The sequence below is a fragment of the Citrus sinensis genome, chromosome 3 (assembly GCF_022201045.2).
Source record: "Citrus sinensis cultivar Valencia sweet orange chromosome 3, DVS_A1.0, whole genome shotgun sequence".
Lineage (NCBI taxonomy): Eukaryota > Viridiplantae > Streptophyta > Magnoliopsida > Sapindales > Rutaceae > Citrus > Citrus sinensis.
Window position 1 is genome coordinate 25253251 of NC_068558.1, and position 144179 is coordinate 25397429.

The window sequence follows — 144179 nt, forward strand, 5'->3', positions numbered from 1 at the left end:
AAACACATCACAACTTGATTGGGAAAGTTTTAATTCCTAAGACAAAATTGTCTCTTCATAGAGCTAGCAAAAGTAATATCAACTCCTAGAAAAATAGTAACATATATGAGTTCAACATCAAGTGTAATATATCCCATATAAATCCCTATATGTCTCATTAGTCTCAGATGAATCCGCATATGGCTCACAAGAAGCCAAAATTAAAGCTACTAGTAGCATTACTGGCAGAAGCCCAAAAGTAGCCAAAAAAGAAGCACAAGCATTAATGGCATACAACTTGTGAGTGCTGTCATCTCAAATGTCAACCTTCAGTTAAATCATCGAACGTGGCATATTCACTCTCTGATTCAGAACCTTCATTGCCCTGTGATATTGAAAAAGTAAAGAAAAATTCATCACCTAGTGATTTCACATATCAACTAGGAAGAAGGGACATCACTTCCACAGAGAAATGAAATTTGTTTATCCGATGTAATTCATTTGATTATTATAATAGAAAAATCTTTTATAAGATACATTCACTCAAAAGATCATCACTTCATCATGAATTTCGATGCACAAACAGCACAAGTAAATCATGAGAATTGATTGTCTAACAAAAGTCAGAATATCACCAGTAAAAAGAACTATCTGCAAACACTAAACATGATTATTGTTGGTACAAGCTTAATGGTATTGTGCTAAGCTTTCACTAATCTGAGTACCCTAGTGCCCTATCTCGAATGAAAGATCAATCCCTACAAGACTTTGTCAAAGCAAATCAAAATTAAGATTGGAACTGATCCGCTGAACAAAGCAACAATATATACTGGCCTACACAGCTACACCTTTAGGAATCGCCTTTTCTAGTTTCCAGTTACACAAGTTCAACTTATAAGCATGCAAGTTTAAGTGCGTACATTCATTAATACATACAGACACAAATACATGGACAATAAAAGTGGGGACAGAAAGAGACCTCTTTATGTACTGGCAAATCATTAGGTTCGAGCAAGTTTACATCAGGAGGTGCTTGAAATGGTATATTGTCACCTACTTAAATTTGATTTAAAGATTTCACAAAATACATAGTTTATGAACTGTAGGCATCTCAAATTTTAATATCAAAGGAAATTCACGATTATTCAAGTATGCATCAACAATTATATAGGTAACAGTGGGGAGAAAATGAGACCTCATCATGTATTGGCCAAGGAGGGTCCTGCAAAATCTCTTCAGCCGATGGTCATTCCTTTGGCTCTGCAGACAGTAACTTCAAGATGAAGCTTCGAAGCTTTTGTTCATCAGCTATAAGATTTTCATTTGGCTCTGCAAGAAAACTCTTTTTGTCTCTCAAATCTTGTAATACTTCAATCCTTTCAGTATGTGTGTCACCAAACGGATGGAACAACTTATAAAGGATAAGCCCTGCATTAAACATATCAACCTTGGTTGATATTTTAAAGCCTTCTATCTTCATCTCTGGTGCCATATACAACTTGTGTTCTTTCTTATCAGCACTGGTAGTCGTAAAGGTTTTGTTCTTCTCATAGAACTTTGCTGCAAAAGCAATTTCAACAAAACAAACAAGTACTCAGAAAACAAGTGATATAGCTCAATGAAATTATATATTAGAAATCAGAACATACCCAAACTGAAATCATTGATTTTAATACTTTTAAATTCATCCAATAGGATGTTCTGAGGACACAAGTCTCAGTGGATAATCCATTTAGCATGCATCAAGGATGATGCCTCCACAAGTTGGTGAAAATAACTCCAGGCCCTATCCATTGTTCTTTTCTTTCAAATCTTGATCTAGACTCCTGTATAACAACAATTATTAAGTTATTATGATTATAACAAATCACAAAAAGGAAAGGAATAAGTTTCTACCCTGGATAGAACTGCATCTAGAGGTACAAGCACTGTTCCTTTTCCTCTAATTCTATATAATCATTTGAATCTACAGCTTCCTCAACATTTATTTAAGCTGACTTTTCTATCCAAGCATAAATTCATTTTACAGATGTAATAAGAAATTGAAAAATTGTTATAGCATAAAACTCAATCATTTAAACATTACACAAATATCACCGGAACGAAAACAAGAAAAATTTTTCACCTGATGGTATCTTACAATATTGCTGTGGTACAAACTTGACAGTGCAATCACCTCTCTATTGATATGACACAATGAAACACATTAATAACTTCAACACTAACTTTCTTAGATTATTAAAAATCAAATTTGAAAAAAGGAAATGCGTCTACATTAAAACTTCTTCTCTTTCTTTTTCGTTAAATGGTACCTTTTTTAACTGCATAAATCTTACCGTCAAGCTTGTGAACACAGTGGAAGACCTGTCAATAACGTCCTCTACCTGTGGCATGTTCAGGAAGTGGTAAATTAGATTTTACCAATACTTCAAATAAAAATTAATCTTATAGTGATAAACAACAGTGAATAATTTAAAATAATAAGAGTAAATCTAAGCAACTATTCATTAATAGCCACCAGAAAATTCATACGGCGTTAGAAATTTTGTATTATGTGGCCACTGCAAAATAAAAACATAGGAGTAGAATACATGTGAAAAAATAGGAGTTCCATATACAAAGTGAACAATAAACATCATTTTATACAGGGCTACTTTGCAAGATTAGTTAATTTTAGGAATTAAACGTTCAAAATTCGATTGGAATTAATTCTAAAACAATTTAATCTTGAATTTGTCCAATCATACTTGTGAGAGTGTCTCGAATCATCTATAAGGTTTTTTGGCCTAGTTTTACATCTTTATATGATCAGAAACCTCTAATATGAGGGTGCTGTGATTAGGGATGGCAATGGGGAGAGGAGGGGAGGGAACCAATCTCCTCGTACCCATCCTCGATATTTTGCGTATGTCCCTATCCCTGACAAAATTATTTAATTAGCCAAAGCAAAATTTCAAACTCACATATTAAACATAATCAAACACTGTCTTCACAAAAACAAATAAAAGATCGTCTAGTCATAAAATTTCATTAATCTAAGCAAATCAGAACAAATTTGCAGCTTCTAATTTACTATAATATCAAAAGAAACATTCATTATAAATTTTAATATAGTTAATGAGGGTTAAAAATTAGTAAACATTCCTCGAATATTAGTTAGACGTCCCTCTAACTCAAATTTTGAGTTAAGTAGACATCTATCAAATATTAATTAGAGTTAAAAATGAGTAGATGTCCCTTACTAAAACTTAGTAGACATTCAAATAAAAGATCGTTTAGTCATAAAATTTCATTAATATAAACAAATCAGAACAAATTTACAGCTTCTAATTTACTATAATATCAAAAGAAACGTTCATTATAAATTTTAATATAGTTAATGAGGGTTAAAAATTAGTAAACATTCCTCGAATATTAGTGAGACGTCCCTCTAAATCAAATTTTGAGTTAAGTAAACATCCATCAAATATTAATTAGAGTTAAAATTAGTAGACATCCCTTACTAAAATTTAGTAGACATCCCTCAAATTATTTAAGTGCATACAATCTTTAATATATACAGACACAAACACATAGATAACAATAGTAAAGAAAGAAATTGCTCGAGTTGTTGTACTAATCAACCTTGCTTGATATCTTAAAACTTTCTGTCTTTATATTTGGTGTTATGTACAAGTTCTGTTCTCGTCAATGCTCGTAGTTATAGAAGATTTGTTCTCTTTACCGAACTTAGTTGTAAAAGTAATTTTACTAAAATAGACACGTACTGAGAAACAAAAGTGATTTAGTAGATTAGAAATCACAACATACCTAAACCAAAGTCACTAATTTTATACTCTTAAATTCATCCAACATGTTTTGCGGACACATGTCTTAGCAGATTATCCATCTAACATGTATCAAGGATAATGCATTCACAAGCTGATGAAAATAAGTCCAAGACCTAACCATTGTTTTTTTCTTCCTTTCAAATCTTGATATAGACTCTTGCATAACAATAATTTTGAGGTTATTATGATTATAACAAATAAGAGATAGAAAAGGTTTTAGCCTCGACAAAACTACATTGGTATATAGAAACACTATTTCTTTTTCTCTTATTTTCCAAAAACTATTGTTATTTCAAAAAACTTAATCATTTAGACATTACACATATATTATTAGTTTTTTTCCTGATGGTATCTCACGATATTAATATTGTATAAACTTGACAATCCAATCACCTCTTTAGTGATATGACACAATGAAATTTTAACTACGAAATGTGAGTGGAGTGGATGTCTCTTAAATATTAGTGAGAGTTAAAAATTTATATAAATTATTTCCAATGCTAGTGGAGTAGACATTCTTTAAATTGTGAGTGGAGCATATATTTATCGGATATTGATGAAGGTTAAAATTAGTAAATAGTGTGGAATGCTAGACCTGACCACATATTAACACTATCCATAGTGCATTCCACACTATGGAGACTCTTAGCTCCCTTTGGTACTCAGACTCCACTTCTAGATTGCCTTAAGGTGGCTCACTTAGTGCATGCCCCATGCCTGCACCGGGATTGGTGGAGACATATATCAAATATTAGTGATGGTTAAAAATTAATGGACGTTCCTTAAATATGAGTGAGACATCCTTCTAATATTAGTGATAGTTAAAAATTAATGTAAACTAGTAATAGATGTTGCTAGAATTGTAAGTGGACGTACCCCCAAATATTAGTGAAGACTAATTTTGTTAATGTAAGTAGACATCCAATAAATATTGGTAAGGGGTAAAAGTTGATGTAAACTAGTCCCAGTAGTAGTTGAGTAAACGTCTCTCGAGTATTAAGGAAGGTTAAAAGTTAATGTAAACTAGTTCAACAATAATCTGATTACTAGTGAGGGTTAAATAAATGTGAATGAAGTAAGTGTCCTAGAAAATTAGTGAGTAGACATGCCTCGAATATTAGTGACAATTAAAAAATCAATGTAAACTAATGATATTAATAGTCTAATGTAATATCAATTGTATGCTCATTGTGATATCAATGTTTAAAAAAATATAATAATGCTAAAGTGGTGACCAAATTAATTCTATATTATTACATATGGTCTGTGTTAGAACCAAGGCTTGCAATCCAAAGCTTCTAAGGCTTTTCATGTAAGTAGTAATCATTGGTACTTAAATTTTCTTTTTCTACTTTTCAAAACACTAAAATATAATAAGAAACGTTTTGGAGTACTTTTAAATAAGTTTTAGAAACCCCAAAAATTTGATCAGGATTCGGGATCTCAATCCATTAGAATAAGATTCAGGACAAAATTTTATTTCAATTTATTATCTAGGTCAGGATTTGGGACTTTTAAGAATTTTAATCAGGATCCCGAATGACCAAAAATATGGGTTTGTAGAAATATATAACTAGTCGGTTTAATGAATCACATATATCTGACTTGTATATCATATGTGTATGACAAGTCGTTTATTATTATTATTATTATTATTATTATTATTATTATTATTTTATGTATATGTATGTATGTATGTATGTGTGTGTGTATATATATATATGACATGTTGTTTGTGACAAAATCTATAGCATATGACAAAAAACTTATGTCATCAAGAATAATTTGGGATCTTGATTAGTATTAGAGTTCCTAATCGAGATATATTTTTGTTTTGATTTACTGTTTGGACCATGGTCAAGATTGGGAAATACTAGCCCTATCCTGACCAGTTGGCATCCTTAATTTTGAAATGTTTAAAAGTAATTTTAGAAAGTTAAAAGCAAATATTTGTGTTTTGTAAATTTTTTTAAAAGTCACATTTATCAAAATTATCTCATCTTATTGCAAATTTTCAAAAGTAGAGAATAACTTTTTAAAATCTAATTTTTACAAGCTGTTTTATAGTTAATGCAATTCTATATATATCCATACATTATAAAATTTTAAAATTTCAATTTAGGAAATAAAATTATTGAATTTAGAGAAATTATTAATTTTTACCAAATACTAATTATATTGTGATAAAAAATAAAAAAATTATTTTAGTCATCAATTATTAATGTACGCCATAAAAAATTATATCTACATGTTTCTAAATGTGTAACTAAAATTATTTAATTATTTGTACTCTTACAATAGTTCAACAATAAAATTTACTAAAGACATACAACTGTTTTTAAACCTTATAAAACTTTTAGAAAAAAATTACCAAATGTTTATATAATTTTTTTCACAGTTGATTATTTTTATAGTATAGTTAATAACAATTATTTTAAAAGCCTTAATATTACCAAACTAGTGCTAAAATTAATTTGCCCATAGTTTCAATTAAATTTACAGAACTTTAATAGTAGTAAACATGTATACTAGTTGTTGTATATGATGTGCTTAAGGTTGTAATTTATATATTAGGATTTATATAAAAGATAAGACATAATTGTTTTTTTGGGTTAAATTATTAATGTTATAATGGATTAATTTTATTTACTAAGCTTCTTTCTAAAAGAAATCCCTTACTAAAAATTATTATCAAAATAGAGAAACTTATAAAATAAGAAACTTTTAAAAACTTATTAAGAGCCATTCTTGTCAAAACTGACAAAATTAAGTCGCTTTTAGCATTTAACCAGAATTCCAAATGAGATATAAAATTTTTGGCAAACACATGTAATTGGAAAGTTAAGTAATTTTATCTCACATTTATATAATAAACAATTTATAATATTTTTATTAATTTTATCAAAATTATTTTCTAAAAATAAAAATTGTATTTACCACATATTAACAACTTTTATTTTACGATTAATTTCTAATTGTATCGTTAATTATCTCCTAAAAATGACCATATTGATTATTGATGGAAAAGGTTCAAAATTTACGTTCCTCTATGATGTAATGTTTTAATTGTGTACCATTGGATTTAATCATGGTACACAATATTTGTAGTAAAGAAAAAATAAATAATTTAAAAATAATGATAAATAGTTTGTTAGGAGAATTTTATAAAATAACTATAACCACCCTTAGAGTTTGAAACAATTTCACTTAAGTAGTATATTTTAATTAAAATTATTTTTCAACCCTCCTTTAAATTTGAAATATGATAATTTTTTTTAAATAAATCTTCCAAAATCTATTACCATTAAGTATAAAATATAATGGTAGATTATTTAACACAAATCAAATAAATAAGTTGCAATTGTAAAATTTATATATGATATAACACTAATAAATAGCACAACTAAGTACATATACTTAAGTAAATGGCATAGTTATATCAATAAACTCATTGGTGAGATTGCTTGTAACATAAAAAATACTTGATCACACATATTTTAATAAAATTTAATATCTTATATTAAAATACTCATTTTATATAATATTAAGGGCCCTTGTATAATTGATCATGAAGTACATATTATTTTTAACACCCATTTAACATACTTATTCTCTTAACTTTATGTTTATCTTACAATTAATGTTCTTGCATGGTAGGAATTTTAAGTTTTACAAACCTATATATTTTCATTTTTTTTTCAAATATCACTTTGTTAAAAGTTAAATCTAATATATATTCCTAATGAGCATTAGTTTATGAATGATGAAAAATTATTTTATTGATATCCTTTGATTGTAATTATAAAATTTTATGTTATTAAGAGTCATTACTTTTGTTATGCTAGTTAATAGTGACAATAAATAAAATATTACCTCCAATAATATTTACGTGAGAAAAAATATGAAAGAAAATCTTTTATGTTTTTATATTTTTATTGACATGGTAGGAAATTATCTAAACTAGGGGTGGGCATGGGTTGGTTTGGGTTGGATTTTAAGTCAACCCAAACCAAACCATAAAAATTTGGATCCAACCCAAACCAACCCAAATATTTTTAACCCAAACCAAACCAAACCATTTGAGTTTGGTTTGGGTTTGGTTTGAATTTTATTATCAAAATAATTTTTATTTTAATAAAATTTAATTATATCAAAATTATAATAATTATTAATTGTTATTAATTATTAAATTGATATTAAAATATAAAAAAATATAGTGGATAAAAATTATAAATTTTACAATAACTTAATCCTTAAATTAAAGAATACTACAAAATCAAAATAAAGTTTAATCACAAAAATTATTATTTCTCAATAAATAAGAACGTACACTTTAATAATAAACTTTTACAAACATGGCATTAACAATCTAAAAATAAATTTTGCCACTTGTTATTTATTTAGTTATGTAATATTTGTTTTTATTTATCGTTTTGGTAGTTTTGCGTTATGTTGTCTACTTATATGTTTAATTTTAGGGAGATTGCCAGTTTCCCCCCTACAGTAATCAACATATATTATTTTTCCCCCTTCTGCTTTTATAATGGCCAAAAACCCCCATAATAGTATAAATTTACAATATTACCGTTATTTTCAACTACTCTTTTATTTATATTTATTCTAAATTAAATAAATCACATGAATAGAAACTAAATAAAAAATAAAGCATTAAAAATAAGAAATATATGTTTTGATATGAACAAAAAAATTAATAATAAAATTTTTTATACTTATTTATTTTGTGAAAATTTTCTTATAATAAATATATAAGAAAATTATTAGTCAAATGATAAAAAAATTATTATAAGAAAACTTGAATGACAAATAAAAATTTACTATAAGATAAATAATAAATTTCTTTTTAGTAGAGTCTCCTGCTCTTTCTATGATGATCCTTCCATGTTGGAGGAATTATTTTTATAAATAAGAAAAAAAATTTATGTTATTTACAACAATATTTATTTAATTTAAATTTATTTTTACTGTTATTTTTATTTTATAACTGTTGACAATTGATCACGCTGTAAAAAATTTAATAGTGGTCTTTCACTTATTTGTGTTCATTTATTTTGTTTTCATTTATTTCATTTGAAAAATTTGAGTGTTGGGGTTTTGTCCATAACCCATGGGTAAACCATACCCAAACCATAATGAAATGGTTTTCTACATAAAACCCACATCTAACCCATTTTCATGATTTACCCAACCCAAACCATTTAATTTGGTTTGAGTTTGGATAAACCCATGGGTTGTGGGTTTATGCCCACCCCTAATCTAAACCTTATAAAATTTAACTTTCACAAGCTTGTTTTCATTTTATTTTCAAATGTCACTTTATTAATTTCATAAAAGTTAAATCTAACACATATTCCTAGTTAACTTTAATTTATGAATCATGAAAGATTACTTTATTGTTATTCTTTTATAGTAATTATAAAGATTTTATGTTACGAAAAGTCATTAATTTTATTATGATAGTTAATAGTGACAATAAATAAAATATTACATCAAATAATATTTAATGGACAAAATGAGAAAAAAATCATTGTATGCTTTCATATTTCCATTATAAAGACATGATTTTGGATACTTTAACTTAAACTTTTGACACAATATTTGAGCCACTAATATCTCATAGTCTAATGGTTGATATTGAAAGACAAAGTAACATTTCATAATGTTATATCCTCCACCATTGAATTGTATGAAATAAATAGTGTAATTTTTTGTTAAAAATTTAAATCAAAATATTTCTCACTCTATAGTTATATAGACATATATATTTTTCAATAATAATTGGTGAATAAAATATTTCTCATTTGTTATGACTCATATAGTGTTATTAATAAAACACATATAAAAAAGTTTATTGCAATGCCTTCTATTATCATTATTGTTTAGGTATTAATGGTTTGTAATTAAATTCATACAATAAAAATTATTATAAGACTTTGTGTTAAATAAGCTACTTGATATTATATTTTATACTTAATGGTAATTGATTTTTGAAGATTTATTTAAAAAATATTATCATATTACAAATTTAAAGGAGGGTTGAAAAGTAATTTAAATAAATTATGCTATTTAAGTGAAATTATTTCAAACTCTAAGAGTGATCATAATTATTTTATAAAAATTCTCCGCGCCCTTCAACAGTTAACAAACAGTTTACCATTATTTTAAAATTTATTTTAGTATAAATATTGTATATCATTGATTAAATCTAATAGTACACAATTAATACATTGTTGATGCTGTAAAAAAATTACATTATCATAGAATAACCCTCAAAATTTTGAGAATAAGAAAATTTGACCAACTGTAGTCTCACTGAGACTAAAATACCCCTCGCATCAAGAGGCGCGCGCAGTCACTGAAACGTTGTCGTTTCTGGCTCTTTTAAACCCTATCATCTGAATCATCGGCCCCCCTCTCTGGATCTCCCGTCTTTTGATCTCTCTGTATTGAGGCCGTGCTCGGTCTCTCACACATGTTTCATGGGTATTTTACAGCATTAAATTTCATTTATTTCTATTTTCTTCCTCAATTAATATCAAATTTAATTTCAAAAATAAAAAATTAAACTTGGTGTTTTTGGTTTAATTATTATATCTGATTTTATTCTATTGATTTTTTCTCATTGCTGCAGATAATACAAATGGAAAATAGAAACAGCTGTGACCTAAACAGGTAATCTAATATCTAAAACTAATACAATGTAAGCTACTGAGGAATTTTAATCAGGAAAATTTCATTCTTGTTTCAAATGAAAAAAAAAAACTTATAGTCAAAATTTGAAGATAAAAGTACTTGGTAACATGTTAAGCTTTTAGACAACAGTGTAGATTGGAGTAGAAAACATAGAAGGATTGGAAATGGGAAGGAAAATGGAATGGGCTGCGAGAGCAGACCACATGAAAGGAGTACCAAGAAAGATGGTGATCATGGCTGTTGGAGCATTTGCCAAAGTGGTGGCCAATTTCCTTAACACCGCCTCTGTTCATAATGCCGATACTCTGATTAATCTTGTGCGATCAAGACCTCCAGGAGTTCCACTTATCAGTGTTAGCAATCACATGTCCACGTCTGTCCCGGTCTCTTTCTTTCTCTTCCATTTCTTTTTCCCATTTTTTGTGGAGCGAGTGATTGTGCCACTCTTATTCATCTTGCATGCACAAATGAAACAGGTTGGATGATCCAGTTATGTGGGGATTTCGGGGTTTTCCCACTATGGATGCGGAATTGGCCCGATGGGTTCTTGCTGCAGAAGATATTTGCTTCAAAAACTCAATCTTGTCCTATTTTTTCCGTGTAGGTATGGTTCAATTTCTGAAAGCCTTTCAACTTTTACCATCAGTTTGAATGACTACGAGCTTTGATTTTTTCTATGTAGAAATGAGCACTTTCTCTTATGAGTGTTAAATGTTATCTTATTAACTTGATGGCTGTTTAGTATTTACATTGTCTGGAATTCTTGAATTAACTAAACTCCAGAAGCACTATTTGAAATTGGTTGAATCTAATCAGATTGCATAGAACATCACTTGCTCATATAGATTCTTTACTTTAACTCTTTGAATGTTATTCAAGCTCTCCTGTGAATTTGGTAAAGACTTTGTTATGCAATTTTTCATCACTGTCTTTAATATGTTTCTTGATAGCTCTAGTTGAATGTTATTCGAACTTGCTATAAATTATATATCTTTTGGACTTTTTTTAGCGAGCCTTTGTCATTGAATAATAGTAAACTTGCAGGAAAATGCATACCTATTACAAGGGGTGGTGGAATTTATCAAGAACATATGAATGAAGCTCTTGAGCGGTTAAGTGATGGAGCATGGGTATTTATTTTCACTCTCTGTAGTTAGACAACCTGTTTTTCTTCTAAGTAGTTGGGATTTTTTTTTTTTTTTTAAAGACCATACTTTAAGCATGATTTTCTTTGAAGTCTTGGACAATTCATTTAGTTCCTTCCGTCAATTTTGATAAATGTTTGGATTATGTTCCCTGTTTTAAGATGCATTGAAATGTTTCTAAGAGTACAGATTGGGGAAATTTACAGTTCCAAGGTTTTGAAATTGCTAGGTTTGATGTGATTAGATCGTGAGAATATGCTTTAGTTTTGTGGTGATTGTGATTTGAGTTCTTGAAATTCATTTGTTCCTCCCTATTTCCTTTGTCTTTCTTCTTGATTGGTGACTTAGCAGAATGAGTTGCTTATAGGGTTATGTAGAATGTGCGGCACTGACCTCTGTCTCCTTTATGGTCTCAATGATACCTGGAAGATCCGAGGCTTATTTTCAAATACGAGAAATAAGAATAGTGCGATAACATGATGCCAAACTTAATAATTTAAATAATTTCTCTTTCAATATCCTATTCCCCTGTTGATTTAAGTTGCCATGCCTGATCCAGTCAAATTAGCCTCTTGTTATATAATTTGCCAACATGCCAATTCGATTCTGGGCCATGACCAGTCTGGTTATTGTTGAGCTGTGGTTGCTCCTTAGGTTCCCTGATTGTAAATGTAGTTTCAATCCACACACAGCTCAATCAATGTGACCATGCAAGGAACTGAAATGTGGAAATTAAAGGTTGGTGTTTGTTTTTGAGATTAATCAGTAACTTGTGAAGAAATGGACTGGTGCCTTATTGATTAAACTGTATTGCAGGAACCTCACAATTGTAAATCGAATTTTGAAAAGATCCGGGCATTTTTGAGAAAAGTAAACATGCTTTGTCGACGGGGCAATAGAAACTTGTCATCTTGTTTAAGGCTCACAGTTTTAATTAATAGGCACAGTGCAATGACTGTTGGAGAGTTTTAATAACTTATTTGATTGTGATGTTAGCAGATTACTAATGTTTTCAGAATACATTTTTTGTTGTAGTTCTGAGTTTTTCTTTTTCCTCCGCAGCTACACACATTTCCTGAAGGAAAAGTATCACAAGAAGATGCACCTATTCGACGGTTGAAATGGGGAACTGCTAGTCTCATTGTCCGTGCCCCAGTCACTCCAATAGTTTTGCCTATTGTTCATCGTGGTTTCGAAGAGGTAATTTCTTTTCCTAAAACAAAAAATCTTGTTTATTTATAATTTTTATGAAACATGTAGTAAAATTTTGGCATTGGCAGGTTGTTTTTTATATATAATCTTGAACATTGATAGCCTATTGAGTGCTTTTTTGAATGATTAATTTCTTTCCTTCACAAGAATTCATTTTTTCTTCTGTTCAACTTTTAGTTTTAGGTGTCTGTTTTGTTAAGTTATAACCCTGTTGTTGATTCCACCTATTGGTTGATGACATAGTTATTTCCCCCAACACCCCACCCAAAAAAACCCCAACCAACAAAGAAGGGCCGGTGTCTAGTTTTACATTGTTTGCTAGAAGAAAATGTTTTCTAAGTTGGATTTAGCATTCTATTGGTCAAAAGAAATTATTTCTCTTGACATCCTGTACAGTGTTATATATGCATTGGATAATTTATCTATGCATGTAAAGTGTACATGGGCGAAGGCCAGTTCATTTTGAAGCCCTGGAGATCCTTAACAAATATTGCTCTTTCAATACTCCAGCTTCCAGTTTCAGCAAATAAAATTTACTAGCAGACATTAGATCACTTGATTTCTATTTTAAGAGAAAGCTAACTTCAGGAAGTGGAATAGTCGGGAATTGAAAGTAACTGGCCGAGCCTAAATCTTGTAATTATTTGGTAGTAATTTTCCAAGTGCATGAGTCTCATCAGATAGCTTCGTTTTTTCCCTTTTGGCTCATTTCCTACTTCCTTAATGACTTACAGGTGATGCCTGAGAACTTTCTGTTTGGAAGAAGGCCTCCAGTTCCGTTATTTAATAAGAGAATTAGCATAGTTGTTGGCGAGCCGATAGAATTTGACATCCCTAAAATGAGGCAGATGGCAATTTTCATGTCTCGTGATTCGTTGCTGCCTGGCATGGGATGGCCCAGCACTACCCCTTGCGGACTGGACGAAGCAGCACAGAGGTGTCTGTACTCTTCCATTTCGGATAAAATTCGAACTGTGATGGAGAGCTTAAGGATTTTTGGCAAAAGTGTTCTGAAGTAAGAGGATTGAAATGTAATTTGGTTGGCAGATCTTTGCCAGGAAGAATATCTGCCAGAATTCAATCGACCAGCTGAAAAATTTTGGTGCAGCTTTTGGTCATTTTTTCAGGAATGCTGATTATGAGGTAGCAATTGGATTTAGTAATTAAACTGCTACGCTTACAGTGCAGATTGCATATTGGTTATTTGGAAATGTACCTCTACCCGTCTACCGCAGTGCTTGAGATGGTCAGTTATTTGAACACGACCAAGCATTTAATTTGTCAATTGGAGAGTATTCCTGGAGAACGAATTACTTCAGTCTTTTTAATGCAAAATCCTATGACAATACTCTCTTCAAGTTTCAAACAAAAAGTATTAATGCAAAGAGGCTGTTTCAATTTATGCGCAGATTGAAAATTTGCCAGTAGTATAAGTCCAAGTTTGCAACTATTACTCAATTTTCTGCAGTACAAAGAAAAATTGTAAACGAAGAATTGAAGTAATCTACAACAAAGTAATTACGAGATATTGGGCAAACAAAAAATAATATCCAATTTTCTTTTTATAGGAATTTCAACAGTTCAATGGCTTTTGTTTCTTGCCAGATAATAGGTTTTGTATCATTTGTTCTCTGTTACGTGCTTGTCTAAAAATGCCTTGGCCAGATTACTGAAGCTTACATTCACACTTTCAGCTGCAGCATACCTCCTGATAACATCAACCACTTCTGGCTTCAGAATTTCTTCCTTGGTAGACATACTACACAAATAGTAAAGCGCCCCAAGAGCATGATTCACCTAACAGTCAAAATTAGATATAGATGCACCTTTACCAATTAAAAAACAAAAGTATCTATTTGGATAAGAATGATCAGGTGCATGCCATACTGCATACGGTCCGCACCTGATTGGGTCTCCTTATTTGGATACATTGATTCAAGGTTATACATTATTATAACAAAGCCTGCCTTAGCATGGTTTGCACACCATAGTACTCTCTCCAGTCAGTTTTGAAGAGATTCAGAAAACTAAATCCCTTACAGAGAAAACAAGACGACTAAGAAATAACTCACTCATTGTTGGCATGATCTATAAGCAATAATATCAGACAAACTCCTATTCAGAATGGTAGAAACCTCTGGTTCACCTGATGAAGAGCCAGAACCCAATTAGGATTTACTTAAATTAGAGTCAATCTCCAATTCCTATTTGCTTATACGCATTTGTCTTATGTTACGTTTTTGAGATAGAATAGTAAAAGATTATATAATCATTTTCTCCTTTTTCTCTTTAAATCTTCCCTATCTTTATTTTCTGTTTCTTCTCTTTTCCTTCTTTCATGCTTAGAGAAGAAAACTATGACCGAAGGACATAAATGAAAGAGATTGGGAAATGCATCTCAATAATTGGCCACCAATTGGAAGAAAAATACCTGATAAACAATTAAAATATGCACTTGGCAGAAATGATGAATAAGAATAATAGGAATATTATATACAGTGTGTTTTCGATGGCCTGTGATGCAAACTGCCTCTGGTCTAACATTAGAGGTCCAAACTAAATCTTAAACTTCAACCATTTTAAAGCAAAAAAGTTAAATAGCCAAGATTTAGCTTTTTCCACTTACCGTGTTTCTAACAGGACTTGACAAACACTCAATGATAAGAGGGATTCCACCACTTTTGGTGATGATAGCAGCATTTGCAGGATCTGTGGGGGAGAAAAATGGAAATTGAAACAAATAGAAATTGCTAATTAACAAGAATGATTCAAAGAATCATGGCAGCTCCTGAAGGAAAAGGAAACCGGAGAAAAGAAATAAGACTGCACTTAGGATTACAGCTGGACTGACCCACACTTGCATTGCAGATCCCACCGACACCAAATTCGACAAGCTTCTCATTTGGTTCTGTTATGCAGTCTAAGAAGAGTTCCAAAACATTGAGCTGCAAAAAATTACACATACACTACGTTTATGCAGCAGAAGCCAGTTATAGAAGACTTTTATTCCATCTTTGTAGCCAAATTAATCCATTGTTCAAGCATAAGTTTCAAACCTGGCGTAAGAATGTATAATTGTATGGATCATAGGCGAAGTTTGCCAAATTTGCAACAATCTTCTCTTTTCTCTCTGTAAAGAGGGAGAGATTAGGTGGCAGTCGAATGATTACAGCAGCAAAAGTATTTCGACTTGATACTTCTCAAATTATTCAAAGATATACAAACCAAAATGCTAAATTATCAAGTGATCAATTTCATGGCTTCACAAGCTTAACAGTACAAGTGGAGCAATGAGATCCACTGAGTACAGTTATCCAACAAATTCTCATCAAGGCTTAATAACTGAAAGCAGGGTTTGACTCAAAAGGCAAGAAATCCACAAAATACGACATCTCTTGCATCAAGCTCAAAATATCTCCAGCTGAAGCTGAACCGATGAACTTTCAGAAAAATTAACATCAAACAATTGCCAATAATGATTTTTTAGCAATCTAGATTCATGTTAATAGCAACAATCATATTTCGATCATTTCATTCGATACAACCTCAATTGATTTGACCCCACAAAACATGAGATCAATAATAGCATGCATCAGCTAGAGAATAAAAACATCATACAGGAAATACCAAACGTAAATAAATAAAATAGACCCACCAAGAGAAAAAAAAAAAATTTTGACATTAAAACGAGACAATATAATTGGAATATAAAATTTTTATGCACAGGATTACCTTCGTCAGTAGAGTTCTGAAATTGACTCACCAGTTCCTACAACATAACGGAAACAGAGGCAAAGAAAACAAATAAAGTAAATACCCATCTCACAAAAGGTAAAAAAATAAAAAATAAAAAAATCAAACAAAGATGAATTCGAAGTATCCAATAAAGGAAAAAAATGTAATGAATAAGTAAAATAACGAAAGAGTACCTGTAGGTATTGCAATCTTGGGGTTCCAGAGCGTCCTGTTCGCTCTTCTTGTCTCTGATTGTTGGTGAACATGGAAACTTATTCTATTTGTTGGCTCTGTGAATGAATTAAAAAATTTGGAAGCCATGAAGTTCATGGTTTGATACCGAAAAACAGAGCTAGTTAGAAGAGGGGTAGATATCATAAACTAGCCCTCAGGTTTGGTTTATATACATTCGTAAAAATTGTTTCAATTTATAATGAAAAGCTACCCTTGAGTCAAATCTAGGTGGATGAGGAAAATTTTGATTTTAGGGTATGTTTCGAACTGAAGTACTGTAACTTTTAAATATATAGTTGCTGTGAAAAAAAAGTTATGATTATGAAATAAAAATTAATAATATGTAGTAAATATAAATTTTAAGTAATAATTTTGACAAAATTATTGAAGATATAATAGATTTTTTATTATACAAGTGAAAAATCATGTTAAAATAACTTCCAAACTATAGCAGCTAATGTTTATTAAATACTTTAGTACTGTACCATAAAAGGTACAGCTACCCAATCTCAATCCCAAACGCACCCTTAGAGAGTCTGTGTAAAGTTGGAATGGTTATTTTTTTACACCTGTTTTGTCATAAAAGAGAATAATGAATATAAAGAAAATTTTAATTCTTTGATTACATTTTTACTATGTTATAGTAAAACTTAAAATTTTGAGATAATCATATTTACTTCAAAATATTTAGAAGAAAATCAACTTTCACAATACATGCAGGAAGATTCAATCCCTCAACTTTAAGAATATCACATTTAAAACAAATAGTAGTTTATTTGAGATAGTATGGTTATGCTAAGGATTAGGCATTTGTTAGATTTTGAAAATTGAAATGATACTCAAGTCTCAAAAAGCTTGGGAAAGTGTCAAAAACTCAATCAAACATTTTAATTAGTTGGATGATTATCATAAAGGATTCCCAGCATATCATAAGATTCCCGTTCTTGAAAATTCGCACTTTTCCAAACCCAGAAAACCGATGGAATTTTAGGATTACTCCTTGGAGCAAATACTTTTATGCATACCTCTTCTGGTTGATCTACACCATACTCTATTCTCATAAAACAATATGCATTAGCTAATTGTCCACCCTGTGCTACATCATAGGCTCATTGGTACGTAGATAGGTGTAACCATATTGCCAGTCCACGGACTTTAAAAACAAAGTTTTTATTCCTTGGTAATAGAAGCCCAAAAATCTACCAACTAGCCCATGCTTGACAACCTAGCAGGGAAACCGCTGGAATGGAAAATGCTCCTCGTTTTCTAACCCCACTTCCAACCCCTAAGTAATAAGGTTTGTCTCTCATGCCTCATTGACATTGTTTTCCTGAGTACATTATCAAACATGGAGCTTTGTTTTTCACATCTTCGGCTCAAGATTGCACCATATATCTCTCCCGTATCAGCATCATCTTCTTGTTCTTGAGCAGAAAACGATCATGGGGGATCAAATTTTGTCGTGCTAATGCTGATGCAAATGTGCTTGTAATCTTGGTAGTGATCGGAGCTAGGGTTTCGGATGGACATTCATGACCAAGTTCGAATAGAGCTTGTTTTCTAGGCATGCAAGGTATTTGGGTTACATTCTTTTACCTTGTTTTTAAGATTTTCTAGGCAATGGAGTTGCAATCATTCCATTTTATGCCGTAAATGCCATGCCTAGGACATTAACTGGTTCATGACAATGATACATTAGACTTGTTACTCACATTAGATTTGTAAGTTAAAAACGGTTCGAAATGAGCTACTTTTAACATTATATGTACGTTTCTATATTTTGATTGCACAAGACACCAAGGAGAAAAAGAAAATTATAGGGTAGAAACACATTCATAAATTGAGGCAAAACAAATACCGCAACATCTCCCTATGTAACTCTATACACGAATCATATAATATAGTCATAAAAAATTTTAATCTCAATTTAGACCAGTTATAAATAAGAATAAACTTCACATTGTTATAAGTAATAACTTTTTAAAAGCTCATCTTAAGAAACTTGCCTCCATTTGATAATGACTATCTATATATTATACAAAATATATGCTAATTTTTTAAAATTGTACCTATTTTTTTAATCAATGTTTATACATTGAATTTAACATACTCCATTAATTAATTAGTAATGTAGTACACCTTTTACCTCTATATCACTTGCACTAAAGGATAACTGAGCCAAAACAATAACTTTTTATAACTACACCGCTATTAAGTTGTAACCTCCTCATAATAATAAAATTAATTTGGTTCTTATATTATAACTATAGAGAGGTTTTACCATATCATCATTATTTTAAAGAAACAAACTAGAAAGTTTTGCGTTAACGTTATTTGTTGTCTAACAAGCTAAAACTTTTTACAGAATTAAATTCTGAATTGCTTTCAACTAAGGGATTCCATCAAATAGCAGCAATAATAAACTTTTTGAGGTATACAATGTTTGCATGAACAGTAATGGAGGTAGAAGGAATTTACTTATAGTGGCCAATTGTCAAACAGGCAATGGTGGCTCCTTTCAAAACGGCAGGAAAGCTTAGTTAAACCTGGGATAGAAAGCCTATAGTTTTGGCTGATGAAATAGATTCCTATGGTTGAATCAATTCACAGGCTCTATTCCTCTCAAAGGAGTCCCTGCATGAAGTTGAAGGGCAACGTCACCAACAACCTGTAATTGTACAACCAAGAGAGATGCATATAGGACACATCCCGTATAAATAATCTTAAATGAAATACTGTTAGCAAAGTGATAATAGTCTATACATGTAAGCTAATCATACAAATTAACACAAATGAATTGATACCACATAAAAGTAACAGACAAGTGGAAATTACAAGTCAATAATAAAATGACTGATATGGAACGAATAAAAGCAACTTTCCCTGAGTTCTGGCAAGGGGTCAAAACTATTCTCCTGGCAAGGAGAATGGGCCAGCAAAAGTAAAATGATAGGTCATAGCCACAAAAAACCCAAACTTTCTAGTGATTTTGACCAAGCATCAACAATAAAAAGAGTACGTGTGTTAATCATATTGTTCATCGTGAATGACTAGAGACAATGCTCATCTTTTCTAGAAAATAACGAAAACAGAATAATAGATGTTGCAAAATGCTAATAAAGCGATGCCAACCTTTAGTGAATGACGGCTGTCATTCAAAATGAAGGGAGTGGGGCCCTTTAAACTTCAAGCTATACCTTATAATTTCCTAAACCCTCCAATGAACAATTTTGTATCTTTTTTTCCCTCTTCTGTGGCATTTGCTGGGGTTTAAATCTATGATTCCAAAGTCATAAACACACATCAATCACTATAGTTTCAGGTTTAGAGAGATTTAGGACCAAATGAATAAGAAAACTTCAAGGCTTATGAGTTTCTTATTGTCAGTTGTGTGCAAAACTTAGTTTTACAGGGATTGTCATGAACAACCATTGGCTTAAGTACTGTTCCAAAAAGATTCTATTACCAATTGCATCAATACATACCTTGGCCGTGGATCTGTAAGAATGTTCTGTAACACCTCCAACATGAGGTGTGATTAAAACAATCTGGAACTTTAGAATTGGGTTATTGGGATCAAATGGCTTTGTCCATGCAACATCAAGGCCTAAGCCTCCCAAGTGGCCAGACTCGAGGTAATGAGCAACGACCTCATAGTCTAACAGACCTCCTCGAACAATATTCACCAGAAGAGAACCCTAGAAATATGGACAAACCTTTTCCATTGAATATAGTAATGACTTGTTTACAATGCCAGCCTGTAAGTCAAGATATCCAAATGGTCAGTTGCAGTCAATGACTAGTGCAGACAACATACATTCAATATATTCCGGATTGTAAATAGGTTGAGCAATAATGACGTGAACAGACTCTTCTATAAAAGAAGCAACAATCCCATCATAATAAATTAACAATTATCTAACATAAAGACCCCAATGTGAAACGATGTGAATAGACTTGAAGTTTTATATACTTTTCATACTAGAGAAATCAACGTGTATCGTGCAAAGGCCTAGCACACACAGAACATGCTTATATACACAGGCTGGGCACAGACAGAGCATTCTGGTTGTACTAATTATCTAACACAAAGACCCCAACGTGATGCCTTATGAATGGAACTGAATTTTTATATACTTTATCATATCGGAAACATCTGTATGTGAGCAAAGTCTAGGCACAAAAAGAACATGTTAGAAACAAATAGTTATCACATTTAAATGAAAGAATATAACTGCAAAGAAAAAAAATACACAGGTAAAAAGATAGAAAGATTCATATTGCTAGAGTTCCAAATAATCTAAGAAAAACTGGGATTGTATTGTAGGAAAAAGGTATACCATACAGGTTAATATGAGATTACATACGTGGGAAAAAAAAAATCAATTTGTTGCAATGACATTGAGGAACAAGCGCCATATGAAATTTTCCGGTTAAGATTATCTATATTGAATGCATATAGAATTAGAATGAATTCCCATGTCCTTGAAACATGAAAACAACATACAACTATGTCGGCGTAGAAAACAACAATGTTATAAAAGAACATAGATTTGAAAATAAGGAGTATGAGCACAGTTTCACCATCTGTTAAATCAAACTCAGGCAGCAAACGACTATGTCGGCCTTGCTAGCGAACCCAAAAATATCTTCACGACACCCGTTCTCATCAACCAAATCATCATCATCCTTTTTTTTACTACAAGTGCTGATAAATTAAACAACTAAATGAAAAAGACTTCAATGATGAGTTTCACGAACACTCGAGGGTCCTTAATTACCACTGGATTGGCAACAAACTTGAGAATGTGAAGCCCAACTCCTTTTTGCGGCAATAATTTTCACACCAAATGGTCGCAAGCGCTTTGCCAATTCAACCCCAATATTTCCAAAGCCCGAGATAAATACCTGCAAGAACAAGAAAATCTAATATTTAACAATAACAGGATAGGGAAAGTCAAAGGTAGTAAACCTCACTTAAAATGGTAAACATTCAAAGATCTTTATTTAAAAGGGCTTTCAAATTCTTTTATGATAATAGGAATAATTTGTATTGTCTAACACTAGCAGACATGAAGCAAGGATAAGACAGAGAAAGAAACATGAAATTTAGGAAATTTTGGACAGCAACAGCTTTGCAAGGAAAAAATGTGAATGTACTTAAAAGACTAGGAAAGTAGACACTCACAGTTTTCCCAAGTAGTGTTTCACCAGTTGGCACTCTAAGTTTTTTCTACTCTATGACCATTCTCATCTCATTCTATAACATTTCATAAGTTACTCAGATGGTCAGGAAATCATTAAAATGGACGTTGTATGCTGAAAATAATATGCAAAGCAGATTTAATTTGGCCAAATATTTCAAGGTACAAATACATGAAAGTAACACCTTCTGTTCACAACCACTGCTCTTTCTCTTATCACAATGAGCTATTGGGCTATTATGAGAAAGGAGGAATGACTATCAGGTATTAGATTGAACAAACCAATATGCTTTCTGAGAAGGCCCAGCATTAGATATATGGACAATTCAGCACATGATGCAGCATTCCCAGACACGTCACCTAGGATTCTAGCTGCTTTGATTGCACAGTTTGTAAGAGCATCAATATCCACACCTTCACACAAACATACAAAGACATAAACTAATCAATTTCAATAGCAGACATTATGAAAAATATATGGAACATACATCCAAAAGTACATATCATATCCAAAAAGCTCCAAGATTATGGCAAATGAGCTTATAAGACAATGACCTTCCAGACCAACCCTAAACCGTATTATAAGGTTCATCGGATTCGCACGAGTTATAACATTTGAATCTAGCCGCATGTTTTTTCAAACACAAAGATGTTAGTTTGCTATGACATCAGGCATATCACTGACGGGCACATCAACCTACAAATGTGAAAATAGGAATACTTAATAAATTCACAGCAACTGGCACATTTTATCCAAGAAAATTTTATATTTCATGTCTGTTTCAATTAAATAAAAATCAGCAAAGGAAGAAGCAGTCACGGAACCTACGAAAGGTCTTTAATCATGCAATAACCTGAGGCTATCATCTGTTCAGAAGTTCCATATGAGGCATACAATGAATGCATACTAAGAAAAAAGCATAGACCCTTACTTTTAATATTGAAACAAATTGTTTCCAAAATAATTTAGGTCATGAATGCACTTTGGTAGACAATTATAAACTTAGTTCAAGCGTCTGCAAAAAATAAAAAATAAAAAAATAAAAAAAACTCCACAAATAAAGTTTAATCCACAACTATTATCTGTGAAAGACTTTAAATACTATGTTGGCTCTTGCCTATAAGCATATGTTTTGGACTCAGGTAATAACTAACAAACTAAAGTTGATTTTCCAACAAATACCTCATATACAGACTGCTCCACAACAGCAACGCTTGTAACCTCAAAAAGTGCTATTACATTCCTAAAGCAACTTCTTCTTTTGCAAGTCCGAAGTTAATTAGCAAAGTACTTAGGTATGGTACACTAGTGTCGTTTATATTGTCTATAAGCAAACTAATGAAGGAAGTGAATTCTTAAAGAAAAGTGTAAGAATACCTTAATGGAAGGGTAGTTTTGCAAGTATCCTTTAGCATAATTGTGAGAAGCAGGGAAATGTGGACCGCGAAAGAGAACAAGGGTGATGCTTTTATCGCTACTCCTAGCCATTCCCTCCATTCTGTTTATATTTGTATTGAACAAGGGAAGAATTAAAGAAAACATTTTATTCTAGTGGGTGAAAGAAAAAGGCAAACTAGGAATAAAACACCAAACCAAAGAAAGTTTCTAGCTTCAAACACATGCATAAAATATTTGCACAAGTGCATACGTGTACATGTGTGCATAACACTAGATTCGAACTAGCCTAGGTAATAAACTTTATCCAAGTGTGTGATGACCAAAGGTCATTTAACTTTTTTGTAACATTTACAAAATTTCCATAACACCCTAAAAAGATTAGCACAATCCCCAGGGATACTAGTAAAATAGCTCCGTCTGCCACTAAACCATCATATTCTCTCGCTTCCTCGGTGAAAGTGAATGCTAAACCATGTCAATCTTTTCTCACTGCATGTGGCATGCATATTGTATCAAATGCTTGAATTAAAGAAACATGAAACAAAATAAAATCAATTACAGCAATAATATTTACTGAAATCTTAAATTCGTCCCCAATAAAATATTAAAATCAGGCTACATTGAGCATTATTCAAGCAAAAATTCTAAAATAATTAAAAGGTCAAAGAACAACTAGCTTAATATTTGGCACATTGTAGTTGATAGTAATATCACCAAACAAAGATCCAAAAACACAATTTGAAAAAAAATAAAAAATTTAAACTTCACCCGTGTGAACTGATGAGACTCCAATATATCCGGTGGCCCTTTCAGCGAAAGCTTTTGTATCATCTATATTTTTACCAGACAAGATTCTTCGTTTTGGATAATATACATTTGTCTCCCCTAATCTTTTACAGTTTCTCAAATTTATACTTAGTTTGTTCATTCTTGCCATATTGATCCTGGTTTCAATGTGAATGAGCAAAATACCTTGATGAAATTAGAATAATGAAAATAACAAAGAATATTTTAGTCAATTATAATTGTTAGGACTATTTAGAGCCAATTTGGTAATGCAGTATTTTTAAAAATTGTTGTTATTAATTGTATTATAGAAATAATCAATTATAAAAGGAATTAGTTAAACTTTTAGTAAATTTTATTTTAAAGTGTTGTAAGTATTAAAAGTAGTTGTATGTGTTTGATACATCTTATTGTTAAATTGATGTAAGAATATAAATGACTGAATTGGACATAATATTAAATAAAATTTATTTACATATTTATAAACATGTAAATATTGAATAAAATTTATTTACACGTTTATAAATATGTATATCTTTTATTATATATATAATAATTGAGAACTAAAATGAATATTTAATATTATTAATTTTATTTGTTATTTTGTTATCTAAATATAAGAGGTGTAATAATGATCTCTTTAAAATTAATTATTGTATTTCCTAATTAATAAGGATAATTTTGAATTTTTATAACTATTTAATGGTACATAATAAATTACATTAAGTATAAAATTGATTCCTAAAATTGGGTTTTAAAAAGCTTCTCCTTTCTTACTTTTTTAAGATGTATTATAAGATAGGGTATTTTTACCAAAAGTCATTTTTTTAAAAAATAATAATCAAACACTAAGGGGCTATTTATCTTTTAACTCAAAGGCTTAATTGACTTAATTTCAATCAATTAAGTCATTAAGTTCATTTGTTTTTTTAGTTATGGTAGTGTCGTTAAGATGCACCAAATTTAAAACCTTACCACTAATATAAATAATTAGTACAGAGCGAGTAAGGATCGATCCCAGAGAGACTATGCTAGTTATATTTATTATTAACTCTAAAGCAAGATTTGAAATAAAATAATAGTAGTAATAATAAGAGTAATAATAATATAAATTAATCTAACTAAAGAAAATGCAAATTATAAATAAAAGGGGGGTTTATGAATTTTTAACTAAATAGTAAGAAATAAAAAAAATTTAAAACTACGAACAAGAATTTAATAAAAACTCTAATTAAAGGAGAAAGAATTAATAATGATGAAAACTTTGGTTAAAAGATCATTCGCCACCACCAAACATGCACATAATATATCAATTCTATTATCAATTTATATTAAAACTATCAACCGTAGACAACAATAAGCTCTGTTAGTCTCAATCTTTCCTTAGTGTGTCGTTAGGCAAAATAAGCTCTTCACCTAATCTCTAACCATTAAATAATTTAAAACAATCTCTTTAAATTTAAGATAATGGAAGCATTAAACAGAGAAAGATATTAGGTTGATCTAGATAATAAACACACAAGCTCGGATTATTTAACCTAGGTTATGTTCTCCAATTGAAATCATTTATTCCAACCTGCTACTAATGATTAAAATATCAAGACAATTATGGATCAGGAATTTTAATCTAGCAATAGAATTTATTCAAGTCCTATCTAATTGGCCACTCAAATAAAACAAGAATAAACCATGAACATTAATTAAATAAGAACATAAACAATCTCAATTAAATAAATTGAATAATAGAATTTAAATTTAATTGCATAGCATGTTTAGGGTTTTGAATTCACCCTCAACCAAATAAAAATCTAGCCTAACATAATTGAATTGGGAATAAGAGAATTGATAAAACCAGTCATGAAATTAATTCAAGCAGCTGCCTTTGCTTTAATTTAATTCCAGCTGCTGATTTTTTTCCTTTGCCCGAATTGCGTCTGCACTCTCAAAGTCTCTTGCTGCCGATTCTTCTTCAGTGTTGCTTCCGCTTGATCCTATTTATAATGCTTCAATTGTGGCTTTTTTTAAATCCTTGCCTGGAAAGAATTAAATTCAAAGCCCAAAACCGCCACTTTCATGCTTCAATTAATAAGCCAATAATGATTTCCTAAAGCCAAAAGGCTTTATTCTCTTTCCTTTCACGTGGCCACTTTTGGTTTGCAATCTTTGTTTTCCAATTTTGCTTTCATGTGATGGCTTGGCTTGTTAATTGGCTTGGCTTCCTTTTTTACTTCCATTTTCTAATTTTAGCTCCATGTGCAACATTAATTTTGCTTGGCCCATACAAGCTTTAATTAAATTTATTTTCTAATTCCTTCCAATTCTTGATCTCTTGTGCACTTTTGTCTCTCAATTTTCAATCAAATTTCTTTCCTGAATGCTCCGATTTAATTTCTCTTTAATTCCAAAATATACCTAAAATAACAAAATAAATAAAACTAAGATAAAAATTAACACAATAAAATATAATTTAATAAATTAAAAATTAACTAAAATAACTAGAATATTTAAGACCAAAACAAGAAAAATATAGAGAAATTAATAGCAAAATATATGAAAAATATGCACTTATCAAGTTATTAAGTCACTAAATTATGAACATAATTTTTTTAGCTTTCTGCTTAATCTAAAAAGTCTTAATCATATCAACCAAAATATAGATATCTCATTAATTAATTTTCTATCCTTAACTGGATAAAATTTAATAATTAACATTATTACTCATCTATCTAACTTGTGATAATATAGTGTAAACTATTATTATTTTTATCTTTTATTTTCTTCAAATTAGCGTTATTTATCTTCATAATTTTTTATGAATATTTTTCATGTAGAAACATCATAAACTACAATAAGATTGATGAACATCTATTAAGTTAGAATATCAAAAATTGAATATGATTTATGTTATGATAATATATTATCTTATTTATTTTCTTTGAGATATCTATTATTTGCTTAATATTTATAATTTATAAGAGAATAAATATAAAAATACTAGTTTTCATTTTTTAACTTAAAAAATAACTTAATATTTAGTTTTAGCTATCTAGACAAAATAAAAAAAATATTATTCAGATTCAGACATTTAGCTCTATTCAGAATTCAAACTAATACATGTCTATTCAAATTTTAGACTAAAAAAAAACAAACACTACCTAAAATTACTTTTAATCCTCCAAAAGCAATCCCAAATGGACCATTAGGAGGAATCAATTGGATACTAGATAACAAACTATAACCTTGTATGTAAAGTAGTTATAAAAGCTCCAAAGACTGTGATGTATTACTTATTGTCCTCTTTGTGCTCAATGATTTGGAAAGAATCGAAAAATCAACTAAACCATCAATTTTGAAAATGTATCAACTATGTACTTCTTACACCTAATTAATGAGCTCTAACACTTGGTCTTTAATTGCAGCATTAGATTTGTATGTTAAAACGTTTCGAAATGAGCTACTTGTATCATTATATGCATGTTGCTACTTTTAATTCTTTATATTTTGATTTCTTTTGCATCTTCAACTTTAAGAGAATTGATTGCACAAGACTCAAGGTGAAGAAAGGAAAATTAGGCAGTAAAATCTAAGGATTTGTTCCCGCCATTCCCAAAAATAGAGTATTTAGATAAATACACCCTCATACTCCAAGATTCCTCATATATACTTTTTTTCTATGTGTAATTACAAATTACCCTAATTCAAAACATAAATCATCACAATCATTCACTACCAAGTCAAGTAACATAACATCCAATTTATCATTCACGACTAGACTGGTGTTTTCATTTTCGACCACTGTTATCATTCACGACCAGCATTCATCAGGATGTCCAGTTAGGGCGCTCCAGTGGGCTATGAGGTGAGGTCAACACCAAAGATGCTTATGTTATTGTTACTTCGCACTCCTGTTGTTGCTTGTTCTAGCACCATAAATTTGCTGCTCTAAATGGAAATTGACCAAATTAAAGCTGATTTACCACACCTACAATTCATTTTTAGCATGTGATGGTGTTATTGCACTATATTGCCTATTTTGAATATCTTATCAATTTTATTAAACTTTAACTTAACAATCTTGTACTAAACTCATATTGGGTTTTATCTTTTCTTCAAGAGTAGCAATCATCAATGGAACTTTTTGACTTTACTAGTCCACTAATTTTAATCTTTCACAATTAAATATTTATTTATCCAACAACTCTATACATATTTAACTGTTTGTGTGAAGATTAAAATCCAATGTGCTTCAAACCTTAGGATAAGGTATCTTTTGTTATAAGTACCAGTACAAATGCAGCTGAAGCTAGGCACTTTTTCCTTGTGAGATTCCAAGTTTTTGAACTGTGGTTCAAGGAAAGATTCACTTGTGATATATTACAAAAGAGTGAATCTAGTGCTTGTTTATTGCCTAAATGGAGTGTTATGTATATAGAAAGGCTGAGAAAATTGATTATTTCTTTATTGCTTCATGTCTAAGGGCAATGTATTAACAAAAAGGCAATGAATTTTTTTTCAAGTTATTCTAACTTCTTGTACCTTGACTTTTTATAGATAATCATTACTTTTTCTTGGATGGTAGAAAGCCAAGGCTTTATGAAGTTATATTGTGCAACTTTTATGTAGATTATTTGGCAAAAAAGAAATAGGAGAATTCTTGATGATGCTTACAAAGAACTTATTTTGTCTTGTTTTGTTTTGCCTTGATGTTGAATTCATCTTTACTATAATCCCTCTATTTGATCGAACAAATTTATTAGGCAGACAATTTACTCATGATAATGTGATTTGATTACTCTGCCGAAGGGTATTAAAAGGATAGTTGACTTCATTCACACTTAAGAGCTAAAAATCAGTTGAAGAGAGAGAGAAGGGCCATCCAAATCTTCAATACTTCATTCCCAGGTAAAACCTCATCTAAAAGTAGGTGTCATTGCCAAGTTGTTTTTCTCTTTTCTTTTTCATGTCTAGATAATAAGATGATATGCTAAATCTAGAGATCAGGGAAGCTTGTTAATAAATGACCCACAAGTTTTAGGATATTGTGTTGAATTTAAGACAAATTCAAATCATCTCTTTTCCTTTACATCTTAATCAGTTATAAAGGTTGATTTGTGTTGAAAAAATCTAGAATATATATATATATATATATATATATATATATATATATATAAGAGAATTAATCTAGTGTACATGTAAGTTATTTTCAAGAAATCACAATTAAAAAAGCGTATAGTTAGATACATGAAAATGACTTGACCATCAAATCCGATGGCTTCTTTTATATGTAGGACCAAAATTAGAGCTAGCTGGCTAAACTAATTATTATGTCTTAAATGGTTTATACTTCTTTTATCCTACAATAAGGGCCAACCAAACATGGAATTGCAAATCACGTCTCAAAATTGTTTGATGTGTCATTGTTAGATAACGATCTCATGTTAACAACAGCATAACAAGTCAACAATAATTCATGTTTTAAAAAAATCAAATTAAGGGTGGTATAAAACGTCAATAACTAAATAATCGTAGTATGATAATTGATATGAACGATAAGGTTTTCAAAATTAATTAAAACTAAATAAATGAGATAAACAAATAAGCATACAAATAGAACTAGACATGAACAAATTAAAAAAACACAGTTATTAATGCAGGATTTCTCATCTTCATCCATTTTTAAATATAGAGATCTCTATTTCCATTTCTTTCTCTTTACATTATAAGTTCAGACTATGTACTAGCTTTTGGAACTTCTTAGAAAAATAAGGTTTTTGTTATGGTGACATGTACTGAAGTCATTGCTCTCCTGTTTTAGGCTTGATTTTTGTTATTATGATGAATTATGAGGCATCCTTTCTTTTTGGATATTTTCTCTTGAAGTCATACGTAAATTGAATAGTTTCTCTTGCTTGTCTAATTTGTTTAAACTAATGGCCATGTGCATATGATCTAATTGTTCAATGTTTCTTTCTTCATTTTCTATACATGTTTTTGTCCTATATGGCATTTTTTTCTCTATTTCTTATGGTTAGATCAATATTTAGAGTCAAATCTTGTAGTTAGTTAGACTAGCGCACCGCGTATTTTGGCTGAAAAACTGTTTCACATGGATAATAAGTTTGAAATACTCTTTTTATTTGAAACTAAAATCAATGACGTATGAATTACTACCTTTTCTCCCTAGGCAAATAATCATTTACTTGTATATACTCGGCTGTAGTCGTATAATGAATTCTTTTCTCAACTGTAGTCGTGTAATGAATTCTTTACTCAATTATAGTCATGTAATGAATACTTTACTCCATTGTAGTCATGTAATGAAAACTGTACTAGACTGATATGTCGTGTAATTTTTCTGATTAGTTTAGAATATATTATTATGCAACCTTTTAGTTGTATATATATTATAATTCAATTAGTTTTCTCCTTATGTAGATGGAATAGAAAATCAAAGAATTTGATTATTTCAAAGTAAAGATTTCTTACTGATCATCATTAGATGCAGTTGAAGACATCAAAAGAAAACTATCTAAGGATCAAATCGTTATATTCAAGCATTCTTGTTTCAATCATTTTTTGATGTCAAAGAGCTAAAGTTTTTTGTTCAGTTTCTCTATAGCATTTTATTAACGGAACTAAAATTAGATAAGAAGGCAATATGAATTAGGATTGGGTAGAAAAATATTCGATTCTCAATTGAGGAGTTTTCCTTGGTAACAAGATTGAATTGCAATCCATCATATGAGCCCGATACTGAAAAACACTAACGGTGATGAGAGAAAAGTTGATAAATTCTTAGATGAAAATTGTGCAATCACAACAAAACAACTTCGTGAAAGGTTCATGAATGCTAATTTAGATGACGACATGAAAGTGGTCAAACTTGTCATAGTGTATTTTGTAGAATTGATCTTGCTCAGAAAGGAGAATCGAAACTATATAAATGAAATTAATTTACTACTTGTAGACAATTTTAATAAGTTTAATGAATATCCATGGGGACGTTCTTGTTTTAATATGATTATTGAGAGTTTGAGAAAAGGCATTGTAGACTATGTGGCTAAGCATAAGAAGAAATTGAACATAGATTGTAAAAGTAAAGGAACAATGTATAGTGTCCACGAGTTCCCCTGTGGTTTTCTGGTAACAAAACTAAACTAATTAGTACATGGCTTGCCCACTTTAGTTACTTGATATAGTTTACCATCATTTTATTTATATAATTTAGAAATTATGTTATTTAGGGATGGGCATTCAGTTCGGTTTTTATCAAACAGAACCGAAATTATTAAATTCGGTTCGGTTCGATTTGGTAGTTAAAAATCGAATGGTTAAAAGATATAAGACCCGATTGGTTCGGTTCAAAACTGAATCGAACCAAAGAACCGATTGGTTCTTCACTTTAAAATTATAAAAAAAATGAAGAAACCCTAAATCTAATCTCACCCCCCCTGGGAAAAACATAGCAAACCCATCTCCTCTCTCTCACACACCACAGCTCCTCAACTACCATTATCTTTCCTCTTTCTCACTTCCATCGTTTGTCTTACAACCGTCTTCATCGGCCATTAGCAACTCTTTGTCATGTTCTCATAGTCGCCGTCGTCGTCGGCCATTAGCAACCCCCTGGCGTGTTCTTGCAGGTCATCATTGTGCAAAGTCATGTCTTTGCCATCTCATCATCTCGTCGCAAAGTTGCTTCTTGTTTCTTGTTCGCAGAGGTTGAAGGATTGAAGATGTGTTTTTTGATTTTTTGTGCTTTCTCTCTCCCTTTTAATGGGTATTAAAGTTGACTTTTTTTACTTGTGTGATATCTGGTGATGAAAGTTGAAGGTATAACTCTTAGGGATTGAGATTGTTTAATTTTAAATGCTTTCGATGCTGTTGTTTCTATTTGTTGTAGTTTTTTTTTTCAATTGAACTATACGTGTAGCCTAATCCAAGACACATGAGGGAAAAAATAATATAAATAACAGTTGGATTTGATGTGTTTTCAGTATTCCAGGTTATTTTAATTCACCCTTAATTTGCTTCACTGCAATTAGCTATAGCTTATTCTTCTCAAAACATCCTATGTATATTAATGAAATTCAAAATGCAATGTTATATGTGGAAACTTTGCTTATTCTTCCCAACTACAGAACTACTCCTTGAAGTTTCAATGGAAGACTTACTGACAACATAATTTTTTTCTTATTAGAAAATTTGATCTATATGTTTCTCTATCTAAATCAAATTTTAAAAAAAAACATAATTATAATATATTTGTAAAGAATAAAAAGATGGAACAAATTTATCTTCACTAATGTTGCTTGATTAATCAATTATCTATTTTTTTTTCATATCAATTCATCCTTGTTGATATCTAAGTCTTCAAGCAAGAGTTCAAATTTCAAAACGAGATAAAATTCAAGATGAGAATGAGTCTCCTGTTTATCATTAAGCTGAAGATGATTCACCCAAAATTAGTTTTAACAAATATTGAGTAATTGTAATTACATGAATATTTTTGAATAAAGTTTTGAGTGGTTATATTTGAATTGGGATGTAAAAAGAATTAAATTTAGGTTGAAAATTTTGAGTAATTAGAAAGGGGAAAAAATCAAATCAAACTAAGTTAAACTGAACCGAACCGAACCGAATTAATTCGTTTCAGTTCTCCAGTTCGGATCGTGTTCAGTTTCAGTTTTAAAAAACCGATTGCCTTTGGTTCGGTTCAGTTGTGGGCTAGAATTGAACCAAACCGAGGAATGCCCAGCCCTAATGTTATTGATTATAGAGATGTGGGCATATAAAGTTGTTTTCACCATTAGTGATAAATGTGCAAAATGATGTGTTGAATTATTTCCTCAGATTTTGAGATGGAAATAAAAAAAAACTAAAAGATTTTGGTGAGATTTAAAAGAAAACCTTCAATAAAAAAAAAATCCAAGATGATTTTCATAAAAAAATGCATTCTACTGGATATGTGGAGGAAAATAAACATTACATGCAGTTTTTTGGTGAAGATGAATGGCTTAAAGAGATCGGTGAAGTAGAGGATAGTGGTAGCGAATTAGATAGTCGTCTAGAGGGGAACAATTCACATGATGATAGTGAATCAAATAATAGTGAGTTAAACAGCTTTGAAGACTCTCATGATGATAGTGAATCAGATGGTCTACCCACCTTTGTTGCTCGAAAAACATTGCCTGCAGATTATATAAATGAAACAACACCAGTACCAATTAAGATAACCCAAAAAAAAGTAATTGTCTAGTGTGTTTTTAGTTAATAAGTACTTTCTGATTGTGAATGCAAATTTAATATTTAATTTTTTTGTTCGTATCAGGGTGGTCCATCTCAACATGCCTCATTTGCCTTTCATGGTTCTATTGCTGATGAGAAGATTAATAATTTTGGTTGTCGCATTCAAAACATTGAAGAAAACATCACCAAAATGAAACATATGATGAAGAATATGGACACTAAGATTGATTACATTGAGGGGAAAATTGTTCATATGGACTTAATCGATGATAAGTTGAACAAGCTTATTTAGCTATTTACGGAGACTTCAACTACAGAGCCTTAAAATTGACAAATGTTCATTGAGTATATATGTTTGTTAAATTCTCAAACAATTTGGTTGTTGTGTATGTAGCCTATAAACAATGCTATGGGCGTCATATTTGTCTCACTGATACAACAACCATTGGACATGCTCGTCAATCTTTGTAGTACATAAAAGGATACAGTCCCATTAGAGATGCCGGATAATTGTCATGCTATAAAGAGGGATCCTATTGTCATATCAACACAAGGAAAAGATTGTAGATTGGTGTATAATTTAGGGAAGAGAAGAGATAGAAAAACTTCGACTTACTTATAGACATCGTACACCAACCTCTTGATAAAGCTGCAAAAGACAACGGATGTTCAGGTGCACCCTCAAGAGATAGCGGACTTTCAAATGTGTCCCCTTATACCCCAAAAGGAATTACCAGAGCTACAACAATGGATAAATATTGCCAATGATAAAAAAGAGTCGTAAGTTTCTCATATTATGATATTAACTTTTTATTTATTTTAATTATTATAATGTATGTTTATTTAACACCTCTGGTCATTTTATCATCTATTTATGTAGGAAAGTAATCAATTTGACTCTTATGGATGTTGATAGAGAATTTTTTTCGTAAATTATTTACACCAGATATGTGGCTATCTAATTTTGTAAGTTCTTTAACACTATTTTTTTTATCATTTATTTTGATAAATATTTGCTATTTTCTAAATAAAAATTTACACTTTATATTCAGCATATCGACATTGCATGCTACTACTTAAGGAAAGATATGTCAAAGGCTACGACTCCAAACAAACAACTGTATGCCATTATGGACAACAATTTTCTGATATGTTAATTTTGCACTATATTTTTCTTAACCTCTGAAAATAATAAGAGATAATATATTCTTGTTAAATTTTCTAGAACAATCTCAAAGAGAAACAAATGGTTTATATGCAAGACCCCAATAGGGTGTGGGAAAAAGAGAGTTACTACATTGATGATGCTAATGGTGCAAATTAGACTGCACCACTCCTTGGAAAAGTGTTTCAACTGTGAGTTTGGCATTATATGATTCTTTTTTACATTGTGGAATTTAATTACTAAAATATTGTGCAAACTATGCAGGTATATTTGTTGTTACCATAAATGAGCAATGGATTCCCGTGGTGATCGATATACCTATGGGCAAGATTAATGTTTATGACTCTATGATAAACTATACAAAAAGATTCAAGTTTGGTCAAATAATTGTTGCCTGTTGCAAACATGATACTTTTACTACTTTATAAGATATCATATCACAAAACACATCCACATTGTATTGATGTCATATCAAAAGTTCCTTGGCTCATCTTGCTAGTACGAAACATTCTACAACAAAAATCAGGCTATACAAATAAGTACATTATATATTGGTTTTTTTAACTAAAATGATGATTTTATTATTGATATATATATATATATATATATATAGATGAATTTTCTTAGTGGTGACTGTAGAGCATTTTTGTTGTGGTACTCGGAGGTTCTAGTCTATGGCCTTAATGTGAACACATATTGCCAACATGATGATGTTACACAACATAAAAAAGCATTGGCTATCAAATTATTTAGATATAGGTCATTGAAACCAATGACCTAATGTCACACCCTCAAGAACTTTATTTAAGTGATTTTCCCATTTTTTGGATAAATTATTATCGTATATAACAGTTACAATAGAGATGCAATTGACATTTGATGTAATTGAAGATAGTTTTGCATCATATATTAGCTTTTTTTTAAAATCTATTATTGAAAGAATAGAAGATAATTTTGCATCATGTATAAGCTTTATTTTTTATTAAGTCTACTATTGAAAGAATATAAGATACATTTGCATCATATATGTGATATAATAGGATAGTCACAAACATTGAAGGAATGCTCAACCCAAGTTCACGACTACAGTTAAATAGATGACTACAATTGAGTATTTTCGTAGATACATACAACTTTAGTTTAGTACCTTTGTAGATACACTAGTTATTCTTGATCATTTTACAGTTATAAACCATTATCCATTAGTTACACATCAATGGTTCATCTCTTAATAAATGGTTATAGTCAAATGAACTTTCCACATACACGACAACAATTGGGTATCTTCGCATATACACGACTATAGTCGAGTATCTTTCCACATACACGCTACTACAATCGAGCATCTTCGTAGATACACCAATTATTCTTGATCACTTGATAGTTATAAATCATTACCATCAGTTGCACATCAATGATTCATCTCTTAATAAATTTCTATAGTCGAGTGAACTTCGTAGATACATGACAATAGTTGGGTAACTTCATAAATGCATGATGTTAATCGACTACGTAGATAGGGAACAAAAACTACCTAAAACACTCATCAAAATGACAACACAATCAACGTACTTGATAAATAACATAATTAACGTAACATATCAAACTTCAATACATTAAATAAAGAAAGTTTTTCTACATTAAACAACATAGGCCCAACACATGTTAGAATTATAAATTAGTTTTAAGTGAACAAAAGTTTCTACTCAATCGACATAGTTATTAATTTGCTCCAGACACTTAGCCAACTACTATAAACCCTTGGTTGCCTCCCTTTGAAAACAACAAAAGACAGACAAATATACTTACTTATCCACCTGTAAAATAAAAAAAAGTATAAATTTTTCAACTAACTATTACAGATATTAAAGAAATTAAGATAATAAAAAGGACAAGAATGTAATTTTGAGTATATTACGCATGCTTGTTTTTGTTTCATTTAGTCCAACTATAGGCTCATTGTCAATTATTGGAATTAGTACATTGCAAGTTAGTCGATTATGTCCTCTATAACCGCACTTACCACATTTACGACTTAACTTCTCCTCGTCTTGTGATGTTATCCTAATTTCTTGTAGCCGACCTTTTTTCCGCTTTTTCACAGGGGGGTAAACCTCATAACTATACACTTCTTTTAAAACTTCTCATTCTTCTTGTGCACCAATGAGATAGATTGTTTCATATGCTACAACTCATGCTTCACTGGAATAGTAATGAGAACACATATGATATACAGACAATGTTTGTCGATATCTACATATAGTTAATCCATGTTTATAAAGTAGTTGATTAAGTACAAGACCATTAAGGTCAGCATCCTTAACAATAAATTCATGCATATTTAGTGCCACCACTCTATATATACGAGAATTCTCTGATTTTTTGAACAACTTCATTTTAACTCATTTTGTATTTGAGTGTGACAATTATCTGTGTCCTTTCACCTATCACAAAACTACTCTCGTAGTTTATCAATGATCAAATCCAATAACTTATGAATGGGCAACTGTCGAGGATCTTTAAGGACAAAATTCATGGATTCTACTATTTTGGTTGTCATAATACTATAATGCAAATCGTCAAAATGAGAACGAGCCCTACATCGAGTCCACTTCTCATATCTTACCTTAAAGATATTTTACAACTCTCATCGACCTTTTGTATCTCATTCATAAAGCAGTTAAATTATTGTGGTCAATAGACCTTTGCAGGTAGTTCAACAATTGCACTTATCTCAATTTCTTTAAACTTGACACGTAAGTTTGGCTTCAAATGGTGAATACAAGTATCATATGCAGCTTTTAGGAATATAATGTTAACTTTTTTCTTTATACTTAGGTATTGGTCAGAAATAAAACCAAATTATAAATTTCACCTCTTGCTTCCTTTAAGTTCATTAGAAACCACCTTATAAGGCATTGTTCCCATTGTCACCGATACCAAATGCAATAGGATAAAGTTGATTGTTACCATCAACTGCTGTCGCAATAAGCAAAGTTCCTTTAAATTTTTCCTTCAAGAATGTGCCGTCATTTGTAATGATTAGCCTTCTTGATCAAATGAATCCATGTATACAGCTCCTAACTGTCATAAAGAAATATTTAAGGTTATTTGCCCTGTCTACTTCAAAAAATTTATGGGTGCCCAAATTTTTCTTCTCCAACATTACCATGTAGGAATAACTTAAATGAATCCTCAGCTGTGCCTTTAACTTTATCTATTGTATATTCTCTTGCTTTTTATAGTTTGTGGTAACTTATTTTATGCCCAAACTATTTTTGGAAATCATTTCTGGTAACTTATTTTATGCTCAAACTATTTTTGAAAATTTTCTCTGATATCACCAGGCCTATATGAGGATAAAGCGCCTTTATACTTGTGACAAATCTTTTGTCCAATAAGCTTGAATGAAACATGACAATGATCTCTCTTACATACATCAAGTGCGTAAGTATGGACACTCTAATACCTTCTAATTTCAAACATATTCGAACTTCCAAGCTTGGTAGCACGAAGTAGCCATTTATAAGTATTGTCAATACACCTAACAACAAGTATGTTCTTCCCTGACTTTAAGGTTTTAAACTCAAAATTTTTCCTCAAGGCTTCCATAAAAAGCATTTTTGCAACTCATCTTTCGAACTGAAGAACTTTTTCCATATTAACCTTTCACTGTCACTAACAGCTTCCATGGATGGCAAGTTATTACTACTTGAAAGTGAGTTGTCATTGGCTAATGTATTGCTGCATGCAAACAAATTAACTCTAGGCATATATTTACTATTAGGGAGTGGGAAACTCATATTGCAAGGTACTATATTCCCCACTATTAGATCACTAACTGTTATACCATCAAAATCATTGTGAACAATAATATTTACATGTTCTAAATTTAGCCCTTTTTATCATTAAGTTGTGTTTCAAGAATAAATTCGGATACTAATTGATCTTCAGCAACAAAATTATTTGAGCTTAAACCTTCACCTTTAACATATGCTCGGCAAGTTCTTGTGGATAGCTAACTAGTCTGAAGTTAGGGTCAACATCAGCAATATGTGTCACCAAAAGCTATTTTCGCTTATAGGCAATACAAAAAATAATCTTCAACTTAGCTCCACTAATCTTTTTTCTTTAGAAAATAATCTATATCATCATCAGTCATAATTGGAACGGACGACATTAGATCGAATGTTTTAAGCTTGAACTTCATTTAAATGTCAAATGCAGAAATATTAATGAAAATAATTAGAGATACTTTTTCTATCAGTGCATATGTTGTAGAACAAGGCACTATTATCCCTCTTGCTTCTATAGCATTAAATTTATAATGGCCGTTTTGTTCAATCCATTCACCACAAAACATAATAGGCACATGTACTTAAATCATTTCCTAGAATAACACAACACATGATTATGCTACAAATTCAAAAACAAAATCAAACAAGACATATAATGAAGTGTGGAACCATTAGCCCATTTACACGACTGCAGTCGTGTAATTGCTCGTTTACACAACAAAAGTTGCGTAACTTACTAAAATATACAATTATAATCCAGTAAAAAGTCAAAGAATATATTTAGTAGAAAAAAAATATTCTTTATACTAACAAAATACTAGGTGTCATAGATATATTTTATTGTGAACAAGTTCACAACTATATATTTAATTACACTAACAGAATACTAGGTGTCATAGATATACCATCAAAATCATTGTGAACAATAATATTTACATTTTCTAAATATTCATAACAACTATTATATTTTTCGTACTTGCACAACTGTTGTAGTATAAATTCATACATACATGACAAAAGTTGTGTAACGTGTAAAAATATACGACTACAACCTAATAAATAGTCAGGGGACGTATTTCTTCTCTTTTTTTTTTTTTTTGCACTGATAGAATACTAGGCTCTCATAACAGTTAGAACATTTTACATATATGCACGACTGTAGTGTGTAAGTTCATATGTACACGACAGTAGTCGTGTAACTTATTAAAATACACAACTACAATCCAATAATAGTCAGATGACATATTTAGTGAAAAATATATTTTTTGCACTAATAGAATGTTAGGGTGTCATAGTAGTTGGAACATTTTGCACACTTGCACGATTACAGGCGTGTAAATTCATACATGCACAATACGGGTGAAAAACAAAATTTTGATAACAAATTGAGGTTTTGACAAATTTAGTTAGAAAATCCATCGCATGATAGTGATATGATGAAATGTAATGAAAATGTGAGTTGTTTTATTATTTATCACAAACCAAATAAGATCCTAAAAATGTTAAGAAAATGAATAAATAACATAAAATAAAAATAAAGTTGAAAGTACGTCATTCATTGGATGAATAGTGTACCTATTTGCAAACTAAAATATCAACACATTGGTTGTTCATGAGTGATTTTGAGAGTGTGGAGTGATTTTGTGTTGTATGAAGTGAAAAAGTGTGAGAAGTAAAGAGTGCGTTAGAGGTGATTTTTGTGTGTATTTTATATTTTTCTTTAGGGATATTCTAGACCATACACCATCTAAAAAATAACATATCCACGTAATTTTCAAGCATGGAGTATTTACCCATTTTTTGGGGTATATTTAATTAAAAACCCAATAAAATCTCTCAATATGTTTTATACATAGGAATAATCTTTATACTGTCATAAAAAAAATTGATCTTAATTTAGGTCAATTATAAATAAAAATAAATCGTACATTATAATAAATTATAATTTTTTTAAATTCTCATCTTAAGAAACTTGCATCTACTTGATAATAATTATCCGTATATTATAAAAAATATGTGCTAGTTTTTCTAAATTATATCTATTTTTTTCCATCAATGTTTAAAAATTGGATTTAGAATGTTCCATTAATTAATTATTAATGTAGGTACATATTTTATCTCTTTGTCAATTGTACTAAGAATAACTAATCTCTACCTAAAAAAAAACAAAAAAAAAATGAATTACTAAGCCAAAACAATAAATTTTGTAACTACACTTCTATTAAGTTGTAACCTCTTCTTTGTAATAAAATTAGTTTGGTCCCAACATCATGACTATACTTAGCATCTACCGTAATTATACCAAACATCTACCGTAACATCTTTATATTTAAAGAAATAAAATAGAAAATTTCTCATTAACATTAAAGGAATTAAATTCTGAATTCCTTTTAACTAAAGATGGCCAACGCACTAGAGGTGGCAAAAATACCCGCCCGGTCCGGACCCGGACCGTACCCGGGCGTTGCAGGCCGTGTATTACCCGGCCCGAGTATGAAGCCGGGTCGGTCTTGGACATCACTTGATAAACCCGGAACCCGGATTTTATTAAAAAAAATTATAAAATATATATTATTTTAAATATTTTATATTTATTTAACTTATTTATTATACATATATAAAGTTTTAAACACTTAAAATTTATATTTTCATGTCAAATTTTATTGAAATAAATTTAAAACTTATAAAATTACCAAAAAATAAAAAATATATACACATAAAATATTAAAAAATATAAAATCCGGGTACCCGGATTAAAACCTGGCCCGGACCCGGACCCAGACCGGTTGCATCCGGGCAGGGTCCGATCATGGCAATACCCGGACCCGGCCCGGGGTTTTGCCATCTCTACAACGCACGGCGCGGCACGTCAAACCTCGACCCACTAGAGCCCATGGGCCGACACAATATGACCTACCACGCTGGTGGGTCATGCCGTGCCGCGCCCAAATTTTTTTATAAGGGCCTGGCATGACCACATCACGAGCCTACTCATGCCCTGCTCGGACCGTGCCCAAAAAAGGTCCATCAACCTTTTTTTTTCCCCGCTCAAGCTCCCATGTCTAGCATGTCTACAATAGCCCACATATCTGATGTGCTTTATTTAATCTCATGTGTCTGACATGTTTTTTTAAGCCCATCAGCATAATAATAATAACAACAACAACAATAACAATAATTTTTATTAAGAGAGCAATTAACATTTTATTATTAGCTTATGATAATTTCACAACTATATATTTAATTTCACAATAACCAATCATAACATATAAATTTGATTTCATAGATCATAGTAATGATTAATGAAAATTAAAATATCATAAAAAATATTTCATTCATAATTTTGTTTTTATAAATATGAGAAATATTTCATTCACAAATGAAGCATATATGATTTTATAAATGAAATATTAATGTCGTAAAATTTTTTATTTATCATTTATAAAATTATGATATTTAAAATTTTATTTATTAAAATCATGATATTTACTTATTCATGTAATAAATTATAAACATAAAACAATTAGAATATTTATTTAAACTAAGACTTAAATTAATTTTTAAAAGCCTATGCTAAAGAAATATATTAAAAAATTTAATTTCAAAATATTTGTAAAATCATAATATTTTATATTTACTTTTCATTAAAAAAATTTTATTTTGATATACTCCTGCCCATATGCTATTGATGGCTCACGGGCTGCATGCTACACCATTAATGAAGCGTTCTTATTATGTGCCTTTTCGCGTACCATGTTTTGACCCATCTCTAATTGTCTCTTGCTTTTAAGGTCCGCGTGCTTAAAATTCTAGGCCTGACCCAACCCACGTGCGTGCCATGCTGTACCGAAACGTGTTTGTGCCATACTGTGCTATAGGACACATGTCGTGACCGTATCGTACCGCCTGCTGCCTACCGCCCGGCCCATTGACCATCTTTATTTTTAACTAAGGGATTCCATCAAACAGCAGTAAGAATACACTTTTCGAAGTATACAATGTTTGCATAAACAACAATGGAGGTATAAGGAATTTGCTTGTAATGGTCAACTGTCAAACAGGCAATGGTGGCTCTTTCAAAATGCCAGGAAAGATTAGTCAAAGGATAGCATGCCTATTAGTTTTGACCGATGAAACAGATTCCTTAGAGTTGAATCAATTCACAAACTCTAGTCCTGTCAAAGGAGTCCCCGCATGAAGTTGAAGGGCAACGTCGCCAACAACCTGTAATTGTACAATCAAGAGAGATGCATATAGGACACATTTAGTATAAATAATCTTAGATGAAATAACATTAGCAAATCATATAAACTAATAATACAAATTTGCATGAATGAACTGATGCGACATAAAAGTAATAGTTGAGTGAATATTATAAGCAAATAAATAAAACGACTGATGATATAGAGACCAGAACAATAGATGCTGCAAAATGCTAATAAAGTGATGTCAATTTTCAGTGAATCACAGTTGTCATTCAAAATGAAGGGCGTGGGGTCCTTTAAATTTCAAGCTATCCCTTATAATTTCCCAAACCCTCTAACGGACAATTTTGCATCTTCTTTCCCTCTGGGGCTTAAATTTATGATTCAAAGTATAAACACACATCAATTACTATAATTTCAGATTGACCGAGATTTAGGACCAAATGAGTAAGAAAACTTCAAGGCTTCTCAGTTTCTTGTTGTCAGTTATTATGTGCAAAACTTAATTAAGGCTTATCAGTTTCTTATTGCCAATTGTTATGTGCAAAACTTAGTTTTACGGTGATTTTCATGAGCAGCCAGTGGCTTAAATAGTCTCCTAATTCAAGTTCTATCACTAATTGCACCAATACATACCTTAGCCATTGATCTGTAAGAATGTTCAGTAACACCTCCAACATGAGGTGTGATTAAAACATTCTTGAACTTTAGAATTGGGTCATTGGGATCAAACGGCTCTGTCCAAGCAACATCAATGCCCAAGCCTCCCAAGTGGCCACATTCAAGGTAATGAGCAATGGCCTCATAGTCTAAAAGACCTCCTCGAGCAATATTCACCAGAAGAGAACCCTGGAAATATGAATCACTTCCATTATGTATGTTATGCTCTCTTGCAATGCCTATAGACGCAGATTTTGGAAAATGAAAATAGGGAAAGGAAAATAAAAATGCCTTCTTGTGCAGTTTACTAGTGCTTATAAAAGAACAAACCTTTTTCATTGAAGATAGAAATGACTTGTTTACAATGCCAGCCTGTAAGTCAAGATATCCAAATGGTCAATTGCAGACAATGACTAATGCAGACATTGAATATAATCCAGATTGTAAGTTGGTTGAGTAATAATGACATAAAAAGACTACTATAAAAGAAGCAACAATCCCATCATAGTAATTATCTAACATAAAGACCCCAATGTGCAGCGTTGTGAACACTGAACAGACCTGAAGTTTCATATACTTATCATATTAGAGATATTGACATGTATAGTGTAAAGGCCTGGCACACACAGAGCATTCAGGTAGTACTAGTTATCCAACACAAAGACCCCAACATGATGCTTTGTGAACAGACCTGAATTTTTATGTACTTATATTACCCGAAGCATCTATATGAGTACAAAGGCCGGGCACAAAGAAAGAACATGTTAGAAGCAAATAATTATCACCTTTTAAATGGAAGAGTATAATTGCAAAGTAAAAACATACACAAGCAAAAAGATAGACAGATAGATTTCATATTGCTAGAGTTCCAAATAATCTAAGAAAAACTGGGATTGTATTGTAGGAAGAAAGTATATCATACAGGTTAACATGAGATGAAATAACTGGGGAAAAAAAAAGTCTTTTCACTGGAATCACATTGAGGAACAAGCTCCATATGAATTTTTCCGGTTAAGATTATTTATAAGAATGCATATAGAATTAGAATGAAACCCCATGTCCTTGAAACATGAAAACAACATATGTTGCAAAGAACATAGATTTTGAAGATAAGGAGGATGAGCAGAGCTTCACCGTCTGCTTATTTAAACTCAGGCAACAAACAACTACGTCGGCCTTGCTAGCAAACTCAAAAATATCTTCATGACACCCCTTCTCATCAACCAAATCATCAATGATCCCGTTTTTTACCGCAAGTGCTGACAAATGAAACAGCTAAATGAAAAAGACTTCAGTGATGAGTTTCACCGTCACTCAAGGGTCCTAACATACCACTAGATTGGCAAGAAACTTGAGAATGTGAAGCCCAACTCCTTTTTGTGGCAATAATTTTCACACCAAATGGTCGCAAGCGCTTTGCCAATTCAACCCCAATATTTCCAAAGCCCAAGATAAATACCTGAAAGAACAAGGAAAATATAATATTTAATGATAAACGTGGTAGGGACAGTCAAATATAGTATATCTTACTAAAAATGGTAAACATTTGAAGATCATCGTTTAAAAGGAGGTCTCAAATCAATCGTAAATTTTTTTTATGATAATAGGAATCATTTGCGTTGTCCAAAACTAGCAAACATGAAGCAAGGAAAAGACATGGAGAAAGAAACATGAAATTTATTAAGCTTTGGACAGAAACTGCTTGAAGGAAAAAAGTGAATGTACTTAGAACTTAAAAGACTAGGAAAGTTGACACTCACAGTTTTCCCAAGTAGTGTCTCACCAGTTGGCACTCCAAGTTTTTTTTGCTCTATGGCCATTCTCATCTCATTCTACAACATTTCAGAAGTTACTCAGATGGTCAGGAAATCATTAAAATGGAGGAGGTTGTATGCTGAAAATAATATGCAAAGCAGATTTAATTTGGCCAAATATTTCAAGGTACAAATACATGAAAGGAACACTTTTCATTCACAACCACTGCTCTTTCTCCTATCACAATGAGTGCTTTTATGAGAAAGGAATGTCAGTTGTTAGATTGAACAAAACAACCTGCTTTCTGAGAAGGCCCAGCATTAGATATATGGTCAATTCAGCACACGATGCAGCATTTCCAGTCACGTCACCTGGGATTCTAGCAACTTTGATGCCGCATCTTGTAGCAGCATTAATATCCACACCTTAACACAAACACAGAAACTAATCAATTTCAACAGCAGATATTATGAAACATAAATGGAAAATACATCCAAAAGTACAAATCATATCCAAAAAGCTCCAAGTTTATGGCAAATGAGCATATAAGACAATGACCTTCCAGGCCAACCCCAAACTGCATTATAAGCTTCATCTGATTCGCACGAGATATACAATTTGAATCTAGCCGCATGGTTTTTACCACACAAAGATGGTAGTTTGCTATGACGTCAGGCACATCACTAATGGGGACCACATCAACCTACAAATGTGAAAATAGGAATACTTAATAAATTCATAGCAACTAGGACATTTTATCAAATAAAATTTTATATTACATGTATGTTTCAATAAATAAAAATCAGCAATGGAAGAAACAGTCATGGAACTTATGGAAGGTCCATAATCATGCAATATACTGAGGCTATCATCTGCCCAGAAGTTCAATAAGAGGCGTATAATGTATTCATACTAGGAAAAAGCATAGACCCTTCCTTTTAATTTCGAAACAAATTGTTTCCAGAATAATTTAGGTCATGAATGCACTTTGGTAGAAAATTATAAAATTAGCTCAAGCGTATGCAAGAAAACCCCCCACAAAGAAAGTTTAATCCACAACTATTATCTATAATAGACTTTAAATACTATGTTGGCTCATGCCTATAAGCATAGGTTTTGGACTCAAGTGATAACTTACAAACTAAAGCTGATTTTCCAACAAACAGCAACTCTTATAACCTCAAGAAGTGCAATTACATTCCATAAGCAACTTCTTCTTTTGCAAGTCTGGAGTTAGCAAAGTACTTAGGTATAGTATACTAGTGTGATTATTCTGCCTAGAAACAAACTATTGAAGGTAGAGAATTCTTAAAGAAAAGTGTGAGAGTACCTGAATGGAAGGGTAATTTTGCAAGTATTCTTTAGTATAATTATGGGAAGCAGGGAAATGTGGACCGCAAAAGAGAACACGGGTGATGTTTTTATCACTGCTCCTAGCCATTCCCTCCATTTTGCTTATATCTGTATTGAACAAGCCGAGAAATAAAAGAAACCTTTTATTCTAGAGGACCAGGAATAAATCACCAAACCAGAGAAAGTTTCTGTCATCAAACACATGCATAAAATATTTGCACAAGTGCATAAGTGTGTTTGTGTGCAGAACACTAGATTGAAACTAGCCTAAGAGATAAACTCTATCCAAGGGTGTGATAAACCGGGCATTTAACTTTTTTGAATTTAATGATTTACAAAATTCCCAAAACACCACGAAAAGATTAGCATAATCCCCCCAGATACTAGAAAAAATAGCTCCGTCTGCTGCTAAAATATAATATTCTCTCACCTCCTTGGTGAAATTGAATGATGAACCATGTCAATCTTTTCTCACTGCATATGTCATGCATATCCTATTGAATGTTTGAATTGAAGAAAAGTGAAACAAAATGAAATGAATTACAGCAATAATATTCAGTGAAACCTTAAATTTCACTAGATTCCTCAATAGAATATTAAAATGAGACGACATTGAGCATAATTCAAGCAAAAATTCTTAAATGATTAAATCTTTGACAAAATAAAAAATCAAAGAACAGGCAGAAACCGGCCTAAGATTTCAGATACTGTAGGAGATGGTAATATCACCAAACAAAGATCAAAAACATAATTTAAAAAATAAATAATAAAATATTAAACTTTACCAAATCCGCCCAGTTACCCTTGTGAACTGAAGAGACTGCAGATATTGAATAAATCCAGAGGCCTTTTCCGCTGCTATCGCGAAAGATTTTGTATCATTTATTTTTACGCGACAAGGTTTTTGTTCAGGATAATAACATTATATACCAATCATCTACAATTTTTCAAATTTAAACAAAGTTGTTCATTCTTACCAAATAGATCCTGGTTTCTCAAAATTTTAATATTATTATTAGTAGTAGTAATTTAAATAAACATCCATTTCCTATTTTTGTTCAATTTCAATCCATTTCAATTCTACTTATCAATTAGCAAACCCACCATATATGTAAAGCATTTATGAAAGCTCAAGGACTGTGATATTATTACCTATCGTCCCCTTTGTGGTCAAGGATTTGAAAAGAGTAATTTACACTACAACCCTTGTTGTTTGAAAAAATATCAAATAAACCATTAATTCTGAAAATATATCAATTAAGTCCTCCTAAAACGTAACTGACCTAACACCTGGTCCTTAATTGTCGTTGACCGTAAGAAACTACGGATTAACTGGCAAAATCACAAGACATGTAAAAATCAAAGTTATCAAACACATAATTCACCATTAACTAACAAACAATCCTGATACAAAGCAATAAAAGAAACAAATCAATTGTGAAAAAACTCACTAGAAAGAAGATTCAAATTCTCTTGAAAACCAGTGGACTGAGAGTCACGAGTCTGAGCCAAAACACCAGCACCACCAGCACTGCAACATTCCCATTTTCTGAAAAATCTCAAATCAGAAGCAAACCCACATCCGTTGGGCACCAAACTTGGCAATCCCAGATGAAAATTTACAATTTTAGCTAAACGCCAGATGGATTTAGGCTTAAAAGCCATAAAAAGCTATTAAAGTTCCTGAAACAAAAGCTAAAAATGAAAAGTGCTGCTGTTTGGCAGCTGAGATAGTAACGTCAGCTGATCAAGATTCAATAGCGTCTGTTACAAGCACTATATATTTTACACTAATTACAAATTAAATAATAAAAAAGAGTCTACTGACTAAGTTCTCATGCCTTAAAGCATGTTTATTAACCAAATTCTCACGCCTTAACTCGCATGTTTACAAGAATACAGAGTGTGTATATGACCAACTTATCTTCCACTGTCATTTTGCTGAGAGGCGATGTCAGGAATTAGATACCGAGAGAGGCTAAGTTACTCAATATCACAATTGGAATTTTTCTCTAAAAAGCATTGAAATAATAAATTCCACTCAAAACGTATATTGTTTAAATTCCATAATGACTTGCTTATAATTTTTGTGGTTTATAACTAAAATAATTTTTTATTTTATTATTTTAATATAATCGGTGACAATAATAATCTTTTTAAATTTAATATTTTATTTACTAATTGAATAAGGATAATTTTAGATTTTATAATATACGTGAGGATGTATATGAAATTATATTAAGTATAAAACTTATTCTTAAAATTACATTTCGAATATGAGGTGATTTTGTTAAGGTGATTTTTAAAAAAATTACCAACTACGAAAATTAACTTTTTAATTTTTTAAAATCTTTTGAGCCTTTCAAAAATAATTCCAAAAGGTCTTTACGCAATAAAATCACCAGTGAAATTACAAATTTTAATTCTTACTCTAAAAAGCCACCTTAATACCCAATATACCCCTATATTCAAAATGAAAAACTAATTCTCACGATAACTTATAACTGTTTTTCTCTATTCATATTTCTCTTTAAAAGAAACTTTGTTCTAAAAAAAAAAAAGAAACTTTGTTTGAATTCAACTGAACATGAAAACATCTGTTTTAAGTTTTGACCGATTAGAAGCTAATGTCAACCTAAATTTCATCTCAAAGTCTTTCACTCTAAAGTTTCCTAATTTCGTTGAACTTCAACCTGCAAGTCTTTACTCTTTATGATCAATTGATCAAAATACTTTCTGTTTCAAATACTTTGTTATCTTATAAGTTTATTAAGAATGCAGAACTTTTCTCTTGGGAGAAGAAAAAAACAAAAAAGAACAGCTGCGAAATATATCCAAATTGAAAAGATTTGTTTTTTTTTTTACTTTTTAAAACAATTTATAATTTAGAAGGGGCTTGGTTTCGCATAATTATCACATATTGACAGCACAAAACAATTATTGAGAGAGGAACAGTCGAACACATGCATGAAAATAAAAATGAAGAAAAAACTAAAAACATTAGCAAGAGAGATGAAAGTGATTACCGGCATTCAAAGAGAAAAAAATAATAACAATTACTTTTTAAAAAAAGAATTATCCTGTCTAAGGATGGCCAACGGGCCGTGCCGTGCCGGCCCAGGCCCATCAAAAGAAACCCACGCGTGCTCGTGCTCGTGCCGTGCCGTGCTCACTATTCATTTCGTGCCGTGCCGTGCCGTGCCATGCCAACCCGGCACACGTGCCGTGCTCACACGTGCTCGTGCTCGTGCCCACTCGTGCCGTGCCATGGGCCGTGTCGTGCCGTGCGTAGGAAAAATAGCCCACTAAGCGTTTTTATTTTTTTATTTTTTTAAGAGCGTATGCCAAGTTGTTGTCTTATTTTTTTCAAGCTTATGTATTTTTTTTTTATCCATATGCCTTTATTTTAATTTAATAGAATAAAAAATTCAAAACTCAAGTCCACATTCAATAATAATAAATTAATAATAATAAGAGAATGTAATATTAGTTGCTAAGTTTGACTCTATGGTATTAGAATTTTTTTTTTAGCACATAACAATAACAATAATAATAATTTTTTTTAAGGGTTAACTTAATTGTTAACTTGGAGAGTTGGAGTTACGTAGAGTCATATATCATAGTTTATAATAATATTAATACATATTTATAAAATCATTATATTTATAATTTTATTTATTAAAATCATGATATCAGTTATTTATTTAATAAATTATAAACATAAATCAATTATAATTTTTTGAAACTAAGAATTAAATAAATTTTAAAAACTTGAGCCAATAAAAGATATTAAAAGATTCAATTTCAAGTTATTTATAAAATCATAAAATTTTAAGTTTGTTTTCATTAAAAAATGAAACGTGCTTATTGCATGCTTTTTCGCGTGCCGTGCTTTGGCCCATCTTTAATTGTGTCGTGCTTTTAAGGCCCGCGTGCCTAAAATCTAAGCTCGGCACGGCCCACATACGTACCGTGCCGTGCCGCGTGCTCTACCGAGACGTGCTTGTGCCGTGCCGTGCTGTACGGACACGTGCCATGCCCGTGCCATGCCTCGTGCCATCCAGCCCGTTGGCCACCTTTAATCCTGTCTAAAGTAGTAACATTAGGTATGGCTATTTTAGTAATAAAAAAATTTATTCGCAATTGACTGTGGAGCGTATTTATTAAAAAAAAATCCCAAAAAAGTTAATAGGGAATATGATAAAACTAGATGGCCAAATTGAAGATATTTTAAACTCTAGGGGTACTGCAAAGAATTCCAACACGTCTTCCGTAGTCAAGCAAAAGTCTTCCCAATGAAAAAAAATAAAATAAAGATAAAAATGCAATGATCGCCGTGTACTGAGCATAGTTGACATTCTTCAGCTCTCTCAAAGCAGCGAAAACAGTTCGAGAACCGATGTAATCTGGTAATATTATTTCAGTTTTTCTTAATTTTCTACTTGATTTTACTCATTTTACTTGCAGATGAGTAGATTTTATTTTATTTTATTTTTTGTTTTTCTATTCATCATGGGTTTGTTGTGTCCATAGAAACTGAATTATTATATCTGTTACTCTTAGTGAGAAATTTGACTTGAAAAAGATGAGTTGGGTCAATTTTATTAACTTGGTTTTCTGGGTTCGTTGAGCTCTTGGCTGAATTGGTTCTTTTTGTTCATTGTAATATGAAATCCTAGTAATTATAGATAAAGCATTGTGGGTTTCCTTCTGATTATTCATAATCGTTTGTGTTTGATTATTTGCACCGCTAATATTAAATTGGAAAAAAAAAAAACTAAAGGTGCGTTTGTAATTATCGCTTTTACTTGGCAGCTATTGCTTACCAAACTTCTCGCAAGCTTATGCTTCTCTGCTAGTGATTTCATTCTTAAACTAGTGTAACTGGGAAAGTTTTTGTATTCAATTGCTGTAAATATTATGATAAGTAATAAATTATGATATTGCTGAAACAAATACATTGAGAGGAATCAGAACATTTGGAAGAGTAAAACAATTGTCAATTTGACGCGCCGAAATCTGAATTCATAAAAAGCAAACTTAACTGTGACGTCACTGAAAGAGTCACTATTGACCTGAAATGTAAAACAAGCCTACGTAGATTTAGATTTGATTTTAAGTAACTTTTCAAATAAGATAACACGGTCTGTCTATGTATTTATGATATGTTTCATTATGGTGATAGTTTCTTACAGCTGATTTATGATTCTCATAGGTAAATTTGTCATTATTTATGGTCTAGTCCATTACGTGTACTCCTTCATGTTATCTCATCAGAGGGTGAAATAGCGGATATGATTGGTTGCTCTATCTCTTTCTCCGTATTTCTTTACTCTGTTAATAAAAATCCCATCCGGAAACTTTAATATCACTATTTTGATCTTTAGATTTGTTAGCAAAGGCAAAATGGCCAAATCAATTGGAAGCAGGAATGCAAACTTGTTGAGATTGGTAGAAGAGAGAGCATTGTCGAAGCAAGTGGAAGGGAAGAAGGCGGAGGAACAACACGAGGAACAACAAGAAACAGTACTCCCTTATCTTCCTAAAGACTGTATGTTGAAAATTCTTATTCGACTTCCTCTTCAATCTCTTTCGAGCACGAAGTTTGTCTGTAAACCTTGGTACAACATGATTACCAGTGACAATTTCGTGGATGTGCATTTTCGCCGCTCTGAATCTGTCTTGATCTTTCAAAAACCAGTTGTAAGTCGTACTCCGACATCATATCAACCAGAAAAATCGAACACATTTTCAGTTGAAGCAAGTCTACAACCCAGACCTTCCTATTCTTCAATTTTTGACAATCGAGTGAGAAGGAAATTTTATATCCAGTTCATGGAATTTAAAGGAGGAAAGATTGAAACTGAAAGGTATAATCTTTGCTGCTTAGGCAAAATTAGAGCTACGTGCAACGGCCTTATTTTGCTTGATAATGATCTGAAAAAAGGAGGGCTTATAGTGATGAATCCTGTGACAAGGAAATTAATTGCACTTCCTGCAGGTACTCTATGTCGTCCCCATAATGAATCCTTTGGCTTTGCACTAAATGAAGTTACCGGTGATTATAAAGTGGTGCATTTGTTTCGAGATGAGTTGGGATATGTCAGTTGTGAGACACTAAATCTGGGGACGAGAAAGTGGAGAGAGGTGAACGGACCCGCATTTGGGGTCTTTGGTTGGTTTGGCTACAGACCTGTTTCAGCTATCGGAGCTTTGCATTGGGTTCCTCAGATCAATCATAGCGATTGCATAGTGTCCATGGAAGTGAACAGCGAAAAGTTCCAAACAATCTCTCTCCCAAAGTCTTGTACAACTCATGATGGAATTGTCGAAATGGGTGGTTTCCTTTGTTTCGTTGCACATGATTATCAAGAATTGAACATAGACATTTGGATCTTAAAGGGCTTATGCAATGAGGCCTGGACAAAGTATCATAGAATCATGAGAAGTGTAATTGATATGGTTCCCCATTTCTGTTTAAGAATCAGTGGAGATATGGTTTTCAGGAGGGATGAAGATGGCTCATTTTATGCTTATGATTTCACACACAAAGTGATGACGAAGATTGAGAGAGAAAAGGGGTGGTTTCCGCCTTCCAGTTCCTGTCTACCTCATGTGAACAGCCTTGTCTCCTGGGAAAAAGGTCAGAATGTGTGTGATTGATTGCTTTAGTATAAACATGCCCACACCGGCCGCTGGCCCTGGTGTGAGCCGGATTCGAACCTAACTAAGGCCTCTTATACCATAGTGTGCTTTAATATGCTTCCTGTCAAATGAGTATATTCACCAGACAAATAGTTAAATTTGGTTGTTTACTTGTAAGCTTGTTTTGACTGATGGAATCATATTGAATGAATCCTTGTCAGATCATGCATCATACCCATTATTCATGCATCATGCCCATTATTAACTATCATCTTTGGTATTTAGCATAAGATTCCACAGTATGGTAAGGATATAAATTGACATGCAACAATTTTAACAATTTTTATGAACAGGTTAGTCGTATTAATGATGAAGGGAACAAGGGACTGAGTGTTTTAAAATGACTCAACACGTTTTTTAGAACAATTACTAATATGTCAACGGGGGATGCTGACCTTTAATTTGTTTAGTGAATTTTTATGTTTATGAAATCAATGCTTGCAAACTTTTTAACGAATCATCTGTTCGCCACATTTTTTTTTTAAATCTAAATTCTTCAAATATTTAACGTTAGAAATCCAGACCTAATTGGAGAGAAATTTTACCCCATCTAATTTAGTTGGAAGAGAAATTTAATCCTAGCCTGAGAATCAGAACTTCTGAGTGCATGGGTTGTGCCCATTGGCTCAATGTATTATTACTTTAAATTTTATTAAATTATTTTAATAACTTAAATTCGCTTTCCTTAACATATTTTTATAATTTAATTGGAACAAGGAGGGTTAAAGACGGCAATTCATATTTCCCAAGAAACCGACAAAACATTCCATTGAAAGGCTATTTCATCATCTCGTCAAATGGAAAATTCTATCTACCTCTCTATAATTTGGTGTATTATCATTTAGACCCCTTTACATTTTATTTTTCACTGTCCACACCTTCTGAAATAGTTGCATTCATTTGTAAAGATCAACTAAAAAGAGAAAAAATTGTATTTTTATTTTCCTATTTTTTAAATTTCTTTATTAAAAAAAAAGGGTACATATTTCATCCCCTCATCAGGTTCTTCCCTCCCTCCAAAAACATTTACAATATTTGTTCTTCTTTATTCTTATTTAAAGTATAAAAATTATTTTTGTTAATAATTTAAACTAAAAATCACTTTGATAATCTTCTTTTCTTGTTCCTTTTTTTTTTTTTCAAGTTTAATGACTATCAATGTATGTTGCTATTAGGTGTTTTTCACATTTTTGGACTACTTAATATTATAGTCTAATCAAGTATACTCATGTTAAGTCAACTTATTTTAAAAGTCCATAAAAAATTAGTTTCCTAATATATTTTTATTAAAAATATATTTGAATTCAATAGATTTGAACCTAAACAATTGATGCTAATTGCTATGTCAACTTATTTTAGTATTTTATTATTCATAAAACTTGATTTCCTACTTACTTTTTCATCAGAAGATTTTCTCAAATATTAAAAATTCAAAGCTCAAAAAACAGTCAACGTGCATATTTAACTCCTTTAAAATAAAAAAACTCATTGCAAAATGGAAAAAGGACCAAAAAGTCATTAGGAGAATCTGGATAACGATGTGATAAAACTAGAAGGTCAAAATGAAAATATTTAAAACTTTAGGAGTGCCGCCAAGAATTTCCAATACGTCCTCGGCAAGTCAAACAAAGGTCTCTCTCTAAACAAAATGCAAGGCTCGCCTTGAACTCCACGGCCCTTTGTTAAATGTAAATATTCAGTTCTCTCAAAGCAACGAAAACACCAGGTAATATTATTTCATTTTTCTTATTTTCCTGCTTAATTTTTCTCATGTTACTTGCACATAAGTAGACTTTATTTTATTTTTGTGATGGGTTTATTAGTGTCAGTAGAAAGTCAATGATTAAATCTGTTGTGATAGACTTTACTTGAAAACGATGAGTTAAGTCAAATTTATAAACTGGGTTTTCTTGATTTGTTGAGCTCTGCCCCGAAATTTTTTTAATTTTTTTTGGGTTATTGTAATTTGAGATTCTATTGAATATAAAGAGAGTGAAGTGGGTTTCACTTTGATTATTCATAAGAGTAATGCTAGGGACATTTGAGTTCCAGGCGTTGAGACTTTCATCTATTTGGATGGTAGAATGGTAATTTTACAAGTCACGAAGTTCATCATCAATTGGATGACTAACACATAGCAGTTGGACCTAAAGTTAGGACTCAGGCATTAAGATCCTTAGTATTATTATTATTCACAGTCGTTTGTATTTTGATTATTTTTACTGTCTGTAATACCATGAAAATCATTTGTATTTCGACTATTTTTACATTTTTTAATACAGTTAAAAAAAAACTAAACAGTATATTTATAATTGTCGTTGAAGTATTTGGCAGACACTAGTTTTTACACGGCTGCTAATGCTTATGACCTACTCGCACACTTGTACTTGACAGTTAATGATTTCATTCTATAGTGGCTTAATTGTGTATTTTTCATATTTGATTGTTGTAAATGGTATGATAAATAAGAAGTAACGAAATAATTGAAACAAATATCTTGGAAGCAAATAAAAGATATGTTTCAATTTGACGATAGTTTGTTGGAGCTATTAAATGTTTCTCATACGTAAATTTACCATGATGTATGGTCTGTTTGTTTCCCTCATGTGATCTTTCAAAGAGTGAAATACCAGATTTGATAGATTGCTCTGTCTCCTACTCTTTACTTTTTAAAATTAGTTTTGATAATGAAAATCCCATCCAGAAACTCTAATATCCCCATTTTTTTCGGTTTTTTTTTTTAGCTAGCTGGGAGTATAACAGCATGATGGCCAGGTCAATTGGAAGCAGGAATGCAAACTTGTTGAGATTGGTGGAAGAGAGAGCATTGTCGAAGAAGGTGGAGGAAGAACACAAGGAACATCAAGAAACTGTAGTCCCATATCTCCCTAAAGACTGCATATCAAAAATTCTAGTTCGACTTCCTCTTCAGTCTCTTTCAAGCATGAGATTTGCCTGTAAACCTTGGTACAACATAATTGCCAGTGACAATTTCGTGAATGCACATTTTCACTGTTCTGAATCTGTCTTGATCTTTCAAAAATCAGTTGCAAGCTGTGCTATGACATCATATCAACAAGACAAACCAAATTTATTTTCAGTTGAAGCAAGTCTAGAACCAATGCCTTCCACTTCCTCAATTTTTGGGAAACGAATCTTAAAAAAATTTTATATCCAGTTCATGGAATTTAGAGGAGGAAAGATCAAAACAGAAGGGTATGATCTTTGCTGCTTAGGCAATATAAGAGCTACATGCAACGGTCTTATTTTACTCGATAATGATCTGAAGACAGGAGGACTGATAGTTATGAATCCTGTGACAAGGAAGTTAATGGCACTTCCTGTAGGTACTATATGTCGTCCCTATGAAGAATCTTTTGGCTTTGCAATTAATGAGGTTACTGGTGAATATAAAGTGGTTCATTTGTTTCGAGATGAGTTGGGATATGTCGGTTGTGAGACGCTAAATCTGGGGACGAGAATGTGGAGAGAGGTGAATGGGCCTGCATTTGGCATCTTTGGTTGGTTTGGATACAGACCTGTTTCAGCTATAGGAGCTTTGCATTGGGTTCCTCAGATTGATCATAGTGATTACATAGTGTCCTTCGAAGTAAACAGTGAAAAGTTCCACACAATCTCTCTCCCAAAGTCTTGTAGAACTCATGATGGAATTGTCGAAAAGGGTGGTTTCCTCTGTTTTGTTACACATGAAGAATTGAACTTAGATATTTGGATCTTAAAGGGCTTACACGATGAGGCCTGGAGTATGCATCATAGAATCACAAGAGGTTGCATAATTGATTTGGTTCCCCATTTCTGTTTAAGAATCAGTGGAGATATGATTTTCAGGAGGGATGAAGATGGTTCATTTTATGCTTATGATTTCATACGTGAACTGATGACGAAGATTGAGAGGGAACAGGGGTGGTTTCCACCTTCCAGTGCTTGTCTGCCTCATGTTAACAGCCTTGTCTCATGGGAAAAAGGTCAGAATGAGTGTGATTGATTACTTTAATGCAAATCAAGCCCCATCTGAATCTGATGTGATTAGGAGTTGAACCCAAAACCCCTTATATCGTACTGTGATTTGGTATTAAGTACTGTGATTTGGTTTAATACGCTTCTTGAAAATAAGTATCCCATCAATATATCAAATATACAGTGGACAAATACTTCATTTTAGTTCCTATATAAGTTTTTTTTTTTTTGGATATATGAATCATATTGAATAATCTTTGTCAGATCATGTATCATGCCCATTACTAACAACTCATGAGATTCGGCGAATTTTTTCAGGTGAAGCAAATATATTGATCATATTATAATATTCCCTCTTATTTATTTATTTAACTTTTGGTAGGAACATCTCTTATCATTTGAAATGTCATAGCTTCAAAATATGCATGGAACTCCATGCATTTTCTGCTATTCCTCTGTTAGAGTTTGTTGACATAAAACTAGCATAAGACTACTTTCAGCAACATAAAAGTCAAAAATTACATAAAGGGAGCTGCTTCTTCAAAAGCAGAAAGTTCAGGCTTTGGGGTACTAATGAGAAAAATGTCAAGAAGGTGTACTGGAAATCTGTACAGTTTCGAAGCTTCAATGTCGCATGCTCCCGAAGTTCGAAGTTTATTAATTCACCCTTTTCAAAAGAGCCGTGTGAAGATTGGATGCTGGTATTTGTTTTCTGGACGTGCTAGGGTTGCAACATTGCAGAACAGACACTGTGAAGCCCTCATATTTGAATAATTTTTAACAATGAGTTTGGAAATCCAGAGACCTATGAATTCTTCTACTGTTGTTATCTTTTTGTGACTAACGAGTCATTTTTTTTTTTAATTTTGTTTTCAAGTAGAATTTTATTATGACTAAAGAGTCAAACCCACTGGTCATGAGTTGGATCCGCTCCTAAATAAAACGTACTCTTTAATATGTTTTGCAATTAGTCGAAACTAAATATTTATAATTTTAGTAGTAAAATAGATTTTTTTATGATTGGCCTCTATAACTTTAACAACTTAAATAATTCTACCGACAATAATTATTTACTTTTTATGGACTTTAACCTCTAGATATTTACCTATATTATTTTTACACCTCTAAATTTTAAATTCTGGCTTCGCACGTCAGCTCGAAGCAATATCTAACATTGAGTTACTATAAATTATGAAGATGCGAGAATTTTATGAAATGTAAGATCAACATATAAAGGCAGATTGTGCGTGTGACAAGTTATACATAAAAGTTTGTAATTAGACAGTGCCACTAGGTCTGAATTGCATTTTAAAATATGTAGAATTCAATCTTGGAGATTTTTTTTTTTTTTTTGATGACATGAGACTATTGCTCAAATTACAACTCATATTATATGAGAGTATAACTGATATGTACAATCATATATATATACTGAGCCCTGTTGACATTAATGCTGATATGACACCGCTCAGATTTTTAACCCTCTCAAATATTTGAGGGATGTCAAACTCCCCTCATGGGAGAAAGACTGCCTTCACTCAACCTCTGGGGCTCCAAGAAAAGACATTTAAATTAAACCCCTACAATGCGTCTGCGGAGGCTCGAACCCCCTCCCTCACATTTGTGAGGGAGTGGAGCCCAAGTGGTTCAATCTTGGAGAATTAAATACCTTTTGTTGCACCACTTCCATAAACAACTACATCATCTTGTGATTCGGATTGACTGCCTTCACTCAAGCTCTGGGGCTCTAAGAAAAGATATTTAAATTAAACCCCTACAATGCGTCTGCAGAGGCTCGAACCCCCTCCCTCACATTTGTGAGGGAGTGGAGCCCAAGTGGTTCAATCTTGGAGAATTAAATACCTTTTGTTGCACCACTTCCATAAACAACTACATCATCTTGTGATTCGGATTGACGAAGCAAGACATTCACAAAGTAAGAACCATAGAGATTTGCTGAGACAAAGGTTATAGGGAATTTTAGCTGCCTCTACAATTCTACTGCCCTTCTTACCATTCGTTTTTTCCTCCAAGTAAGCTTTAAAAGGAGGCAAAGGCCTTACCCTATCTCTTCACATCCAAACTCAGATGGAAGAAACCTCTAGCAGCCAAAACATAGTATGTTTAAGATCTGTTCTATATAAACAAATTTGAAGCAATTCAGCACTGAATTGTAAAAAGACACTAAAATGTTACAAAGACCCAAAAATACTAAATTAGAGTTTGTGATTTTAGGTATTTTGCTAATTTACTAGCCCTCGTATATATTTTTACGTCTTTTTTAGATAACTACAATTGCCTAACTTAAATCTACATTTACAAAGTGTGGACATCCACACTTAAAAGTTCCTAATATTTTCCATTTAGTAAACAAATTATATTTAAATTTCTGAAAAAAAAAAAAAGAAGCGATCTATTTTATTTTTCAGAAAAGAAAGAGCTCAATCAAGTACCTTGATGTTGCCAGCAACTTTGATGGCATCATCAATTTTTAGTTGATCGCGAAACGGAGGATAAGCTACAGTAGATATCACCACATCTACTTCCTTAAATATAGATACAATTTTTTCTCGTGCTCGTCTAGCGCTCCCTGTTTTAATTTCAACAGTATTATTGTTAATACTTAAGCTTACAAATAATATTGAAGATTCTAATTAGATCAGCACAAAATTAATCTCATAAAAAGAAGTATAAGAGATCATTCCACGCGCACTTAAAAAAGAAAAAAAAATCAAGAAAACAAAAGGAGATCGAGATGATTGAGTGATGAAGTTACCTCAATAATTGCGACACCAATATCCTGAAATTCCTTATGGATTTCAAGCTTTGAGGGACTTGAATTTTTTTTTTTTTTTTGGTTAACCGGTCGAGCGTAAGCATAAGCTTTGTGACCAGAAAATACACTTGCTTTCGCCATATATTTGCCGAAGTATCCGGTACCCCCAAAGCTTTTGCGTTCTCACATTCCATTTCTTCCTTTTACTTCGATTTATCTTTCATATTCCCTTCCCTTGTTGCGTACATTTATATATATGATAGCACGAAAGAGCTCATTGCATTTTTGTCATGATAATAAAAAATAAAAAAATTGGCATTTTTGTTCTTTTTTTACTAGAAACGCAATGGATTGAACATTTATAATTAGTAAAAGAATAAGTGTGACTTCACAGTTTATGGTGTTTTTCATTGCAATCATGTTGATGTTCCTAATGTTAAATTTATGGAGCTATTTCAGCATGTTGAAAATCCAAAAATTGCATCCATCATGTAGTACTTGTGTCATGTCATTGTGTTTTGTTCTCTTATATTTTTTTATTTTAATATATTACTTGTTTGACATATTGCCTGTGGAGATATTTCTTAGGTGAAATCATAATTTAGTTTTTTTAAAATAATTTAAATATGTGATATATAGTATTTGTAGGCTTCGTTTGAGATTGATGTTGAAATTCAGTAACTTGCTTATTTCATAATGGTGGCAAAAATATTATTTGATAAATTTTGTAAAAACTACTTATTTCACAATTTCTCCATCTTGAAAGTGGCTTTAAAAGCAGGTACAGGTTGTCTTTCATAATCAGTTTATTATATAAGCTACCACACCTTTTTAAATTTTCTATTATAACCTAAAAATTTAAAAGAATAATTATATCTTATTTTTTCATACACCCTGATATATAAGCCATAATATCATATTATCACCACAACAAATTATAAAACTATTGTGCATTCTCTTCAGTATCAAAATTTTGATCCAACAAATTCATTGGATTTTATTTAATTGAGATTTTTTTTCTTTATGTAATTTTATGTGTTTTAAAAAGAAAAAGATATGTCTAAACATTATTAAATATACTCCAGAAAAAGAAAAGGTAATTTAAACTTATATCTATTTTGGTCATTATATAATAAAACAACACATTTGTAATCAAATTTACTGAACACATGTACATTGCTTTTTAAACTCAAACTCACAACTACAACAATAAAGTTTATCAAATACTATACTGCTTTTTTAATCAACTTATTATATCTAGACAGCAAGAATATCTTATTTAATCAACGACCACAATACCAAACTATTTCTTAGTCTAATGATAACTCAGTCTCTTCTCCATTCATGTGAGCAGGCATCAAACATTAAAACTCTTATTTTCAATTCAAGAGGTTTTACTATTTCAATTAGATGATACCATCTCAAATTTATGGCAATATTATCTTAACAACAAGTAGATCTTATAAATGATCTTAACAGCGAGTAGTTCCTATAAATGAAAAATGAACAGTGTCTTTTCTTCTATGCATCCAGCAAGTAGCAAGGCAATGAGTCATTTTTATGCATATTCAGATTCTCGCACGCATAATACAATGGTTTCACGTGAATAATACAATGGTTTATCACAAATGATGATAGGTCCCTTCTCTGCTTTTTAGATATATTTTTCTTTCATTTTTATTCATAAATAGGTATCAAACTCTTCATTTGATCTAGAAAAAATATAAGGATATATTTTTATTTAAAAGATGGTCACATAATTCTTTTTGTAGGATAATTATATTCTTTAACTTTCATGATCTAATTGTATTTTATCCAGACTTAATAATCAAAAAAATTATGTATAACTATTTTTGAAAACAAGATCTTTATAACATATTTGGATTCAATGTTGCTAACCTTCTAGAAAAAACAATTGATAGTTATTGCATAATAATATAAAACTAATTAAATCTTAACCATATATAGTTATATAAACATGCATATGTGACAAAAGATTATGAAGAATTGAATACAGTTTAGCTCAGTAGTAGATTCCAATCCCTTCATAACTGTTTCGCCAAATCACAAGAATGTTGCAACTATTTTTCTTTTTTTCTTTTTCTTATATTTTCCATTTAGTAACAACTAAGTAATTGTACATTCTAATGATCACACCCAAAGGATGTAAATTTGAGAAATTAATGAAAATAGTTTTAAAAGTTTAGGATATTTTAAATTTGACCCCTCAAAATTTTTCCTATCATAACTAGTCAAATGCTAGTTTTTTTTAACCAAATAGTCCTCATTATTTTCAATAACTTTACCAACAAATGGTGCCCCTATGAAAAATCCAGAAAAATCGGAACCTCAACACTCTCAATTCTCCCAACAAATCATTAAACCTCATTACTCTCAAACAATAACCAAACCACATCAAACAAGTATTACGTAACTAAAGATATAATTATCAATTGCAGAGCTTCTTAGGATTAATGTATGTTCTTACACAAAAGAAACTTTTAATGTATTAAGTTTAGGGTTTAGTTCAAAATTGATGCATTTTGTTGTAAATATTGTTATCTTCCATCATAAAACAATGTGATATCTCAATGTACTTAGTTTGAGTTGAGAAATAAAAAAAAAATCATTGAAAACAATAAAAATTTGAGGTAAAACAAGCCTAAATTATGTGCGACATGAAAGTTCACGTGCAAGAAGCAGTGAGACAAGTGTCTATTGTACATAAACACAGCTGCCTGTTGCACATAATCATAATATGTGCAACAGTCATGTAAAATATATTGGGTCTCTCCAAAAGTTATAACTTAGGCTATGTGTGTCTGTCTTGAGCATATAATATATCGTTTCGAAGATTGTGATAAGAAGAACCAAGGTATATTAGTGTGATATGCACATGTCATACTAAAATAAAGTTTCAAAGTCACTGTATTTAGTGTGATAAGCAAATGTTGGTGCAACAGGCACCTATCAGACCAAAAGATAGTTTCAATGTGATTGTCTTTTGGTGCTACAGGTGCTTGTTGCTCTAATATACTTTGATTTGTCTCGTCCCCAGTCTCGAAATAATATATTATATGTTCAAAACGGACACATATAGTTTAAGTTATAGTCTCCGAAAGATATCAAACACATTTTACATGACTATCGCACATATTGTGATTATATATGTTAGCCACTTGTCTCATTGCTTGTTGCACACGAACTTTCCTAGCCCACATAATCTAGGCTTGTTTTACCTCAAATCTTTCTTATTTTCAATGATTTTTTTCTCAACTCAAACTAAAGTACCTTAAGAAATCACTTTGTTTTATGATATAAAATAATAACATTTACAATAAAACTCACATCAATTTTGAACCTAAATCTTAAACCTAATACATTAAAAGTTTATATTGTTTAAAAACATACATTAAGAACATTCATTAACCTTACAAAGTTCTCCAATTGATGATTATATCTTCAGTTATGTAATATTTATTTGATGTGATTTGGTGATTTGTTGAGAGAGATGAGGTTTGATAATTAGGTAGAAGTGTTGAGAGTGTTGAGGTGCTGATTTTTTGTGAATTTTTTTGTAGGAGTGCCATTTGTTTATAAATTTGTTGAAAGTGATGAGAACTATTTGGTTCAAAAAACTAGTATTTAGTTTATGATAGGAAAAAGCTTGAGAGGTTAAATTTCAAAAATTTTGTATCTATTTTGATAAATTTCCCTAAAATTTAAGCTTCGGGATTAACAAAGCCTAAGCCAGAGCCCAGCATGTTCTTCAATTCATGATATTATGAACCAATAGTTACTATGTATAATATTATTCTTAGAATTTTTTTATTTTATTCTTTTATGTTTTAAAACCACCAGATTTCTTCTCATGTTATAATGATAAACAACCTAATAAACTCTATAGAGAGCAACTTGCTCTCTATTTAATAGTTAAATATGATAGTTAAAAATGAATGATTTCAATACTACTTTTGAAGTAAAAAAATATTGACAAAGCCCAAAATATTGTTAACATTTAGGGTGTTCTAGTAAATTTTTAAAAAGGATAAGGAAACAATTAATTTTTTGAAATAAATGGAGTTTGTGTTTGATATTGTTTTTCAAATCATATTTTTGTATTTGTTTTATAATGTAAAAATAATTATTTTTGTGAATTTAAAAATGTATTTCATAGCTTGTCTCTAAAATAGTATTTGAAAATGAAAACTTAAAACCATTTTTAGCTGTTTGTCTGAAAATATGAGGATAGTAGAACTTAAAAAAATTGTGTTATAATGCGAGAATTTAAGAAAATATTAAAAATAAAATTAATATGTTCTAAAAACTAAAAATATTAAACAAAATAACATAATATTATATTTTTAGTAAAGTAATTTGTCTACAAGTGCAATTTATCAATGCGAATGTATTGGATGAAAAATTTTCAATTGGAAACTAGAAAATTTAAGAGGTTGTATTTGCTATCATTTTCTCTTAAACATTTTCACTATACGAGTACAAAAATTAATTAAATTTATTTAGTTCACTATTTTCTAAGAAAATGTGAGGAATAAATCATTTGTGTGTTATTTTTTATAAAAGACATTGAAAAACATTAAGTTAGTGTTCTCTATGTTTTTTTGTCGCTAAAGTCATGCATATAGGGACCACAACCTATCTTTGTTTTATTTATTTGACTAGTGACTAATGTAAGGACCAAATTTACTTTTCTTTTAGTTTACGTCTAAAGTTAATCATTTATGTTAATCATTTATGTCTTAACAATATGGGAATTTTAAGAAATACAAAAATCTTTCAACTACTATGAATTTATTAAAATAAACGTGGATTTTCATAACATACATCTTTTAGTCTTTTCACTATCTTTTACTAGCAACATTGGATTTATTTATAAATTCTACTATCTTACAAAGAATTATAATCCATAGTATTTCTCTCATATCTTTATTTTATACATACTTAAAATAAATAAAATCACTCTATAATATATTACTCTTTTATTTTACTCTTGATCTTCTGTTGTTTCTTTATTTTTCGGTTGCTGGCTAAAAGCTTTTCTAATACAAATATGTTTGTAATTTTAAGAAAGCTAGCCATTTCTTTTCTCTAATAGGAGTTATAAGAACGCCATTCAAAATGCAATACCAAATGCTGAAAAATGAGAATGATTCATTCTCGCGAAATACAAAAAACAGTGAGCAAACGCATTTTACACGATTTTGTTTTTGGAAAACGGAAAACGCCAAAACAAAACCAGTACCAAACCCACCTTGTTTAAAATCCTAAAATTTTGTCGCCAAGGACTGCTTACTTTGGAACACGGCGCGGTCCCAAAACTGCCGTCGTTTTGGTGGTCTGAAGTGTGAAGATAAACACGACGACCTTTTTCGTGAATCCCCGAGGCACCATAATGGAAGGCTATCACTAGCACAAGTGTTATCAAATAGTAATAGGTCTATTGCGCAAGATTTAGCCACCTCTTATTTGGATTTGTTTTCTGGTTTGGGTTTGAATGTTCAGAACGCAAGGTTGTTTAATCCTTTTGGCGTTAAGTTATTCTCAACTGAAGACGAACAAATTAAAAGGAAAGTGCCAAAAGAATGCTCATTTACGGTGTCATACCTCATAAACTCATGTGGGTTGTCCCCAAAAATTGCAAAATCTGTTGCGGAAAGAGTAAAGCTTCAATCTTCGAAACAACCAGATTCAGTCCTTCAATTTTTGAAAAATCGTGGATTCAATGGTTCCCAAATTGCTAAACTTGTTAGGGTGCGCCCACAGTTACTTTTTGCCCATCCCGAGAGGTCTCTCTTACCTAAAATTGAGTTCTTGAATTCTATTGGGGCCACAGACGCTGAACTTGCTGCTGCTTGCTCGTCAATCCCAGCCATTTTGGGTCAAAGCTTGGAGAATGTACTCATTCCCAATTATAAATTTCTCAAAAGTGTGTTTTTCTCTGATGAAAATGTTATTAAGGTTTTGAGGAAAAAAAGAACGCGGTTATTTTGTTTTGATTTGCAGAAGACTGTGTCTCCGAAACTTGCATTCTTGAGAGACCTTGGAATGCCCGAGGCCAATTTTGCACTGATTTTATCATGTTATCCCCCTATTGTCCTCCAAAGACAGGATAAGTTTGATGGAAATGTTAAGAAGGTCATCAAAATGGGTTTTAATCCTCAAAAATGTGAATTTGTCCATGCAATGCAGGTATTTTCTTCAATTGGTCAATCAACTTTGGAGTGCAAATTGGATGTCTTGAGGAGGTGGGGTTGGTCTGATGAGGACGTTAGGTTGGCATTTAGAAAGTGTCCCATTTATATGAGTGCATCTAAGACAAAATTAGTCAGCGTATTCAATTTTTTGGTAAACAAGATGGGTTGGCACCCTTCAGCTATTGCCCATGTTCCAAGTGCTTTTACGTATAGTTTGGAGAGGAGGATCATCCCCCGTTGTTCAGTTATAAGAGTTTTGCTTTCAAAGGGCTTGATCAATGAAGAAAATAAAATCTATTTATCTTCTCTGGTGGTAAATTCTAACAAGCGCTTCTTGGATACATTCGTGACCAAATATCAGGATCATGTGCCTCAATTGTTGAATATCTTTCATGGGAAAATGACTATTGGAGAACTAGGCTTAGAATTTGAGCCAAAGTTTGTCATGAAGAATTGTAGCGCATAAATGTCAATACGATGAATTCTTTTTACACTGTGCCCAAAGTTCTTCTTGGTTGTAGTTTTAGCATAGTAGATTCATCACTTATGCTTCTTTGGGTATCCTTTTGTGCCTCAAGCTTCTTTCATCGGAGGAATGGCAGTCATCCATTTTGCCACTCTTGGTGGACTTAAAATGGTTTGTTTCACTTGTCTTTTCTAGGCTGCTAATTGCTTAACTTGATCTAGATTTCTTCTTTTATGAGAGAATAAGCTTCTACAACCCTGTTTATCTATGCCTGAATTTTGTTATAGGATGTTGCTCTTTGCCGCAACTCAAACAGAACTTGTACCGTTCATCTTTATCACTTTATGAATCATGGGAAATGTTTTGACGCTGACAGCTGATACACTTTCATGTTGTCTGTTATGTTGGTAGTTGTTTCATGATCTTGGCTTTTTTGATGGAGGATTGATTGGATTAAGATAAACCGTTAGTGCATGTTTGGGAGTTAGGATTAAGTATGAGATTAGATTAACTTTGAGATTAAATATTTTATCTCATGTTTGGCTACTTTGCTTGGATTGGATTAGGAAGGATTAAATTTAAATTTAGTCCTTAAATCATGGGATTAACAATTCTAAATTCCTAATTTACAAGTGGGTTTAGAATAAGAGAAAAAAATTTATTCATATTTCTTTCATAAATAACACTATTTTTTATTTGTAACCTAAAATTTAATTACTTAATTAATTATTTTATTCATGATTTACTTGAATTTTTTTTATAGTCTAATTAAATTGGTACTTTTACTCCAATAAAATTAACTATTTAATAATTTGTTACAATAATTGATTGTATTAAATTTAATAATCACCAATGTAATATTAAAAATAATCATGGAAATTAATAATACAAGTAAATAATTGATTTTATATATACATTATTTGCTAACTTTTTGAAAAAATGAAATATATCTAAAATATTTGATAAATATTAATTAAATAATTAAATAGTTTTATTAATTTATATTTATTTATTATAATTATGAAACCCAATAACTAATTTACTGCATATTTAATGCTCTTGTTAATTACTTTTAAATTAATTTTAATTATTACTCTTAGATATTCATAAATATTTTTTGTATTTAAATATGATTTTACATTGTCCAATCCGATGTTGTACCAAACATAGTACAATATATAACATAATCCAACTTAATCCAATTCAATCTAATCATGCGTGCCAAACGTAGCCTTAGGGGGCTGTTAGATCACAACCTTTGGCTTTTTCGTACAGCCACAGATCTATAATATTTTTAGCCTTCTTGACGATTGGAATAAAGAAGTAAAACTGCGAATGGATACATATAATGCTGGATAATTTAGGATTCCCAATTTATTTGTAATGAAATATTTCCTTTCTTCTTTAGGAAAAAAGACTTGGCTTGGGTAGACATACTATTTATTTTTAATGCTTATTTTGTAGAATGTTGTTGCATTTATTTTGAACTTAGACCGATGATGATTGTAGTTATAAAAGTTGAGTGACAAAATTCAATCATGGCATTATTCATTCGATTGTCCTATCGGAAAACAATTAGCAAAATTAATACAGCTTTCGTGTATGTAGTTATTTGCTGTTGATACGTACTCTGACCGAGAACTTGGGTGGGTTAGGCTGCCAGGTGGTGCATCTGCGAACTTCTGTGGGTTAGACTGTTAAAGGGGTTGCGGTGCGTCTGACCAGTCGGGACCCGAAAACTAAATTATATGGGACCCATATAAATTTGCGGGTCCCATGGCCTGCTAAACGGCCGGTCCAACGGGGTCGTCCGCCCCCATGCAAGTAATTCTCACTCTCAAATACATTGGAGTTTCTCAAAGCAGCATAAGATGTAATAGTCTTTCATCAATGTGTTTTATTTTATTTTATTTTTTCCGTTTTCCATCTATCTGAATGTCTGAATGAGAAAGAAACAGTTTCTAAATTTTGGTATAATTTTTAAAAAAGATAAGAGGGTGATAAAAAACTTTAAATTAATTTTTTTTGCCTCCTACCTCTTTAAATATTTGAACTCGAATGATCAGCCTAAGAAAATTACTGAAAAACTACTTCATAAAAATTTTAGAAGTTGATGGTAAACAAACGTACTCCATAATATATCTATTAATTACAAAATCTTTCCAATTTTTAATATACACCATATTACACAATGCCTAAAGAAATAACAATAAATAAATAGCGTGCTTCATTTATTTGTCATTCATTTCATGACCAAGCCACTATTCAGGCTTTCATTTCCTTTCTAATCAAAAGACAATTCAAAACAAGGCGGTTGCTATGTTACAGAATCTGTAACATACACACCCAATGAGAGGAGCACACATGTCTTGAGGGGAGAGAAAAGCACCAAATGAGTGTATATGGGAGTTGGCTAAAGCTGGATCTTTAAGTTACAGAATCCGTAACTTAGCCCGCTCCTTCAAAACAATTGAGAAAGAGAATTACGCTGTAGACTTAGTTTGACTTTGACTTTGACTTTGACTTTTTAGAGAACAAATAAGTTAAGGCCGGGGTTAAGTTACATGATCATGTAACAAACATTACATGAATGAGGGCCGTTAGGTGTGAACAGTAAAATCGAACGGATGGGAATGAAATGAATAGAAAAAAAGAAGTGATGGAAAACTGGGAAAACTGGTGAAAGAAAATCTCTTGGGCTACCGGGTCAAAGCAGGGACTATTGTTTGGAGGCAAGAAACCTGATTTTTTGTAATTCGATTAAGCGCCATTAAAGCTAGTTTTCACAGCAACTATGATTATTTTTTAATAATATCACCAACTCCTGTCCTTGATTTAATCATCTTCAAGATTTAATTTATACCAATATCCAGGGGCAGGCGACCATGAAAAGTTCCTTGGAGTTTGCATGAATGGAGTTAAAAATTAATACCTCATTGATGACTACTCTCAGCACAAAGGGTGAAGGTGGCTTCGGCTTTAGCAAAAATCTTCTCTGCATCTTCATCTTTTAAAAAGCACACCATTTCTTGCTCCCCAATTAGCCCACATTAAAATTACAAGGGATTCGTTTTTGAGTTATTTGATGAAGAGGCAGCGTAATGCATAAAATCCATAAATTATGTCCAGTCTTTTTAATCAACTCACGAAAAAACTAGAATGAATCTAATTAAACTTTCAATTTTTTGCATCCAATACGAGCAGGACATGAAACTGCATCTTTCACCGGCTTCAGATGGACAACAAAAACTCTATTTTTTTAGCGTTTGGCAGCAAATCGGATAAAATTCTTCATAAAAATAAAAAAGTAACCCCAAGGATCAACCAGGTCAATCTGCATGAGTTTTTCTGTTCATATATGACCCATAGAAGCAAGCTACCCGCCAAACCGGGCACGAAGGTGAGACGTGAAAACACCCGATCCCGTTCTGACCTTGATCTGTTCGTTTTCTTGCTCAGAACGGGCGGATATGCGCAAGTCGGAAGTTTCCTCAGCCTGAGAGTTCAAAGAAATCATGTCGCTTTGGGTTGCACAGGCTATAGTAGAAATTATTCCTCTTTCGACCAACTTTTTACAACCGGCTGCAAACCGCTTCAATCGATAAAATTAGAATTATAACAGTTACACGTGGTGTAATGTTGTTGATTTGTTTGTCAATTTCTTTAATATTTGTTACATTTTATATTGTAAGATAACAAGACCCGTAAGTTAATAGTGGGTGTATTTAATTCTTTTCTATTTTGGTATTATTTTACTAATAAAGGACTCATGTAGCTTATGGCGTATTTGTTATACAAGCAGGGAAAAAAAGTAAATAACCAAATGCATGGTTAAAGATTAAATCAATTTTTTTAATTATTCTCTTTAGGATATAAATTCTAATAAAATAAAACTGTTTAAAAACCTCTCGACTAAGGCTCGAGGACTTATTGCACAAGTAGCTTCAATCTTATTTTCTTTTATGAATTTGAAAGCATAAGATTAATATGTAGTTTCCAATTTATTGATTGTCCCAAATCATTTAGAACAAAGAAGGATACAATAAAGAATGTCTAGTATTACTGGAAGTGTAATGATCAATTTTTTTTTCTTTATTTGTTAGCACTTTGCAATGATCTAAATAAATAGTTATAAATAATAAATAAGGTAAATGTTCTTTCAATCCCTATAGATTAAACCAATTACTCAATTAGTTTTGGTGCTCTCATGTTGTTTTTTTTGTTGCAATTAGATTTAATTTTTCAAGGGTGAAATGGTATTTATATTTGATATTGTTCAAAATTGAAATAAATTTGACAAGAAACTATGAACAATAGATGATGAATCAGATTTCATGGAATTATATATATAGTAAGGCCAGGGATGACAAAACCGGGGGTTGGGCCCAGGAATGGCAAATCCCAGCTCCGACACGGACATGTTTTTTGAACACCTAGGCTAGGCATTTTGTTCGAGCTTCAAAAGCATTGGATTTTATATTTTATAATATTAAGTATGTATATGTTTAGATTTATATAATTTTTAATTTTTAAAATTTTTTCAATGAAATTAGGCATGAAATATGAATTTAAATGTTCAAAAATTTTAACGTTTGTAATAGATTGGCCGAATAAATATAATTATTTAAAATAATATATTTTTTTAATAAAATTAGAATTTTGGACATTACCCCCAATTTATCAAGTGATGCCTGGGGCTACGGCTTGACCTCATCCCTTGACTAGATGTTACTTGGCCCACGTCGCGTAAGTTCTGTCCAAGTCCGGTTGCGCGGATATTTTTGACACCCCCAAATAAGGCTTTAATGCAATTATCCATATTTAATTTGGTCACTTTATCAACTAGTAATAAAATTTCCGTACTTTTATCAAAAGTACGACCTTATGTTCAATGAACCCCAATTACTAAAATGATCTCAAATTTCATCAATGCATTTTATAAAATGAACTAAAAAAATGGAAACAATTGAATTTGAATGCTTTCAAACTCATTAACAAAATAATATTGAAACTACTTGCGTAACAAATAGGGCGCTAAGTGAGATGAACCCTTTATTAGTAAAATTTTCTGTTTTCTGTGTAAAGAAAATTTTACGAATACAATAAAATTTAAAAAGAAATTAAAAAGAAGAAAAATATGATATGAATATAAATGGTATGAGACAAACACCGATGCGCAATTCCAATAAGAAAACAATTTTTTATTTGATTAAATAACTTCATACAAGGAAAATGCCAGAATCAAGGGTTCGGTGTTGTTTGTTTTTTCACTTAATATTGAAACTAGATTCAGCTATTTTCAATTTGTTTGTTTTTAAATTAACACCGAAAATTTATCAAATAAGTTTGAATAAAATTAAGTGTGAAAAAGAATAACTTAACATTTAATGTTGAATGCTAGATGGATTATTTAACTTTTAATTTCGAAACTACCATCATATTGAATCCATTCTAGCGCTAAGTTTACTAAACAATTTGACCATTTGAAAGTGATTCTATTGTTTTCTCCAATTTTATCATAGGATTTGTCTGCTTTCCCCTGCCTATTTTGTGAAATAAAGATAGAATCTGAAGTTGGCGGCATAAATAAGCTCATTTGAGAAGCACGTTATTTTAGGGGTGGTCACGCATTGGTAGGGATGGCAATTGTACCCGCAAACCCGCCCAAATCCACCCGCCAAAACCCGCCCGTTGCGGGTAATTTTATCCGTTGCGGGCGGGTTTAGTATTATAAATTAAAACCCGCATATGGATGCGGGTGGGTTTGGTATTAACCTTATACCCGGTGGATACCCGCATGGATATCCACCAAACCCGTAATAATTTTTTTCAAATATTTTTAATTTAATTTAAATATAAAAATATATAAAGAAAATAATGTAATTAATCAAATTACCAAATAGCAAAAGGCTCAAAGTTGTGTATGTGTGTATATGGCTCATCTCTTATTCTAAAGTCATAACCTAAAGAAAACTAAAGGCATTTCCCTTCGAATTAGTATTTGAAAATATTAATCTTAATTATTATTTTAGGCATTGTGTTAGATGGGTGCTTATGGTGGTGAATAAAATAAATATATTCTCTTTGATCTTGTTTTAAATGATAATATGAAATGTAATTATTATTTTTAGATATTAGTTTGTGTTTTTTAAATAGATTTGTATAATTTATACTTAAATTTGAGCATTTGTGTTGAATTGATGTGGAAATTTTAATTTTTCATTTACATTGTTTAAATATAAAATTGAATATGTTATATGGAACTTGAGGTTATTATTATAAATTTATTTATTAAATATTTGTGATTTTAAATACGGAAACCCGCAAAAAATCCGCCGGATACCATTGCGGGTTTGGTAATTGTTAAAACCCGCTGCGGGTGGGTTTTTTTAAAAAAATTAAAACCCGCTGCGGGTTGCGGGTGGGTTTTTTTAAAAAAATTAAAACCCGCTGCGGGTTGCGGGTGGGTTTGGTAATTTAAATTTTGTGCGGGTTTGGGTTTGGTAATGGCAAACCCGCTGCGGGCGGTGGCCATTGCCATCCCTACGCATTGGTTGGATAAGATTTGTGAATACTCAATCTAAACCACTATTGAATGCGTTGATATAAAATCAATCCAATCCAACCTAATAAATATGCTCAATCCAATCCAACTTGACCCTTAAATCATCAGGTTGGGTTGGGTTGATAAAATTTGAATGTCAAATTAAAATTAAAATTAAAAATTAAATAAAAAAGATATAAGACTTAAATGAGACTTATTAAAATTAAATGTAAATATATTATAACATAAAAATTTCATTCATGGTCTAGCATTCGATAAAGAAAACTAAAAACACTTAAATGTGTGGTCACCTAGAATTTGTAAGGCCTATAAATACATAGCCATGTCTCCGACTGAAGCAATGAAGTTAAGAATAACTAAATTTTTCACTAGTAAAATACTTTCCACTAATCAAATATTCCTGATCAAAACTAGTTTCCACTTTAATTATTTTAGCCTACTATCTACCCCTGCTCCAACTCCTATGCCTTCCACTTCCTTAATTCTTGGGAATCGAATCTTAAAAATTTTTTATATCATGGAATTTAAAGGAGGAAAGATCAAAATGAAAGAGTATGATAAATTTCTTTTGAAAAATGAATTATTTTTTCAACATTTCTTTGATAACGTATCATTCTCACTATAAACTATATTGTGATTATTTTATGTTGTCTGCTTATTTTATTTTGTATCTTTGGTTACTACAGCATTTTTCTAGAGTAAAAATATATAAAAGCTTCAAAATAGGCATGGTGTTCCATGCATATTCTGTTATTCCGTCTTTCGATTTATTGACACAAAACAAGGATAGAACTAGTTTCAGAGACAATTTAAAGTTGAAAATTACATAAATTAAGCTTCTTATTCAAAAGCCGTACGTGCAGGTTTTGGGGGGTCAATGAGAAAAATGTCAAGAAGTTGATCGATTGTGGTGAATTTAAAATCTGGATACAGCTTTGAAGCTTCAATGTCATCCTCTCCAAGTTCAAAGTTCATCGAGTCACCCTTTACAAGTAGGCTGTGCATGATGGATATTGGTATGTCTTCTGGAGGTGGTAAGGCTGCAACAATTGAAAAATTAATAGGTTGCAATAAACAATATCAATTAAGTGTAAAAATGAATGAGATGTCAAAGAGATGGAAGCCTATAAAATCTTATAGTTAGGGGTGGAACTAGGCAGAGGCAAATATATGAATTTTTCTTAGAATGAGCTAACTAAAATTTTTTCAATTTAAAAAAATCTAAAATAAAAGCTGTTACATCACCCTAACATTAAATAAGTACTTTTAGGTTTGAGAAATACTTTATTAATTGACTTCATTTAACAAGAAAAATTATCCTATGTACACCATACCCAAACTGGCACAATTAGATATTTTTTATTTTATTTACTTTCTTAAACTTTTTAATTATCTAACTCGGATTGTGGGGTATTGTACGCTTAGTTAGATACTAACTTCAAACAATTAACAGTCAAATGAGTGATAAATATCATACAGGAGAAACATATTAGGTTATGGCAAACATTTATAAAAGATGAGCACCTGCTTTGAAATTTAACCAAAAAAAAAAATTTACGTTTTGACCCCACTAGATTTATACTTTGGGCCCATAGAATGGAACATCATTCCGGTTCGCTCCTGCTTGCATTGATTTTATCTTTTTATGACTTTATATAAAAGTGAATAATTTTATTAAACAAAAAATTAAATAAAAAATCAAAATTCTTACTCTGAGATAGCTTTACTAGCTCTTCCTCAGAAACTTGAATTCTTTTAAAATTCCGTCCAGTCTTATGTTCCCAAAGGGAGATCAATTCAAGCTGTGATAAAATGTTTGTTTGCGGTCGATAAATCACAATTCGATTGCATGTCCTTGGATCATTTATCACTTTGATTGTACATTTAGCTATATCTTCCTCGTAATTAAAGACAGCTGAAATAGATAAATAGATGGTATAACATCAAAAAAATATTCAACAAATGAACTTTTAGTGTAAATTGTATTTTAATATGTGTGGACTTCTGCACTGGGAATCAAACTTACCTTTTGCTTCACCACTTCCATAAACAACAACATCATCATATGATTCAGATGGACGAAGCAAGACATTCACAAAGTAAGCACCATAGAGATTTGCCGAGACAAAAGTGTAGGGAATTTTAGCTGCTTCTATTGCCCTTCTTACTATTCTTTTTTTCTCCAAGCAAGCTTCAAAAGGGGGCAGAGGCCTCACCCTGTCCTCTTCACATCCAAAGTCAGATGGAAGAAACCTCTAGCAACCAAAACATAGTGTCTTTAAGATCTGTCCTGTATAAACAAATTTGAAGCAATGCAGCACTGAATTGTAAAAAGACACTAAAAAGACACTGAATTTAAAGTTTGTAATTTTAGGTATTTTGCTAATTAACTAGCCCTCATATATATTTTTACGTCTTTGATAGCTAACTACCATTGCCTAACTTAAATCTACATTTACAAAGTGCAGACGTCCACATTTAAAAGTTTCTAATATTTTCCAATTAGTAAAAAAACTATATTTCAATTTCTGAAAAAAAAAGACAACAAGCGATTTATTTTTTTTTTTAAAAAAGAAAGAGCTCAATCAAATACCTTGATGTTACCAGCAACTTTGATGGCACGAACAATTTTCAGTTGATCAAGACACTGAGGATAAGATACAGTAGATATCACCACATCTACTTCCTTAAGCATAGATACAATTTTCTCGTGCTCATCTAGCTCTCCCTGTTTTAATTTCAACAGTATTATTATAAATAATATCGAAGGGTTCCAATTAGATCAACACAAAATTAATCTCATAAAAAGAAGTATAAGAGGGCTGAGGTTCGAATTTCACGCGTGCATTTAAAGGGGGAAAAAAGAAGAAAAAAAAAGAAGAAACAAAACCAAACGAGATCGAGATAATTGAGTAATGAAGTAACCTCAATAATGGTGACGCCAATACCCTGAAATTCCTTGTGGATTTCAAGCTTGGAGGGTCTTGAATTTTGTGTAACAGGTCGAGCATAAACAAAAGTTTTGTGACCAGAAGAAACACTTGCTTTCACCATATACTTACCGAAGTATCCAGTACCCCCAAAGATAAGTATCTTTGGTTTTGTGTTCTCACCTTCCATTTCTTCCTTTCACTTCAATTTATCTTTCATCCTCCCTTCCCTTTTTACATATTTATATATGATATCAGGAACTCACATTTTTAGTGTTGAAAATGTTATACACAGAATCTGGTAAATTTGTTTTCTTGAAAAAGTTGCTTCACCTAAACTATAATTTTTAATTTTCATCAATAATCAATATTCTTAACAACATAAATTTTATTGCCATTATTTTTCCCTGAAAAAAAAATTATTTAATTATAAATTTCAATAGCTAAATTTATTATTAAAATATTTGAATTTTTTCAACCGCGATAAAAAGAAGTCTAACCCGACCAAGTGCTAAATTTTCTACATGTTGAAAATTTGACTTGAATGTGAGAAAACATTAAAGACAATAGGATAAAATAATTGGAATCATGATTCTCTCTTGATCTGGTCTTTATATGAGCAAATTTTATTAACACAATTGGTGGTTAATAAATTAAAAAGAAAAAAAAGTTAAATCTTAATCCTACACTAATACTAAAACACAAGTGGTATAAGATCTATAAAAGATCAAGAGTGTTCAGATTAAAGATATTAATCCAAATAATTGCTCCGCAAAAGAGTGATAATGAAATAGCAAAATTCTTTGACAATTTTGTTCATGCAATTAAATACCAAGTGGTGAGAGCAAAAACAAATAAAAGGCCAAAGCCTTTTGGCTTTAGAATTGAAAAAGTGGGGCCCATTTTGAAGATTCTATAAGTAAGCTTTTGGCTTTTGGCTTTTGGCTTTTGGACGAAGAGGTGAGGGAGCCGCCAAAGAGAAAGAAAAAAGGCGGACGCAAGGCAGAAAAGGAGAAGAAGAATAGTGGCAGCAGCAGTAATTTAATTCTTACTTTCTATTTAAATATGTCTAACTAATTTTTTTATACTGAAGTTAAGAATAAAATTATATTTAATAAAATATTTATTTATTTATTTAATTAATTCCGTGTGCTTTAATGTTTATGATTTTTGTTGAAAATGTGAGACTCGGCAGTTCTATGTGGGGGACTCAATTTGTGGTGTTTCCGTGCAATAATGTTGTACGCTCTAGATGTTAAAATCAATGGAGCTATTTTAGCCGTTCAAAATCCGAAAATTGTCTCCTTATTTCTGAGTGAGATAAATTGATAACATCTTTTAGTGTGATAAATTTATAATTTTTCACTTACTAATTTTATCTCGGCGTCTTTGACTGTTTACACATAAATTGACAAAATCAGCCATGATTCTTATGTTTCTCCTTATAAATGGATAATTTAAATTTGTGATAATATATATTTTATTTATTTTTTCTTTAAATGATAGAATAGTAGACAAAGTTCAAATTAATTCCTTATTTCCTTTAGTTTTAGGATTCAAACTCGGAACCAACCAAATAATACTATTTGAAAACTACTCTTTAGGCCGGTGACAAATAAGTGATAATAAGTTTTTGGTTTATAAACAAAATGACGACGTTTTCTATGCGAAATGAATGGTGACTATTGCTCTATGCCACGAGCAATTTTTGTGAGTATTCAGATTCTCACATGAATATATAATACAATGGTTGATTGATAAAAGGATGACGGGTCTTTTGTGAGCTTTGTAGATATATTTTTCTTCCAATTGTACTATTGCAAAAAAAAAAAAAAAAAGGGATCCGAATCTTCAATTGATTTTTTTAAATTGTTTTAAGGGGAAATTAAAGCACTTACGTGGTCTTGTACAATTTTTATAAATATATATAGTTGTTTTAAAAAATAGTGACATCGTCTCTTCCTACGAAAACTATGTCTTTTATTGTAGTGATCGAATTATTTTTATCTAGGCGTAATTATTCCAAAAGTATCTATATAATCATTTTGTTAAATGACGAAATGTGACCATTTTTTTCTCATTTTTTTTCATTTACAGTGCTGATATTTTCATACCACAATTTTTGTAAACCCACCCTACTTCAAGAAAATAATTATAATAAATTCACATTATTTTTAAGAAAATTCAAATAAAGAAGAAGTTTGAGAAGTAATTAATTAAATCTACCTTGATTTGTTTTGTGACTTTAATTTTTTTATCATATTTGACTAAAAAGATTGCTTTGTCATAATTTTAAATTGATTATTTACTCTTATAAGGTAAAAGTAGCAAAATACCAAAAAATTTACTTTAAGTTCAGAGTTTTTGAATTTTATACAAAATTTATAATTTCTAAAAAATTTATCAAAACAAATTTATTAGAATGATTATTAAGATTTAGTTAAACTAACAAAATATTTTTATGGCATAAGACTCATGTAATTTATTGGATGTCATGTTGTAAGTCACAAAACTAAATACTTAGATTGTTAGATATAGGAACATTATCACATTATCTTTGGATAATTTGGTCATTTTATGTATCTTGGGTAAAACATTGAAATAAAATTTATCTTAAACCAACCTTAATAGCAAATATGGCTAAACAAACATAAGTGAAAAAAATACATAAGAATTAATTGATTAATTGCCCAATCTCTTTGTTTATCTCTATTTTTTGAAAATAATGTGAGCTTATTATAACACTTCTATCTCCCTCAAGATTTACATTCGGGTGACTAGCCAAATATAGATGCTTGAAAACCAAAAGGCTTGGGAAAATAAGAAAATCTTATATATTTTCACTATCTGTTTCAACAATTTATACACATGGAATCTGGTAAATTTGTTTTCTTGAAAAAGTTGTTTCACTTAAACCATTATTTTTTAATTTTCATCAATAATCAATATTGTTAACCACATAAATTTTAATTCCATTATTGTTCCCTAAAAAAAATTTATTTAAATATAATTTTCAATAGCTAAAATTATTATTAAAATATTTGAATTTTTTTAAACCGCGATAAAAAGAAGTCTAACCCGACCAACAAGTGCTAAATTTTCTACATGTTGAAAATTTGACTTGAATGTGGGAAAACATTAAAGAAAATAGGGCAAAATAATTGCTCGGTAAAAGCGTAATAATGAAATAGCAAAATTCTTTGACAATTTTGTTCATGCAATTAAATGCCAAATGGTGAGGTTGGGGATCATTGAAGAAGTTGAAAGGTCTTTGGCCATTATGAATGGTCGATCCGCAATTCATTCATGATTTGTCAATATTTGCTCATGGAAATGGCGGATATTTCACCGGATTTTGGACCGCAAGCTTAAGGCGATCCTTACACGCCATCTGTTGAAAAATTCAAAATTGGAATTCAAATACACATGCATGCATTCAACTTTGAAGAGGTAAATTTGAAGACAAATTCCTTGCATGCAAATTTCAAGCACACCACTATTGAGAGGTAAATTTGAAGACAAATTCCTTGCATGCAAATTTCAAGCACACCACTATTGAGAGGTAAATTTGAAGACAAATTCCTTGCATGCAAATTTCAAGCACACCAATATTGAGAGGTAAATTTGAAGACAAATTCCTTGCATGCAAATTTCAAGCACACCAATATTGAGCTAGCGTGATCCAATTGCATGTGCTACTTTGGGTTCATGGATGATTTGACCTGAACAAGCCAATTCCTTACCTCAAAAGCTCAACTATCTATCTTACCTGTCGATTCCTGAGCCTCCCCTCCCGGTTGGCGTTTGTCAGCCACTAGAGCAAGTAAGAGAACCTATAGTGAATGAACTTAAAGATAAAGAACCGCCTATCCTAGATCTTCCCATTTCAAGAAGATCCCGGGCTCGATCCGGTTTAGTATCAAGGTGAGGGATCAGTGTTTTCTAAGTGAATCGGAAGCTTTCTTTCTTTAAGAGATTTCAAGTCTGGGTCCCCTCGAGCACCCTTCCCTTGAACGAACCTGAACTGGTCGAGAGAGATGAACCGGCACCACATTTTATAACGGAACCAACTGGTTTCACACCGGAGGAACAATTCTTTGAGGCCACGCAACGACCCCAACAATTTGGAAAGCATATATAGAATGCAACCCTTATGGACTGAATCTTTATTACACCCTTGACGAGGAAACAAGAGTCATTTACTACATGCTTATTAGGCACTGCCGCAGCATCCACTGGTACAAGGAAGAGGCACGATAGCGAAGATCAATCCATCTCAATCTACAAAAACGAAAAACATTGCCTTAGGCATGCAACCCCAAAAAAAGGATAGAAAGACTGCTCTAAATTGATTCTTTTCTGCCGATAAGCTCCAATTGCATCATAGGATTTACAAAAAAGGGGTTCTTTCGTATACTTAGGTGATGTTTGGTTGGGGGGAGAGAATTGAGGAGAGGAAAGTAATTTAAAATTTACTTTTATTTTCATTATTTGGTTGCACAAAATATATAAGAATTTAATTTCCATTAAAATTTAATATCCCTTATAATGTAGAATTTAAATTCCACACCAAAGAGTGAAGAATTTAAATTCCTCTTATGTTGAAAACACAAGTTTTCAAAATTGCCCTTCAACATTTCAACTTGTTTAATGTTATTAATAATTATTATTATTTATAATTTTATTTTATCAATTTAATATTATAAATAATTTTATATTAATCAAATTTAATGAATGATTTAAAAAAATTAATAAAATAAATAAACTTATTTATTTATTTAATATGAAAATATATAAATATAAATTAACTATCGCCGGACCTTCACCGGATTTCCGTTGGAACTTCGCCGGATTTTCGCCGAACCACCGCCGGCACATCGGATCTCCGCCGGAACTCGCCAGACTTCTGTCGGAAAATAGCCGGCCGGCGTTGACTGGCGCTGACTTATGTTGACTGACGTTAACTTATATTGATTGGCTTTTGTTTATATTAAATTATATTTAATATTAAATTATATTAAATAGTTTAAGATATTAAATTATTTTATATTTTATATTAAATATAAATCATGAATTGTTTTAGAACTTTTTGAAATTAAAAAAGTTTGGTATTAATATTAAATTATATTTTATTATTAATATAGATAATTTAATATTTAAGGCAAATGATAAATTTGTCCAAAAAAAAATTACAATTCCTTTCCCTATTAAATTTTATGTCAAACCAAATAATGAAATTTAATTTCACTATTCTCTTCCACTCCTCTCTTCTCCTTTCCCTCCATTCCACTCTTTTCATCTCCTCCCCTTTCTTAAAACCAAACACCACCTTATAGCTATTATCGTCGCAAGCATGGCGGAACCCAAGCTCATGCTCACGATAGCACAACGTGGCCTACGGTGGCACCATGATGTCCCCAGAGTCATAGACAAGCTTCGCATATCAAAATCCCGTACAGTATAGCGGATGCACGTCTAAGCCTCACGATTTCGTAACACAGCTAGGCTTAAGGCCAACTACTGGCTATACTGACTACTTACTATTGTTCTAGAGCGGGGAAAGTCTTCAAGAATGCTGCTACCGAATGAAGTTCATCTTTCCCCCATTTCCCTATAATAAAGTGCAGGCCCCGTAGATAGATATCCCATATACCCCCTCTTCACGTCGACTTTTTGCCGTTGAATCCCGAAGAAAGAATAAAATAGACAAAATTCCTAACAAAAAGATAGTGATGGTTCCTCTTTGAGGGCTCGAAGGGCAACGTACCTAATAGATAAAGGATTTTTCAAACGGGAACTCATCTTGTACTGCGACTTAAATAATCATCGTAGGAAGGGCCAGAAACTTGCGTTTTCTTATGATAGATTGTACCATGATTATCTTCTATTTATATTCTCTAATCTATCTTTCTTCAAGTGAGATAGTTGAGCCCGCCCCAAGCGGAACCGCATGAGTTCACCGGGGTTGAGCACGGTCCGCCAAAATCGGCATAGGTTAGGTGCTATTGATGGAACATGGTAAGCCTATCTTTCTTCTCCATATGGAAGTGCTGCGGGATTAAAGGAGTTGGAAGATGAGCAGGAGTATTCTCAATCGACACTCCTAAAAAAGATAATAGGTAATATGATAAGGAATATGAACAACAAAAGCAAGTCTTTTGAGTATAATCCTGGTATCTTTCTACAATCATCTTTGTGGCACAGACCGATCAATCCCCGAAATAAGATCACTTAAAGGAAAAGAGTTGAAATAAGACAGGTCTATATTCCTATAGAAAGAGAAGCCCTTTCCCTCCCTGCACGAGTGAGTTGCCAAGTGCCTCCCAGGAGGGCAGTCTACCACAAGATCTTACTCATGAATGTCAAGGAAGAAAAAGAAAGACAAGTAGGTTTGTAAACTAAAGCCAGAAGCCCGGGAAGAGGTGTTCTCCATTAGTAGAAGTAAGCGGCTGAGTTAGCAAAGCCTACCCTACTAATGTATTGTATAGTAGCGCCTTTTTCTTTTTTAATATAACTAAGGCTAGCCCGCTGGTAGTAAAAGGAAGCAGAGATTCAGGCAATTAGGCATCAGGTTGAGTTCAAGATTGAGACCCCATAGATAAGGTAGGTGTTAATAGATCAGTTCGGTCTCTGAGGCCACCGAGTAATCATAGGTAAATAGCAACTATTTCCGACCGAGCAGGTGTAGGGGAAGAAAAGACATAACCAAAACAATTGTGTAAAATAAATGAATTTATCCAGTTGAGGCATGCTTGATTGCGCATTCCTTTATGCATTCCGCTGACCTTTCCATTACCGTGGGAAAGCCTCACTCTCGGTGAAACGGATAACAAACTGAATAAGTGGTCGTCGTCCGGCGGTCGGTAGCTCTACTAAACGAATAACCGCTCGCTGCATTTTCTTCGCAAAAAACATGTGTGGTAGCCCAGGAGAAGAGAAGCAAGCTACCTTCGCCTACCTCCCCGCCGCTCATGACAAGCGAGCAGCAGACTAGGTTTCATTATTATATAGGAATTCTTTTGTGTTACCACGCCTCTCTTGACCTCTGCTTGCATCTCAAGAAAGTATAAGGGTCGCCGAAGGTGAGGGAAGAGATATCCAATTTGATATCTTATGATATATTGAGGATGCTGCAGCAGTTTGGTTTCACCTCTAGATGGAGTGAGTGGATCAGGGCTTCCAAAACCTTTCTTTTTTTGGTATGACGCTCCGCGAGCAAGGAGTGCCACGTACGAGCGAAGCGAAAACAAAGCCGGTCAAAGATTCCATTGGAAAGGTAGATGCCATTTCTGCTATTTCGGTAATGCCTGAGCAGGGGCAGCCCAGCCTTAGTCTAACTAAGTATTCTATCCTTACTATGACACTGCGCAAAAGAACCAGGCATAGTGTGAAATATGATAATACAAATAGGGGCGTGCCACATTCTTGGTTTAAGTATACTAGAACATATTCCATTTTATTGACCGTGAACGGCTGTCGAACCACTAGGGGAAAAATAATAAAAAAAGTTTCTAAAAATAAAAAATACTAAAAAATAATTGATAAGGGGGTTGAGCATCCTTTGTAGAGCACTTTGCTGGCGCTACGCTATCACGCTACAACTAGCAGCCCCTTTTTGCTATTTCTATCTATTATTAGTTAGGGCTTTTCCCTAACTAACAGCGAGAGAGGGAGTGAAAGAGGCTGGAAAGTACGAAGCAGGTTCTATGCAATTGAGCTCGACTGAAAGGAAGATTTCTTACATAGGCCCAGGAGAGGAGGGCTATAGAGCTAGGAGTGGATCGAGGGTTTGTCCATTGGGATTGGTTTGATATGGTTTATGTGTTACTGGTTCCCGGAAGAGTTAATATCTCCATTAACTAAACCCTTTCTTACTCTAGGATAGATTCATGAAATGAGCAAGCATCTGATATATTTTACACCTTTTTCCTAACGCCTATGTGACTTGCCAAAGTCGTCGCTTCATATTTCTTGCTTAAAGCGTCGCAACTTATACTCTTTAAAGCTGCACTTTAAACTTAACCACATTTGAGCACCTGTTTTCTTGCTCCTTGTCCTGGAGGCTCTCCGGCTGGAGAGAGGCTTGCTATCGTAACGTTTACAAGCCATGATCTAAAAGTGATTGACCCTTAGGCGAGAAAGACTAATCTTCGAATTCCGCTTGAAAACGAGTCCCGTCCTTGCTTTTCTAAGAAGTTACTATCCCCAACAGGATTGGAACTCTAGTTGTTCAAGTTCCGTTCACCTCATTTTCCTTCCAATTAGTGAAATTCTATCTATTTCTTTCTTGGGGAATTGTGGTCGACCTCGACTAAATGACCTGGGCCTGAAGAAGGACAGGCTTTTGCAATGAAATCTTTCTCCAGATAATGCCTTGATTACATAAATAATCTATTCCGCTACACCTACCTGTGGTATAGGTGTGTTCAAACACACCACACCATTTTTTTCCTTTTGGGAGGGTACTCCGAGTAGTGGGTACCTCGTAGGACCTCGACCCGCCTACTTGGGTCTTGTATGGATATGCAGGAAGATCTTTAGCTAACCATTACCTTCTCTAAATACCCAGGTTCCGTGATATCAGATCGCAATTCTGATTCTTTTGCCATCACCTTCTATTACTTCCTTGGTCGAGCATCTATCAACACCTGACGATGAGGAGAGTGATCGATTCACCATGTACCTGATTCAATACAACTATCTAGCCCTATTATCGAAGCACTTCGTTATATACGTCGCCATTTGACGATCTGTCTTTAGTAGGTCGTTTATTCTTTCTTACTGAGAATCGAGCGCGGGGCTTGAAAACCCTACCGTATTCCGGCCACGGGGCCCTCAATTGGTCCTTTCTCTCTTCTCTTTTACCAGTGAGTGGTGAGTTACATATGTACCTTTAGTAGTCTGTTATCTCATACGCTACCCTAACTACCATATGTACTTTTCTTCTGCCATCTAATCAACCCATTGATTCAGTCTTGGAAGGTGGTGCGTACTAATGGCGTTTGTTAAGTCTTTGATGAAGTGGTTTTCTTGCCTGACGAAGCCCTTCAAACTATACTTACACCTCAGCAGCCGTTACTAGCAAACCCAACCTAGTGGATCCTTGCGCTTTATGAAAGTACGCTGTACTGGCCTTCCTTCCCCTAGCTGTCAGTGAGACTTATTTTCTTTATTTTCAAGGCTTCTCAGACTCTTGTGGATTCGCCTATTTCTTCCCTCGCTTGTGACCAGCTTCTCTTGTTGTTGTTTCTAGAAAAAAGTAGAAGTCATGTGACAAGCAGTGCTTTTTCTTAGCGCGTTCGTTGGAGTCGTGGAAGCGAAGCAAGGCTCGTTATAGAGGAAATATGGAATCTTCTAGAAAAAAGTGGAACCCATGCGCCTTTTCGCTTGAAAGAGCTTTGATCACGACTGGTTGTAAACAAACCACTGTCTCGTCTATGCTTTCTATCGAGCTCCGCTCTCCCCGCCCCATTCATGGCTTGCTGTTCCCCAAACTCTTTCTGGCAAAACCCTCTGAATTTTTAGAGAAAAACCACGCTAATTTTTTTTGAGATTTTGAAACTTATTGCACCTAACCTTTGGGCATATCAAAACAAGAAAAGGCACTACATGCGGAAGAGAAAGGGAGAGGAAATACAGTACACATGTCAGTCTATTCTACATCAATATTGTTCAAGCAAAAATCAAAATGGGATGTCTATATGATGAATTTCTAAATAAAAAAGAAATAGTGAGTGAGAAAGAAGATGTGAGTCCAAAAGGCAACAATCAAACGCCCCTTTATTAGTAAGGTTGCTGCTTGTCCCACAAGTCGTCTTTGGCTCGTCTCCTTCCGCGATATGCACCTGGTAGTAGTAGTAGCCCGGCCGTAAATCCAACTTCGAGAAGTAAAAGAAAATCAAGACAGATGCCGAGAGAAACTGTTAGACTTCTTTATTGCGTTGCGAAGAGAGATCTACCGTTTATCCACAATCTGCTCAGCTCTTTATGAGCTAAGCTATTGCATATGAAAAAAAGAATCCAATCATCTACCTAAGCCGCTTCTAGATCCTTCTTTGATTCGCGAGAACTCACTCAGCCTAACCAAAGCGTCACAACAACATCCAAAGGTTGACAAAGTCAACGCTACTAAGGACCGGGGCGAGCGGAATTCAGTAGAGGCTCCTCCTTTCGCTTCATCCATTGATCAATGTCCTCGCAGATGGACTGAGCATCAAATGCTTGGGGAAGGAGAGTGAACAAGAAGCAAAAATTCTATTAATTAGATTCCGCTATCAAGAGAAGGAATACCCGGCAAAGTCCCATATCCTCATCATTGGCCTTGGAGGGGAATCAACTAAACCGATCTTTCTATGTCTTCATCTCTCAAGAACCCTGACGGAACTACATGAAAAGCTAAGCAAAGGCGAGTAACGTTTCCCTCCGCAGGGGCCTATTCCTTATCCCTCCTTTCCTTAATAATAAGGTAAGCTTTCAAGCCCCTTTACTTGCTTGATATTCTATTAGTAAAGCGCTGGAGCCCCCCTTGTATATGATCTCTTCACCAAAAGTCACACCAAAACCATTAAAATTGAAAATGGCCAAAGTTTTTTTCATGCATTCATATTGTAAGCTTTGCCTATAAATAGAGAAGTAGAATGCATTTGTAAAGCACCCCAATTTGTGAGAAGTAGAGAGCAATTGCAAGTGAGCTCTTTGGGACAATTTGAGAGAGCTACTTGAGTGTTCTAGTGAGGTTCAATGTTGTGAAAAATTTTAATATACTCGCAAGCGCACGAATCTAGAAATAGAATAGTGGTAACGAGGTCGAACCCACATGGATTGTTATAAATTGAAAAGTCTAATTTAAATCTAAAATTAATATTAATTCTAACCTAATTGAGCAAATTGAATTTTTAAGGGAAATTAAACTAATTAAACTAAGAAAACAATTAAAGCAAATGAAAAATCAATAAGACAAAAATTACCAAGGTTTCAGAATCTACCACTATTCAACTAGTAATTATCTAATTATTAATTAATCCCCAATTTTAAAGTGACAACTCGAAATCAATCTATGTCATCTCATAAATATAACAATTAAGCCCAATTAAAATTAATCTTGTGTAGGTTCTTTTTCTGCTTAATAGTATGATATCTAAGAATCTCATGTAAACATATTGAATAACAAAGAGTCAAAGTTTTCCTAAGCACTCTGTGTAAACAATTTAATGAAAGACAGAATCAAATATAATCATGTATAAATTTTATAGATCCAAGCATAGATTTCATCGAATATAAATCATAACAATTAATAATGCATGACAGAATTAGTGAAAATATTTAATAACACCCAATTAATTATGTGAAACAAAAATCATAATCATCAAAGAACATATATAGGAAATTAATTAAATGAAAAAATAATTATTTCATTGAATAGGATTTCATCCTTAACCTCAATATAAGAAAATTAGTTAAACATACTTGAATTAGGAGCAACAAACGAAATAAAATCAGCCATGGGAAGCCGAACTGCTGCAGCCAGTTTTCTCCCGAATCGCGTCTGCTTTTTTTTTTTCCTTCCTCTGGCGGCTGCCGTCCGTCTTCTCTTCTTTTTTCCTGGCGGCTACCCCTAATTCTTTTTATATTGTAACGCCACCACAAAATCCTTAAATCAAAAGGATTTTAAAACAAGCCAAGCACAACCAACTTTAAGCCCATGCACGTGAAGCCCACTCGAAATCAATGGTCAATGCTTTTCCAACTATTCACGTGAGATGCACACTTGGAAAGCCAATTATTCTCCTTTAAGCATCTTTTTTCCTCTTTTCTTTTATTCTTCACAAGCTAGCAATTATTTCCATAAACTCTATTTTGTTTCCTTTTTAAGCTCCCTTTCATCAATGGCTTCCACAAATTGATTTGATCTTCAATGCTGTCCAATTATTATTCCTTATGCACTTTTCATCCATAATCTTCAATTAATTCCTTAATCAATAAAAAAATTCAATTAATTAAAAATAGGGAAATTATCCACCGTCCACCCGTTTTTTCACCGTTTTTCAAAAATACACAATTCTTTTTTTTTTTTTGGCTGGAATCCACCTGAAATTACATTTCTTTTCACTTTTCCACTTCCGTTTGGAGACCGTTATAACTTTGCTAACATCATAAGGGTAAAATCGTCATTTTACAATGACACAGAGGTGGATAGGTGTAAAACAATACAACTTCGAGTGGAGGTCAGCAAAAAAAAAAATTAAGAATTGTGTATTTCTGAAAAAAATATGAAAAAAACAAGTGGTCGATGGATAAATTATCTTTTACATTTGAGGGTAAAAAAGTCATTTAAGCAATATTCCGTTAATTTCCTTAACGGATTCCAAACGGAAGTGGAAAAGTGAAAAGAAATGTAACTTCAGGTGGATTCCAGAAAAAAAAAGAATTGTATATTTTTGAAAAAGTTGGAAAAAACGGGTGGACGGTAGATAATTTCCCTTAAAAATAACAAATAAAAATAACTAGCAATTATATAATTAAGGATAAAATATGTATATATTCTATGCTCATCAAATACCCCCAAACTTAGATTTTGCTAGTTCTCGAGCAAAACTAAAACTAAAAACAAAAATAAAAGTAACGAAAAAATAAATCCTAACTAAACTATTTTCGCAGGTAATCGTGATTGCATTTAGCGTATGCAACAAGCCTTTAAACCCCTAGGCGACCTTAGTGGACGAGTTATAGTCTCATGAGGGCTTCAGTGATGATACCCACAAACATCATTTAAAAAAAAATAAATAAAAAGAACAAAAAAATTTAAATAAAATATGAAAATAGCCTCAAAGATCGCATAAATTATATAGCTCAAAGAAAATTTCAAATTTTGGCAAAGTTCTAACTTTAATTCAATAGTCAATCCCATCTCTCTTTCGATTCTTATAGTGTGTGTGTGTGGAATCAATTCAATCAAATTCATTCCCAAAATCATCAATATCAACAGCCTTCGCCTCAAACAAAGAAAAGAGTAAGTCAAATTAATCTTATCATCTTAATCTCCAAATTTTTTTTTTCACAAGCTTTTATGTGCATTTTCTTTTTTTTTTTTAACACATGCACTTGATTTGTTTTCTATTTGTTTTCTATTTTTTTCTTTACTTTCTTTTCTTTTTTTTAACCATAGTCACGAGCTTTCACTCTACCCCTTAAGGTAGCCTTCTTCTCATAGTAGATTATCTTCTACATACTGGTGGTACATAGGCCTAAATTACTCAAGGATAGCTTTACTCTTAAGGGTTATGGATAGCTATTTCTGACTTTGGTGCCTGTGTATACTATTTTATATTGTGGAGATAACAATTAAGACAAACAATCATTTACTCTATCTAAAATTCTCAACTCAGACTGCGTCAATATCAAATTTCAAGTCAAAATTACGAAAGAATTAATATTAGTGCTCATGATTAAAGAATCTCAATCAAGATGAATTAACACAAGAATCAAGTATAAACTAAGACAATATTCAACCATTTCTAAGAACTATATTAATTGTCAATCAAGTTCTTATCATTGGCTTTTCACATTAAAAAAATAATTTTTTTTAATTTTTGAATGTTTTGAATTTTTTTAATAAACAAAGCACAAACTATTCCTACCCCCAAATTTATTCGGAACATTGTCCTCAATGTTTCACAAACAAAATATATGCATGCAAAAAGATGAGAAAATAAATAAATAAAAACATAAATAATAAAAGAAAAAGTTAGAGAGAACACACCTAGGGGGCTGGAAAAGTTTAAAAGAAAATTATAAATAAAAAGAAAACGTTAGAAAAGAAAAACAAGCAAAGAAAAGAAAACCTACTATTTAAATAAAACAAGAATGTAAAAATGAAATTAACTAATCCTGATAAACAAGATCATCTAAAAGTATCTCCTTGACTTCTGGTGTTCTTAACTCTAAAAATGGTTTTAATCTTTGACCATTGACCTTAAATAAATCACCATTTTGAGGATTTTTAATCTCAATTGCTCCATAAAGAAAGACAGTACGAACTATAAAAGGACCAGACCATCGAGAACGTAACTTACCTGGAAAGAGATGCAATCGAGAATTGTATAAAAGTACTTTCTAACCTGGTGTAAAGGATTTTTTCAAAATGTGCTTGTCATGAAATACTTTCATTCGTTGCTTGTAAATCTTGGCATTCTCATATGCATAATTCATGATCTCTTCAAGTTCTGCTAGTTGTAATATTCTCTTGGAACCAGCCTGCTGCATATCAAAATTGAATTTCTTGATAGCCCAATATGCACGATGCTCCAACTCTACCGGCAGATGACACACTTTTCCATACACAAGTCTGTAAGGCAACATCCCAATTGGTGTTTTGAAAGCAGTCCTATATGCCCATAATGCATCATTAAGTCTCAAAGACCAATCCTTTCCATCTGACCTAACTATTTTTTTCCAGAATTTGCTTGATCTCTCTATTAAAAATCTCTACTTGGCCACTGGTTTGAGGATGGTATGGGGTGTCAACCTTATGTATAATGGAATATTTGTTTAAAAAAGTTTTGAAAGGTTTATTGCAAAAATTGGTACCGCCATTACCAATGATTGCTCTAGGGAAACCAAAACGAGATAGAATATTACTTTTCAAGAATTTCACTACAACTCTATGATCATTGGTTTTGCATGGAATAGCTTCAACCCACTTCGACATATAGTCCACTACAACCAATATATACTGATAACCAAAAGATTGAGGAAAATCTCCCATGAAATCAATACCCCATACATCGAAGATCTCAACCACCAGGATATGATTGAGTGGCATCATATTCCTCTTTGAAATGCTACCCATGCGTTGGCATCTATCACACAAAGAACAGAAAACATAAGCGTCATGAAAAAGAGTAGGCCAATAAAAACCACACTGTAAAATTTTTGTTGCTGTCTTTTTGGTACTAAAATGACCTCCACAAGCTTGTTCGTGGCAAAAAGAGATGACACCTTGAATTTCAATTTCTGGAACACATCTCCTAATAATCTAATCAGCACAATATTTGAATAAATATGGATCATCCCAAAAGAAATTCTTCATTTCGGATAAGAACTTTGTTCTATCTTGCTTAGTCCTGTGTTCTAGGATTTGACCTGTGGCAAGGTAATTAACTATATCAGCAAACCATAGTACAAAATTTACACTCATAAGTTGCTCATCCAGAAAAGACTCATTCAAAGGTAAAGATTCTGGAATAAATTTAAGATAAAGGCGAGACAAGTGATCCACCACAACATTTTCAGAACCTTTTTTATCTCTAAATTCAATGTCAAATTCCTGTAAAAGCAATACCCAACGAATCAATCTTGCCTTAGCATATTTCTTAGTAAGCAAATATTTTTAAAGCAGCATGATTAGTAAAAATAATCACTTTACAACCTATAAGATAAGATCTGAATTTATCAAGTGCAAATACCACAGCTAGCATTTCTTTTTTTGTAGTTGAATAGTTCAACTGTATATCATTGAGTGTCATACTAGCATAATAAATCACATAAGGCACACGATCTAATCTTTGTCCTAAAACTGCTCCTACAACATAATCAGATGTATCACACATAATTTCAAAGGGCAAATCCCAATTAGGTGGCTGAATGATAGGTGAAGAAGTCAGCAATTCCTTAAGCTTTGCAAAAGCATCAAGACAAGATTCATCAAAGATAAAATGTGCATACTTAACAAGTAAATTACATAGGGGTCTAGAAATTTTACTAAAATCTTTAATGAATCTTCTATAAAAACCAGCATGTCCAAGGAAAGATCTTACTTCTTTTATGGATTTGGGATGTGGAAGATTAGAAATTAAATCCACCTTAGCTTTGTCGACTTCTATACCTCTGCTGGAAATTATATGACGAAGAACAATACCTTGTTTTACCACGAAGTTACACTTTTTCCAATTTAGAACCAAGTTCTTTTCTTTACATCTCTGCAAAAATAATGTTAGATGTTGCAAACATTCATCAAATGAATCTCCATAAACAGAAAAATCATCCATGAATACTTCAAGAAATCTCTCAACCATATAAGAAAAAATACTAAGCATGCATCTTTGAAAGGTAGCAGGTGCATTGCATAAACCAAATGGCATTCTCCTATATGCAAAAGTTCAAAAGGGACAAGTAAAAGTAATTTTCTCTTAGTCCTCTAGAGCTATAGGGATCTGATTTTAACCTGAATATCCATCTAGAAAACAATAGAAATCATGACTTGCAAGTCTATCAAGCATTTGATCAATAAATAGAAGAGGAAAATAATATTTTCTTGTGCCTGAATTCAGTTTTCTATAATCAATACAAACACGCCAACCTGTAGTTACTCTAGTAGGAATTAATTCATTATTAGCATTAGTAACTGCCGTAACACCAAATTTCTTAGGAATGACTTGCACAGGGCTAACCCAAGAGCTATCTGAAATATGATAAATAATTCCTGCATCTAATAATTTAATTACTTCAGCTCTTACTACTTCTTTCATGTTAGGATTTAGCCTACGTTGCATCTCCCTAATAGGTTTAGCATTTTCTTCAAAATGAATACGATGCATCTAATCTACTGGATTAATACCTTTAATATCAACGATGATCCATCCTATTGCCTCCTTATGCTTTTTTAAAATACCCAACAACTTACCTTTTTGCTTAAGATCGAGGGAGGAAGAAATAATAACAAGTAGAGTGTCAGATTCTCCCAAGAATGCATATTTGAGAGTGTCGGGCAGTGCTTTGAGTTCCAATTTTGGTGGTGTCTCTGCAGATGAGCTAATCTTCTTCTCAGAATGAGGCAGTGGTTCTGCCTTTGTCTTCCATTTAGTTGTGTCCATAATTGAAGGTGCATCAAGTAAGGCGTTGACTTCTGTAATTACACTGTCATCATTAAAAGATACATCAGAATGAGTTAGACATGCCTCTAATGGATCATCAGTATAGTTAGAAATGAATGAATCTTCTACTAATTCCTCTATCATATTTGCTTCGATAAATTCATCTTCTTCCTGTGGCTACTTGGTAACATTAAAAATATTAAATTCCATGGTTATATTACCAAAAGATAGCTGCATGTTTCCATTCCTGTAATTAATAAGAGCATCAGCTGTAGCTAAGAAAGGACGACCTAGAATAACTAGGGTGTGTTTTTTAGGATCCTGTACATGCTGAGTATCAATAACAATAAAATCAATAGGATAATAAAATTTATCAATCTGTATCAACACATCCTCTATAATACCACGAGGTATTTTCATTGACCTATCAGCAAGTTGCAAAATAATAGAAGTTGATTTTAACTCACCTAGTCCAAGCTGCATGTAAACATAATAAGGCAAGAGATTAAAACTAGCACCCAAGTCCAATGATGTTTTATCAAACAATTGGTTCCCTATAACACATGAGATAGTAAGGGAACCTGGATCCTTAAATTTTGGTGGCATTTTACATTGAAGTAAATTACTAGTTTGTTCAGTTAAAAATACTTTTTTGGTGACATGCAAATTTCTCTTTTTAGTGCATAAATCTTTCAAAAACTTGGCATATGAAGGAACTTGCTTAAGAGCATCGAGTAAAGAGATGTTTATACTTACCTGCTTGAAGATTTCCATAATCTCACCTGTTGAAGTTCATTTCTTTACCTTTGTTAACCTTTGAGGAAAATAAGCCTTGGGAATGTAAGCTGGTGGGCCACTCTCTTCTGGATAATTTAGTGATGAGTCTTCTAATGGAACTGGATCTGAAGAAGTAGGCTCAGATGTCTTCCTTGTTTGAACCTCCACTTTGTTGTCAAACAATTTTCCTCTTCTCAAGGTCATAATAGATTTTGCTTCTTCATGTTGATGGCTTGAACTCGATCCAACTTCATGCACTCTTTTAGGACTAGGAACTAGTTGACTTAGGAATTTTCCTTTTTCTCTCTCAGCCACAGTAGTTGCTAATTGACCCAATTGATGTTCAAGCTTTAGAATAGCTTGAGTGTTTGACTGAAAGGCCTGTTGGGTTGATTGGATGAAACTTTAAAGTGTATCTTCTAAAGAAGGTTTTCTTTGTTGGGTGCAACAAATTGAAACATAGGCTGTTGGGCAGGAGGATATACTTGGTTAGGAGGGATAAATTGCTGATTGGGCAAGTTAAATTGTTGTCCTCCTTGGTTTGACAAAGGTTGATTTTCTTTCCAAGAAAAATTAGGATGATTCATCCAATTAGGATTATATGTGAGTGAATATGGATTATTGGAGGTTTCTCATATGATTGTAAGGCATATACATGCTCAGGATAAGCCTCTTGATAGGCTGGTAATGATGGACAATTTTGTGCTGTATGAGACAAGTTAGAACAAAGAGCACAAATCTCATTAGCTACACTGAGATGATGATTCATTGATTGGTTCAGAGCTAAGGCATCTACTTTCCTAGAAAGAGTAGATAGAGTGGCTTTCACATCAAAATCATCTTCAACTTCATATAAACCCTTTCTAGAAACTTGAGGCGATTTCTCTCTTTGATGTGAAAAATTCCACTGTTGAGAATTCTCAGAAAGTGAATTAAAGAAATCACATGCAGCCCTTTCATGTAGGTTAAAAAATCTCCCACCATTCATAGACTCTACCATATGACGATTTGACATGGTTAAACTGTTATAAAAGCATTGTATAAGTCTGCATTTCTCAAAACTATGGTGGGGACACTTGAGGAGTAAATCATTAAATCTTTCCCAACACTCATAAAATTGCTCTTTGATAAATATCACTTATCTCTCTCCTAAGGGCATATGTTTTAGACATAGGAAAAAACTTGGTGAGGAACTTGTTGCTTAATTCATCCCACGTAGTAATAGACCCAGCATGAAGTGAATTCAACCAAGCTTTCGCTTTGTCTTTTAATGAGAAAGGGAACATACGAAGCCTAATTGACTCATTATTAAAATTTTGAAAACGAAATGTAGAGCATATGTCAAGAAATTCCTTAATGTACAAATATGGATCCTCTCTCTCTAACCCATGGAAAGATGGTAAGAGTTGAATGACAGATGGGTTAAGTTCAAAGTGTGTTACTGCAGTTTGTGGCAACACAATACAAGATGGTTGGTTGGCTGCAAGTGGTGAAAAATATTTTCTAAGAGTTTTCTCTACTTGCACTGGTGGAAGTATTGGCAATAGTCTATTAGGGTCATCTATCACTTCTGAAGAACTATCTCGACTACAATCAATTTTTAACTCTTTTTTTTTACCAAACGATTTGTTAAATCGCGTTCCCAAATACTCATAACTAGATAAGGAAAGAAAAAATAAAAAACAATAAAATAAAATAAACCAACAATAATGAAAATAAACAAAATTTAAAAATAAAAGAAATCAAACAACCAAACAATGAATTTAAAGACAAATAAAAATAAAAATTAATAAAAAATTAAATAAATAAAATAAAAGACAACCTAAATTATAACTAGTGAAAGAATCAAATCAACCTAAATTAAACTGACTTTCTGGCACAATCCCCGGCAACAGTGCCAAAAAGTTGTTGTGAAAAATTTTAATATACTCGCAAGTGCACGAATCTAGAAATAGAATAGTGGTAACGAGGTCGAACCCACAAGGATTGTTATAAATTAAAAAGTCTAATTTAAATCTAAAATTAATATTAATTCTAACCTAATTGAGTAAATTGAATTTTTAAGAGAAATTAAACTAATTAAACTAAGAAAACAATTAAAGCAAATGAGAAATCAATAAGATAAAAATTACCAAGATTTCAGAATCCACCACTATTCAAATAGTAATTATCTAATTATAAATTAATCCCCAATTTTAGAGTGATAACTCGAAATCAATCTATGTCATCTCATAAATATAACAATTAAGTCCAATTAAAATTAATCTTGTGTAGGTTCTTTTTCTTTTTAATAGTATGATATCTAGAGATGGCCAATGGGCCGGGCGGCACGTGGCACGGCATGGGCACGACACGTGTCCGTACGGCACGAGCACATTTCGGTGGGGCACAAGGCACGGCACGGCACGCATGTGGGCCGTGCCCGACCTATAATTTTAGGCACGCGGGCCTTAAAGCACAGCACGATTAGAGATGAGCCAAAGCACGGCACATGAAAAAGCACGTAATATGCACGGTTCATTGGTGGCCTAGCACGCGGCCCGTGGGCCATCAATAGCACGTGGGCCAAAATATATCTAAGTAAAATTTTTTAATAAAAAGTAAATATAAAATGTTATGAAATTAAAGTAAAATATCTTGGAATTAAATGTTTTAATATATTTTTTAGCATAGACTTTTAAAAATTAATTTAAATCATTAAATCTTAGTTTAAATAAATATTCTAATTTTTTTGTGTTTATAATTTATTAAATGAATAAGTAAATATCATGATTTTAATAAATAAAATTATAAATATCATAATTTTATTTATGATATTTATTAAATGAATAATGTTATTTATGATATTTATTTAATTATTTATTTATGTTTATAATTTATTAAATGAATAAGTAAATAACTAAATATCATGATTTTAATAAATAAAATTATAAATATCATAAATTTATAAATGATAAATAAAAAATAAAATTTTAACAACATTAATAATAAAATATTTTTCATATTAATATTAAATCATAACTTAGTTAATATTTAATAGAGATATGTTTCATTTGTGAATGAAATATTTTTCGTATTTATACACAAGAAAAATTTATGAACAAAATATTTTTATGATGAATTAAAAATTACATTTTCATTAAATGAAGTTCAAGTACAATTATAATATTAGTAATTCAAATACAATTAGGTGTAATTTGCATTACTACAGTTAACTGTACATCACAGCTAGGTTGGCACCTACTGAACCATCTATCATTTGTAAATTTACAACCTTCTGACTAATAAAGTTTGTTTCAAAAAGTTAAAAGAAAAAAAAGTCTCTAGTCTTTGGAAGTGGCTTTAATGTTCAGTACTCTGCATAATCTGGATCCACTTCATCTTGATCAACATCCAAACTCTCAATTTGTTTAATTAAAGCATTTTGCCAATCTTGTTGCACTCGACGTTCAGCAGCTTCCCAATCTTTCAAACACAACAAAGAGTCTAATGTCTCTGATGACAATCTTGACCGACGTTCATCTTGAATTCTGCCACCTGTACTAAAAGCTTATTCGGATGCTACAGTTGAAGTTGGAGGGGTTAGTAGATCACGGGCCATAATGGATAATATAGGGAAAAAAGATGTCTTACCTATCCAAAATTCTAAAATATCAAAATTTTGCAATTGTGAAGGAGTTGCTAAATCTTCAAGATTGGAGAACAATATCTTTGCAACTCATTACGATTAGTATCAATACTAGAGGCAACGCCCTTACCTTTGAGTAACAAAAGGTGAGCTGGATTTTTATAAGAAGTCGATGCTTGTTGAACATTAGAATATGTATTGCTTGATCCGAATTTATTTCAATAAAAATTAAAAAAGTTCATGCACAGAGGACATAATTGTATCAAAATTTGTATCAAGTTTGTAAATTTTCACTAATACCCTCAACTAAAGGTTTTGCATCAACTTCCTTGATTGTAGGATCCAACACTGCTGCAAAAATAAATAGGTGGGGAATATCTTTTCAATATTTTTGAAATTTTTCCTCCATGGCATCAGAAATATTTTTAAACATAATATTCTCTCTAAAAGTCTTAAAAGTATAACTCATATTATACAAGTGCATCAACACTCTACATGAAGTAGGCTCATAAACAGTAGAACATGCAAGAGTAGCATCATAAGATACCTTTAAAAAATCCATAAATTTAAATGCAATATTCCAATCATAATCAGTGATATGATAATCTTCATCATTCATTCTCTCATTGTAAAAACTAGAAATTGCTTCAGAATGGTTTTGGCAAGAAAGCAACATCAAATACGTAGAATTCCAACGAACTTTCATGTCAATGTTGAATTTTCTCCTTTTCAATCCAAAAATTTTCAACGTAGACAAAAATTGTTGACGTCTTGAAGGTGCTCTAATAAATAAAATGGCTGCTCTAATTTTTTCTAAATAATGATTTATATGAGTCATACTAGCTTGAACAATTAAATTAATAATATGACACACACATCTCACATGAAAAAATTTTGAACCACGTGCAGGCGTGAGAGTAGAAATATTCCGCAAAAACATATCAATTGCAGCTGTATTGGCAGATGCATTATCAAATGATATGCTAAACAATTTATCAGTAATTTCATATTCTCTTAAAACAGACATTATAGCTGCATAAATTATTGAACCAGTGTGAGGATATTCTAATTCACGAAATGCAAGCAATTTTTTTTCCAACCTCCATTTACCATTAATCTCATGTATAGAGTGCGAAGTCACACAAAAATAACCAACCATATTAATACTAGTCCAACAATCAGAAGAAATTGAAATAACACCATTAAAATTGATAAAAGTATTAATTAAAAGTTTTTTCATGTCATGAAAAATTTTAGTTAAATCACGTTTTAATGTATTTCTAGGCACTTTCTTAAGTTGAGGCTGAACATACCTTTGCAGAAAATTTATTAGACGTTCATCTTCTGAAAATGTTAAAGGTTGTTCTGCTGCAGCAATATACCGAGCCAATCCTTCTCGCATGTTCTGTTGTGAATATCTGAATGATGTTATACCGGAAGGTCCAGAACCATATTTTGAGAGTTGGGTTTGTGTTGGGTCTTGTGGCGCGTGTTTGTCTGACAAGTTTCCATATGTCATCTAAGATGTCCAGTTCCACCATTGCTTTTGGCACTTAAAGCGAATTGACAATATTTGCACACTGCTTGATCCACCATTTCACCTTTTTTGTTTTGACGTTTTTCCAAAGTAAAACATGACCAAACAATCGATGTTCTTTGTCATTTGGAGGTAGTAGTAGGATCGACAGTCGAAGAAGTATAACCACTTTGACTTGCTTGAGAAGTAGGAGGCGATCGTTCAGGTGGGACAATAAATATATTACTTAGATCAAATTCTGGTGCATCAATTTCTTCATTTGCAACTTCCTCCCCCTCTTCAACAAAATTAAAATTCTCATCTAACTCGAAATGAGAGTGAGACATTTTATATAATTAGCGTTTTGGTAAATAAAGGCGGCTGGAATGTATTTGTGCGGGTGAAAAAAAAGAAAAAATTTATTGAGCAAGAGAATGGAGATTCGTGTGTTAAATGGTGTTGAATGATGTTTTGCTTTTGTTTGAGATTTCAGTAACAAAGGGAAATTGCTGGAATTGTTGCTGGAATTGTAGCAAAGTTTCGAGAAGATTGGGCAAGCAGAGACTAGAGATGACTGATGAGACAAGAGAGATAACGAGGAGATAGAGATTGAGAAGTGAGATAAGTTTGAAAATAATTTAATCGTTTAAATAGAATAAAAAGTAAAAATATTAACAGTCAAAACAGGGCAAACACGCAAAGCTTCCTGCAAAGCTGCAACTGTAAAGCTTCCTGCAACTCTGCAAGGCTGCAGCAAATTAAACTATTGCATTTAATAATTCATTTGTCCGTTGGAATTGTAAGGTGAGTAATTGATTTAATTTAAAAAAAAATTGTTATTAAAAATCAGAAATAGTTAATTGTTGAGGGACCTGTCTATGGTACCGATTCTGTAACAAACATCTCCCGTCATCCCACCATCCGATTGTCTATTGTTTAGTTTCTCACTTCACATCCAACCACATCCAACGGCTGATGCTGTAGTCTGTAGTTCACAGATTCTGTAAGCTAGTCAAGTCCAATTGTTGAGTGCCCATGCTGTGAAATTGACTAGTCACCTAGTCATATCAACTTTATTGTTTTTTTTAAAGGCATATAAACTTTATTATTAATTTAATTAATTCAGAATTTTTTTTGTCCGTTGGGTGAGTAATGAAATTAATTTAGATTTTTTTTGTCATTAAAAATCAGAAAACATTAATTGCTAATCGGAGCCCAACTGCCCATGCTGTACAATTGAGTAGTCATATCAATTCTATTATTCATTCAAAAATTTTTGTCCATTGGGTGAGTAATAAAATTAATTTAGAATTGTTTTCTTTATTTAATAATTAGAAAAAATTAATTTTTAAGTGCACCGTTGTTATTTATTTTTTAAAATAATTTTAGTAATTAATTTTTTTTTCAAAACAACGTATTAAATTAAAAAGAAAATTATGGTTCATTGTTACAAGAGAATCACGCAACTATCACAATGTTAATAAATCCTATCACAAGTGTGTTGATGAGATAATATTATAGTAGGAATACGGGAGGAGCTTGCATTCATTATGTAGAGTATTTTATTTCTTTGAATTTAAATTCTCAACTCAAATTTTCAACACAGTAGTTGTCATTTAGTGCACATGCAGACGTGCAGATTGCAGTGTAGCTGTGCAGTCAATTCAAGTTTCAAGATTTGAAAATTGTGAAAGTTGCAACTTGCAAGCGTGTTGCAAATTTGAGTAGTTATGTCGATTTTATTATTTCGTGATTGTAAAATTTTAAAATTATGTACAGTGTAATCAATTAAAAATTTGAAAAATTATGAAAGTTAACCGACAATGATGTTTAAATAATAAAAAATTGGGATAATTGTGCATTTGTTTTAATATTTTCATTTATTTTTTAAATAATTTAAGATCTTTTTCCTACATGCCACCCAAGCCTCACGGCTCCACAAAAAATAAGATCTCAAGATTCATTCATTCACAAATATTTATATTTCACTAAATATTTTTTTACTTACTCTTTTTACTCCCACCTACAAAGTAAATAAAATTAGTTTTTGTCTTTTTATTACTATCTAATATTATATATACACGCCATTATGCTATGATGCTTCACAATTCTTATTCTTCTTCTTTTTCCTCTCAAACTTTCCAATATTCTAAAAACCAAAATCATTATCAATCCACAACAACATAATATGAATGCAGAAGAACCTCAACACCCTCAAGAATACAGTGTGGATGTAGTTGGACCTCAACAAAACGCTAGGCTAAATCAGTCCAGAAGTCGTTCTTTAAATGAGTTTTTTCAAAATTTTACTACAACAAGGGAGGAAATAATAGATAATAGTTTGCATCGTCCTTACAAACGGATGATCTTGAGGTGCAACTATTGTCATCGAGAAGTTATTTATTCAGACAGCCATGGCACCTTGGGTTTACGTCGGCACATGTCAAATTGTTTAGCTCGCCACCTTAGCCGAGATAGAATTAACCTTGCTCGTTTCCCGTATACATAGTTGTGATTAATAAATATTTTTTTCGTGCTTGTTATTGTCAATTGGTCGTAGTTGTAACTTGTAAGTTGTGACCTATGATTTGTTATATTGATATTTCGTAGTTATGATTTATTGTAATTATTATTCGAGGATTGTTTTTTTAATTTTAATTAATTATTATTATTATCTATGGAATTAAATTAAATTAAATTTATGTATTGTTGTGTTATGATTGATTATTGTGAAATAAAATATGTAGTTGTGAAATTGTGATAAACTAATAATAAAATATTAATTGCCTCTTAATAAAAATTAATATGATTATGATTATGAATATTATTATTATTATTATTATATTGGTGGGCTTAAAAAAACACGCCAGGCACATAGGCTTTTTTATGCACGCAAAAAAAAAAAAGTTGGTGGGCTTTTTTTGGGCACGGCCCACGGCACATTACGAGCACGGTACGAACGGGTTCGTGCCGTGGGCCGTGCTGGGCTCAACTGAAAAAAAGGTGGGCCGTGCCGTGCCGGCCCACGAGCTCTTGTGGGCCGACAGTTGCCGGCACGGCCCATTGGCCATAGTTAATGATATCTAAGAATCTCAAGTAAACATATTGAATAACAAAGAGTCAAAGTTTTCCTAGGCACTATATGTAAACAATTTAATGAAAGACACCGAATCAAATATAATCATGTATAAATTTTATAGATCCAAGCGTAGATTTAATCGAATATCAATCCTAACAACCAATAATGCATGATAGAATTGGTGAAAAGATTTAATAACATCCAATTAATCACGTGAAACAAAAATCATAATCATCAAAGAACATATATAGGGAATTAATTAAATGAAAAAATAATTATTTCATTGAATAGGATTTCATCCTTAACCTCAGTATAAGAAAATTAGCTAGAAATACTTGAATTAGGAGCAACAAACGAAATAAAATCAGCCATGGGAAGCCGAACTGCTGCAGCCAGTTTTCTCCCGAATCGCGTCTGCTTTTTTTTTTTTCCTTCCTCTGGCGGCTGTCGTCCGTCTTCTCTTCTTTTTTCCGGGCGGCTACCCCCTAATTCTTTTTATACTGTAACGCCACCACAAAATCCTCAAATCAAAAGGATTTTAAAACAAGCCAAGCACAACCAACTTTAAGCCCATGCACGTGAAGCCCACTTGAAATCAATGGTCAATGCTTTTCCAACTATTCACGTGAGATGCACACTTGGAAAGCCAATTATTCTCCTTTAAGCATCTTTTTTCCTCTTTTCTTTTATTCTTCACAAGCTAGCAATTATTTCCATAAACTCTATTTTGTTTCCTTTTTAAGCTCCCTTTCATCAATGGCTTCCACAAATTGATTTGATCTTTAATGCTGTCCAATTATTATCCCTTATGCACTTTTCATCCATAATCTCCAATTAATTCCCTAATCAATAAAAAAATTCAATTAATTAAAAATAACAAATAAAAATAACTAGTAATTATGTAATTAAGGATAAAATATGTATATATTATATGCTCATCATTCCATTTGGGTGTATTGGGGTTGTGGGTTTTGTGAGTTTTTCCCACTTTTGTAAATTCTCATTATTAGTAAAATTATCTTTCATTCTTTTCCCGTGCACGTAGGCATTACACTGAACCACGTAAATTATTGTGTTCTATTTTCTTTACATTTATTTGTCACATTTATATTTCTCCAAAAGTTACAGTCATCGTAATATTGGTAATTGTTCAACCTCGCACTTCCGCAACACCATCCTTACACTATTAACAGAGAGAGAGAGAGAGTAAAGTATCCCAAAATGTAGAGAGCTTAAGATTTAACTCTTTGATAGAGAGTGCAGAGAAACGGAGTACTTACAAGTGAGTTCTTAAAAAGTTTGGAGAGTGTTCTCTTGAGTGTTCAGTTGAGATCTATATTATTTGTAGGGATGCGAGAGATTGTTTCCTTCAAGAGCGTTGAGAGTACTAAATGTATTTAAGTATTTGGAAAATAAGGTTTAATTACTCAAATTTATACTCTATTAATTGTTAATAAAATAATTACTCTCTCTTTGCCTCCTTGGATGTTGGTATCGTTGCCAAATCAGGTTAAAGACAAGTGTCTTTATCTTTTGTAAATTATTTAGTGCCTATTGATTGCACATCTGCGCATAAGTGGCATTGAACTGCAACAAATGACACTTTTGCACACAACACCACATTGGATACGTCACCGAGCAAGTTACCAGCAACTCGCATCTTATGAACCTAATTTACATGTGAATATAAATGAGCATGGCATTGGCATGTTACTAAAGATATTGTACATAAATCTACTATTCTTAATACCAACTAAATATTGGTCGTGTATCATTGTGCACAAAACTTTTAGGCAACAGCGAAGTCAGATAACAGCGTAGTTAGATATTCAATATAGTTGGAGTTATGTTCAAACAACAATATGATTTAAAAAATTTTAGTAAGTACTAAAATTCTAAATTGGCTTTACTGAAATAATATAATTCAGTTGCTCGTAGGCGAACGTGCTGAAAAGAAATAATAGAGACCTTAAAGAGAAAGTTAAGTAACTGAAACGAGATTGCTTTCACGTTCAAACGATGGGCCTTTAAAGGTCAAGGTTTTAGAATCTAAGGCTTATAGTAGAACTCAGAACACTAAGAAGTTGGAGAATTTTTAGTAAGACGTACAACATCACTTTCCAGCTATTCGAGTACCATAGACAAAGCATGTCACTATCACAAGCATATACTTAGAGGGTGATACTAAGTTGTGGCAATGGGGTAGGCTTTAACAGGATACTGAAGCATACATCGATTGGCAATTGAAAAATAGGACACACTTAAAGGAGAAGTAAATGGTCAGTTCTTATGCAGGAATGGTATTTGGCTTGAAGGGAAGAGCTTGAAAAAGCTAAAGCACATCGGCTCAGTGAGAGAATACGTTAAAGAGTTTATTTCATTGATGTTGGACATCAAGAACATATAAAGTGAGGGCAAGCTCTTCAATTTTATATTAGTATACACTAATAGGCTTAAACGAAATTACAGAAGCAGGCTGTAAGGTACTTACCAACGGCAATTCCAGCTGCTGATAGCTTGGTGCATTTTAGACCCATGAATACTTATCCTTTTGAATATAAGAAATCCAAAGATAACAAGAAAGGCAACACTTTGTGTGATAGTGGGATGAAGAATGGCAACCACATCAAAGCCAAGTAAAGGAACTGCAAGACAAAAAGGGTTCAGGGTACTTCATTTGCGACTGACCACATCGGGCAAAAGATTATCTAAACCCTGAGATGCTTAATGCTTTGGTTAAGGAAACAGAAGGGGATTCTTTGAAACTTTCAGCTGCCAAATTAGACGCAACACGCATAAATCCATTACAACTATTAAACAACATGGATGTCAAGGTGAAGGAGGTACTTGTAAATGAAAAGAAGCTAAAAAGTGTCTTGATGGGTAAATCCTAATTAGGTAGACTGATTTGTGTAGTAATGATGGTTAATAGAGTAGAAATAAGGGCAATAATAGACATAGGGTGGAATGGTGAAACATGTAAAGGCGAATTTGATACCACATCTTGGACTGCAAATTGCTAGAGCTAACATTGACGTGAGTTTTGCTTTTAATAATCAAGTAGTTCCAGAGGATATAGTAGTAGCCAACCTAAGTATGGGAACTTGGGCACTAGATGCTAGGTTTGTAATTATATGATCGACGATATTTGTTGGAATTTTCGGAATAGAGTTCTTATACAATTCAGAGGTACATTTACTATCTCGCTTATTATGCATTTAGATTAGGAGCATGAAAGAGTCGTGCACAGTCAAATGTGAGTTTAAAAGTTTCAGTAAGTTGGGACCACCATCCCAATTTACCATAACTGGTGTAAATTGAGGGAATTTCGTGATCATGTCCATAGTTATGGAGCACCTTCAATTTAAGAAGGGAATTGATGGGTATACCAAGGTGTTCAAGAATGTGGAAGACTTTCAGAAAAGTACCGACTGTGGTATACCAATGTCATTCGAGCTAAAATGGCGGTAAAAGGGCATAGAAGTGTGGCGAACATTTTAAGGCAGCAAGCAAAAATTTAGTAAGAGTTTCATTGATGGCTTTTTGGTTCTTATTGGTGCCTATTAGAGGTAACGACATTGTTCCTCATTTATTAGTGTGCAATTAGGTGGAGTGAGCGTCAAATATTTGGCGAGAAAGTTTAGTATGGTGACCTGAAGTGGATAAAGACATATGTAGCCCTAGAATTTATGAAAACTTTTGATGTTCTTAGCGAAATCGAAACAAAAGTTGAGCTTTATTGTGCAATTTCCAAGAAAAGCAAGCAGGAGCTTTTACGATTAACAGATGAAGAAACTATTAGTCTAAAATCATTTAATAGGTAGTAAATAGTTCCATATATGTAAAACATTAGAGGGACTTAACAATGGCAAATCGGGTGCATAGTGAGCCAAATGTTGACATAGGGATGTTTGTCAAAGAGAAGGAAATATAAGCTTTACTATGGCAATATGAGGGAGAGGTTATGGTAGACTTATTACCTTATCAACGAGGACATCAAGTTTTCTGGTTAAAGAGGTTTGTCACTGCTATAAATCATTATGGCTTATGCCAAGACTTAGCTTGTGGCCTTGTGCCAAGCCGCTGGCAGCATTATGGGCATACTTGTAGGCGTGAACGAAAGTAACACTAGACTGGACTGCGAACTAGGGCGCGACATCAAGCACATGCTCCAAGACAAGTGCGGGGAGTGCGAGACAGTGCTCGCAAGGATGTGTGCTACCATCTATATAAATGTAGAGGCATGGGATGTATAGAGCACACCTATAGGCTAAGTTGGGCAGAATACAGGATGGCACAATGCAGTTGTGCTCAGGCTAAATAGGCAACGCGTACGTTGGTCGGCAGCAGGTGCAAAAGCATCCAAGGCAGTACGTAAATGCGCAACGTGCAACATATAGATATATACATGGGAGTCAAACTATATAAATATGAGAGACATTTGGATTATACATGTGGCCTATATTTGGGCAATAGCAATCGAACACTGAGCATATTGGCTAGAAAATTTCCAAGAATGAGTCTTAGAAACAAAAATGAGTGAGATTTTTTGTGCAACGAACAAAAGACATGGCCTTCAAATTCATTCCTAAAACCATGTAGACAAGAGAAGTAGACAGTGGCGATTATTCATTATTTCCTTGCTTCTAGTGTAGTGGGCAGCGGTTGCCTAATCCTTAAAGGAATAGCGATGTGATTCCTAGAATCATGCTTAATAATGCCTAGTCTGGGGGGGAGGAAATGAGGTGGCATAAGGACAGCAAGCCACCTCGCCTTGACAAAAAGTGGTGTCATATGTAACATGTATATATAGTGAGAGTGCGTGTGTGTTTTGGGAGATCTAAATTTTAGTAAAATGAGTGGTCCTTAAGCACACAAAGCTTAGAGCTATTTCATAATTTTTCTTATTATAGGAATTGAAAAGTTAGGGATCAGTGCCTCCATAAAAAGCAATATTGTGTGTTCTTGTTATTTTTATTCCTTTTTCTATTGTTGGTTTGGTTTATCTCTTGTGATAACCTCTATTATGGGCCTTTTGGGTTGCTTTCATTAACGTTGTTGAGTGATTGGCTAAGTGGGGGCTTAGCACCATCACACAAGTTGTCATGTCTTCAAACAAAACCAAGTGACAACTAGTATCAGAGCAAATGTTGCTTCAGTTGTTAGAACAATTAGTGTTAGAGTAAAGATTGCATTAGTTGTTTGGACAACTAATATCAGAGCATAGTTTGTTCCAGTTGGTAGAACAATTTGGTATCAAAGCAACAATTACGAAGCAGGGTTGCATCAATGTTGGTGACAAATGATTTCAAGGCTCGATTAAAATCAGTTCAAGGATAATTGATTGTGTGATTTTAGGGAAGCTACGATGCATGAGCTAGATTGTGTAATTTATAGGGAAATTAACAATGGTACATGAATTGTGTGACTAGCGACTAAAACCAGCATGGCAGGAGAATCAATAAAGGATGACTTAGATGATTGGACGCTATTGTGGGTACTTTGTAGCCGTACTTGTAGAGTTTGGCTAAGAACACAAAAATCAACTCAATTAAGATGGCAAGTATGCAAAAAACTTGCAAGGAGTTTGGAAATGATTTCATGAAGACGCTTAACAAGGTGATGAAAAATATTGTTCATAAGCGAAGGTGCTGAAAATCAATATTATAGAACTTGAAGAGAAAGCTGGGTTACTGAAACGCACAGTAGGCAATGCTTCAGATTCTAAAGATGGGCCTTTGAAGGTCAAGGTTTCAGAACCTAAGGCTTATAGTAGAACTCAGAACGCTAGGGAATTGGAGAATTTTCTGTGAGATGTGGATTAGTGCTTTCTAGCTGCTCGAGTATCAGAGATGGAGCATGTCACTATCACGAGCATGCACTTAGAAGGTAATGCTAAGTTGTGGTAGCGGAGTAGGCTTCAAGAGGATGTCGAAGCACATAGTGATCGGTAATCGAAACATAGGACACATTAATGCAAGAATCGAAGGGTCAGTTCTAATGGGAAATCCTGGTTGGATGAAGACAGAAATCTTTAAAGAGCTGAAGCATGCCAAAGATTTTATTTAATTGATGTTGGACATCAAGAGCATGTCAGATGAGGACAAACTTTTCAATTTTATATTGAGACTGCAACCATGGCCTCAATCAAAATTGTGGAAGCAAGCTGTGAGGGACTTGTCGATGGCAATTATAGCTATTGATAGTTTAGTGGATTTTAGATTCATGAACACTTCTCCTTCTGAATTTAAGAAATCAAAAGATTGCAAGAAAGAAAATTCTTAGCATGATGGTGGGAAGAAGAATGGCAGAAAAAACAAAGTCAAGCCATGAAATCTACAAGAATAGAAGAGCTTGGGGTACCTCATTTGCAATGGACCACGTCAGGAAAGGATTGTCCAAAGCACGAGAAACTGAATGATTTCGTGAACAAAACAAAAGGAGAGTGTACAAAACCTTCAGTGGCCGAAGTATGTGCAACACAAAAGAATCTGTTACAATTGTTGAACAACATGGATATCCACTAAAGTATTATTTTTTCTTACAATATGTTCAATTTTTTCTTTATATCCTCTACCTATTATTACTTCTAAGAAATATATCCATCTTTTACTAATAAAACAATTTTTCTTCTCAAAATTCTTCTTTTGTACTTTTTTTTATAAAATTCTATAATTTTATTACAATCTGTTCTTACTGTAAATGTGTCACTTTGTATATACAAATGAAATGAGTTTAAAGAATTTATTATTCATAGATTCTCCAATTCTGTACATGACTTTCTACTTTCTATTTCTGTAAATTTTCTACTAGTATACGTTGTTATTTCTTCTTTCTCTTTTGACCTATCTTCATTGGGCTTTTGTATTAGTATTCTTGTCCATTCTAAACTACTTGCATTAGTTTATATAATTTTATAATTATTGTTTATAGGCAATGCTAATGGCTTAAGATTCCTAACTATTCCTTTTAAGTTTTTTTATTAATTTTGTATCTTCTCTGGTAAAACATTTCTATCCATTTTTACTTAACTTATTATATAAAGGTTTTATTAATGTATTAAGATTTGGTATAAATTTCCTACTACAATTTAATAATCCTAAGAATTTTTGTAGTTCTGTAATATCTTCTATTTTATTAGGAAATTCTAATATTTTACTAACTATATGTGGTTGTAATTCTATAGTTCCTCTATCTATTGTTAGTCCAAATTTATTTTGTTTTAATAATTCAATTTTCTTTTTAGAAATTACTATATTATTATTCTTAAAACAATCTAAATTTTTATGTAGGTGAGTTATGTGCAAGAACTTGTTATGACTAAAAACAAGAATATCATTCATATAAACTATACAAAATTTTGTAAAGGGTTTCAGTATTTTATCTATTCTACCTTAAAAAACTTGTGGTGCATTTTTTAATCCAAATGACATTACTAACCGTTCAAAGTGTCCTTTAGAACAACTAAAAGTTGTCCATTGAACAAATTCTTCATGGAGTCATATTTGCCAAAAACCACTTTTACAATCAAATTTAGAAAAATATCTAGTATTTGGTATACAATTTACTAGCTCATCTTTATTAGGTACTTTATAACTATTGTCTAAAGTATTGTCGTTTAATCTTTTATAATTAATTACCATTCTATTCTTACCTCTTTTTTGTTCACTATGATTATTTACAATAAATATTGAACTTCTATGTCTACTTGTATTATTTCTTATTACTATTATTTCTAATAATTCATTTATATGCATTTTAAATTCATTTTGTATCTTTAAGCTATAAGCTAAATTATGTGTTTTTATTGTTATATTTGGATTAATAATTTAGAATTTATATACTTCTTTATTATCTTTTCTAATTGTGTTGTTGCCTATTATTTTTAATGTTTCTTACTCTTCTACTTTTTTTTATTATGTCTACAGCCCATTTTTCACATTTTAAACATTTTACTTCTTTTTCTATACTCGTAACATTTTCTAAATACTTGTCTATCTCTTCATCGTCTAAAATTTCTACTTCAGTACTTTCTAACTTATTATACACGTGCATGTGTCACTTTCTAATTCTATCTTACTATTGTCTGTTAGCTCTTTAGTATGTTCTACTTTGCTATCTTTTTCTTCTTCTTATAAAAAAAAATCAAAGAATTTTGTACCTACTTCTTTTTCTGGCATTAAAGTCTTCTTTTCATATGGCAAAATGTGTGTTTCATATTTGGGTTGAGTAAATGTTGATTTTTTTAAGAAATGAAATGCATTTGGAGTTATTAATATACTGCTATTATTTCCTGATATAAAGTTTAATCCATTAATAAATGTATATCCTACTTTCCTATTAGAAATAAAAGTTTGTGGTAAAATGTGTGTTTCTCCATTTATTCTAATAGGTACATTATTTATACATTCTGTTATTTGCATTAATTCACCATTAAACTGTCTAATATTTACTGGATTTCTTAACTTATTTCTATTTTCTTTAGGTACTAAACTATCGTGTATAATAACATTTATTTGCTCCCGTGTCTATCATTGCTTTAGTGTAAATTGTTTCTTTTTTAAATAATAATTCTACATCTATATTTATTAATTCACTTCCTACTCTATTTATTTCTATTGCTTTTTTATCTTGGTATTTATCTTTGCAACTATTACAAAAGAATTTATTTGTGTTTATATCTCTATATCCTAATTCAAAATTTTTATTACAATTTGTAGAATTTATACCAAAGAATGATGTATAAGTTTCTTAGAATGTATAGCAAATATACCTATTAGAATAAATGGAGAAACACACATTTTACCACAAACTTTTATTTCTAATAGGAAAGTAGGATATACATTTATTAATGGATTAAACTTTATATCAGGAAATAATAGCAGTATATAAATAACTCAAAATGGAGTTAATTTCTTAAAAAAATCAAAATTTATTCAACCCAAATATGAAACACACATTTTGTCCTATGAAAAAGAAGACTTTAATGCTAGGAAAAGAAGTAGATATAGAATTCTTTGATGTTTTATTAGAAGAATAAAAAGATAGCAAAGTAGAAAGTACTAAAGAGCTAGCAGACGATAGTAAGTTAGAATTAGAAAGTGACATATGCACATGAATAAGAAGTTAGAAAGTACTAAAGTAGAAATTGTATACGATGAAGAGATAGACAACGATTTAGAAGATGTTATGAGTATAGAAAAAGAAGTAGAATGTTTAGAATGTGAAAAATGGCTTGCAGACATTAGAAAAAAAGTAGAAGAGTTAGAAAAATTAGAAATAATAGGCAAGAATCTAATTAGAAATATAAAAAGAACTATATAAATTAGAGATTATTATTCCGAATATAACAATAAAAACACGGGATTTAGCTTATAGCTTAGAAGATAGAAATGAATTTAAAATGCGCATAAATGAATTATTAGAATTAAAAGTAATGAGAAATAGTACAAGTAGACATAGAAGTACAACATTTATTGTAAATAATTATAACAAAAAAGAGGTAAGAGTAGAATGGTAATTAATTATAAAAGATTCAACGATTATACTTTAGACAATAGTTATAAGATACCTAATAAAGATGAGCTAGTAAACTGTATACAAATGCTAAATGTTCACAAGGACATTTTGAACGGTTAGTGCTGCCTTTTGGATTAAAAAATGTAGCTCAAATTTTTCAAGCAAGAACGGATAAAATATTAAAACATTTTTCATAATTTTGTATAGTTTATATAGATGATATTTGTTTTTAGTCATAATAAGTTCATGCACGTAACTCGCTCACATAAAATTTTATATAGTAATTTCTAAAAAGAAAATTGAATTATTAAAACAAAAAATAGATTTTTTAGGACTAACAATTGACAGAGGAACTATAGAATTACATCCACATATATTTAGTAAAATGTTAGAATTTTCTGCTAAAATAGAAGATACTGAAGAACTATAAAAATTCTTAGGATTATTAAATTATAGTTAGAAATTTATATCGAACCTTAGTACACTAACAAGACCTTTATATAATAAGTTAAGTAAAAATGGAGAGAAATATTTTAACAGTGAAGATATAAAATTAGTACAAACTCTTAAAGGAATAGTTAGGAATCTTAAGCCATTAGCATTATCTATAGACAGTTATTATAAAATTATACAATTTGATGCAAGTAGTTTAGAATGGACATGAATACTAATACAAAAGCCCAATAAAGATAGCTCAAAAGAGAAAGAAGAAATAAAAATGTGTAGTAGTCAAAATTTTATAGAAATAGAAAGTACAAAGTCAAGTACATAATTAAAAATTCTAAGAATAATAAATTTTTTAATCTCGTTACATTTGTATATACAAAATGATATATTTACAATAAGAACAGATTATAATAATATTATAAAATTTTATAAAAAAAGTACAAAAGAACAATTTTTGAGAAGAAAATTTCTTTTATTAGTAAAAGATGGATATATTTCTTAGAAGAAATAACAAGTAGAGAATATAAAGCAAACTTTGAACATATAGTAGGAAAATATAATATTTTAGCTGATATTCTTTCAAGACTAATTATTCAATAATTATTTTATAGGAATGGAGTGATATATGAATTTTGGTCCAACGGCACTTAGAGAGTCCCTTCATGAACAAATTTAAGGTTTAGAAGTAAATATCAATTATTGGACAATCAACAATCCATCTTAGATAATTTGTAGAATTGTAATAACCTAAAAGATAAATTTAAAGTAGCCAATGCACTCTTGCATTACTTTAAACAGATTAATAAGCATGTAGAAACTAATCGTTTTGCATTTTTCGTATTAGTCAGAGGTAGACAACTAGGCATTTATAGTCAGTCGAGAGAGATAGTTGATCTAACAATCAATTATCCTGATCCATACTATGGAGGTTTTTATATATTTCATGAAGAAATAGAATTTGCTAGACAAAAGATAGGACCAAATACAATGTTAGATATTTAATTAACCTTTTAACAGTGCATCAACATCATCAAACATATAATTAAATAATTCTTTAGACAGTGCATCATCATTATCATCATCATCTATACAGATTTGCAACCATTGTGAAATTATGACACACACAGTTAGAAAACTTAATGATACTAGACATCATCTAGACGGTGTAAATGAAAAATGTAAACAAAAAATGATTGCATTAGAAAGTGAAGATAAAGAGTTAATTGGACAGAATATTAAATTACCAAATAAATATCATATTCTACTATTGGATCACCAAAAAACCCAAAAACAAAAACAACTACTGAAACATTATTTAATCATATCCTACCAGGATAATTAATAAAAATCCACCATATTTCTTCCTTCCTTGGTGGCAGCATAGACATTGTAAAAGAAAAAATAGTAGAAAATCTATACCAAGACTTTGTTTCTTTAGCCAACCAATTATTTTATAGTCAGTTAAATTTCTTAATCTAATTTGTACTTAGATGGTCAGAATTAAGGAATATTACCCCTCTTGGACATGATTTGTCTATAATTTCCTTTGATTATTCTTTAGCCAAAACCCTAGACAATGAAGATTTATTATTAAAGGCTATCAGTTTTGGTCTAAATTGCATTTTATAATATGTGGAATTCAATCTTGGAGAATAAAATACTTTTGTTGCACCACTTCCATAAACAACTACTTCATCCTGTGATTCGGATTGACGAAGCAAGACATTCACAAAGTAAGCACCATAGAGATGTGCTGAGACAAAGGTTATAGGGAATTTTAGCTGCTTCTACAGTTCTACTGCCCTTCTTACCATTCGTTTTTTCCTCCAAGTAAGCTTCAAAAGGAGGCAGAGGCCTTACCCTGTCTCTTCACATCCAAACTCAGATGGAAGAAACCTCCAGCAACCAAAACATAGTATGTTTAAGATCTGTTCTATATAAACAAATTTGAAGTAATTCAGCACTGAATTGTAAAAAGACACTAAAATGTTACAAAGACGCAAATACTAAATTAGAGTTTGTGATTTTAGGTATTTTGCTAATTTACTAGCCCTCGTATATATTTTTACATCTTTTTTAGATAACTACAATTACTTAGCTTAAATCTACAGTTAGAAAGTGTGGAAATCCACATTTAAAAGTTCATAATATTTTCCATTTACTAGACAAACTATATTAAAATTTCTGAAAAAAAAAACAAACGATCTATTTTATTTTTCAGAAAGAAAGAGCTCAATCAAGTACCTTGATGTTGCCAGCAACTTTGATGGCATCATCAATTTTCAGTTGATCACGAAACTGAGGATAAGCTACAGTTGATATCACCACATCTACTTCTTTAAATATAGATACAATTTTTTTCTCGTGCTCGCCTAGCTCTCCCTGTTTTAATTTCAACAGTATTATTGTTAATACTTAAGCTTACAAATAATATTGAAGATTCTAATTAGATTAACACAAAATTAATTTCATAAAAAGAAGTATAAGAGATCATTCTACGCGCACTTAAAAAAGAAAAAAAAAAGATCAAGAAAACAAAAGGAGATCGAGATGATTGAGTGATGAAGTTTCCTTATAGATTTCAAGCTTGGAGGGACTTGAATTTTTTTTTTTTAACCGGTCGAGCATAAGCATAAGCTTTGTGACCAGAAAATACACTTGCTTTCACCATATATTTGCCGAAGTATCCGGTACCCCCAAAGCTTTTGCGTTCTCACCTTCCATTTCTTCCTTTTACTTCGATTTATCTTTCATATTCCCTTCTCTTGTTGCGTACATTTATATATATGATAGCACAAAAGAGCTCATTGCATTTTTGTCATGATAATAAAAAATAAAAAAAATTGGCATTTTTGTTCTTTTTTTTACTAGAAACGCAATGAATTGAACATTTATAATTAGTAAAAGAATAAGTGCGACTTCACAGTTTATGGAGTTTTTCATTGCAATCATGTTGATGTTCATGATGTTAAAATTAATGGAGCTATTTCAGCATGTTGAAAATCCGAAAATTGCATCCATCATGTAGTACTTGTGTCATGTCATTGAGTTTTGTTCTCTTATCTTTTTTATTTTAATATATTACTTGTTTGACATATTGCCTGTGGAGATATTTCTCAGGTGAAATCATAATTTAGTTTTTTTTAAATAATTTAAATATGTGATATATAGTATTTTTAGGCCTTGTTTGAGATTGAGGTTGAAATTCAGTAACTTGCTTATTTGATAATGGTGGCAAAAATATTATTTGATAAATTTTGTAAAAACTACTTATTTCACAATTTCTCCATCTTGAAAGTGGCTTTTAAAAGCAGGTACGGGTTGTCTTTCATAATCAGTTTATTATATAAGCTACCACAATTTTTTAAATTTCCTATTATAACCTTAAAATTTAAAAGAATAACTATCTCTTATTTTTTCATACACCCTGATATATAAGCCATAATATCATATTATCACCACAACAAATTATAAAGCTATTGTGCATTCTCTTCAGTATCAAAATTTTGACCCAACAAGTTCATTGGATTTTATTTAATTGAGATTTTTTTTTCTTTATGTAATTTTATGTGTTTTAAAAAGAAAAAGATATGTCTAAACATTATTAAATATACTCCAGAAAAATAAAAGGTAATTTAAACTTATATCTATTTTGGTCATTATATAATAAAACAATACGTCTGTAATCAAATTTATTGAACGCATGTACATTGCTTTTTAAACTCAAACTCACAACAACTACAACAATAAAGTTTATCAAATACTATACTGCTTTTTTAATCAAGAACTTATTATATCTAGACAGCAAGAGTATCTTATTTAATCAACGGCCACAATACCAAACTAGTCCTTAGTCTAATGATAACTCAGTCTCTTCTCCATTCATGTGAGCAGACATCAAACATTAAAACTCTTATTTTCAATTCAAGAGGTTTTACTATTTCAATTAGATGATACCATCTCAAATTTATGACAATATTATCTTAACAGCAAGTAGATCTTATAAATGATCTTAACAGCAAGTAGTTCCTATAAATGAAAAATGAACAGTGTCTTTTCTTCTATGCATCCAGCAAGTAGCAAGGCAATGAGTCATTTTTATGCATATTCAGATTCTCGCACGCATAATGCAATGGTCTCACATGAATAATACAATGGTTTATTCACAAATGATGATAGGTCCCTTGTCTGCTTTTTAGATATATTTTTCTTTCATTTTTATTCATAAATAGGTATCAAAATCTTCATTTGATCTGGAAAAAAATATACGGATATATTTTTATTTAAAAGATGGTCACATAATCTTTTTTGTAGGATAATTATATTCTTTAACTTTCATGATCTAATTGTATTTTATCCAGACTTAATAAAAAAAATCTATATAACTATTTTTGAAAACAAGATCTTTATAACATATTTGGATTCAATGTTGCTAACCTTCTAGAAAAAAAAACAATTGATAGTTATTGCATAATAATATAAAACTAATTAAATCTTAATCATATATAATTATATATACATGCACATGTGACAAAAGATTATGAAGAATTGAATACAATTTAGCTGAGTAGTGGATTCCAATCCCTTCATAACTATTTCTCCAAAACACAAGAATATTGCAACTATTTTTCTTTTTTTCTTTTTATTATATTTTCCATTTAGTAACAACTAAGTAACTGTACATTCTAATGAACACACCTGAAGGATGTAAATTTGAGAAATCAATGAAAATAGCTATAAAAAGTTTAGGATTTTTTAAATTTGACCCCTCAAAATTTTTCCTATCATAACTAGCCAAATGCTAATTTTTTTTAATCAAATAGTCCTCATTACTTTCAATAACTTTACCAAATAGTCCTCTCCATCAACTGAACCTTTCCCACCATTCCTCACCGCCGATCGACGCTCAAACCACCGAAAACTGAAGCCCTTCAAAACCGCTAGCTTTATCTACAATTTCCGGCCAAAACACCACTTTTTCAGACAAACCACCACCACCATCATACTTACCAACCCAAAATTTTTCAGATCCACCCATCCTTACTCGATTTCCGACCACCGTCATCGGAAATCTAAAACTTTTGCTTAATTACAGTTTCGGCCTAAAATTTTTATTTACTTTCAGTTTAGCCCCACTACCTTTTTAAACTCGAATTTGAAAAAATGCCCCCAAGAAAAGTTCGTGATGCTCATATTGCAACTTACAATCAAGAAGATGTTTCGAAAGATGAAGCCCTGGCTAGTATGACAGCCAGAATTGATATGTTAGCTGCACAAATGGCACGAATGGCAGAGTTACTTGACGAACGCCATCGTACTCCAGAACGTGAAGAAAAATCAAGTGGAAGTTTTGCTAACCCATTCTCTGGGCGTTGACCTAGAACTGAGTCTACTGATGACAGAAGATAGGAATCTGGGTTGAGAATTGACATTCCTGAATTTCAAGGAAGTGGTCGACTTGAAGAATTATTGGATTGGATTAACGCCATTGAGGAAGTTTTCGAATACAAAGAAGTTCCTGAAAATAAACTAGTTTCGCTTGTTGCAACTCTATTTCGTGGAAGAGCAGCAGCTTGGTGGCAACAAATTAAGCTCACAAGGATTAGGCAAGGCAAAAAGAAGATTGATTCTTAGGAAAAGTTCAAAAAGCACTTGCGTGGAGCATGTTGTGCAAATTTTATTGAACTTGCAAGTGCACGAATCTATTGTAGAATAGATTAATGGAGACGAGTGTCGATCCCACGAGGAGGTGAATTTTAATTATATGTAGAATTAATTTTGTATGAGGGTGGTTGGATTTGTGGTGAAAGTGACTTAAATTATCTTAAAATTAGAATTGAAATGGCGAGAATAAATTCTAAAATTGGAATTGAAATGGCGAGAATAAATTGAAGAGAAATCTATTGAGATGACGTACTTGGGTATCTGGATCCGTATCAACATGCACCATGGGCTAAATATTCCTTATTAATACCAATTAAATCATGAGAGGGGAATCCACACCTCATGAACCACACTCTAATCAATATGGTGCTAAGGGCTTATCGTGCCAAATAATAATAACCTTGTACTAGGGGGCCGGTGAAACCAAGGCGGTACTAGACAAGCTTATTATTATTTGTCGACGAGAAGTCAAAACATCCACAAAAACTAGAGGGGAAGAGAAATAAATTTACCAAATAAAACCCATGACATATGTTGAGACTTCACCTTCAACCCAAGCTTGAAAGAAAATTAGCCACTCATAATTGAACTAGGGGCAAAATGAAAATTTATTAAAATATGTAGAAAATACAAGATGGAGAAGGAATTACAGAAAATGGATTCAGAGATATCAAATTAGGGGGGAGAAGCCCTATTTTTATAGATACATAGAGTAAATCATGGCCATTGGATTAAAAACAGTTTGGACGCTCAGGATTGCGCCACATCATCAGTCAACAGTACGCGGTTTGACCACGCAGATGAACAGAAACACGGTTTGACCCGGGTTGAACAGTAACGCGGTTTGGTTGAAAATAATCCTGTGTGATGCATGTACCGTACGCGAGATTTTTCGTCCACTGATATGCTGCCACGTCACCATCAACAGTACATAAGAATTTTAGCCCAACAGGATCGTGACACCTCATCAGTCAATGCCACATCATCGATCAATGCCACGTCATCGATCCGTTTATGTGAACATGTCATGAACAGTAACGTAGACAGTACCGTGCACGTGAATAGTACCGTACACGTGAATAGTGACATTTTTTCTTTTATGCTCCTTTTAAGGTTTTCGACCGTCTGAGTTCAAAAGTGATGTCCGTTTTGCCGTCTAATCTCTCGTTTATTGTGAAATGACCATGATGCCCCTAAAATACATAAAATACTTAATTAAAATAAAACACACATAATTAAATTACAAGAAGCTTAAATACATAAAAGTAAGGGTTGTTAGTAAGACTTGAAATGTAAAATGACGATTTTCTCCTTTATAAATATGCATTTTCTAACACTCAACACACCCCCCAACCAGCTTATTGCTAGTCCCTAGCAAATAAAGCGAAAACAAAATTCAAATCCAAAATGATTTTTTTTTTAATAGAAACACTCATGTTTATTCAATCAGATTAATGATAGCAATCAAATAAAAGTATAAGTATTATCTCCAGTCTAAAGAAACATTACACCCACATCAACCATCCACATGAATCAGCCCAGTAGACTTTGTTATAGCTACTTTCAAGAATGACATGTCAAACCCCAAAATCTCACTGGAAGTAGTGACACTCTCACAAAGAAATTAAACCCAATAAAAATAGTCACTCCAATGAATGGTAATTGAGAGAAAATAATAAAGAAGTGATATCACATGCTCTCACCAAGATGAAAGAAATATGCCCTCAGCTTAGAAATAATACGATCTCAAGTCAAACAAAAATGCTAGTCAACCCATTTTATTTATCTCCTTTTTTTTATATTATTATGTACCACTACATCTTTTTAGCCCATATAACTAGCTTCTACTTCAAACTATAGTTCCCTAAAATCAAGGACTTTTATTAAGACGTAACGTAGGCTAGGGACATGGTTAACACAGAAGGGAAATAAGGAAAATAAAGTGTATGTTTGAGAAAAATGCAAAGAATTTTTTTTTTTGAAGTTGCAAGGTGTATTTCACCTATTGTTGTTATTTTTATTCTTTTGAAACAACAACTTTTGTTTTGTTTTTTTGTTTTTGTTTTTGCTTTTATTTGGCATAACTTCACTAAACAAAATAATTATTTACATTTTCTCAAACATAAATAAGTGATGGAACTTATAAGACATCGGATAATACTCCAAATCGGAGTGGGTCAAGATGATAAGTTGACAAAAAAAAGGTTTTTTTTTAAAGGCTCAAAAGGGTTAACTATGGATATTTAATAAAAGGGATGGTTAGAAAGGCTCAAACGGATCAAAGATGGCCTTTCCATCGTCTTTTAGGGCTCTAAATAATCATCCATATCTACTAGTTAGATGAGCCTCCCAATGTAGCAACACACTTTTTTTTTTATTTTATAAATTTTTTTTAGGGTTAACTCAAAAGAAATCTAGAGATCGTGTATAAAATAATAAACTGCTAAGCTGTATAGAGAATGGGTAAAAGGGTTACTCTCTAAGAAAATGATAGGCTCAACAACTCACTTGGCACTTATTTATGACATGTTCATTCCTTCAAGCAACTCATATTTGTCTCCGACATCAACATGTAAAGTAGCAAACATAGCGTAACATCACTTAAGACCAAAGATAATACAAATACTAAAATTTGAAATTAATCATGTCATCCAATGTTAAAACAAATCACACAAATTTTTTTTTAAACAACATTCTACCCCCCAACCTATTCTAAGCATGAAAGGAAAATATGAATGCAGAAATGTGAATATGATGCAGAAAAACTAATTAGAAAAGTTACACTTAAAATGATAAAAAAAGAGAATGGTTTTTTTTTAAAGGCTCAAAAGTTTGAAAATGTATATTTATAGAGGAGAAAGAAGAAGACAAATAAACATAAAAACTTAATAAAGAAAAAGAAAACGTCTGAATTTTTTTATTTTTTTAATTTTTTTTTCAAACGATGAAGATGCGTTTCTAGAGTCACTACACTCCATATTCAGCAATCTTCAACACAAAACGTTAGCAACAGTTAATTTTTACAACAAAAAATCAGTAAAAACTTAACCAAGATTCCACAATTGTCAACTATTCCCTCCCCCCAACCAGAACGAAACATTGTCCTCAATGTTTTAAAGGAAAAAGGTAAAGTTTAGAAGACATCACCTGGGTGGTGCAACATAGAAGAAAATATTTACAAGCGAAGAGTTAAATCTAATTTGTACTTCTTACTGCGGCTACTGTTACCATCATTATTTGGACGCTCCAACATAAAGGTCCAGGGGTCTGGCTCCGGTCTATAAGCTTGTAACAGATCAAGTAGCTCATTAGCAGTGTGAGAACAAATAAAAAGCTTTTTGGCATTGGAAGGAACGAAATAGTTTTTTATTGCATGGTTAAGAAATGCGATAAAGCCATCATAAAAATTATTGACATTTAACAAACCAATGGTTTCTGGTGAATGTGCAGATGGGCCCAAGATGCTAGTGTGATAAGTACCTCTAGTGTTGCAAGATCTCCTGAAAGGAAAATAAAAGCATCAACATGATTAAGCATTTCAGTTATTCTTTCTTGCATACCTGAGATGACTAACTCTTCTCCAGTCGATGAGTCAAACAAACTGCCCAAAGGTTTTAGGACTCTTGGGATGATGCCTAACACTTGACTTCCTCTGACAAAAGCTGCTTCTGAGACCATTTTTGATAACCCTCGATTACCTCCTCCATACACCAAGTGTAATTTTCGCGCTACTATGCTTTGACCAAGATCTATGGCTGCCTCAACGAACTCTTTATGTTTGCCATTGTTAAATCCAGAAAGCACACAAATGTTCTTGAATTGTCTATTGGGAGTAGCTGCCATTGTGATACTTCTAAAAAACAATTTGTGAGTGCTTGACAAAAAAGAATCACATTTAAGAGTCTTGGTAACAGTGGGTCACAGTTGTGTATGAGGTAACATGTCAGTGTCAAATAACGTGTAAAGTACATGGCTCGCAAGTCAAAAAGAAAACAGTAAAAGGAAAAAGCAAACAGTAATAAGGAAAAAGAAAACAGTAATAAAATTATTAAAGACAATAATGCACACAATAAAACAATAGTGAAATAAAATAACAGTAAAGTAAAAGGATATTTACAGGTAGTTGCGACTGTGGTTCACATCTTTCTCTGATTTTACGTCCAAAAACGGCTTGAACGTCCTCTATTGATCGAGGATAGGCTTCCTATTCAGTTTACAGGTAGTTGCGACTGTGGTTCACATCTTTCTCTGGTTTTACGTCCAGAAACGGCTTGAACGTCCTCTATTGGTCGAGGATAGGCTTCCTATTCAGTTTTCTTATAAACTGGCAAACAGGGTCGTTTATAGTCAAATTCCCGAGACTATATCGTGCATGCTCTTTCTGGAATAATGGCCATAACTAGAGAATCGCTCCTTACGCATATCCACTGGGATGCGTTTCAAGAGACAAAAGGATATCATCCAATGACTCCTTATTCAAGCCATCCCTAATGAATTGAATCTTATCTTCCCTATTATCAGACACCATTCCTAAAGAACATGGGTTTTTATTGCAACTCATTCTGGCACACTTATGACAAGCAACAGAAATTCTTCGAGCCCGTCATTTTTTTGCATAATTTCCTTTACCACAACCAGGCATGTATGCAATAAATTTTGGAGGTAACTCATCTGCCGATCGTACTTTAGCCTCGATTAACTAACGGATGTCAGCAGGTATGTTATTCCTCATGAGTAATCGCATGCGTTCGGACCGAGCTTTATAGATCGTAAGGAGGGCATTCTGAGGAAGTGAAGGGAATCGCTTGTGAAGCTTCGCTAGAATGTCGTTTCTGTCCATACTTTCACCTCAGAATATCAGTTATTATGGGAAACTGAAGTAACCGACTTGATTGTCACGGAGTACCATTATCCGCCACTTCACCGGGGTAACAAACTAAAGCACACAAACAGAAAAACAAATTAAAACACACAAAGAAAATTAAAATCGTCCTCTTATTGAATTTACCTCAAGCTCCAACTGAATGCTATAAACACTTCTCTCAATGTCTCTGAGTTGGCTTTCTAAACTCTCAACATAGGATACTAACTCTGGTGGTTGCAGAGCCCAAATACGATGTGTTTTACAAAATTGAATCTGCCTTTTGAGATGAGTTTTAACACGTTGAAGTGGTTTAAGAATGTTCAGAAGGAACGGTCTAAGTATGGTACTCATGATTAACAATGATAAGAGAAAACTTAATGGTAAAACAAACACACTTATGCAAAAATAATTTCAATTAGCAAAAGAATAATATAAAGAAAGAAAAAAAAATATCAAATCACCGAAAAGAAAAAAAAATTCAATTCAAATCTGGTGGGTCACTTAAATTTATTTCGGTGTCTTCTTCATGTGGTTGGTACTCTAGATATGGCTTTAATCTTTGACCATTAACTTTAAACGTGACACCGTTTTTTGGGTCCTTAATTTCAATTGCCCCATGTGGAAAAACAGTATGAACAATAAAGGGGCCAGACCATCGAGAGCGTAACTTACTTGAGAATAGGTGCAAGCGAGAATTGAATAAAAGCACTTTCTGACCTGGAGTGAACGATTTTCTCATAATTTGCTTGTCATGGAAGACTTTTATTCGTTGCTTGTAAATCTTGGCATTTTCGTATGCATCATTGCGAATTTCTTCAAGTTCTCCCAGCTGTAATCTTCTTTCTGAACTGGCTTGCTGCATATCAAAGTTGAATTTCTTGATAGCCCAATATGCACGATGCTCGAGTTCCATAGGTAGGTGGCAAGTTTTTCCATACACTAGCCTGTAGGGTGACATCCCAATCGGGGTCTTAAAAGCCGTTCTATATGCCCATAATGCATCATCAAGTCTTAATGATCAATCTTTTCTGTCTGGCCTCACCGTCTTTTCTAATATGTGCTTTATTTCTCGATTGGAGATCTCAACTTGGCCACTGGTCTGCGGATGATATGGGGTCGCCACTTTGTGAGTGATTGAATACTTTGTCAAAAGAGACTTGAATGCTTTGTTACAAAAGTGGGCACCACCATCACTGATTATTGCTCGAGGGAATCCAAAGCGCGAAACAATGTTGCTTTTCAAAAATCCTATCACCACCTTGTGATCATTGGTTCTGCATGGAATTGCTTCTACCCATTTCGATACGTAGTCAACAGCAACCAATATGTATTGATAGCCAAAAGAAGGGGGAAAGGGACCCATGAAGTCGATACCTCAAACATCAAAAATCTCAACCACTAAAATTGGATTTAGTGGCATCATGTTCCTTCGTGTAATGCTCCCTATTCGTTGACACCTATCACATGAAGAACAGAAAGTGTAAGCGTCTTGAAATATAGTTGGCCAATAGAAACCACATTGTAAAACTTTAGTTGCTATTTTCTTAGCACTGAAATGCCCTCCACAAGCTTGTTCATGGTAGAATGAAAGAATATTATGAATTTTATTTTCTGGGATACATCGTCTAACAATTTGATCTGCACAATACTTGAATAAATACAGGTCATCCCAAAAGAAATTCTTTATTTCTACAAAGAATTTAGCCTTGTCTTGCTTGGTCCAATGTTCTGGAAGTTGACCTGTAACAAGATAATTCACGATGTCAGCATACCATGGTAATGCTTCCACACTCATCAATTGTTCATCTAGGAATGACTCATTCAATGGTAATGTTTCCATAATTGTGTCAAAATGGAGACGAGAGAGATGGTCCGCCACAATATTTTCTGTCCCTTTCTTATCTTTGAATTCCAAGTCAAATTTTTGCAAAAGTAACACCCAACGAATTAGTCTAGCTTTTGCATCTTTCTTTGTGAGAAGATATTTAAGAGCAGCATGATCTGTGAATATAATTATTTTACAACCAATGAGATAAGATCGAAATTTCTCTAATGCAAACACTACTGCTAGCATTTCTTTTTCAGTAGTTGAATAGTTCAACTGTGCATCATTCAATGTCATATTAGCATAGTAAATAACATGGGGGATTCGATCAACTCTTTGTCCTAATACTGCTTCTACTGCATAATTAAATGCATCACACATGAGCTCAAATGGTAAGCTCCAGTTTGGGGGCTGAATGATGGGTGATGATGTCAACAACTGCTTTAGTTTTTCAAATGCCACAAGACATGAATCATCAAAGATAAAAGGTACATCCTTAGCAAGTAAATTGCATAAGGGTCTAAAAACTTTGCTAAAATTTTTAATGAAACGTCTATAGAAACCAGTATGCCCAAGGAAAGATCTTACTTCTCTGACTGTTTTGGGTGGAGGAAGATTATAAATGAGATCCACCTTGGCTTTGTCAACCTCAATACCTTTGCTCGAAATGATGTGACCGAGAGCAATACCTTGTTTTACCATAAAATGGCATTTCTCCCAATTTAAGACCAAGTTCTTCTCGATACATATCTGCAGAACTAGTGTTAGATGATGTAAACATTGATCAAACGAATCACCAAAGACAGAAAAGTCATCCATAAAGACTTCAAGGAATCGTTCAACCATATCAGAAAAAATGCTTAACATGCATCGTTGAAATATAGCAGGTGCATTAAATAATCCACATGGCATTCTCCTATATGCAAATGTGCCAAAAGGGCAAGTGAAAATAGTTTTCTCTTGATCTTTTGGTGCTATGGGGATCTGATTGTATCCTGAGTAGCCATCTAGAAAGCAATAAAATTCATGGCCTGCTAATCTATCAAGCATTTGATCGATAAATGGTAAAGGAAAATGGTCTTTACGTGTGACAGAATTCAACTTTCTATAATCAATGTATACATGCCATCCTGTAGTTACTCTAGTTGGTATCAATTCATTATCAGCATTGGTAACTACTGTGACTCTTGACTTTTTGGGGACAACTTGTACAGGACTGATCCATGAACTATCAGAAATTGGGTAAATAATACCTGCGTCTAATATTAGGATTTAACCGACGTTGTATTTCCCTAGTAGATTTAGCATTTTCATCGAGGTGAATGTAATGTATGCAGTCTACTGGGTTTATACCTTTAATGTCTGCTATAGTCCATCCTAATGCTCCTTTGTACTCTTTTAAAACATCCAACTTACCTTTTTATTCGTCATTTAGGGATGATGAGATGATTACCGGCAAAATACTTTCTTCTCCCAAAAATGCATATTCTAGAGTGTTGGGCAATGGTTTGAGCTCGAGTTTCGATGGTGATTCTGATGATGGGATGAGTTTCTTTTCTGATGGTGTTAGTTGTTCAACTCTTGACTTCCATTTATTAGTGTTCATGGATGGTGCTGAGTCAAGTAGGGCGTTGACCTCATCGACTGATATGTCAATATCAAAATCAAAACCAAAGTAAGTTAAACATGTTTGTAAAGGATCATCACTAAGGTTTGAAACAAAAGTGTCATCAACTAATACTTCAATTAAATCCACATCAATAATTTCATCATCTGCACTGTGAGGCTGTTTGGCAATGTTGAAGATGTTCAGCTCGATAGTCATGTTCCCGAAGGACAACTGCATATTTCCAGTCCTGCATTGAATGTGAGCATCCGTAGTTGCCAAGAAAGGTCGGCCTAGAATAATGGGGATGTGCTTCTTTGAATTCTGTATTAGTTGAGTGTCAATTATAATGAAATCAACAGCAAAATAAAACTTGTCTACCTGGATAAGCACGTCCTCTACAATACCACGAGGTATTTTCGTGGACCGATCTGCAAGCTGTAACACCACTAGAGTTGGGTGTAATTCTCCAAGTCCAAGTTTCAAAAATACTGAGTAAGGCAACAGATTTACACTAGCTCCTAAATCCAACAAAGCATTCTCAATTGTGTAGTTCCCTATGCTACATGAGATAGTGGGGGAGCCTGAGTCTTTGCACTTTAGAGGAATTTTATGTTGGAGTATAGAACTAACGTTTTCTGTTAAAAATGCCTTCTTTTGAACGTGAATGTTTCTCTTTTTAGTACAAAGGTCTTTAAGAAACTTGACGTAAGATGGAACTTGTTTAATAGCATCAAGCAAAGGGATGTTAACACTTACCTGTTTGAAGATTTCAAGAATCTCACTTGTGGATTTTTCCTTCTTTCCTTTCGATAACCTCTGACGAAATGGAACTTTCGGAACGTATTCTCGTGGTTTGGTTTCTTCTCTCTCCTCCGGTGATGAGTCATCAACACTCACAAGTACAATTTGATTTTCTTTTGTCACTGGCATCTCCATTTTGTTGTCGACTTCTTTTCCTTTTCGCAAGGTCATGACTGCTTTGACCTCTCCATGCTGCTGTGGTGAACTGGTACTTGCTTCATGTACTCCTTTAGGATTAGGCACTAGTTGACTTGAAAATTTACCTTTCTCAACGGTCATTGTCAAGGTCTGAACTGAAGAAGCAAGTTGTCCCAACATCTTCTCCAGGCTTGAAACTGATTGGGCTTGCGAGTTGAAACCTGCTCTCAACTCATTTCGTAGCCCATCAATGGTGCGGTTCTGTTGCTCAATCGTGGAGTGAGTAAGATTTTTAAGATTTTGGAATGAATCCTCCCATTGTCTGGGCTGAGTGTAGTTCGGGTTCTGATTGTATGGTCTAAATGGGGGTTGAGAGGCTTGAGGAGTTTGAGAAATTGGTTGCGTTGGTGGAGCTGGAGCTGCTGGTCCATTATGTTGGAATCATTGAGACTATGAAAAATTAGGGTGGTATCTCCATCTAGGATTATGTGTTGGAGTATGGGTTGTAATTTGATGGTTTTCTCATTACACCTATGGCATTGGCTTGATCTGGATATGAGTCAGGGTTATGTGGCTCTGTTGATTTAGCAGTCGATAACGATGTTATTTGTCGAGCAAGACTTTCAACCATCTCCTTGACTTCTTTAATTTCTGAACTCGATTCGCCAATGTGAACCTCATTTACTCCCTTAATTCTTCTAGTATTCCTGAGTGACCGACTCCGTTGTTGGGAATTATCCGCTTGTCGCTGGAAGAATTCCCAAATCTCTGATGTACTTTTTGACAATAGCCCTCCTCCACTTGTTGCCATTAGCCATTCTTGCACATTTGGTAGTAATCCCTCCAAAAAGTATTGGCATTGGTGTCATTTCTCGTACCCATGATGTGGACACTTCAAGAGTAGCCCATTGAATCGCTCCCATGTTTCGAAAAATTGCTCGTCTTCTCTCTGGGTAAACTCTGAAATTTCCCTGCGAATAGCATTGGTTTTATGCACTGGAAAATATTTATTCAAAAATTTCGTTACCATTTGTTCCTATGATGTAATGTTATTAGCAGGTAAAGTATTTAACCATGAACGAGCTCTATCCTTTAAAGAAAATGAGAATAGTCTGAGTTTAACATCATCATCTGAAAAATTCTCATATTTAAATGTTTGACAAATAGCATGAAAATCATTCAAATGATTATATGGATCCTCATTTTCTAGGCCATAAAATGTGGGAAGACAATTTAGCATACTACGTTTTAGTTCAAAGCTCCTAGCAGCTACATTTGGGTATCTTATACATGATGTGCTCAAATTAGCTAAGGGACTGAAGTAGTCCTTAAATGGCCTCTCCTGTGGTGCTTGTAAATCCATTCTAAATTTATTTTTAACGTGCCTATGTGTGCGAAGTGTTTTTTCTAATTCAAGGTCTATAGGTTCAAGATTAGGAAATAATGACCTACGACCATGCATGCAAGGAATACAAAAATAAATGGGAACAAAACGAATAAAAATAAAGAAAAAAGAGAAATTACGATACTAACCTTATTGCGCTGTTACAATATTTCTATAAAAACACACTAAAACAAATACGTGAAATAAATTAACTAAGAATAAATTAATAAGATAAAAAAATTACAAAAAAAAAAAATTAAAAATTAAATTGCAGAATTGTAAAGAATAGAGAAAGAAAGAAATACTAACCTCTAAATGCAGATTCACTTTTTTAAAAAATATATATATACAAGAAAACAATTTAAAAGAAATTATTCACAAAAATTAATTCTATGAATTAAAATTACTTACCTCCCCGGCAACGACGCCAAAAACTTGTTGTGCAAATTTTACTGAACTCGCAAGTGCACGAATCTATTGTAGAATAGATTAATGGAGACGAGTGTCGATCTCACGAGGAGGTGGATTTTAATTATATGTAGAATTAATTTTGTATGAGAGTGGTTGGATTTGTGGTGAAAGTGACTTAGATTATCTTAAAATTGGAATTAAAATGACGAGAATAAATTCTAAAATTGGAATTGAAATGGCGAGAATAAATTGAAGAGAAATCTATTGAGATGACGTACTTGGGTATCTGGATCCGTATCAACATGCACCGTGGGCTAAATATTCCTTATTAATACCAATTAAATCATGAGAGGGGAATCCACACCTCATGAACCACACTCTAATCAATATGGTGCTAAGGGCTTATCGTGTCAAATAATAATAACCTTGTACTAGGGGGCCGGTGAAACCAAGGCGGTACTAGACAAGCTTATTATTATTTGTCGACGAGAAGTCAAAACATCCACAAAAACTAGAAGGGAAGAGAAAATAAATTTACCAAATAAAGCCCATGACACATGTTGAGACTTCACCTTTAACCAAAGCTTGAAAGAAAATTAGCCACTCATAATTGAACTAGGGGCAAAATGAAAATTTATTAAAATACGTAGAAAATACAAGATGGAGAAGGAATTACAAAAAATGGATCCCAAAAATGAATTCAAAGATATCAAATTAGGGGGGAGAGGCCACCTTTTTATAAATACATTGAGTAAATCATGGTCATCGGATTAAAAACAGTTTGGACGCTCAGGAGTGCGCCACATCATCAGTCAACAGTACGCGGTTTGACCACGCGGATGAACAGTAACACGGTTTGACCCGGGTTGAACAGTGACAGGGTTTGGTTGAAAATAATCCTGTGTGATGCATGTACCGTACGCGAGATTTTTCGTCCACTGATATGTTGCCACGTCACCATCAACAGTACATAAAAATTTTAGCCCAACAGGATCGTGACACCTCATCAATCAATGCCACATCATCGGTCAATGCCACGTCATCGATCCGTCTATGTGAACAGTGTCATGAACAGTAACATAGACAGTACCGTACACGTGAATAGTACCGTACATGTGAATAGTGCCATTTTTTCTTTTATGCTCCTTCTAAAGTTTTCGACCGTCCTGAGTTCAAAAGTGATGTCTGTTTTGCCGTCTGATCTCTCGTTTATTATGAAATGACCATGATGCCCCTAAAATACATAAAATACTTAATTAAAATAAAACACACATAATTAAATTACAAGAAGCTTAAATACATAAAAGTAAGGGTTGTTAGTGAGACTTGAAATGTAAAATGACGATTTTCTCCTTTATAAATATGCATTTTCTAACACTCAACAAAGCATTCTTGCCTCATAATTACGCCAAACTATTATACCAACAGCTACAGAATTTAAGGCATGGTAATCGATCAGTGGATGGTTACACTACAGAATTCTATTGGTTGGTGGCACGCAATGACTTGACAAAGACAAAAGAACAGCAGGTTTCCCGCTACATTGGAGGCCTGCGATCTTAATTTCAAGACCAATTAAATTTACTTGACCCATACTTTGTTTCAGAGGCACACCAACAAGCCTTGCAGTTGGAGAAGCAATTTAGTTGACGTACTATTGACTCAAGCTTTCGGGGTGTTCGAAGTGTTGTTCATGATAATTCAAACCCGACTTCCCAATTTCGTAATTTCATTCCTCCAAATCCTCTAAATAAAACTAGTAAACCTAGTGAAATCAGTCAAAACAGCAAAACCCAATCCTCGGGTTCGGGATTACGCTGTTTTAATTACGGGGAGAATGGGCACCGAATGACAGAATGTAAAAAGGGAGGAAAATATGGTAAAGGCTTATTCGTAGGCACAGAGGAAAGCGAAGACTATCAGGATGAAGAAACTGAAGAGTTCACTGTAGAGCGAACTTTTGATAGTAGTGGTAGCGCTCAATCTATTGAAGAACATGGTGATAGCAGACCAATGTTGATCGTGAACCACGCATTCTTCACTCCTAAAGGTCAAGACAAAGACAAGTGGCTACGACAAAATATCTTTCAGACTACTTGCACAATTGGGGGTAAAGTATGTCGTATGGTCATAGACTCAGGCAGTTGCGAGAATGTCATTTCGAAAGAAGTCATAACAAAGCTAAATTTAAAGACAGAACCTCATCAAACTCCATACAAGCTCACATGGCTGAAGAAGGGAAATCAAGTGACAGTATCGAAACATTGCTTAGTTTCCTTATCCATTGGTTCAATTTATAAAGACAAAATTTGGTGTGATGTTGTGGCTATGGATGCTTGTCATCTATTACTGGGTAGACCTTGGCAATATGATCGAAACGTAGCACATGATGGGAAGAAAAACACCTACAGCTTTATGTTTAACAACACCAAGATCGTTCTCCTACCTAAAAAGGAGTTTACTCTCCAGCAAGACTTGGGTAATTATTTGTTAGGCAAGAAGCAATTTATAGATGTTGTAGCAGAGACAAAAAGAGTCTACATTTTATTGGGAAAAGAGAGTAACGGTGATTCGAAGATTCCTGAAGCTGTGACACCTATTCTGGCGGAATTTCAAGATTTGTTCCCCAATGAGACACCACAGGGTTTACCACCTCTTCGGGATATACAACACCAAATTAATTTGGTACCAGGTTCTACATTACCAAATCGACCTCATTATCGTATGAGTCCTACAGAACATAAAGAATTAAGGCGCCAAGTGGAAGAGCTACTAGAAAAGGAATTTATCCATGAAAGTCTTAGTCCCTGTGCAGTCCCTGCTTTATTGACTTCAAAGAAAGATGATTCTTGGAGGATGCGCGTGGACATTCGAGCTATCAATAAAATTACAGTTCGATATCGTTTTCCAATCCCTCAATTAGATGACTTGTTAGATCAACTCAGTGGAGCAATAATTTTTACCAAACTTTATTTGAAAAGTGGCTACCATCAAATTCGAATAGGGCCTGGAGATGAATGGAAAACAGCTTTCAGCCTTAAGAGCAGCAAGTTTATACACAGCAGTAAAAAAGTGTATTTTCTTGATAGAGAAATTATTATTTTTGGGATATGTGGTGTCGAAGGATGGTATATCTGTTGACCAATCAAAAGTGGATGCTATTCGAGATTGGCCTCAGCCAACTACTTTATCCGCCACTAGAAGTTTCCATGGATTGACCTCTTTTTACAGGCGATTCATTCCTCATTTCAGTACTATTATGGCACCAATCACGGATTGCATGAAAGGAGGACATTTCTCTTGGACAGAGGCAGCTACTAAGGCATTCAAGATTATCAAAGAAAAGTTGATTACTGCCCCAGTACTTGCCCTACCAGATTTTTCGCTCACTTTTGAGGTACATTATGATGCTTCTAAGGTCGGTATTGGAGCTATTCTTAGCCAACAGGGTAAGCCTATAGCTTATTTAAGTGAGAAGTTGAATGGAGCAAAGACACACTACAACACTTATGACGTGGAATTTTATGCAGTAATCCAAGCGTTAAAACATTGGTGACATTATCTAATTCATAAAGACTTTGTTTTATACACTGACCATGCCGCGTTAAAGTACCTTAATAGTCAAGACAAGCTCTCTCACAGACATGCCACGTGGACAGCATTCCTTCAACAATTTACTTTTGTGGTGAAGCATACCTCTGGTGAATCCAACCAGGCAGCAGATGCACTTAGTCGACAAACTTCTTTATTGACACAGATACATAATCAAGTTCTCAGATTTGACACATTTCGAGAGTTATATGCTTCCGATTCTTACTTTGCTCCTATATTAGAAGACGTTGTTGCAGGGTTTCGCTCAGATTATCATTTACATGACGAATTCCTTTTCAAGAGTAATCAGTTGTGTGTTCCTGACTCAAGTTTGAGATTGAAAATCATTTCAGAGTTACATAACGAAGGGCACATGGGTCGTGACAAAACTCTGGCTTTAATCGCCAACACTTATTTTTGGCCTACTATGAGGCGTGAAGTCTATCACTATGTCGAGACTTGTCGCATTTGTCAAGTTTCCAAGGGCGCAGCAACTAATGCTGGGTTATATATGCCGCTGCCGATTCCAACACAACTTTGGGCTGACATTAGCATGGATTTTGTTTTGGGATTACCCCGCACTCAGAGGGGTATGGATTTAATATTTGTTGTTGTTGATCGATTCTCGAAAATGGCTCACTTCATTGCTTGCAAGAAGACTACAAACGCTTTGACTATTGCTCGCCTATTCTTCAAGGAAGTCTATAGATTGCATGGTTTACCAAGTTCTATAGTATTTGACCGGGATACACGATTTCTTAGCCATTTTTGGAAGACATTATGGAAGTTGACTAACACTCACCTGAATTTTAGTAGTGCTTATCACCCACAAACAGATGGTCAAACTAAAGTTGTCAACCGTTCTTTAGGAAATTATCTACGTAGTCTAGTTGGCGATAACTTGAAGATGTGGGATAAGAAGTTATATCAAGTCGAGTTTACTTATAACCGTGCAGTTAAGCGTAGTACTGGTTTAAGCCCTTTTCAAGTGAATTACGGATATAATCCACGAGCTCCCATCGACTTGGCTCTAGTTCCAGATTTAGTTCGCAAAAGCGGTAAAGTAGAAGACTTTATTGAGCAGCTTCAGAAGATTCATGAAACTACGCAAGAGTCTTTGAAGCAGACGACCGAAGGTTATAAAATTATGGCAGACAAAAAACGTCGAGCTTTGAAATTTCAAGTGGGAGATTTTGTTTGGGCTGTCCTAACTAAAGATAGATTTTTAGTTGGTGAATACAACAAGCTTTCTGCCAGGAAAATCGGCCCTTTGGAGATTATAGAGAAGATAAATCCTAATGCCTATAGATTAAAGCTTCCTAGTCATATCCGCACCGCAGATGTATTTAATGTTAAGCATCTTATTCCTTACAGAGGTGATCATGATGGAGATGTTGTTGCTGACAATCCGAATTCGAGGGCGAATTCTCTCCACCCTGGGGGGAATGATGAAGAGTAGGAATCCATATTATACTAAGATTAGTTTCCTTATTAACTACAGTTTAAGACTTTTAAATTCCTTTCTAATTTAGAATTTTGTTTCCCTTTCAATTTAGGATTTTGTTTTTACTTCATGAATTAGGATAATTATTACTACTATAAATAGCTCCCTCTTGTAGCCTTTGAAGGTAGAATTTTGAGTTTAATAATATTTCAATTTTCAAATCTTTTTGTGAGTATTTGAACAGTTAATTCTCGGTATATTGTGGAATCAACGAGTCTTAGCCCCTAAGTTCGCGGTATTCTTTTGAATCAACGTGAATTTAGTTGTTCTTTTATTCTGGTATTCTTTAGAATCAACAGAATATTTTGAACATTAAACTTCCGCTGCATCAACCAAGAACACATGGAATGTAAGTTGCAGAGATCTATTTATGGATTGAAGCAAGCATCCCGGTCATGGAACATCAGATTTGATCAAGCGATTAAATCGTTTGGATTCATTCAGAACATTGATGAATCATGTGTGTATAAGAAAATTTAGGGAAAATTTGTAGCCTTCCTAGTTCTTTATGTAGACGATATTCTCCTAATTGAAAATGATATAGGAGTATTGACTACAATAAAGAGTTGGTTAACAAGACAATTTGATATGAAAGACTTGAGAGAGGCAAGTTATATTCTTGGGGTAAAAGCTTTTTTAGTCCCTATATTATGAGGTTAGTGCCCATTTAGTCCTAATATTTTTAAAAACACCTCAAAACGTCCCTACTGCTAAATATTAACACTCATGCCATTATTTTTTATTCTTTTTAACTTGCTTTTACAATATAACACTCTTACAATAATGTTTCTTTTTTGGATATTAATAAAAAATTAGATTATCAAATTAAACTCAAAAATAAAATAACAACAAAAAAAGTATATATTAATTTTTGTGGAAGCTCACGTATGTCTAAAAAAATAATATTATAAAAAATTACATTATCAATTGTTTTAGAAAAATTAATATTTTAACTCAAGAGAGTGTTCCACAAAAATTAATATATATTTTTTATTTTTATTTTATTTTTTGGTGTTAAACTGGTAATTTATTTTTTTTCTTTTTAATAATTTCTAAAAAAAATTATTATAATAGGGTAATATTGTAAAAATAAGTAAAAGGAACAAAAGATAATGGCAAGAGTGTCAATAATTTTATGGTAGGGATGGTTTGAAGTATTTTTAAAAATATAAGGACTAAACGGACACTAACTTCAAAATATAGGGTCTAAACGAGTTTTTACCTTATATTCTTGGTATCAAATTACTACGAGACAGGAAGAATAGAACTTTAGCCTTGTCTCAAGCGGTCTATATCGACAAGATATTAGCTAGATTTAGCATGAAAAATTTCAAGACTCGTTTATTACCATTCAGACATGGAATTGTATTATCTAAGGATCAATCACCCAAAACATTTGAAGAAATAGAATGAGACGAGTTCCCTATGCAGAAGTTGTGAGAAGTCTCATGTATGCCACACTTCGCACTAGGCCAGACATCTATTTTGCGGTAGGGATGGTTAGCGGATATCAATCTAATCTTGGATCTGAACACTGGACTGCAATCAAGTATATAATGAAGTATCTGAAAAGAACTGAGAATTATATGCTTGTGTATTCTGGTGATGAGCTCATTCAAGTGGGTTATACTGATTTTGACTTTATGTCAGATAAGGATTCCAGAAAATCAACTTCTGGCTACGTGTTTACATTAAGAAGTGGAGCTTTTAGTTGAAGGTGTGTGAAATAACCTTGTATCACAGACTCCACAATTAAAGCTGAATATGTGGCTACATTTAAAGCCGTAAAAGAAGCTGTATGGCTCCGCAAGTTCCTACAAATCTTAAGGTGATACTTGTTGTAACTGCACCCTTTAAACTATTTTGTGATTATGGTGGTGTGATAGGAACAAAGGAACCACAAGAAACAAAAACATATTGAGAGGAAGTATCATATTATAAAGGAATAATGTAGAAAGGCTATATGACAATACCCCAAATGGCATTAGATGTTATATGACATATCTTATTACAATGGTCATTAGTGGGAAACCTTTATAACCTGCACTTAGAGCCCCTAGAGTATGTGCAATATGCCAGATATGCTTTAAAGAGTTAGTGGGAGATTGTTGGGATTATGTGCTCTTTTAAAAGCATAATAATTTATTTTTTGATTAATAAAATATTTGAGATATTTTCAATTGCATAAATATATTAAATAAGGTCTGTTTAATCATATTATATGTATTTATGTGATCATCATATGGATTCACAGAAGACATAAATATAAGTTATTTTATGATTAAATAAATTAAGTTCGCAGTTGATAAATAGAGTTGGGCGCTCTATTTATGTTTAGACTGTAGTAAATTCATTGAATGATTTATCTTAATTATGTATGAATTTACTGATGTAGTTTGACTACATTGAGCTGGATCACATATGAGATTTAATTAACCTTGAAATGACTGTCAGACTTATTAAATCTCATAGGCATTAATTTTATTGTAATCTTAATCTTGAGTTAGTTATAATTTCATGATTGTAATTGTTATTTCATTTGAGTTACCAATGGGCACGACACACACTTGCAGTCAAGATTACCTGGTATTTTGGTGGCAGCAATTATGAGTATTGGAGTTATAAATTAACAATATAGAATTTGTACAACACATCTCTTGATGAGTTTTCGATACTTGATCATAGCATTCTCTGGCCAGAGTGTGTCAACATATTTAGTATGTTGAAAATGATCATTAGAGAAAACCAGTATTTATCAAGGAACAAGATGTAATTAAATTGATTGGGCAGTTGAGATATCAATTTAATTAACGATGTGGTATGCAGGATTATTCAGTAAAGAAATCAATGTGGCATGGGTCGAATTATTATTCGAGAACACTATCCTGGATAGTATACAATTATGGAGGTCAACTTCAATCTTTTAGTGGAGTAGATTTGGAATTAAATAATTGGGCTAGTTTAATTACAGGCCTAATTATTGTAGTCACTATTGTATGTACCCAAATGATCCTCGGATTAGCTCATTTAATTGACTGCGCCGCTACTGGATTAATAAGCAAGATAACTAGTTATTTGGGTTAAAAGCCTAAATATATTATTTAGTGGGAGGCTTCATATAATGTGCTTGTGTCTAAGGGGTCTTGTGTTATTTTACAAAGTGGACCCCTATAACAAGAAGAAGTAATGTTACTTTTTATTTTATTATTTTTAATTTAAATCAAATTTGATTTAATAGAATTAAAAAATATAAATATATGGAGCCTAGGGTTTCCACCAAATAAAGATATAAAATGACTTATTTTCTCCCAAAAGCAGAAATAGCCACAATATACAGATCAAGAGAAAAAGATTTTTTCTCTCTAATTTTGAGAGGAATATTTTCTCTTACTAGTTGCTTTTAGTAGTGATAAAGGCGCCCACACGTCAAGTGTAGATCAAACCTGAGTCATAACTCGGAAGATTAATTGGTGACGAATCGTGATCTAATCAACATAGTGGTGACAGATCGTGATCTGGGAAGCCTGGATTAATTTCAATTGTTCATCTTCTCAGATTGTTAAGGTATGATTTTCTAGATTACGTATTCCTATATATTGGATGAGATCGGTCTTGAAAGTTTTTTTTAACTGATTTTTCTCCAACAATTCACTATTCCATAAGATTTGCATCGTCGCTGAAGGGTTACAATCCATAGTAGTACGAATAAGATCAGGCAAAATACCAGCCTCACATAACGTCTCATGAATGAACTCCCAACTTAATCTGCCATAAGCCTTCTCAAGGTCAACCTTTATAAGCATTTGCCCCCTTTTACCTTTCTTCATCCTTATGTTATGAATGATATCCTGGGCGACAACTATATTTTCTGTGATATGACGTCTAGCGACGAAACTTGCCTGAGTGGGGCCGATCAAGTCAGGGAGGATGACTTTAATCCTGTTAGCCACAATCTTAGTAATAGTTTTGTAGAACACTATACAGAGGCTAATAGGGCGATACAACTTGAGGCTATTGGGATGCTTAGTCTTAGGAATAAGAACAATCAACGTCTTATTGACTTCGCTCAGGACACTGTTCCCAGTAAAAACATTCTTCACCAGGTTGCACGCTGACTCCTCCACCGCATGCCACTGAGATTGATAGAAGACGGCATGTAGCCCAACAACCCCAGGAGCTTTCAACGGCTGCATAGTCAACATGGCTACCACAATATTTCTTTGATAATGAGACAATTTAGGGGTGTGCACGGTTCGATTCGGTTTAGTTCAGATCAAGATTGAGTACAACAGATTAAATTTGTTTATTTTATAATAAGAACTGAATACAATAAAAAACCGAACATGATCTTATCCATGGTTTGGTTCGTTTCAGTTTTTTCAGTTTTGTGCCTATTGAGCCTATTTTGAATTCCAAATTTTTAGTTTGTTGGGCCTCATTAATAAAATAATTTTTCTTAGTAATCAATTCATTATAGTTTCATTATAAATGCTAACAATAAACAAAAAGTATTCAAAACAAATTTATCACAACTGTCTTACTAACTAATGCTAATGAAATATGAAATATTAAGATTTAAGAATACAAATCTAGACTCCAATGCTCCATCTAAATAAATTTAAAGTTGTAAAGAAAAATAAAAATAGTAATAGGTACAACACAAAATAAAAATAACAATCATGTGTGAGTAGGTTTATTGTAATCATTTTGCATAGCGAATTAACATAAAACACATTTCATGTTTTGGTAAAATTACAAAAACATTCCAGTTCTTTAGTTCGGTTATTCGGTTCAGTTAAGTAAAACAAAATCCACACCGGTATTTCGGTTTTTTCTTATAAATTGGATATTCGAATATTTATAAGAATTAAAACTGATCCGAACCCGAACTGATCCACCGGTTCAATTCAATTTTTCCTAGGCCTTGGTTTTTTTGCCCACCCCTAGATGATGTATCATTTCATTATAAACAATATCATGATCGCTTATGTTGTCTGCTTATTTTATTTTATATTTTTGGCTACCACAACATTTTTCTATATGGTAACAATATATAAAGCTTCAAAACATGCATGGAGTTGATTTATTGACAAAAAACAAGGATAGAACTAGTTTCAGAAACATAAATTAAGGTCGAAGATTACATAAATTAAGCTGTTTATTCAAAAGCCGTGCGTGCAGGCTTTAGGGGATTAATGAGAAAAATGTCAAGAAGTTGATCAATTGTGGTGAATTTAAAATCAGGGTACAGCTTTGAAGCTTCAATGCCATCCTCTCCGAGTTCAAAGTTCATCAAGTCACCCTTTACAAGTATGCTGTGTATAATGGATATTGGTATGTCTTCTGGAGGTGGTAAAGCTGCCACAATTGAAGATGGAAAGGTTGTGGTGAACATTAATATTAATTTAAGTGTAAAATGAATGAGATGTCAAAGAGATGGGGGCTATAAAATCTTCTAGTCAGGGGTAGAACTAGGTAGAGGTGAAAATAGGAATTTTTCTTAGAATGGGCTAAACTCAATTTCTTTCAATTTAAAAAAAAAATTCTAAAATTAAAGCCATTAAATCACCCTAACATTAAGGTAGCGTTTACTTTTTGGATTGGAGTGGGAATCCTAAGATTGGGAGTGTTGAGTGTGAGTGGGAGTGGGAGTAGGTTGTTTACTTACATTGAAATGGAAGCATGAAATGGAGATCAGAATTCAATTTATGTGTTTACTTTGTCTTGGATTGGGAGTAAATAGTTTCAAATTACAATTTTTTTCTTATTTAAATAATTATAATTTTTAATTACAAAGTTAATAAAAAATATATTTAATGAATAAACATTTATTTTATTATGTTTGTAAATTTATAATAAATTATTAATATTCTTAATTATGAACATCACAATTTTTTATTAATTTTAATTTTAATTATATAAATTAAAAATTATTGATAAGGGCAATATAAATGAAATATTTTTACTATTAACATAGTATGAAATTAATATTTTCTTAGAATAAACTATTTATTAGTATTAATTATTAATATTAAAAAAATATAATACTAATATTTTTAAATAAATATAATAATATTATATTTTCAAATAAAGATGGTATATAGTAATATTATTAATTCTCTATTAATATGATATTATTATTTTTAAGTAATTTAGACTTAGAATCAAACCAAATTATTATTTAGTTAAATATAATAATATTATTTAAATAAATATAATATTATTTAAATATTTATTAAATATAATTATAGTAAATTTAATAAAAAGAGGGTAAAAAAGAAGGGTAAATATAAAATGAAACATTATTTTATTTTATTTTATATAATTATATTAAGTTTATTATTATATAAAATAATAATATAATATTATTTAGTACAAAATTAATATTTTCTTATAATAAACTATTTATTATTATTTATTATTAAATAAATATAGTACTATTATTTTAAAAATAAATATAATAATATTAATCAAATAAATATTATAGTATTTATTTTATTTTATTAAATATAAAATATTAAATTAAGTTAAATTAAATTAAATTAAAAAGGATAGAAAATGGAGACGTGGGAGTGGATTCCCACTCCCACCTCTCCCCATGGGAGTCCCACTCCCACTCCCCACTCCAAAAATGGGTGGGGCTCACGGAGTGGGATTCCCAATCCGAAGCCAATTTGTTGAAGTAAACACTGGAGTGGGAGGAATCCACACTCCTCACTCCCACTCCAGAAAGTAAACACAACATAAATTAATACTTCTAAGATTGAGAAACACTTTGTAAATAGTTCATTTAACATTAAATGGTTTCTATTTTATTGATTTTTCTTAAATTTTTAATTATCCGACTGTATTTTGAGTGTGGGTTTTGATACCCTTAATTAAACACCAACTTTCAAACAGTTAAAAGTCAAATGAGTGATAAGTATCTTACCATCATAATTTTATTTGAGACTGAGAAAGATATGTAGGTCATGGCCTTCAGGCCTGGCCAATCAATGTGGAAAAAATTTATAAAAGATAAGGGTCTGCTTTGAAATTTAATTGAAAAATTTAGCTATTGACCCCACTAGATTTACACTTTAGCCCATATGGTTCCGCTCTTGCTTGCAGTGATTTTATCTTTTTGTAACTTCGTATAGAATTAAATCTTTTTATCAAAAAAGCTAAAAAAAAAAGAAATTCTTACTCTGAGATAGGTTTACTAGTTCTTCCTCAGAAACATGAACCCTTTTGAAACTTCGACCTGTCTTTTCTTCCCAAACCGAGATCAATTCAAGTTGTGATATAATATTTGTTTGCGGACGATAAATCACAATTCGATTGCATGTTCTTGGATCATTTATCACTTTGATTGTACAATTAGCTATATCTTCCTCGTAATTGAAGACAACTGAAATAGATAAATAGATGATATAACATCATAAAGATATTCAACAAATGAACTTTAAGTGTAAATTGTTTTTCAATGTGTGGAGTACTTGTGCATTGGGAAAGTATACGTGCCTTTTGCTTCACCATTTCCATAAACAACAACATCATCATGTGGCTCAGATGGACAAAGCAAGACATTCACAAAGTAAGCACCATAGCAGTTTGCTGAGACAAAGGTGTAGGGAATTTCAGCTGCTTCTATTGCCCTTCTTACTATTCGTTTTTTCTCCAAGTAAGCTTCAAAAGGAGGCAGAGGCATTACCCTGTCCTCTTCACATCCAAACTCAGATGGAAGAAACCTCTAGCGGCCAAAACTTAGTGTGTTTTAAGATCATGTGCAATATAAATTTTATAAAATGCAGCATTGAACTGTAATTTTAATATTAAGACCCAAGTCCAAGTTTGAATCTCATAAAATATGACACCCAGAACTCCTAAGAATTGGCCAAATATACTCATGGATTCTCTTAATTTCGAAAAATGTCCACGGAATTTCCTTTGACTGAATATTTCATAATATCTTTGACTATAGTAACCCCAAATATTGACTTTATTTTTTTAATAAATATAATAAGATAATAAACAGAGAGTAAATACTTGTTTAATTTTATATTTTGAGTCAAGTGTTCATTTAGTTTTTATATTTTAAAAAAAATCTCAAGACAATCCCGCTATTAAATAAACTAGTACACTTACTTTTCTTTCTTTTTACAATAATACCGTAGGAACAATATTCTTTGAGATGTTAATGAGAAGAAAAAAATAATAAATTATCAAATTAAACATAAAAGTAACAAAAACATTTACACAAACTTTTATATTATTATTTTACGATTCAAATTAATTGGGTAAATTAATTTTTTATAAATAATTGTGTAATGTAACATTTTTAACTATAATGATGTTTTGAGGTATTTTTTAAAAAACAAATAGAAGCTAAACGGGTGCTTAGGTTAAAATATAAGGATTAAACGAGTATTTACCCTAATATATATTTATAAATTTTTATATTAAAATTATTAATAACGAGACACATTTTATTATTAATATTATATCTAAATTTTGGAAAAAGGACATTAACACCTTCATGCTTTAGTAAAAGGTCATGGAGACCTTTTATTTTTAGAAATAATTAGACCCGGGAAATTTGTCCGATAAAATGGTCTCTTTACCAAAAGGAGTATGCCTGAAAATTTCTAGACCATTCACCACTAAATTAGAGTTTGTGATTTTAAGTATTTTATGCTAATTGACACTAACTAGCCTTCGCGTTTTCGGTTTTTTGCAGCTAATTATCATTCCTTAGCTTCAAATCTGCATTTATAAAGTGTCAATATTTACGTATGAAAATTTTCTAATGCTTCGGAAAAACACAACAAAAGCTTTTTCAAAAGGTATAGAGTTCAAAGTTCAAACAAATACCTTGATGTTACCAGCAACTTTGATTGCATCAACAATTTTCAGTTGATCAAGAAGTTGGGGATAAGCTACAGTAGATATCACCACACCTACTTCCTTAAGTATAGATATAATTTTCTCGTGCTCGTCTAGCTCTCCCTGTTATAATTTCAACAGTATTATTATTAACACTTAAGCTTATAAATAATATCGAAGGGTTCCAATTAGATCAACACAAAATTAATTTTATAAAAAAATTAAAAAAAAAACTGAGGTTCGAATTTCACTCGGACATTTAAAGGAAAAAAATAAAAGCAAAGGAGATCGAGATAATTGAGTAATGAAGTAACCTCAATAATGGTGACACCAACCCTGAAATTCCTTGTGGATTTCAAGCTTGGAGGTTCTTGAATTTTTTGTAACTGGTCGAGCATAAACAAAAGTATTGTGACCAGAAGAAACACTTGCTTTCGCCATATACTTACCGAGGTATCCAGTACCCCCAAAGATAAGTATCTTTGGTTTTGTGTTCTCACCTTCCATTTCTTCCTTTCACTTCAATTTATCTTTCATATATCTTCCCTTCCCATTTTACATATTTATATATGATATCAGGAACTCACATTTTTAGTGTTGAAAATGTGAGACTCGACGGGGACTCAATTGATGGTGTTTCCCTGCAATAATGTTGTACGTTCTAAATGTTAAAATCAATGGAGCTATTTCAGCCGTTCAAAAATCCGAAAATTGTCTCCTTATTTCTGAATCTCCTTATTTCTGAGTGAGATAAATTGATAACATCTTTTAGTGTGATAAATTTGTAATTTTTTACATAGTAATTCTATCCCATCGTCTTTGACTGGTACGATTTTTTTTCCTCTCGATAGAGAAGTTTTTGAAGTAGTACTTGCATCCTCGATAGAGTTTGTTCTCCATCTTTTTTTACTTTGATATATTACTTGTTTCACATATTGATTGCGCTTATATCTTAATGGAATCATAATTTTTCCACTCATGAATTCTTATTTATTGAAAACAGTTTTACATATTCATATGAAACAATTTTTCGGATATTAAAAATAAGAAGAATACGATTCAAAATTTTGAATTAATCTTAACTTCTCAGTGCTATGTTTGAATCCCATATCAAACATACCCTAAACTTTAAGAACATAAAATTCACATATAAAAAATAATTTGAGTGAAAAAAGAAAATGAAAGGAATTTTTTTTCCGAATTTCCTTGGTGTACTTTTTTTAAGGGAACCCAATCATAAAACTGGTTTATGATTAACGTATATTACATAGTTTACACATAAATTGACAAAATCAGCCATGATTCTTATGTTTTTCCTTATAAATGGATAATTTAAATTTGTGATAGTATATATTTTTTTATTTTTCTTTAAATGATAGAGTAGTAGATAAAGTTCAAATTAACTTTTTAACTCCTTATTTCTTTTATCTTTAAGATTCAAATTCGGAACCAACCAAATAATACCATTTGAAAATCACTCTTTAGCCTCGAGACAAATATGTGATAACAAGTTTTTGGTTGATAAATAAAATGACGACGTTTCCTATGCAAAATGAATGGTGTCTACTGCTCAATGCCACGAGCAACTTTTGTGCGTAATTGCAATTGCAAGTGAAGTAATTTGAGAGTTTT

At 32.3% G+C, this 144179-nt stretch overlaps 7 protein-coding genes, 1 non-coding gene and 3 pseudogenes across 21 annotated transcripts; 5 read left to right on the forward strand and 6 right to left on the reverse strand.

Moving 5' to 3' along the window:
- The first annotated feature begins 10185 nt into the window (after nucleotides 1-10185).
- On the forward strand, nucleotides 10186-14285 carry LOC102607945 (N-acylphosphatidylethanolamine synthase). 5 transcript variants are annotated; one of them, XM_006478109.4, is made up of 7 exons: nucleotides 10186-10310; nucleotides 10459-10499; nucleotides 10650-10893; nucleotides 10997-11124; nucleotides 11565-11650; nucleotides 12728-12865; nucleotides 13612-14285. In XM_006478109.4, exons 3-7 carry the CDS (start codon nucleotides 10685-10687, stop codon nucleotides 13894-13896), a joined length of 846 nt encoding a protein of 281 aa, XP_006478172.2. In that variant the 5' UTR covers nucleotides 10186-10310; nucleotides 10459-10499; nucleotides 10650-10684; the 3' UTR covers nucleotides 13897-14285. The 5 variants fall into 5 exon arrangements, with proteins under 5 accessions (XP_006478172.2, XP_052293791.1, XP_006478171.2 ...); XM_006478108.4 differs by having other exon boundaries at nucleotides 10206-10310; nucleotides 10643-10893; XM_015530233.3 differs by having other exon boundaries at nucleotides 10207-10310; nucleotides 10655-10893.
- Nucleotides 14286-14307: 22 nt separating this feature from the next.
- LOC102607447 (uncharacterized) lies at nucleotides 14308-16973 on the reverse strand. 5 transcript variants are annotated; one of them, XM_006478106.4, is made up of 6 exons: nucleotides 16807-16973; nucleotides 16610-16646; nucleotides 15934-16007; nucleotides 15717-15822; nucleotides 15504-15586; nucleotides 14308-14674 (listed from the first exon to the last, which is right to left on the reverse strand). In XM_006478106.4, the coding sequence occupies exons 1-6, from the start codon at nucleotides 16876-16878 to the stop codon at nucleotides 14498-14500; spliced, it is 549 nt and encodes a 182-aa protein (XP_006478169.2). In that variant the 5' UTR covers nucleotides 16879-16973; the 3' UTR covers nucleotides 14308-14497. The 5 variants fall into 5 exon arrangements, with proteins under 5 accessions (XP_006478169.2, XP_052293794.1, XP_024954704.1 ...); XM_052437834.1 differs by having other exon boundaries at nucleotides 14308-14585; nucleotides 15729-15822; nucleotides 16807-16972; XM_025098936.2 differs by having other exon boundaries at nucleotides 14308-14636; nucleotides 15729-15822; nucleotides 16807-16972.
- Nucleotides 16974-19445: 2472 nt separating this feature from the next.
- LOC102609298 (uncharacterized) lies at nucleotides 19446-23548 on the reverse strand (annotated as a pseudogene).
- Nucleotides 23549-42383: 18835 nt separating this feature from the next.
- On the reverse strand, nucleotides 42384-48279 carry LOC102608426 (uncharacterized). 4 transcript variants are annotated; one of them, XM_052438274.1, is made up of 12 exons: nucleotides 47871-48279; nucleotides 47222-47274; nucleotides 46850-46913; nucleotides 46397-46527; nucleotides 45625-45769; nucleotides 45364-45491; nucleotides 45072-45143; nucleotides 44644-44770; nucleotides 44446-44570; nucleotides 43642-43683; nucleotides 43288-43500; nucleotides 42384-42670 (listed from the first exon to the last, which is right to left on the reverse strand). In XM_052438274.1, exons 1-12 carry the CDS (start codon nucleotides 48082-48084, stop codon nucleotides 42602-42604), a joined length of 1383 nt encoding a protein of 460 aa, XP_052294234.1. In that variant the 5' UTR covers nucleotides 48085-48279; the 3' UTR covers nucleotides 42384-42601. The 4 variants fall into 4 exon arrangements, with proteins under 4 accessions (XP_052294234.1, XP_006478173.2, XP_006478177.2 ...); XM_006478110.3 differs by lacking the exons at nucleotides 46850-46913; nucleotides 47222-47274 and having other exon boundaries at nucleotides 47871-48273; XM_006478114.4 differs by lacking the exons at nucleotides 46850-46913; nucleotides 47871-48279 and having other exon boundaries at nucleotides 47222-47589.
- A 2381-nt stretch (nucleotides 48280-50660) lies between these two features.
- LOC102609483 (putative F-box protein At3g52320) lies at nucleotides 50661-53289 on the forward strand. Of its 3 annotated transcripts, none has more exons than XM_006478116.4 (3): nucleotides 50661-50828; nucleotides 51807-52289; nucleotides 52421-53289. In XM_006478116.4, exons 2-3 carry the CDS (start codon nucleotides 51826-51828, stop codon nucleotides 52440-52442), a joined length of 486 nt encoding a protein of 161 aa, XP_006478179.2. In that variant the 5' UTR covers nucleotides 50661-50828; nucleotides 51807-51825; the 3' UTR covers nucleotides 52443-53289. The 3 variants fall into 3 exon arrangements, with proteins under 3 accessions (XP_006478179.2, XP_024954846.2, XP_006478178.2); XM_025099078.2 differs by having other exon boundaries at nucleotides 51807-51970; XM_006478115.4 differs by having other exon boundaries at nucleotides 51807-53289.
- A 1397-nt stretch (nucleotides 53290-54686) lies between these two features.
- Nucleotides 54687-57318, forward strand: LOC102610483 (putative F-box protein At3g17480). The gene is made up of 2 exons (XM_006478117.4): nucleotides 54687-54850; nucleotides 55869-57318. Exon 2 carries the CDS (start codon nucleotides 55889-55891, stop codon nucleotides 57128-57130), a length of 1242 nt encoding a protein of 413 aa, XP_006478180.2. The 5' UTR covers nucleotides 54687-54850; nucleotides 55869-55888; the 3' UTR covers nucleotides 57131-57318.
- Nucleotides 57319-58343: 1025 nt separating this feature from the next.
- On the reverse strand, nucleotides 58344-65772 carry LOC102611389 (eugenol synthase 1-like; annotated as a pseudogene).
- Nucleotides 65773-65944: 172 nt separating this feature from the next.
- LOC127900674 (transcription termination factor MTERF15, mitochondrial-like) lies at nucleotides 65945-66559 on the forward strand. Its single transcript, XM_052435864.1, has one exon. It carries the CDS (start codon nucleotides 65945-65947, stop codon nucleotides 66557-66559), a length of 615 nt encoding a protein of 204 aa, XP_052291824.1.
- Nucleotides 66560-73840: 7281 nt separating this feature from the next.
- On the reverse strand, nucleotides 73841-76270 carry LOC102611085 (eugenol synthase 1-like). The gene is made up of 5 exons (XM_052438413.1): nucleotides 76050-76270; nucleotides 75718-75852; nucleotides 75151-75379; nucleotides 74836-75039; nucleotides 73841-74164 (listed from the first exon to the last, which is right to left on the reverse strand). The coding sequence occupies exons 1-5, from the start codon at nucleotides 76242-76244 to the stop codon at nucleotides 73965-73967; spliced, it is 963 nt and encodes a 320-aa protein (XP_052294373.1). The 5' UTR covers nucleotides 76245-76270; the 3' UTR covers nucleotides 73841-73964.
- A 51397-nt stretch (nucleotides 76271-127667) lies between these two features.
- Nucleotides 127668-127771, forward strand: LOC127901630 (small nucleolar RNA R71). Its single transcript, XR_008053874.1, has one exon. It is a non-coding gene; the product is annotated as a small nucleolar RNA R71 (small nucleolar RNA).
- An 11069-nt stretch (nucleotides 127772-138840) lies between these two features.
- Nucleotides 138841-143054, reverse strand: LOC102613748 (eugenol synthase 1-like; annotated as a pseudogene).
- Between the last annotated feature and the right edge of the window lie 1125 nt (nucleotides 143055-144179).

What these genes read in the sequence shown, in the direction of transcription:
- LOC102607945 (XM_006478109.4), top strand. Translation starts at nt 10,685, where the DNA reads ATGGGAAGGAAAATGGAATGGGCTGCGAGAGCAGACCACATGAAAGGA. An exon ending in GTCCTATTTTTTCCGTGTAG is followed by an intron (nt 11,125 to 11,564) that starts GTATGGTTCAAT and finishes GTAAACTTGCAG; the next exon opens with GAAAATGCATACCTATTACA. An exon ending in GGTTAAGTGATGGAGCATGG is followed by an intron (nt 11,651 to 12,727) that starts GTATTTATTTTC and finishes TTTCCTCCGCAG; the next exon opens with CTACACACATTTCCTGAAGG.
- LOC102610483 (XM_006478117.4), top strand. Translation starts at nt 55,889, where the DNA reads ATGATGGCCAGGTCAATTGGAAGCAGGAATGCAAACTTGTTGAGATTG.
- LOC102608426 (XM_052438274.1), bottom strand. Translation starts at nt 48,084, where the DNA reads ATGGCTTTTAAGCCTAAATCCATCTGGCGTTTAGCTAAAATTGTAAAT. An exon ending in AGACACTACTTGGGAAAACT is followed by an intron (nt 44,771 to 45,071) that starts GTGAGTGTCAAC and finishes TTGTTCTTTCAG; the next exon opens with GTATTTATCTTGGGCTTTGG. An exon ending in AGTTTCTTGCCAATCTAGTG is followed by an intron (nt 44,571 to 44,643) that starts GTATGTTAGGAC and finishes TTCATTTGTCAG; the next exon opens with CACTTGCGGTAAAAAACGGG.
- LOC127900674 (XM_052435864.1), top strand. Translation starts at nt 65,945, where the DNA reads ATGCCCGAGGCCAATTTTGCACTGATTTTATCATGTTATCCCCCTATT.
- LOC102607447 (XM_006478106.4), bottom strand. Translation starts at nt 16,878, where the DNA reads ATGTTCACCAACAATCAGAGACAAGAAGAGCGAACAGGACGCTCTGGA. An exon ending in TCAGAACTCTACTGACGAAG is followed by an intron (nt 16,008 to 16,609) that starts GTAATCCTGTGC and finishes CCCTCTTTACAG; the next exon opens with AGAGAAAAGAGAAGATTGTT. An exon ending in AAGTGTGGGTCAGTCCAGCT is followed by an intron (nt 15,587 to 15,716) that starts GTAATCCTAAGT and finishes TCTCCCCCACAG; the next exon opens with ATCCTGCAAATGCTGCTATC.
- LOC102609483 (XM_006478115.4), top strand. Translation starts at nt 51,826, where the DNA reads ATGGCCAAATCAATTGGAAGCAGGAATGCAAACTTGTTGAGATTGGTA.
- LOC102611085 (XM_052438413.1), bottom strand. Translation starts at nt 76,244, where the DNA reads ATGGAAGGTGAGAACACAAAACCAAAGATACTTATCTTTGGGGGTACT. An exon ending in TTGGCGTCACCATTATTGAG is followed by an intron (nt 75,853 to 76,049) that starts GTTACTTCATTA and finishes AAATTAAAACAG; the next exon opens with GGAGAGCTAGATGAGCACGA. An exon ending in AAGTTGCTGGTAACATCAAG is followed by an intron (nt 75,380 to 75,717) that starts GTATTTGATTGA and finishes TTTGGTTGCTAG; the next exon opens with AGGTTTCTTCCATCTGACTT.